We start from the raw sequence: 144,179 nt of genomic DNA, 5'->3' as shown, positions 1-144,179 counted from the left end.
TAACCTATATTATAAAACAAACGCAAAGAAAAATAAAACTGCCATCATAAAAAGTTTTTTCTATACAATAAAAATATGAAAATGCACATTAAGAAAAAATAAAAGTGCCACTATAGTTTCATAACTATAACATAAGCTTAATAAATGCAGGGTATGATGTTTATTTCCTATATAAGAACACTTAGAGCTATCATAAATTTGAAGCTAATTATGATTTATGTAAATTGTCCCTTATTTCTAAAATACTGTCACAAAACACAGTATACTTTAAAACGTCTTTTTCAGTGGGTACTTTCAGAGGGGGTTTTTGATTTCCTCTGAGATAAAATAGGATAGCACAGTATGTACAAAATGTTTGTTACATTAAAACAGGGCTGCCATGAAGGCCTCATCTGAATGGAATTTGCATCGTGGGTCCTAACTGTTCACACTGGGGCTAGGAGATTCCATAATAATAATAATAATAATAATAATAATAATAATAATAATAATAGCATTTATTAAGCGCTTACTATGTGTAAAGCACTGTTCTAAGCGCTGGGGAGGTTACAAGGTGATCAGGGTGTCCCAAGGGGATCACAGTCTTAATCCCCATTTTACAGATGAGGTAACTGAGGCCCAGAGAAGTTAAGTGACTTGCCCAAAGTCACACAGCTGACAAGTGGTGGAGGCGGGATTTGAACCCCTGACCTCTGACTCCAAAGCCCGTGCTCTTTCCATTGAGCCATGCTGCTTCTCCAAAGCAGTGTTAGTAATGACAGTTGTGGTACTTATTAAGTGCTTACTCAGTCAAGTCAAAGTTCCTGTCCCATATGAGCTTACAGTTTAACGGGGAGGAAGAATATAATAATAATAATAACATTTATTAAGTACTTACTATATGTAAAGCACTGTTCTAAGCGCTGGGGGGATACAAGGTGATCAGGTTGCCCCACATGGGGCTCACAGTCTTCATCCCCATTTTACAGATGAGGGAACTGAGGCACAGAGAAGTTAAGTGACTTGCCCAAAGTCACACAGCTGACAAGTGGCGGAGCCGGGATTTGAACCCATGACCTCTGACTCCAAAGCCCGTGCTCTTTTCCACTGAGCCACGCTGCTTCTCATTGAATTGCTGAATTCAATTCATCGAATTGCTGAATATGCATTCAATATCCATTTTACAGATGAAGCAAGTGAGATACAGAAAATGTGAATGGCTTGCCCAAGGTCATAAAGCAGGCAAATAACAGAGTTGGGAGTCCCCCTCCCCCTCGTCCCCCTCTCCATCCCCCCGTCTTACCTCCTTCCCTTCCCCACAGCACCTGTGTATATGTATATATATGTATATATGGTTGTACATATTTATTACTCTATTTATTTATTTATTTATTTTACTTGTACATTTCTATCCTACTTATTTTATTTTGTTGGTATGTTTGGCTCTGTTCTCTGTCTCCCCCTTTTAGACTGTGAGCCCACTGTTGGGTAGGGACTGTCTCTATGTGATGCCAATTTGTACTTCCCAAGCGCTTAGTACAGTGCTCTGCACATAGTAAGCGCTCAATAAATACGATTGATTGATTGATTGATTGATTGAGAGAAGGGATGAGATCTTGTTCTCTTCCCATGAAGCCAAGCTTCTGCAGTGGAAATCTACCACCAGTTCCTCCTAGCTCCAGTCCATATTTCACTCTGCTACCCATATTTCTAAAATATCATTCAGTGCACATCGTCCCACTTCTCATATTTTGATGGTATTGACACCTGCTTACTTGTTTTGTTGTCTGTCTCCCTCTTCTAGACCGTGAACAAGCTCTGCTACAGAGCTTGAGGGTGATATCTACAGTTCTGCCAAACCGCATATGGTCCTTGAACCATGGTGAGTCTAGTCTCGCAGTCTAGAGCTGGAGTCTATATCTCTTGCACTCTTCCTCGCAGTCCTGACACCCGCTTAAATTCATTCATTCAAACATATTTATTCATCATCATCAATCGTATTTATTGAGCGCTTACTGTGTGCAGAGCACTGTACTAGGCGCTTGGGAAGTACAAGTTGGCAACATATAGAGACGGTCCCTACCCAACAGTGGGCTCACAGTCTAAAAGGGGGAGATGGAGAACAAAACCAAACATACTAACAAAATGAAATAAATAGAATAAATATGGACAAGTAAAATAAGTAAATAATTAAATAGAGTAATAAGTATGTACAAACATATATACATATATACAGGTGTTGTGGGGAAGGGAAGGAGGTAAGATGGGGGGGGATCATCATCATCAATCGTATTTATTGAGCGCTTACTGTGTACAGAGCACCGTACTAAGCGCTTGGGAAGTACAAGTTGGCAACATATAGAGACAGTCCCTACCCAACATCATCATCATCAATCGTATTTATTGAGCGCTTACTGTGTGCAGAGCACTGCACTAAGTGCTTGTTACAGTGTGATCTTGGGCAAGTCACTTATCTTTGTCAACACAGGTAGGAGAAAGTGATATATAAGATTCATAGATAAACATTATAGAAGTTGTGAATATGTAGGTGTTTTGGTATCTTTTGGTATTTGCTTCCTATGTGTCAGGCACTGTACTAAGGGTTGGGGTAGATATAAGGTTGGACATAGTTCACTATCCATATGGGGCTCACAGTCTTAAAACCTATTTTACAGATAATAATAATTATAATAATAATGGCATTTGTTAAGCCTTACTATGTGCAAAGCACTGTCCTAAGCACTGGGGAGGATACAAGGTGATCAGGTTGCTCCACGTGGGGCTCACAGTCAATCCCCATTTTACAGATGAGGAAACTGAGGCACAGAGAAGTTAAGTGACTTGCCCAAAGTCACACAGCTGACAAGTGGCAGAGCTGGGATTAGAACCCATGACCTCTGACTCCCAAGCCCGTGCTCTTTCCACTGAGCCATGCTGCTTCTCTAGATAAAAGATAACTGAACCAAATATGTGACATGACTTGCCCAAGGTCACCCAGCAGACAAAGGCAAGTGGCAGTATTTGAACTCAGGTCATCCTTGTGACTCAGGCCTATGCTCTATTCACTAGAACATGCTGCTTCTCTTAAGGGCTTTGTTGGGACAGAGGAAGGAAGTGGCAGTTGGAGGATATAAGATGAGAAAATTAGTCATTAGTAAGGGAAGGCCTACTGAAAATGTGATTTCAGAAAGATTTTGAACATTAGAAATGCTATGGTCTCAGATAAAGAGAGGCTGGATTTCCTTATAGTAGAAAGGGAATGAGGTCAGTGAAGAGAGAGATTAGAATGAGCAATATTGACTGAGTAGTCCGTTTTGAATTTTGAAAAGAATGAAGAATGTGAGCTGTGGAAAAGTGAAAGAAGAGAGTAGTTAGGTAAGAAGAGGAGAAATGATTGAGTGTCTTACAGCTAAGGCTGCTTGATGCGGGGAGGAACGGACAACAGCTGGAGGTTGGTTCATTCATTCAATCGTATTTATTGAGTGCTTACTGTGTGCAGAGCACTGTACTAAGAGCTTGGAAAGTACAATTAAGCAACAGAGACAGTCCCTACCCAATAACGGGTTCACAGTCTAGAAGGGGGAGACAGACAACAAAACAAGTAGGCAGGTGTCAACACCATGAAAACATGAGAAGTGGGGTGATGTGCAATGAATGACATTTTAGAAATACGGGTAGCAGAGTGAAATATGGACTGGAGCTAGGAGGAACTGAGGGCATGAAAAATCAGTGAGGAGGCTGGTATCCCAAACAGGGACTCTGAATTCATTCATTTATGTATACTGAGTACTTTGCATGCATGAAACATTAAAACCCAATATAAGAAGTCCTTGACTTATGACCATCCTATTTACAACAAACTACACTTAAAACATCTCTGAATTTTCATCCTATATCATGTTTTCATTATCAGATTCAACTTTATGACACCAGACGCAATTTTATTGCACCAGCTTTACAAATTATGTAACACTACCCCTCTGTCCTCCTGGTTTCCTGCTTCTGCAGGGTTGCCAAATGCTGAGAATGACTTTTACAAACAGTAAAAATCTTTGTTACTGATATGATTTTACATAATGCAAGCTAATAATTGGGTATCTGTTGTGGCCTCGATTTGGCCCTTAGCTAGACAATGTTGTTTGCCCAGAAAACAGGAATGGATTTGTGCAGGGCATGTAGAAATCATCATTGGGCAAGAGAAGCAGTGTGGCTTAGTGGATAGAGCACAGGCCTGGTTCTAATAGCAGCTCCACCACTTGTCTGCTGTGTGACCTTGGGCAACTCACTTGACTTCTCTGTGCCTCATTGACACAGTGGCAGATCTTCAGTGACATGTTTTGAACATTTTTGTAGAGAAATGATCGGGACAGCAGAGTGAAGTACCACAAACCCATAGCCCTGGATCACCTGCACAGTCTGCCTCCTTCACTCTTGTGCTTAAACCGCAGAGCTCTGCTGGCAGAAATCTAAATAAATGATGATGGCATTGATTAAGTGCTTACTATGTGTAAAGCATCATAATCATCATCAATCGTATTTATTGAGCACTTACTAAGTGCAGAGCACTGTACTAAGCGCTTGGGAAGTACAAATTGGCAACATAAAGAGACAGTCCCTACCCAACAGTGGGCTCACAGTCTGAAAGGGGGAGACAGAGAACAAAACCAAACATACTAACAAAATAAAATAAATAGAATAGCTATGTACAAGATAAATAAATAGAGTAAAATATGTACAAACATATATACATATATACAGGTGCTGTGGGGAAGGGAAGGAGGTAAGATGGGGGGGATGGAGAGGGGGACGAGGGGGAGAGGCTCAGTCCGGGAAGGCCTCCTGGAGGAGGTGAGCTCTCAGCAGGGCCTTGAAAGCCTTTAAAGCACTGTTTTAAGCGTTGGGGAGGTTACAAGGAGATCAGGTTGTCCCACGGGGGGCTCACAGTCTTACTCCCCATTTTACAGATGAGGGAAATGAGGCACACAGAAGTTAAGTGACTTGCCCAAAGTCACACAGCCGACAATTGACAGAGCCAGGATTCGAACCCATGACCCCTGACTCCAAAGCCCATGCTATTTGCACTGAGCCACGCAGGTCGACTTTGTCCACTTCGAGCTTATCCTTGCATGCTTTAACTCTGCACTCTCTTCTGCCCGGCAAAATCATTTCTTTACCCTTATTGACACCAATGCCCAGTGCTCTTGCCAGTTATTCCAGAAATTTAACTCCCTCTTCAGGCCCTCTTTCACCCCACTTCTCCTCTCCCTTGTCCCCAGTGACCTAGCCACCTACTTAATTTAGATAATTGACACCATCAGGTGTGAGCCCCCCAAAATCGCTCCTGCCCCTCCTCAGTCGCTCCTCCTTCAGTTACAAGCCCCCCAGTTCCTACCAACCAGGACCTTCCTGGACCAGGAAGAAGTCAAGCCACATCTCTGATCAAAAGAGTGAATGTGGAAAGTTTTTGACTTAATTTTACCAAAGTGCAAGGGAGTGACACATCCACACACTCATTCACTCCACTAAGCATCCAATTCGTATTCTTATTATTACTTCAAGAATGTCATGAATTATGTAAATAAATGTACAGATGCAAATGTTCAAATGCACAAGTGTGTACTCAATAAATTATAGATTAATCTGCTGCTTCTCCTGACTGAGCCCGTTGGTGGGTAGGGACCGTCTCTATATGTTGCTGACTTGTACTTCCCAAGCGCTTAGTACAGTGCTCTGCACACAGTAAGCGCTCAATAAATACGATTGAATGAATGAATAAATACCAGTCCGTGGTCAAAGGAGCCTGTTCTGCCAATGCTTCTTCTTTCTGCTTCCAAGTGATGCTCTCCTGCTGCTTCTCATCCGTACCTCCTGCAAAAGGCTCCGTGCTACATCTAGGTGCCCCCTCACTCTTTTATCTGCTTTTTATCTGCCTTAGGCGTCGCAGCTGTAGCTCTACATTGCAGTCATTGACTGGTCCAGGCCCTTTACTGTGTGGAACAGGGAGAGAAAACCACACCTCCCTCCAGGCTCCACCCGCACAGGCCCGAAATCACCTGTCTCCAATGACTCGATGACTCGCGAGCCTCTTTCTTGTTATTGTTGTTGTTCACAGTACCATGAACAGAAGCATTGTGGCTCAGTGGAAAGAGCCCGGGCTTTGAAGTCAGAGCTCATAGGTTCAAATCCCAGCTTCGCCACTTGTCAGCTGTGTGACTTTGGCCAAGTCACTTAATCAATCAATCAATTGTATTTATTGAGCGCTTACCGTGTGCAGAGCACTGTACTGAGAGCTTTGTGCCTCAATTACCTCATCTGTAAAAGGGGGATTAAGACTGTGAGCCCCACGTGGGACAACCTGATCACCTTGTATCCCCCCAGTGCTTAGAACAGTGCTTTGCACGCAGTAAGTGCTTAACAAATACCATCATCATTATTATTACTAATAAGGCAGCTTGCTGTGGGCTCGCCATTCATTCATTCATTCATTCATTCATTCAATCGTATTTATTGAGCGCTTACTGTGTGCAGAGCACTGTACAAAGTGCTTGGAAAGTACAAGTTGGCAACATACAGAGACGGTCCCTACCCAATAGCGGGTTCACAGTTTAGAAGGGGGAGACAGACAGCAAAACAAAACATATTAACAAAATAAAATAAATAGAATAAATATGTACAAGTAAAATAAATAGAATAATAAATATGTACAAATATATATATATATATATATATATATATATATATATATATATATATATATATGCAGGTGCTGTGGGGAGGGGAAGGAGGTAAGGTGGGGGGATGGGGAGGAGGGGGAGAGGAAGGAAGGGGCTCAGTCTGGGAAGGCCTCCTGGAGGAGGTGAGCTCTCAGTAGGGCTTTGAAGGGAGGAAGAGAGCTATTCCATCTCCCTCTTCCACTCCCCCATCCTTCCCAGCAGTACCTCTAGAGGAGACTGGCCTCCTCTCAAAAGCCACCCCTTCCACATGCACACCTACCCCATTCCTTTGCACCTCATCAAAACTTTTGTCCCCTCTCTTTTTCCCTCCCTAACAGCCATCTTCAACCATTTGCTCCCCAATGGATTCTTCCCTACTGTTTTCAAACATGCCCATTTCTCCCCTGTCCTAAAAAGAAAAAGCCCTCCCTTGATCCCATAGCTCCCTTGGGCAAGTCACTTAACTTCTTTGTGCCTCAGTTACCTCACCTGTAAAATGGGGATTAAGACTGTGAGCCTCACATGGGACAACCTGATTACCTTGTATCTACCCCAGCCCTTAGAACAGTGCTTGCCATATAGTAAGCACTTAACAAATACCATTATTATTATTACTATCGTCCCACCTCTCTTCTACCATTCTTCCACAAACTCCTTGAGCGAGTTTTCTACATCCACTGTCTCAAATTCCTTTCATCCAATTCTCTTCTTGACCCCCTCCAGTCTAGCTTCTGTCCCCCTTCACTCCACGGAAACTGCCCTCTCAAAGGTCACTAATGATCTCCTTCTTGCCAAATCCAATGGCCTCTACTCAATCCTAATCCTCCCCGACCTCTCAACTGCTCTGGACATTGGAAACACTATCTGGCTTCACTGACTCTGTCCTCTCCTGGTTTTCCTCTTATTTCTCTGGCTGTTCATTCTTAGTTTCCTTCGTGGGCTCCGTTTCTGCATCCTAACCCCTGTCGGAGTCCCTCAAGTTTTAGTTCTGGGTCCCCTTCTATTCTCCATCTACATCGTCTCCCTCGGAGAAGCAGCGTGACTTAGTGGAAAGAGCATGGACTTGTGAGTCAGAGGTCATGGGTTCTAATCCTGTCTCTGCCATTTATCAGCTGTGTGACTTTGGGCAAATCACTTAGCTTCTCTGTGCCTCAGTTACATCATCTCTACAATGGGGATTCAGCCCCTGTGAGCCCAACGTGGGACAACCTGCATATTTAGTATCTATCCCAGTGCTTAGAACAGTGCTTGACACATAGTACGCACTTAACAAATACCAAAATTATTATTACTAGAATTATTATTATTATCATTATTATTATCATTATTATTATTATTATTAGAGAACTCATTCACTGCCATGGCTTCAACTACCTCCTCTATGCAGATGATATCCAAATCTATATCTCCAGCCCTGATCTCACTCCCTCTGTCCAGTCTCACATCTCCTCCTGCCTTCAAGACATCTCTACTTGGATGTCCTCCTGTCACCGCCAACTCAAAACGTCTAAAATAGAGCTCCTTATCTTCCCACCCAAACCCTGTCCTCCTGGGTTTTTCATCACCATAGATGGCACCACCATCCTTTCTGTCTCACAAGCCCAGAATCTTGGCATTATCCATGATTCCTCTCTGTCATTCAACACACACATTCAATCCGTCACCAGATCCTGTCAGTCCCACCTTCACAACATCACTAAAATCCACCCTTTCCTCTCCATCCAAACTGTTACCACGTTAATACAATCACTCATCCTATCCCACCTTGATTACTGCAAAAGCTTCCTTGCTGATCTCCCAGCCTCCTGTCTTTCTCAACTCCAGTCCATATTTCACTCCACTGCCTGGATCATTTTTCTACAGAAACGTTTAAGACATGTCAGCCAATTCCTCAAAAACCACATCAAACAAAAACTCCTCATCATTGGCTTTAAAGCACTCCATCACCTTGTCCCATCTTACACCACCTTGCTTCTCTCCTTCTTCAACTCAGCCAGGACACTTCACTATTCTGGAGCTAATCTTCTTACTGTGCCTTGCTCTCGGTTGTCCCGCTGCCGACTTGTCGGCCACATCCTGCCTCTGGCCTAGAATGCCCTCCCTTCTAAAATCTGATAGATAGTTACTGTCTTATTAAAGGCACATCTCCTCCAAGAGGCCTTCCCACACTAAGCTCCACCTTTCCTCATCTCCCACTCCATTCTGTTTCACCCTGACTTGCTCCCTTTGCTCTTTCTCCCTCCCAGCCCCACAGCACCTATGTACATAACAGTAATTTTATTTATTTACATTGATGTCTGTCTCCCCACCACTAGACTGTGAACTCATTGTGGGCAGGGAATGTCACTGTTTATTTTACTTTACCAAACACATAGTATAGTGCTCTGCACACTGTAAACACTCAATAAATATGATTGAATGAATGAATGATTAGAGTGGGGAGAAATAGCTGGGAGGTCAGCAAGGAGGCTGATGTAGTAATCCAGGAGGGATAGGTTGAGTGATTGTATTAACATAGTAGCAGTTTAGATGTAAAGGAAAGGGTGGATTTTAGCAATGTTGTGAAGTTGAAGGTACAGTAATTTGGCTACGCTGAGCATTAACAGGTTGCTTGGGTATTACTTCAAGCAGGTGGCCAACTGGCATTTCCTGCTAGCTGTAGAGTTTTCTGAGAAGTGCTGGCTGGTATCTCTCTTCCCTGAATGATGCAGCCTAGCATGCAGCCCACAACAGTCAAACTGATCTTCTCCAAATTGATGGAGGTGTCAGACTAAATGTCTCAGGTTGAGCGTTTTATAGGCACCTTTATGAAGTGATTATTTGCCTGCTTGACTGCCTCCTTGAAGAAGAAGGGGCTTAGGTGTGATGGACGGGAGTGGAGGATCCAGTTTTCTAGTAGGAGAAACAGGGGGCTCTCTGGGCAGGAAGGGAGCCGTGAATATAGCAGGGCATATCCCTGCTCTCTTGGCAGCAGCCTCATCTCCCGTGTCCTTTTTTCTGGCTACACTCTCCTCTTCCCAGGAGATGAAATCAGAGCAGCATATGACATTGGTACGGGCCCCAGTTGGAGAAGGCAATGGTGCGAGCCTCGACGGGCAGATTTGCCCTCCAATTGGAATTAGTTTGGGAGGCCCATCAAATGGCAGTTTGTGAAAGTAAGGGGAGATGTAAAATAAGTGTTTGTCTTTGGTGAATACAAATATCAAAATATGAGCCAAAGTCATTCATTTTCAAGGGAATCAATCTGCTGAAAGACGATCTTGTCAGGTACATGACGACCCAGTTCCTAGGGAATTCCAGCCTCCATTCTCTGTCCTTTAATGAGAGTACCTGGTTCCTATCCCAATCTTCCAAGGTCCAGGGGATGGCCAGGATTTACTCAGGAAGACAGCAATTGATCTGCGGTAACTTCCAGACTCAGGCACTGGCCCCTACTTTGCCACGAGTGAGGCACCATTAAAACATCCCATGGCATGAGCTCTGTGATGACATCAGATAACGTTAGGGACAAATCTCCTTGGATCTTGCCTCTCCTAACCATACAGTCATGAAAACCACCACCAGTGACCGTGCCTAGTTTTATCTGTGTATTTTTGTTGCCAGTGCTTAATACAATGCTTAGCACAAAATGGATACTGAATAATAAACACTTTGACTGCTAATGCTGGCTGAACTTGGCCCTGGGAGTTATTGGCTCTTTAGCTAGTAGAGGTGGGGTGTGGGAGTGGAGGTGTCGTTGAGAAGTGATCTAGGCCTAGAGCTGTGAATGGATGCCCGTATATGCACGCAGCACAACACAATGAGGTACGATAATGGCAGTCTCTTTTGGAACAGGTGTGAAAAGCAAATTTATCCCTGTCCCAAGGAGGTCAATATCTAAAACCAGCCCTATATCTTCTTCATCACAAAGTCATTGAAGGCTTCCAATAGAATACTCCAATAAGTAAAGCTTGAAGCTCAACATGTGGAAAGGAGAAAGTATAATGAGAGGAAAACAAGGTGATGGAAATTAAAATTTATATTTGAAATATATAGCTATGTCTAGCTATCTATTTACTCATATATTTCAGTCCTCTTGCTTTTCACTTCTATAATTGCTCCTTATGTGTATACTTTTCAGTTTCTGTGTAATTGTAACTATCCAATTAATCTTAAATAATAATGATAATGGTAATTTAACAGTCAATTGATCAGGCATTCATCACTATAAATATGACAAATAGACTTCTTGGCAGTAAAACATTTTTACCAAGGTATGAGACTGATCATATTGTAAATGCATTCTGGTCATTCCTCCATGGAGTCCAGTAGGTACTAAAAGAGAATGTACATACAAAATAGATTTTAATTTTTAAACCACATAGCCCACACTCTGTCCAGCCATGAGTCCAGGGTCCAGGATTGTAAAGGGATACCCTAGGCCCCTCTTCCCAAAGGACAGCCAAGTGGAACCACCCGAAATCCCCACCAGCCCTCTCAGGATTCCTTCCAGGCCCTTACTCCTCACTTGCTCTGAGCATGTGGGACCACAAGGAATTTAAAACGTGGCAGTGCATGTGGCCTGTAGTAATTTTAGGACTTTGGCAAACTTTGGTTGTGACCAGATTCTAATCTGTGAGTCCCTTGTGGGCAGGGTTCATGCTACCACATCTATTGTGTTGTCCTTTCCGAAGTCCTTAGTACAGTGCTCTGCATACAGTAAGTGTTTAATAAACACTATGAATTGATTGATTGATCTGGTAGAGTCTGGATGAGCTGGTCAAACTGACCACCAAACTTATTGGCCTCTGAACTTTGTCTTTTCTACTGCTCTTTTTTAAATTTAATTATATTATTTAATCTTATCTTTTGTGTCTGACTCCAAACCCCTTCCCACCTTATGCTTAAGATTTTGAACCTCTGATGATCTGTATCAATCTCACCCAAGTATTTTTTCCTAGTGCTTATTTACAGGGATCTCTGCACATGTAAGGTGTTTAACAAATACTACTACTACTACTACCACCACTACTACTACTGCTATTTCTACAACCCTACAGTCCTGATAGAATCTGAGCTGGGCAGCTTAAATCCTAAAGTGCAGACCTCAGTGTTTCATTGTTCTCCCTCCATATACATCAGACCATCTTTCTGTCCACCTTCAAAATGTTATTAACGTCACAGCTCATCCTGATTAAGACCTCTTTTCCCTGCCATGTTCTCCTTTCTGCGTCATCTATGCACTTGATCAGTGACCTTTGGACATTTGAAATTTTCCTCAGTCCCAGCCCCACAGAACTTGTGTATATATATTTAAATTATATATTATAAGTTACTTATTTATTCATATTAAAGTCTGTCTTCCCTTATAGACTGTAAGTACATTATGGGCAGGGAATGTGTCTACTCATTGTGTTGTACTTTTCCAAACGCTTAGTAGTGCTCAATAAATACCACTGATTGACTGATTGAGATAGGTGGGTACACATAGACTGATCAGTCAATGGCATTTACTGAGAACTTACTGTGTGCAGACTGTTGGATTTAGTGAAACAGGCAGAGGTAGGAATCAATGCTAATAAAAATAACTGTGGTATTTAAGGACTTACTATGTGCCAAACACAGTACTAAGAACTACAGCATGTTATAGTGGATAGAACATGGAACTGGGAGTCAGAAGGTCATGGATTCCCAGATCTGTAACTTGTCTGCTGTGTGACCTTGGACAAGTCACTTCACTTCTCTGTGCCTCAGTAACGTCATCTGCAATATGGGGATTGAGACTTTGAGCCCCACATGGGACAAGGACTGTGTCCAACTCCATTTGCCTGCAATCATTCCAGTGCTTAGTATAGTGCCTGGCACATAGTAAGAGCTTAACAAATACCATTGTCATTATTATACAAGATCATCCAGCTGGTTACAGTCCCTGTCCCACACAGGAATCATGGTTGGGAAACACAATCAGGTCTTCAGGTCTGACACAGCCCCCGTCCCACAGTCTATGTAGAAGGGAGAGTAGACATAGAGTCCCCATTTTACATATGAGGAAACTAAGGCAAAGAGCAAGTAAGTGATGTAAGTGACTTGCTCAAGGTTAAACAGAAAGCAAGTGGAGGACACAGGATTAGAAAATAGAACCCAGGTCCTCTGACTCTGGACCCATGCTATTAGGTCTCACTACTCACTACCATTAGGCCTCACTACTTCTCCCTTTCTGTTTTATATATTATAATATTGCCAGTTTGTGTCTGTTTGCCTTCCCAATTAGACTGCAAGTTCCTCAAGATCTAGGACCATGGTTTTGCTTCTATAAGAAGCATCATCTTTGATATACAGGACACCTATATTATATATGCAGTGTTTTGCACATAAAAGGAGCACAATAAATTTGCTAATGATGTTGGTGACAATAAATTTGAATCGAAAGGAAACAAGGATTGGTGAGTTCTAGTGGCAGACTGAATAATATCATTTGTGGCTTATTTTGGATTTCATAGTTCAGCTTGTTCTAAAGCATCACAACCTATTTTCATCGTGTGATATATGAGGTGGAAGGCTACTTGGCTACTAAAATTGAAAAAAAACCATTAGCAGTGTGAGGACTCTGTGGATCCCCTTCTCCTAGGGAATGCCAAGGGCTGGAGCCCATAAAAGTTTCCCAGACCTACCCTATTGAGATTTCCCACCAGTCCAAGCTCCAGCCAAGAGTCACCAGTGGTATGACGCCTTATCCATCTTTCGCTGCTTTAGCCATTTAATCATTTCACTGAGGCTGAGACTGTGAATGTCATGGCTGTTGGACTAAGCTGCAAGGAGCTTGAAGCTCTGCTCTTCTAGTCACAATACCCTCCTGCTCCTAACATAATAATCACTGTCCTTGTCATTTCTGTTGTTTATGTATTTTGATTGCTTCATCTTTCATTCTGTACCCATGACAACCTAGTCTCGCCTTTTCACTCTTAGAATGGAGCATCCTGCAGGGGCAGTGATTTCAAGCCTGTGTATTTTTTCTTAGCCCCCAGAACTATTTTTTACATTCAGCAGGCGCTTAATAAACACTCTTACCACTGTTTATTGTCCTTGTTTATCTCACAATTACTTTATCAAAAGGGGCAATTAGTTACTTGGGCATGATCTGTGTTTAAGAAACCTATGTTTAATCTTACTCAGTACTTCTGTTGCTTTTTCCAACAGATCAATTTCCTTGTTGTATTTCATTGGAATAAGGCTAACAGGATAATTACTTAAACTGTCCCTTCTAACCTTTTCAAAGGCTCTTGAGTACATCAACCTTCCTCCAGGCAAGGGAGATACAGCTCATTTCCAATGAATCATTGATAATTGATAGTCTGAATATTCTCCACCAATCTCATTATCACTATAGAATGTGTCTCATTTGAACTGGTCACATTTAAATAATTGACACTGTCATCTCACAGCTCTAAATCTTTTTCTATACTGGATGCTAAATGATGAAATGTGTTGATAATGTTTTGGTCATTTCTCTCAAGTATAATAGTATTTGTATAAATATCTGCCTTCACTAGTGATGGAAATAACTGTCAAGAGATGGTAGAGCTATTAATGGTTAAGCAGAGATGAAAGGACTAGGTACTCTTGGCTGTATTATTTTAAAATGATATTGAATCACTTCATCATCATCATCATCAATATTATTATCATCATTATACTCATCCCTACCATCAGTGGCATTTATTGAATACCTATAGGGTGCAGAAAACTGTATTGGGTGCTTGATAAAACACACACACACACACACACACACACACACACACACACAGATAAAAGGAGGGAGACAGGAGACAGTTTTCCTCATTTTCAAAAATGAATCTACTAAAGCTGTGATCCTACCCACACAAGTGAATATGGCTAAAACAGGTAAATAACATGACTTCTGTGCTCACCTCAAATGTTTTCCCAAATAACCCACTTTAGAATGGCTTAAAACTTGATAGCAAGATTGTTTAAAATCAGTTGCCCTGGGCTGGATCCTTTTCAGTGGCCATTTGAATCGTTCAATCAATTAATGATGTTTATTGAGTGCTTGCTATGCACAGAGCACTTACTAAAAGCTTGTGAGAGTACTTGCAATAAACAGAGTTGGTGGATACTTTCATTGGCCACAAGGAGTTTACAGTTTAGAAGACATTCTGTTGCTGATTAAAACCATGAGTCGAGGCCTGGATTAAACGTTGTGCTTAAAATAGAACAGTCAAATTTGAAGTTGATACAATAATTAATAATAATAGTTATTATTATTCCTGTTATCATTATTTCCTAACAGGCATTCAAAAAACAAAAATTCTGCTTTTCATCTCTTCTTTATCATCCAACAATTCTAACTGCTTAAATTTCCAGATGTTACTGCAGATTATAACAAGTCAACAGCCTTCTGCTATTAGTTTGCCATGAGGACTAACAATATTTTTAGACCTTGCCTTCACAGACAATGAGAAACAGCAGAAAGAGCACACCATGATAATATTTTTCCTCAAAAATAAGCAGCACATATGAAGTCCCCCTATTTATCCAATCCCTGTTATCTGGCAATGTGAAGCGATAGGTATGGCCTGGGCCGAGGCAACAGATTCAGCAGGTCCCAAATTGATGGAGAACATTAAGCCAACCGAACCTGGTTGGATTTGACACAGATCCTATATCCTCTCCTTCCACTACCTGATTAAAGTAGGGACTAGTGGAAAGGATGGACCTGGCTTCTAATCATCACTCTGACACTTAACTGCTGTGTGGATTATTTCTGTGCCTTAGTTTGCCTAACTGTAAAATAGGGATTAAATACCTTGTCTCCCTCTTACTTAGGCTGTGAGCCCCATGTAGGACAGGAATTGTGCCTGGCCTCATTATCCTGTCTGTACACCAGAGTTTTAGTATAGTGTTTGGCATATGGTACGTATTTAACAGATGCCACAATTATCACTAATAGATAAAAATTTAATTGGGAAGGAGAGGTTGGGCATTGAATGCATATTTATCTACTTATCTCCTCATCAGTTTTGTATTTCACCTGATAAAACCAAATTAGAGTCCAAATAAGTAGTGTGGCCTAGTGGAAAGAGAACGCATATGGGAGTCAGAAGACCTATCTTCTAATCCCAGCTCCACCATGGGAAGCAGTTTGGCTCAGTGGAAAGAGCACAGGCTTGGGAGTCTGAGGTCATGGGTTCTAATCCTAGCTCCGCCCCTTGTCAGCTATGTGACTCCGGGCAAGTCATTTCACTTCTCTGCACCTCAGTTACCTCATCTGTAAAATGGGGATTAAGACTGTGAGGCCCACGTGGGAAAACCTGATCACCTTGTATCCCCCACAGCGCTTAGAACAGTGCTTTGCACATAGTAAGCGCTTAACAAATGCCATCATCATCATCACCACTAGTCAGCTGTTTGACTTTGGGCAAGTCACTTGACTTTTCTGTGCCTCAATTACCTCATCTGTAAAATGGGGATTAAGACTGTGAGACCTACATGGAACAGGCACTGTGTCTGACCCAATTATCTCATATCTAGCCTAGTGTTTAGTACAGTGTTTGGCACATAATAAGCTCTTAACAAATGCCACAGTTATTACAAACTCTCCTCTCCCTGCATCCTGGACTTTGCTCTACACATGATAAGTGTTTAGTTATATACTATTACATTAATGAAGGAATTAAAGTTTACTTTTACTCTAAGTGCTTACTATGTGTCATACACTGTTCTAAGAGCTGGGGAAGATACAAATTTATCAGGTTGGACACAGTCCCTGTCCCATATGAGGCTCAGAGTGCAAGTAGGAGGGAGTAGGATTGAATCCCCATTTTATAGTTGAGGAAACCTAGGGCACAGTGAAGTTGTGATTTGCCCAAGATCACACAGCAGATATGTGGCAGTGCCAGAATTAGAACTCAAGTCCTCTGACTCTTTCCACTTGACCATGCTGCTTCCCTCAATGCTGCTGCAATGACTGTTCTGGACCCCTCTGTGTTTTACTCTGTACAGGGCAGTGCCCTCCGATCTTGACAGTTCTGTTTCTCAGGGAAATTTTTTTTTGAAATTGAGGTTTATGTAGTATTTTCCATTCTCTGCCTGTCCTCTATGATAAAATATGGGCATATTAAGTGCAGATTAAGGGCCCTTAACTTGGTCAGTGTGGGCTCCCAAATTCCACACCAAAAAGGCCCGATGGAATGGAAAAAGTGGACTGGACTGACTATAAGATTCACTTGTTCATGCCTAAGAAAATGAGATTTAAAGCAGTTACTACTGTGAAGTTAAGGACCCCCTCTGCACCATCTGTGCTTTGAAATGTCAGCACTATAAGCATCAGATAAGAGAACATGCAGCAAACAAGTGACAGAAATAGGACTACAAACTTAAATCATCCCACCGTTTCTAAATGCTTGCCAGGAAGGACAAAAGATTCTGATAGGAAATTCTGGCCTTCAACTTTCTTCAAGACTTGTATTGTGGCCAGTTTGTATAGGCCAGATTGATTTTTCAGAAGATTTGGACACTATTGGTCTCTAATAAATGGACTGGACTGAGGGGTGTTACAGGGTTCTTCCATTCCCATACCTTTTTGCATTTATCTCCAGTCAAGAGGGAGAAGCTCCTATGATACAAGTTTTTCCTTTCCGTGTATCTCTCATTTCAGTCAATCTGGTATTTATTGAGCACTGAACTGTGTAGGGAGCACTATACTAAAAGCTTGGGAGAGGGCAATAAAACAGAGTTGCTAAACAAGTTCCCTGCCAACTAGGAATTAACAGTCTAGAGGGGGAGACAGATGCTAATATAAATTAATTAAGGATATGTGTATAAGTGCTGTGGAACTGAGAGTGGGGTGAATTCCAAGTGCCCAAAGAGTACAGATCTAAAGGAATAGACGATGTAGAAGGGAAAGTGAGCAGGGAAAATGAAGGCTTAGTGGGAATGGCCTCTTGGAGGAGATGTGATTTTAATGAGGCTTTAAAGGTGAGAAGGGTGGTGGTCAGTTAGATATAAAGGGAGAAGGAGTTCCAGGCCAGAGGGAATATACGGGATCAGTGCAGAGATGGCTCAGCTTGAGGTAGAGTGAGTAGGTTGCTATTAGAAGAGTGAAGTGTGTGGACTGAGTTGAAATTTGAAATCAGTGAGATAAGGTAGGAGGGTAGACCTGCTTGAGCATTATAAAACCTATGGTAAGGTGTTTCTGATTTATATGGAGTGAAAAAGACCCACTGGAGGTTCCTGAGGCATGGACACCTATTGACTGAATGTCTATATTTAGAAAAATGATCCAGGCAGCAGAAGGAAATAAGGACCGGAGTGGGAAGAGACAGGAGTCAGGGAGGTCAGTGAGGAAGCTGATGAAGTGGTATATGCTAAGTGCTAAGATCAGCATGGAAAAAGTTTGTATAATAATCATTGTATTTGTTAAATGTTTATTATGAACTAAGAACTAGACTAAGTGCAATGGTAGGTACAATCAATCAAGCAATCATTCGTATCTATTGAGCGCTTACTGTGTGCAGAGCACTGTACTAAGCACTTGGGAAGTACAAGTTGGCAACATATAGAGACATTCCCTACCCAACAGTGGGCTCACAGTCTAGAAAGAGTTTGGGAGGTGTTGTAGCCTCCCAAATGCTTATTACAGTGCTTTGCACATGGTAAGTGCTCAATAAATATATTTAATTGACTGGCTGAGTAGGGAGTTGAAAGTCTGAAACAGCTGGTATGGGTAATGGACCCGGGAATCAAGAAGGATGACAAAGTATGGTTTGGCAGAAGATTTGGCAGTGTTAAAGGAGATAAGTTTGAGATAGAAAAGGTTAGCCTGGTGACTGGATTTCCATTAGCAATTGTCCACAGCTTGTGCACAGAGAAGAGGAAGCATAATATGGAAGTGATCCAGGGTTGTAAATTAGGGGTATGAGGTTGGAAGAGGGATGGGCTAGAGAGAGCTGAGGTCCATGGAGAAGGTAATGTTTAGCGTGGCTCAGTGGAAAGAGCCCGGGCTTTGGAGTCAGAGCTCATGGGTTCAAATCCCGGCTCCCCCACTTGTCAGCTGTGTGACTTTTGGCAAGTCATTTAACTTCTCTGGGCCTCAGTTACCTCATCTGTAAAAATGGGGATGAAGACTGTGAGCCCCCCGTGGGACAACCTGATCACCTTGTAACCTCCCCAGCGCTTAGAACAGTGCTTTGCACATAGTAAGGCCTTAACAAATGCCAACATTATTATTGTCATTATTATTATTATTATTATATTATTATTATTATTAAGGTGTGCTTACTATTTGGCAAGCACTGTAGTAAGCACTGGGAGAGATAATCAACCTAATCAATGTTGGACACAATCCTTGTCCTGCATGGAGCTCACAGTATAAGTAGGAGAGAGAAGAGGTATTGCATCTCCATTTTACAGATGGAGAAACAAGGCACTGGGAAGGTATGTGACTTATCCAAGGTCACACACCAGGCAAGTGGCAGGCTCGGAATTACAACTCAGGTTTTCCAACTCCCAGGGCCACAGTCTTTTCCCTAAGCTATCTTGATTCTCAACCTGAGCCCGTGTTACTTATGCTTAGGTCTTTTTGGCCATACCTGTAGACATTGATATTAGTCAGGGACAATAATGCTTTTCTGAAAAAACAATCAGTTTTTATATGTCTATATAGCGGTATATCAGATATATATCAAATTTGTCACCTATGGCTAATATGCTTTTCTGCTGCACTAACCAGGTATGAGAATTTGGTGCAGCTTTATGTATTTTTGGAATATGAGTTTAAACTATGCATAGCAAAAACATCTTTTATGATGAATGTGCCCTATTTTGCACAAAAGAAGTATTACTTCATTTTTAAGATAAAGGCATTTAGAATGATTAAAAATAGCTTCATATTTTCAATATTAGTACCAGGAAAATGAAACGAAATTTTATTCTAATAAAATAGTGATATGTTAATCTAATTTCTGATCACTTGCTAAATTGCTAGAGTACTTACATGGAATTAAAGTCTCAGAAAAAATATGGTACTCTTATTCAGCTCTGATAGTAGTTATATAAAAGTTCTAAATAATTATGTGCAACATGTTACATTTTCATTAGCAGTCATTATTTTTCCTTTTTGTTTTTAAACAGTAGAAACATTTATTATAATCACCATTTTCTTTTCATCCTTTTAGTACCTCATTTCACATAGAAAAAGGTCAATTCTTTCAGAAAATTGTTCAAGTTATGTAAGAAATACCAATTCAAAAGACTGTTGAGGGTGTTTTATAGGCCTCTATATCTTTATTATGATACAAAAGTCAATACTATTTTTTTCCAAAATTTGAATTTCCGAAACACTCAGTCTTTCTTCAGAAGATTATTTGGGATAATACTTTGTTATTTGTCCACTCTTACTATTTCCATTATATATACTGCAGTTGTTTTTTCCATTACATTTGATTTCACTATACATTTTAGATATACAACAATTCAGTAGCAGCATTGCCTAATGGACAAAGCCCACACTTGGGAGTCAGAGGACCTGATTCTAATTCCAACTCTGCCACTTGTCTGCTGTGTCCCCTAAGACAAGTCATTTAACGTCTCTGTGCCTCAGTTTCCTCAACTGTAAAATGGGGATTCAATTAGACTGTCAGTCCCATGTGGGACAGGGATTGTGTCTGACTCTGATTAACTTGTATCTGCTCTAGTGCTTAGAATAGTGCTTGACACATAGTAAGTGCTCTAAAAATGTTATAATTAATTAATTAATTAGGGAATAAATTTCCCCCTTTTAGACTGTGAGCCCACTGTTGGGTAGGGACTGTCTCTATATGTTGCCAACTTGTACTTCCCAAGAACTTAGTACAGTGCTCTGCACACAGTAAGCGCTCAATAAGTACGATTGATTGATTGATTGAATAAATTAGGGAACAGTCTTCCCACAACATTCCTCTATCTGGATAGAACATGATGGGATGTTAGAAAGTCCTTTCTAGACTGCAAGTTCATAATGGGCCAGATAATTGGTCAAAATAAACATAAGGGAGGAGCTTTCCGTAACCGGAGTTCATCAAGATCATATGTTCCATTAAAGGAGAAGCAGCATGGCCTAATGGAAAGGGCACAGGCTTGGGAGTCTGAGGACCTGGGTTCATTCATTCATTCAATCTTATTTACTGAGTACTTACTTTGTGCAGACCACTGTACTAAGCACTTGGGAGAGTACAACATTAAACAGATACATTCCTGCCCACAGTGAGCTAACAGTCTTGGTTGGGGATGGGGTGGACAGACAGACATAAATACAAATAAATAAATTACAGATATGTACATAATTGCTGTGGGGTGGGGAGTGGGGAAGAACAAAGGAAGCAAGTCAAGGTGATACAGAAGGAAGTGGGAGAAGAGGAAAGGGGGCTTTAGTCTGGGAAAGCCTCTTGGAGGAGATGTGCCTTCAATAAGGCTTTGAAGTGGGAGAAGAGTAATTGTCTGTTGGATTTGAGGAGGAAGGACATTCGAAGTCTCCTTGGCTACCAATCAATCTGCGCATCAGGCAGAAACTCCTCACCCTGGGCTTCAAGGCTCTCCATCACCTCGCCCCCTTCTACCTCACCTCCCTTCTCTCCTTCTCCAGCCCAGCCCGCACCCTCCACTCCTCTGCTGCTAATCTCCTCACTTTGCCTTGTTCCTGCCTGTCCCGCCATCGATCCCCGGCCCATGTCATCCCCCGGGCCTGGAATGCCCTCCCTCTGCCCATCCACCAAGCTAGCTCTCTTCCTCCCTTCAAGGCCCTACTGAGAGCTCACCTACTCCAAGAGGCCTTTCCAGACTGAGCCCCTTCCTTCCTCTCCCCCTCACCCCCCTCTCCATCTCCCCCATCTTTCTTCCTTCCCTTCCCCACAGCACCTGTAAACATGTATATATGTTTATACATATTTATTACTCTATTTATTTATTTATCTTACTTGTACATATCTATTCTATTTATTTTATTTTGTTAATATGTTTGGTTTTGTTCTCTGTCTCCCCCTTCTAGACTGTGAGCCCGCTGTTGGGTAGGGACTGTCTCTATGTGTTGCCGACTTGTACTTCCCAAGTGCTTAGTACAGTGCTCTGCACACAGTAAGCGCTCAATAAATACGATTGATGATGATGATGATGATGATTCGAGCCCAGAGGCAGGACGTGAGCTAGTGGTTGGTGGTTAGATAGGTGAGATCGAGGCATAGTGAGAAGGTTAGCATTAGAGTAGCAGAGTCTCTGGACTGGCTTGTAGAAGGAGAGTACCAAAGTGAGGTACGAGGGAACAAGGTGCTGGAGTACTTTAAAACCACTGGTGAGGAGTATTTCCTTGGCTCTGCCACTTGCCTACTGTGTAACGCTAGGCAAGCCACTTAACTTCTTTGGGCCTCAGTTTCTCCTTCTCTGAAGGACTCATTACCTGCTCTCACTCCTATTTAAACTGTTTTCCCCATGTAGGTCAAGGGCAGTGTCTGACCTGATTATCTTGGTCCTAACCCAATGCTGGAGACGTTGCACCTGGAGAGTTTCCAGTACTCTACCAGTCTAGGCTATGGGAGGGAGAGTCAAGCAGAGGCATACCCATTCCATTCCTAGCTTGGGCAGTGGCTAGTGAGTGGAAGGCAATCTGCTACAAGTCAAAACTTACCTGTGCTGGACAGCAGAGGCATGGAGGAGAGTCAAAGGTGGAAATTCAAGTTTCCTTAGCAGAAGGAGGCAATGGCAAACTATTTCCATATTTTTACCAAGAAAATTCTATGGCTACATTACCAGAATGATTGCAGTGAGGATTACTTCTTCTTGCTACAACTTGCTTCCCACCAAGTACAAATTGAAAGATAGCTTTTCCCCACAATATGATTTGAAACAAAATAATAATAATAATAATAATAATGATGGCATTTGTTAAGCACTTACTATGTGCCAAGCACTGTTCCAAGTGCTGGGGGAGATACAAGATAATAAGGTTGTCCCACATGGGGCTTACAGTCTTAATCTCCATTTTACAGATGAGGTAACAGGCACAGAGAAGTTGCCCAAAGTCACACAACTGACAAGTGGTGGAGCCAGGATTAGAACCCATGACCTCTGACTCCCAAGCATGTGCTATTTTCACTGAACCACACTGCAGTTTCTCCCTTTGAAAATGATGTTGAGTATCTGCACTAAAACCATCGTCACATCTTTAAATATCAGAACACATGATGGTACATTGGGTATTGACAGCAAGATACCCATACAGGTTTGAGATGGGGAATTGAATGGGAGAATTATAAAAAGGGTGGAGAGAAGAAATCTTTTCAAGACTCAGTGGAACAGTGCAAAAGAGAAATTAGTCTTAGTAGGCAGCAATCAGAACTGGGCCAACTGTCTCAAAAATCATAAAACCAAGAGTGATAAATAAAAACAGAGACACATGTGCCCAAGTAGCAAGGGGAAACATTAGAAACACATCATGTGGAGAGGATTTTCATTAACATGTTGATCTTTTTATCCCATCTGACACACTGACAAAATCTTGTCATCAGTGAACTATGTAGAATTACCTTTTTTCTCAAGTTTGCAAAGGAAACAAGGGACTAAAGTAATAGCAGCATTAGTAGTAATAAGAGTGGCAGTAGTTCTGCCCCAAGTGCTTTGGAAATACAAAACAAGCAAGTGGCACATCCCCTGCCTATGAAAAGACTATACTGTAATCAGGGGAGACAGATATAAAGTTGTTTACAAATAAAGTCATGAACAATGTAATTTAATGTGCAACTGAATAAGCATAAATATATGTGCTGAAAATGAGAATGTGAGACTATAAGAACAATTTACATCCCAGTTATTTCTTGGCACACACAGGGCCCTACGGCAACTTTACGTAATTTATGATATTTATACCAGTATCGATCCAAAAATTAAGAATGTCTAAATGTTAAGTTTTGGGGGTGAGGTCTCCATATTGAAGAAAGAGGAATTATGACATTTATCCATGAGATAAATAAAAAATGATGAACAGCTCCAGTTACTCAAGAAAACTGTAGGTCTGTAGGCCAAAAATAAATTTCTCATAAATAATATATAAGATGTGTTTTAAAATAATCCAAAATATATGTTGATTCTATTGATGCTAATGACAATATTGATAATAAAATGATCAATTATTAAATTGTCTCCAAATAACTCAGGTGAATCCAACAGAATTAAATGCATTTGAAAAAAAAAAGCTATTACTTCTCATTTTAGCAATTAAATGTTAAAAGGACAAAATTTTTAAAATAATCATTTGCAGGGAGGTTCATCTAAATTAAAAAAAACCACCCAGGACAGTGAAAAATGAGTTAAGTTGTACAAAACCCTAAATTTCTGTACCGAAATGCAGGCTAAGCTATTTTCTACATTTCCCTTGTCATTAAAAATAGACATACTCCAGCAAAGTAAATAAGAAACCTCATTGGTGTTCTCCTCTTAGATGAGATTTCCTCTTTGATAGGCAGTGAATCCTCAAATGTTAATGTGCTTCGAACCCTAATATTTTTTTGATAAAAATTCAGGACATTTTTCATGTCGTATTTGCCTTTTGCTGTAATGAAATGGCCCTGCCAGGGACCTTGAACTGATGACAAGGGCTCAGTGAATCACTGCCAGCTCAGGGGTCTATTTCTAAAACTGCACAATGCCCTTGGGCATCGTGTTAAAAAAAAAAGTTTCCACCACATAGTCTCTCCCAATGGAAGTTTAAAACAGAAAACAACAAATCCAGTCCCTCCGCTGTCTGAAGTTACTCCCTGATGATAAATTAGGCTCTCTGGGCAGAAAAATGATTCTTTCGAACCATGAGGGAACTGTTTACATTGCTGCCAACAACTAGGAGTCAATGCTGCAAAGCACTCAACCTCTCTATTGTGATCTGAATGAAGTAGTGCTTCCACCAAAGTGCCTTAACACAGAAACGTTACATTAAAACCAAGGTACCTTTTTTCCATGGGTAATTATTACACCGTCACAGTGCCTCCAGACTGTAAGCTCACTGTCAGCAGAGAATGTGTCTATTATATTGTTGTGTTGTACTCTCCCAGGTGTTTAGTACAGTGCTTTGCACACTGTAACCACTCACTAAATACAATGGATTGATAGTACATCTACCACAACACTGTACCAGTATCAGTTAACCCGAAGTCCTTGGAAGGTGTTGTTTTGCCATTGCTCCCTCAGATCTTATTTAAATTAGAAAATGAATTGTGCTTTTTCCATTTTTTAAAATCACACCATTGATTTAGATTTCACAACTTGAGTTTCTGTGTACAATTAATTTTATGACATTATTTGCCTACAAAATTGGTATTGTGTTCAAAGTGAAAGCAGTACCCTAACTATTGTCCATCCTAATCCTCCTCAACCTCTCAGCTGCTTTCAACATTGCGGATCACCCCCTTCTCCTGGAAACATTATCCAAACTTGCTTTCACTGACTCTGTCCTCTCCTGGTTTTCCTCTTATTTTTCTGGCTGTTCATTCTCAGACTCCTTCACAGGCTCTTCCTCTGCTTCTCACCCCCTTACTGTGGGTGTCCCTCAAGGTTCACTTCTGGGTCCCCTTCTATTTTCCATCTACATCCAGTCCCTTGGATAAGTCGATCGTTTCCATGGCTTCAACTACCACCTCTATGTGAACGATACACAAATCTACATCTCCAGCCCTGATCTCTCTCCCTCTCTGCATTTCCTCTTGCCTTCAAGACAGTTCTACTTAGTTGTCCCTCCATCACATCAAGCTTAACATGTCCTCGTCTTCCCACCCAGTTCGACCTTTCAGTCATATTTAGTCAGAACTTTATTCAGTCAGAACTTTAATTTAGTACTGGGTGCAGAGCCCTGTACTAAACTCTTGGGAGAGTACATCACAACAATAAACAGACACATTCCTTGCCCACAACAAGGTTAAAGTCTCTCCCATTTGAATCAATCAATCAATCATATTTATTGAACTCTTACCATGTGTAGGGCCCTACAAGCCACCAGGTATGGCAGACCCATCCTTCACCCTGCCCTCACACAGATTCTGACTCCTCCCCATGGTTCTGTACCACCTGTAAGGTAAAAGGAAAAAACCTACATTCTAGTGGTAGAGCTAGGCATTAGGAGATAGGGAGACAAAAGAGATAAAAAATATGTGCATAAGTGATTGCACACTACAGTGGGATGTATGGTTGAGTTCCTAAGCTTAGATGACACGTAAGTGTTTCAATGTCATTGTGGAGAGAACTTTTCTGAGCTCCAATTTTCTCTCTCTCAAAACACACTGTTTTATTTTCTATTTCCCCAGTGCTTAGTAGAATTAACTGAACTGAGGATGCTTAGTATATATTGCTATTATTATTACTACAACAAAGAGGAACCTCACAGATTAGTGGAGCTGAAGAAATATCTTTGGTTCCCTTCATGTCTTGTGACAGCCACTTCATTCCATCTCTTCTCCTCACTATCTCTTTAACATCTCCTTCCTCCTGATTTTCCATTCTGAGATCTCTTACTTCCCTACCCTCCATGCTCCCACTCCCTGGCACTTCTTCCTATATCCCTACATGCCTGAGCATTTCTCTGTTTGAGTCAATGACTCTGTCTCTCTATTATCCAAGTGTCTGCCTGGCTATCACCTTTACTGCACACACTCACTCATAAATATATACTTATATCTGTCCCTATAACACCAAAAGTATAGAATTTCATTGTGAGTTGAGAATGTGTCTACCAACTCTGTTGTACTCTCTCCCAAATAGTACAGTGCTCTGCACACAGTAAGTAGTCAATAAATCCCATTGAGGAATTGAAGTCTTTCCCTGTTAAATGACATTCAATTCCACAACCCTGAAAATATAATAGATTAAAGCAGAAAGGTCTCTGAATGCACCCTTGCTTCCAATAATTCATTTTATTCTGCTTCTTATTACCTAAGATCTTTATGAAATCTGAGAATCTTTGAACTTTAATTTTGGCTCATCTCTTTATAATCAGAATTCAATCTATATTAGTATTTACAAATATTTGTGTTATGTTGTCCCTATCACTTTGTATTTACATATTAGTCATATAGCAAGTGAAAGTAGATTTAACATTTACATATACAACACTCTATTTGAATAAGGATGTTTCTATATTATGAAATGTTTTAATTTACTAGTACAAGTCTAGAAGTTTGCCTATAATCAACCCTGAATTGGTAAAGAAACCTCAATTCTTCAAGAACATGTACTTAACAGGATAGTATTTGTCCTGAGTGAAAATGAAAACACATTTGAAGGATCATTCAGCTGGGGGAGATTTTACATTATAACTATTATATAAACACCAACAGCATCCCCGATTAAAATTCATTGTCATAGAGACACAGATAAACCGCAAACACTCTCCAAATTTCATTTTCCTATGGCCGTATTCATTTCAATATATCACTGCAGAATACAGCTCAGGATCACACATTAAATTCAAATTCACATTTATGACATTCCCTCAAAAATGTATAGAAAACTGTATTCCAGAATGCTCACACCAGAGTGCAAGTCAATTATATCATTATTGAACTGGCCTAGTGCCATATTTCTTATGTGACTTAAAATAGCTAAACTTAAATGAAGCCAAAGGAAATTCAGAAGTTTTGAGAGAAAATAACGAGAAAATTCTTACACGTATTTGAAGGATAATGTGAACTTGAGGTTGATGCTACCTTATTCAGGTTCTAATAAATCCAAATTGAGTTCTGGACTAGACACCCATTTATTTCCCAATTCCTCAGTATCACTAATCACAGCAGTTTTAACTGTGTCCCTCTGTCTGTCAAGTTGGTCTTGAGACTGTAGACTGTAGGCAGGGAACGTATCTACCAATCCTGTTATTTTGTATTCTCCCAAGCACATAGTACAGTCCTCTGCACACAGGAAGTTCTCAATAACTATGATTGATTGATGGAGGACTCAGTTTATAACCAAGATGCCCTGCCACTCACCTGCTGTGTGACCTTAGGCAAATCACTTAACTTCTCTGAGCCTTGGTTACCTCAACTATAAAACAGAGATTAAGACTGTGAGCCCCATGTGAGACATGGACTATGTCCAACCTGATTACCTTGTACCTACCCCAGCACTTAATTCAGGGCCTGACACATTGTAAGCGCTTAACATATACAAATAAAAAAAAAGATACCAGTAACATAGAGTATTCAAAGTTAAACCCACATCTCTCACTTTGGGAACTGGAGGGATGAATGGGGGAGTTGAAAAAGCGATGCAAATATGCAAATATGTCATCAGTGGTGACAGTTTCTGACTGAAGAAACATCTGGAATGTCTCATGTGGTGGACAGTCTTAGCAGGAATCATGTAATCGATTAACAAATGGTATTTAATGAGTGCTAACTTTACTGTGATTATTAGTGTTGTTTAGTGAGTGGTCACTGAGTGTGAAGAAGTGCATTAAGTGCTTTGGGGAGAACAATGGAAGTTTGAATTCTCAAAATAGCTGGCTAACGTTGGCATTAATGACTGCCTCAGATAGTGATGAAGTTACCCGACAATCCCCTCTGGTCTGTGTTCTCTGATCCAATATTGGTGCAAAGTTGTAGTCTTTTTGGCCACTACTGCATTTCTATGTAAAAATCATAGCACATTTCCTGACGTTCTGTACCCTTTCCTTGCTTCTTACTTGTTGCACTCTGTATGCCAGGGAATATCAATTAGTCAATCAGGTAATGATACTTATTGAGCACTTACTGGGTGCAGAGCCCTGTAATAAGCCCTTGAGAAAGTACAATACAATAGTATACATAGACGTGATCCCTGCCCATGAAGAGCTTATAGATTTGTGGGGAAGACAGACATTAAAGTAAACTACAGATGGAGATGTACAAAAGAGCTGTGGGGTAGGGGTGGAGTGAATATCAAAGTGCTAAAGGAGAACATACCGATGTGCAAAGATGTTGCAGAGGGAAGAAAAATAGAAGTGAGGTCTAAGTGCTGAATAGGTACCACAAATTTATTGATTGATTATCTTTCTCATGGTCGGCTTCCGGCCGGCATCCTCCCCCTGCCTGGAATTCCTTCTGCCTTCATGTCTTACTGGAACCATGAAATGGCCTTGGAAGACTGCTGTGTTCACTTAGATTGTAAACAGATGCCGCACCTAAAAAATATTTGTGTACGTTTCATTATATGTTGCTTTCCACCTGCCTTTGTTGCACCCTATGTCCTGATAGACTATTCTGTGAGAGGAAAGAAAGTGTGAGTGTCACGGAACAAATCATTATCATTACAAATAATCAAATCCTCCCTGCAGGTTCTTGAGCCTAAAGTTTAAGGCTCATCTGTTATTTCTAAACGACAGACTCCATTGTCCATCACCACACTTTAAGGTACACATTACAGGATCTTTTCTAGTGAGTCAAGCATGGAGACCTTATTATCTATGAGGCTCAGACGAAGATGAGATATGTTTCATCATGAAGGATGCATTCCCAGGAAATAAACTTTTTAATTGAGTTCAGCAGTGGTTCCAAACAAACCATTTTATTTGAGAAAGTAATACCATTCCCACAGTACTCAGACACTAATCCATCAGGAAACAGTTTAATGAGTAAGAATTTAGTATGATACTAAATCTCCCAGAGAGAAAAGAATTTGTATTCTATTTTATATCTCTTTGTGTTTAATATAGTTCTTTCTGTCCCTCTGTTTCAGAAGCAAGAGGATTGAGGACTGATAGACAATAATAATAATAATAATAATAATACTTGTGGTATTTTGTTAAGTGCTTACCATGTACCAAGCACTGTACTAAGCCCTGGGTTAGATACAAAATAATCAGGTTGGATAAAATCTCTGTCCCACAGTGTGGCAGTGAAGGGGAAAAATAAGATGCAGCTCTAGTCTCAGGGGACATGAATTTTTTAAGAGAGGTCAATTGCCAAAGAGACACAAAACCTGAGAGAAGCCACATGACCAACAGAAGAAGAGAATATGAGAGTTTCATTAACAGATAATTAAATCTTGAAAAAAACAAATAATTTTTGAATTAATAAAGCATTCAGTGCCATCGCAGTGAGGCATACACAGACTTGCTTCTGCTGAACACCCAAAGTATAAGTGGTATAAATGTCTGCATAGAACCATAACAGTAATTTATATTCCTTCATTTTAAACTATCAGAGAGAATTATAGCAGGATTCTTTCATTATTAACTGAGAGAGTAATATCAGGATTATCTCAGAAGATAAACAGAAATATCATAGTATAGAAAGATTCTCTACACCTTCATGGTGAATGCAGAATAGAAGGGAACAGCCAGAGGAATTGCAATACTTTGTATGAATCCAGTAATACTTTTCCACAATGAATAGAAAAATCTGATTGTTCTTCTAATTCAAATAACCCTACATCAAAATTACCAACATTCACTTTTTCCCAAGCTTAACCCTGATGGAATGGAATATCCTGGGCAGTCTACCCCAGTGTTTAGGGCAGTATTTGACACAGTGTGAGTGCTTAACAAATACCATGAAAAAGAACTCAAAGTTGGTTCTGGGTTTTCACAATCAAGTCATTTTCACCTTTTAAAATACCTCAAAATGTTTATATCCTAGGTAGTTGTGATGCATTCCCATTTATCAGCTGTCAAGGGGAATTGTCACTTGAGCATTTAATCAGCCATGAAATCTGAAATTGCTTTTCTATTTCATTTGAGTGAAGGAATGAAGAGAATCTTTTCTAAATATGTTTAAGGATGTTGACCAAAATCCTGAGATGGATCCCAATGTATTTATAACTGAAGATCATGCCTCTATTGAAAGGAAGAAAAAAGTGCGGGGGAATTGGTTTAAGATAGAATAAAGACTTGCAACTTTCACACATATTTAGGGACATCAGAAGATTTAAAAGAAAATGCCCACTGATAAATATCTTAAGGGAAATGCAGAAAGAATTTGGATGGAGTTTCCCATCAGGAATGACAGATGGCATCTTTCCTGATAGTTCAGGACTGAGAACCTGGAGAGACAAATTGGCTATAGTTTTCATGGCTTGTGCAGGGCCTCAAAAAGTGTTTGGCCTTTCTAATCACAATTCCAGTGGGGCAGATTAATTTAAAGAGTACAGATCCAAGATTATAGACAACACAGAAATGAGAGAAAATAGGATATAATGAGGGCTTAGTCAGGAAAACCATCTTCCACATTTAATTTTAGGAGGGTTTTGAAGATGGCAAAACTTGTACTCTTTTGGATATGAAGGGGAAGGGAGTTCAAGCCCATAGAGGGGATATGAGTGAGGGGTGGGTGGCAAGATAGATTGAGGTACGGAGAGTAAGTTGGTGTTGGAGAAATAAAGTATAAAGATTGGTTGTAGGAGATCAGTGAAGTCAGGAAGAGCGGGTATGGTGGGCGGTGCAGGAACTTAGTGCCTTAAACCAATGGTAAGGAGTTTCTGTTTGAACAAAGGTAGACAGGCAACTATTGGACCTTTCTGAAGAGTGGAGAGATGTGGTGTGGAAATTTTTATAATAATAATAATGATGGCATTTATTAAGCGCTTACTATGTGCAAAGCACTGTTCTAAGCACTGGGGAGGTTACAAGGCAATCAGGTTGTCCCACAGAGGGCTCACGGTCTTAATCCCCATTTTACAGATGAGGGAATTGAGGCACAGAGAAGTTTAGTGACTTGCCCAAAGTCACACAGCTGACAATTGGCAGAGCCAGGATTTGAACCCATGACCTCTGACTCCAAAGCCCGTGCTGTTTCCACTGAGCCATGCTGCTCCTCTAGAAAAATGATCTGGGCAGAATAATTAAGTATGGACTGTAGAGGACAGAGATAGAAGGTAGGGAGGTAAGCCTAGGAGCTGATGCTATAGTTAAGGCAGGCTATGGTAAATGCAATAACTATAAAAATCTGATTAACCATGGGCCAATAGCCAAGGAGACACAATTAAAAAGGATGCAAGGAAGTGAATTTAAATGAAGATTTAATAGGGTAGATGGGTGCAGATTGTTTTAGAAAGATGATTCAGAAAGAGGAATGAATAATGTACCAGATAGGAAAAAGACCTGGAGGCATTGAAACCAGTGGAGAAGGCTAATGCAGCAATTAAGTAAGGAAATGACAAGCCTGGACAAACATGGTGGTCATTTTTATGATGAAAAAGAGGTGGATGCAGTAAATGTTGTGGAAGAAATGCTGACAGGATTTACCTCAGTCTGAATATAGGAATTCAAAGAAAGAGTGAATTCAAGGATAATGCATGCTTCAGAATTTTTTTCTTTTTTAAAAATAATGGTATCTAAGTGCTTATTATATGTCAGGCACTGTACTCAGTACTGGGATAGATACAAGCTAATCAGATTGGACACTGCCCAAAGCAGTGTGACTCAGTGGAAAGAGCAAGGGCTTGGTAGTCAGAGGTCATGGGTTCTAATTCCGGTTCCGCCACTCATCTTCTGTGTGGCATTGGGCAAATCAATTTCCTTCTCTGTGCCTCAGTTCCCTCATCTGTAAAATGGGGATTAAGACTGTGAGCCCCACGTGGGACAACCTGATCACCTTGTATTCCCAACCTTGTATCCCCCCAGCACTTAAAACAGTGCTTCGCAATAGTAAGCGCTTAACAAACACCATCATTATTATTATCCATGAGGCTATGATGAGGGTCACACAGTCTTAATCCCCATTTAACGAAAGAGGTAACTGAGGCACATGGAAGTTAAATGACTTGCCCAAGGTCACATACTGCACAAGTGGTGGAACTGGGTTTAGAATCCAGGTCCTGACTAGCAGGCCTGCACTTTATCTACAGTCCAGGCTCCATCTCTGGTTAAGACAACTGAGGTCAGAAGTACATGTAGTAAGTGATAGACTTTTGGCAAGTGGGAGATATGGCAAAGAAGGAAGAACACAAATGTAGGGGAGGTAAGAAATTAGGGAGGTGAGAGGAAGGCTTAGGGGAGTTGACACCTGGTAGTTTTGATGCTTCAACAAATTAATCTATAGTTAATAACAACTATCTATTGTTAATTTTCACAAACATTGCTGAGCAGCACAAATGATTAGGGAAAGGTGCACCACGGCAGAGATCCAGAGATGGTGGTTGATAGTTCGCAATCAGTGGAGGGGAAGTGGGGTGACGGAGTTGAGCTCAGTGTTGAGGACATGGATTTGAGCAACAAGAGAGAAGAGATAAGGTAGGAAGTAGAAGTGGGACATGATGGCCCAGGATAAAAGATAAGTGTCCAGGGGCCTCTGAGGGGAGAAAACAGTTTTCAGAGGTGGGTCTGTGGGTGAGATTACAAGTAAAGAGCTTATGGTTGGAGAAAGGAGCAGCCAAGGCAGACATCACTAAGGAATAACATTCTTTCATCAGTACTGAACACAGATAAGACAGTCTGTGAGTACACACACACACAGTGACACACGAGCCCCACCTTCTTCTCCCAGCCAAAGACCGGCTGCCATAGCCGTCCCCATCCCTTTGGGGGTCTCCTGCTCTCACCGGGGCACAGTGGCTACAGCACAGCCCTGGGAGTCAGAAGGTCATGGGTTCTAATTCCGACTACACCACTTGTCTGCTGTGTGACCTTAGGCAAGTCGCTTCACTTTTCCATGCCTCAGTTTCCTCGTCTGTAAAATGGGGATTGAGACTGTGAGCCCCAAATGGGACAGGGAATTATGTCCAACCCGATTTGCTTACATCCACCCTAGCACTTAGTACAGTGCCTGACACATAGTAAGGGCTTAACAAGTACCATTATTTTTACTATTATCTTCCTCATGGTCGGAAGGGCCTTCCCTTCCCCCCGCAGGAGGACGGTGCCAGCTCTGAGCCCTGACCCCTCCCCATGTCCCTCGTTTCGGGGAACCCTCAGTTTACCCATGTGATTCCGTGAGTTTTTGGGGGGATCTGAATGGCTGACGTTCAAACTGGCAGTGACAGACACCAGGACCAAAAAAGGAAGGACCAGGGGCCGGTCTAGTCCCTTCTCCAGTCACCTGGGCAGCGCGGGCATGTGCCTCACCCCTCCACCCCCCAGCTCCCAAAGAAGATTGTTCCCAGGCTCAAGGCTACCGACGAGGGCGAGGGGCAAGGGGTGGGATTTTCATTCATTCATTCATTCCATTCAGTCGTATTTATTGAGCACTTACTGTGTAAAGAGCACTGTGCTAAGCGCTTGGAAAGTACAACACAACAACAATCCTGCCCACAACGGGCTCACAGTCTTGAGGGGAGTTGTGGAGGCGGGCTGGGCGGGCAAGGGCCGAATAAGGGTCAGAAAGGGCCAGACAGGACGTCTTGGGGGTCCTGCCTGTCTCCCTCCGAAGCCCTCAGGTCTGGTCAGAAATGTTTGGGGGTGGCAGGTGGGGAGGGGGGTCGAGTTTGGAGTCCATTCCCTCAGTGGAAAGAGCCTGGGCTTAGGAGTCAGAGATCTTGGGTTCTAACCCCGGCTCCGCCACTTGTCAGCTGTGTGACTTTGGGCAAGTCACTTCACTTCTCTGGGCCTCAGTTCCCTCATCTGTAAAATTGGGTTTAAGATTGTGAGCCCTACGTGCAACAACCTGATTACCTTGTATACCCCCCACCCCCGACAAGCACTTAGAATAGTGCTTGGCACATAGTAAGTGCTTAACAAATACTATCATTATTATTATGGCACATACTAAGCGCTTAACAAATGCCATAATCATCAACGTCATCATCACCATATCATTGGACCACAGGGAAAACCAACCAGAAAGTGTTACTAAACAGAAAGATGTCCATAATGTTTACAAAACATTTTTTTTAATGGTACTTGTTAAACACCTACTATGTGCCAGGCACTTTAATAAGCACTGGTGTAGATATAAAATAATCTGATTGGATACAGTTCCTGTCTCACATGGGGCTCACAGTCTATATCAGAGGAAGAAGGATTTAATCACGTATCTATTCTATCTGATCCTAAAAATACCCTCCTTTGAGTCCACAACTTCCTCCAATTATCACCCCATATCCAGCATACCATTCCACTCCAAACTAACAGAGTGTGTAATCAACAGCCACTGCCTCGACTTCCTCTCCTCCAATCTGACCCCCTCCAATCTGGCTTCCACCCGCTTCACTCCACCGAAACCGCCCTTTCAAAGGTCACCAATGACCTCTTTCTTGTTAAATCCAGTGGCATCTACTCCATTCTAATCCTTCTTGACCTCTCAGCTGCTTTAAGGCACTGTCGACCAACGCCTACTTCGGGAAACATTATCCAACCTTGGCTTCAGTGGTACGGTTCTATCCTGGTTCTCTTCCTACCTATCTGGCCGCTTATTCTCGATCTCCTTCTTGGGCTCTTCCTCTGCCTCCCTATACCTAATTTTGGGAGTTCCCAAAGGCTCAATTCTAGGCCCCGTTTTATTCTCTATCTACACCCACTCCCTTGGAGAACTCATTCACTCCCATGGCTTCAACTACCATCTCTATGTGGATGATTCACAGAAGCAGTCCCCCGGCATTTGTTCTGGAGTGAAGTACTGAGCGCGTGGCCCTGCAGCAGAATGACAGGTCATGGCGTAACGGGAAGAGCACGGGCATGGGAGTCGGAAGGAAAGCATGCTAATCCAGGCTCTGTCACTCTGCTGCGTGACCTTGAGCAAGTCACTTCACTTATTCACTCATATTTATTGAGCGCCTACTGTGTGCAGAGCACTGTACTAAGCACTTAGCACTGTACTTCTCTGGGCCTCAGTTACCTCACCTGTACAATAAGGATTAAGACCGTGAGCCCCATGGGAGACAGGGATGGTATCCAACCCGATTAACTTGCATCTACCCCAGCGCTTAGAACGGTGTCTGGCACACAGTAAGTTCTTAGAAGCAGTGTGGCTCAGTGGAAAGAGCATGGGCTTTGGAGTCAGAGGACGTAGGTTCTAATCCTGGCTCCACCAGCTGTGTGGCTTTGGGCAAGCCGCTTGACTTCTCTGTGCCTCAGTTCCCTCATCTGTGGGATGGGGATGAAGATTGTGAGCTACACGTGGGCCCACCTGATTACCTTGTGTCTACCCCAGAGCTTGGAACAGTGCTCGGCACATAGTTAGCACTTAATAAATGCCATCATTATTATTATTATCACCTGTCCACATGTTTCACCTGCACACGTTTTGTTTTGTTGTCTGTCTCCCCCTTCTAGACTGTGAGCCCGTTGTTGGGTAGGGACCGTCTCTATATTTTGCCAACTTGTACTTCCCAAGCGTTTAGTACAGTGCTCTGCACACAGTAAGCGCTCAAGAAATATGATTGAATGAATGAATGATTCCCAAATCTACATCTCCAGCTTTCTCTCCTTCTCTGCAGTCTTGCATTTCCTCCTGCCTTCAGAACATTTCTACTTGGAGATCCACCAACACCTCAAGCTTAATATGTCCAAAACGGAACTCCTTATCTTCCTACTGAAATCCTGTCCTCCTCTTGTTTTTCCCAGCCCTGTAACTAATACCACTAACCTTTCTGCCTCACAGGAGGACTGTAACCTTGGTATTATCTCTGACTCATCTCTCTCTTTCAACCTACATATTCGGTGTCACCAGATAATGTTGGTTCAACCTTTCTAACATTTCTAAAATCTGCCCCTTCCCCTCCATACAGATTGCTGCCATGTTAATCCAAGCACTTATACTAACTGCTTTAATTACTGCCTCAGCCTCCTCACTGACTTCCCTGCCTCTTCTGTCTCCCCTCTCCAGCCCATACTTCACAATGCTGCCCAGATAATATTTCTATAAAGCCATTCAGTCGATATTTCCCCACTCCTCAAGAACCTCCAGTGGTCGCCCGTCCATTTCTGCATCAAAGAGAATCTCCTTACCATATGCTTCAAAGCACTCAATCACCTTACCCCCTCCTACCTTATCTACCCGCTCTCCAACTACAAAGCAGCTCACACACTTTGTTCCTTTAATGCCAACCTACTCACTTTACCTTGAACTCATCTATCTTGCCACAGATCTCTCATCGTCATCCTGCCTCTAACCTGGAATGCCCTCCCTCTTCATATCCAATAGACAATCACTCTCCCCATCTTCAAAGCCTTATTTAAATGCACATCTCTACCAAGAGGGCTTGCCCAAGTAAGCCCTTATTTCCTTTTCTCCCCCTCTCATCTGTCATCCTTGCTTTTGGATTTGCATCTGTTATTCACCACTCTCTCAGCCCCAAAGAATGTATGTACATATGTAATTTTCTTTTTACATTAATGCCTTTATTCCAATCTTAACTGTAAGCTCAGGGAATTCTGTTATGTTGTCTACAAACTGTTATGTTGTAGTATCCCACACCTTTAGAACAGTGTTCTGCATACAGTAAGTGCTCAATGATTCATTTGAAATGAGTCTCATTTTACAGATGAGGCAATTGAGGCACAGGGAACTAAAGTGTCTTGCCCAATATAGTCCAGCAGACAAATGGTGGAGTGGGATTAGAATCCAGATCCTCTACCAGGCCTATGCTCTTTCCAATAGGCCACACTGCTTCCCAGTAAGAAGAATTCCATCCATATCACATAGCACCAGAGTTTCTATATGTACTGCAGATTATGAAAATCTATACAGGTTTGTACCAGGAAGTTGATGCTTTATGTGTTTACTGGCATACTATCCTTTAAATAAAATACCTCTTTTGCAAAGTTAGTCTTCACCAACGTAAGCTTTTGTATGAACTGAACATTTTTCTCATTTTGAGTATTTAATGAATGCTTCCTCTTCAATGGGAATCATATTTTAAGAAGATATTGATTTTAAATCAGCAATGCATTTAATCAACAAATTGGAATGAAATGTGGAACCTGAGCTGATAATAAGAATTCAGTTCTGTTACAAACACAACACAAGCAATTACATATAATTACATGTAATACATGTAATAGAATTGTGATATCTCAATCAGCCTAAAATGTCGTATTTTTTGTGAACAATGATGCAAAATGGGGAGAAAGTGGAATTAAAGGCAGAAGGTAGAGCTGTAGAATTGTTCACAAGTAAAACAAGACAAGAGTTTAATGAATCAGCAGTTATGAATAATGTCTGCCTCCAATTAATCAATCAATAACATTCATTAAGCGCTTCCTATGTACTGAGCACTGTAGCCTCCTACACTGTAGCACTTGGGAGAGAACAGTACAGTAGAATTGGTAGACACATTCTCTCCCTACAAGGTGCTCATAGTCTAAGTTACAGTTTTGCCATAGGGGTCACTCACAACCCCAGATTAAATTGATTCATTCATTCATTCAATCATATTTATTAAAGGCTTACTGTGTGCAGCTCTGTGTATTAAGTGCTTAGGAAAGTATGATACAACAACAAACAGCGATATTCCCTGCCCACAATGAGCTCAGAATCTAGAGGGGGGAGACAGATATCAATACAAATGAATGAAATTGCAGATATATATATATATGTATATATATATATACATAAGGGCTGTGGGACTAGAAGTGGGAAAGAGAAAAGGGAACAAGTCAGGGCGAAGGAGAAGAGAGTGGTAGATGAGGTGGAGCTTAGTCTGGTAAGGCCTCTTGAAGGAGGCCCTGCTGAGAGCTCACCTCCTCCAGGAGGCCTTCCCAGACTGAGCCCCTTCCTTCCTCTCCCCCTCGTCCCCCTCTCCATCCCCCCATCTTACCTCCTTCCCTTTCCCACAGCACCTGTATATATGTATATATGTTTGTACATATTTATTACTCTATTTATTTATTTATTTTACTTGTACATATCTATTCTATTTATTTTATTTTGTCAGTATGTTTGGTTTTGTTCTCTGTCTCCCCCCTTTTAGACTGTGAGCCCACTGTTGGGTAGGGACTATCTCTATATGTTGCCAATTTGTACTTCCCAAGTGCTTGGTACAGTGCTCTGCACATAGTAAGCGCTCAATAAATACGATTGATAATGATGATGATGAAGGAGATGTGCCTTCAGTAAGGCTTTGTAGGGGGGGAAAGTAATTGCCTCTCAGATTTGAGGAGGGAGAGCATTCCAGGCCAGAGGAAGGATGTCAGCCAGGGTTTGGCAGCAAGACAGGCAAGAAGGGGCACAATAAGACAGTGAGAAGGTTAGCTCTAAAGGAGCAAAGTGTACATGCTGAGTTGCAGAAGGAGAGAAGCAAGGTGAGGCAGGAGGGGTTGAGGTTATGGAATGCTTTAAAGCCAAGAGTGAGGAGGGGTTTTTTTGATACGGAGGTGGATAGGCAACCACTGAAGATTTTTGAGGAGGGGATGACATGTCCTGAACGTTTTTCTAGAAAGATGACCCAGGCAGTGTAGTGAAGTATGGACTGTGAGCCGCAGTGGCAGGACAGAGCGAGGTTGAGAGGTCCTTGAGGAGGAGAATTAAAAAAAATCAGGGACAAATCAGAATTGGAAGGAATGGGGGAATGTTTTAGGCAGTCAGAAATGCCTGAGTTGGATATTTATACGGAAAAACTACATGCTTAGGTTGTAAGCAAATGACAAGATGTGAGCCTCCGATGTCCAACCTCTTAACATCAGAGATTGTGGAAACACCCAGGAGCAGGAATCATCAGGTAAACAAGAAAGCCCAGCAACTGGAATTGAACAACTCTAGAGGCTTGGAGTTAATCTATAAAATCCATTCCGGAGGTGACAGGAGAGAAAATGCTGGAGGTGGAAGAACTAAGATGCAGGAGGGAGTGGGTCATCATTCACTGGGAGGAGGAACCAGCAAAGCACATTCCAGCATCCTAAACTCAAGAGTTGATGCTTTGCCTTGGAGCTTGGGGTGGACAATCTGGGCAATGTGTGGATACTTATCAATATAAGGTTGTGGGCCACGGCGGGTAGGCTTATGCCTTGTAGAGCAGGGCAGTTGTATGTTTTGGAGTTGTTCAGATATCAACTGGAAGTATGGTTATGGGGGTGTGATGAAGTCTTCTTCATCAATAAAAGGCTGATGACTCAAGCTGATGACTCCCCATCTAGGCTGTAATCTCACTGTGAGCAGGGAACTTGTCTACCAACTCTATCTGGCAACTCTATTATCCTGTCTTGGAGAAGAAGCATGGCCTCGTGGAAAGAGAATGGACCTGGGAATCAGAGGATGTGGGTTTTTGGATGGCATTTATTAAGCGCTTACTATGTGCAAAGCACTGTTCTAAGCGCTGGGGAGGTTACAGGGTGATCAGGTTGTCCCACGGGGGGCTCACAGTCTTCATCCCCATTTTACAGATGAGGGAACTGAGGCACAGAGAAGTTAAGTGACTTGCCCAAAGTCACACATCTGACAATTGGCAGAGCCGGGATTTGAACCCATGACCTCTGACTCCAAAGCCCGTGCTCTTTCCACTGAGCCACGCTGCTTCTCTAATGTGGGTTCTAATCCCAGTGCAGCCTATTGCTTACTGTCTGACTTTTGGCAAGTCACTTAACTTCTCTGTGTCCCGATTTCCTCAACTGTAAAATGGGGATACCTGTTCTCCCTCCCACTTAGACTGAGATCTCAGGGTCTGGGTCCGACCTGATTAACTTGTATCTACCCCAGAACTTTGAACAGTGTTTGACACATAGGAAGTGCTTAATAAATTCCATTAAAAAAAGAAAATTTCCCCGGGATGCAGCCCCTTACCAATCAATTAGTGGTATTTATCAAGTGCTTACTGTATGTAGAATCTTGAGGTGTTGCCATGTGGAAGTGGTGTTCATCATGGCCAGGAAATGTGCCTATTTATTGTTATATTGTAGTCTCCCAAGTGCTTACTACAGTGCTTTGCACACACAGTAAGAGCTCAATACATATGATTGAATGAATGAATGAAATTGTAAAGGATAGCATTTAGTATCCAAGTTCATTTTCAATACTAGGGGCTTTCAGAATCTCCCATCACAGCTTCTCACTGCCTCTAGTAACAAATGTAGGACTGCATTTAAAAGGCAAGTGTTTAGTACTGTGCTTTTTGCATAGTAAGTGCTCAATACATACCACTGATTGAATAATCGATGTCTGTCTCCCCTCTAGAGAAGGAGCATGGCTCCCTGGAAAGAACTCGGGTTTGGGAGTCAGAGGTCATGGGTTCTAATTCCGGCTCTGCCACTTGTCAGCCGTGTGACTTTGGGCGAGTCACTTAACTTCTCTGGGCCTCAGTTACCTCATCTGTAAAATGGGAATTAAGACTGTGAGCCCCATGTGGGACAATGTAGTTACCTTGTGTCCTCCCCAACGTTTAGAACCGTGCTTGGCACATAGTAAGTGCCTAACAAATACCATCATTATTATTGTTGTAAGACTGTAAGCTCACTGTGGGCAGAAAATGTGTATAACAACCCTGTTGTGTTGTACTCTCCCAATAGTTATCATTATTATTATTATTGTAGTGTACTTTCCCAGGTGCTCTGCACGGAAACTTTCAATAAATTCCATTAATTGATTGATTGATCGATTGATTGCAAAATTCTTACTGGAAGCTTTCTTACTATCAAAGCCTTTTCCAGAGGGAAAACCAGTCTATAGGTTTTAGACTTAATAGGAATCTATTAGGGAAAGACCAGATCTTGCAATGGGGATAATGTCAGCTACTCCAAATCAGCAGTGTAGCTACAGTCTTGGGAGCATCAAGGCCCATGGGTGTTTAGTGCTTTATTTTCTGGCAAAGTCGGAGGCACGGGGTCACAGCCTCAGGAGGCTTCATCCAACGGGTCGACTCCAGGAGACACCAGAGGCCCCCGGTCCAACATCAAGATCGACCTCTTTGGCTCCATGCTGAGCTTCTACAGACACTGGATAGATATGAAGATTTCTGTATATTATGACCTCCAGTTGTGCCATCTTTTCCTTTGACATAAGCGATCTCTTGAAATTCAGCATCTGAAAGACTTTTTGTTAAATGCCCAGGGTCCTGATAACTTTTGAAAGGTTCTGGTGAAATCTCGGTTGGCCAAAGGAGAGTACCAAGGGTACCATTTAGTCTACAGTCCCCATTTACTCAGAGTCAGAGAGGCAGGGCTATCAGAGGGAACCAGTGCCAGAGAGAATTTTGCTTAGGGTCTACAAATGACTATCTCAAGCCATTTAATTAAGAATAAAGTCATGTTAGAAAGCCGGGGGAGGCTTCTTTAATTCAGGTACTGGGGGAGGGTATAAACCCCAGAAATCTCCCAACACCTGAAACTCTTTGAGATGAATAATTATTCTTCACAAAATACCTCATTCTTGCTGAATAGTGCTACTTTTTAAATCAGGGGGCAAAGCAGTCCTGGTAAGCTTTCCAGGGATGTTTCCTTATAAGAAGATGCTCGTGGGACTGCAGAAGTTTGAGCTTAGCAGCACTTTCTGTGTTAGGAGACTTAAACATATTCAGATCATTGTTAATTCCTCCCACAAAGAATCATTCGGCTAAGATTACAGTACATTTTTCAGTTACCGAAGTGTTGGATAAGCCAGCTTTAACCAAAAATAGAGATCCACTCATCTATGCAGCATACTTTATGGTGAGCAGAAACATAAACTTCATAAATAACTCTCTAGTCAAATATTTTAGTGCCTAATTACATAGTATTGAAACCAATTATCCCTTTGTCATTAGATATCTGTGATGAGACAGAATGAGTATAATTGATAATAAAGTAATCTCTTTCCTTTTCTTTCCATAATCAAGGAGTATTTAAGTTTATGTGTATTATTTCTAGGAACTTCCCTCACAGGCATTGCTTTATTTATGGGGTGAGTCTTCGGTTTACCAATGGAAATGCAAGCTTTAACTCTGGTAATTTATCAAATGCTGGAAACTTGTTTTGAGCCAGAAACATGTCTACCAACTCTGTTCTGTAGCAGTCTCCTAAGCACTTAGTACATGTTTTGCACACAATTAAGACATCAATGAATATGATTGATTGATTAATTTTTTTTGATTGATTGTTTTCTTGGTACTAAGTGCTGAAAAGCAAAATAAAAACATATAGATTTGGTCCAAAGTACCATAAGGATTAAATGCTACTAGAGCCCCGAAAAGCAATAGAAATGAAGGACTGTACTGGAAAAAGTGATTGCTACTTCATTTTCCTTGATCAGTGAGAGCTGCCCATGAGAGCATCTATTCTAATGACCATTTTTCTATGGAACCAAAGGTGGTAGCCCCTTCAGTATTTCCCTATAGTTCAATGAAAACCAGTGTTCACATGTTACTCTATTTATTTATTTAATTTATTTGTACATATCTATTCTATTTATTTTATTTTGTTAGTATGTTTGGTTTTTTTCTCTGTCTCCCCCTTTTAGACTGTGAGCCCACTGTTGGGTAGGGACTGTCTCTATATGTTGCCAATTTGTACTTCCCAAGCGCTTAGTACAGTACTCTGCACATAGTAAGCGCTCAATAAATACGATTGATGATGATGATGATGATGATGATTATACTTATTGCATGAAAAGCTGTAGTTGGTTAAGCTCAATTTTCATTTAAGAATGAAGGAAATTTAGCTTTCAAAGATTGACAATTAGGTGGCATTAATCTTCAAAAGGAATTGGGGACACTGAATACCCCACAAAACATGAAAAACGTATATTTTGCTTGGCATCTTTTTGTTTTGTCAGGCATATATAAAAGAGCAATAAGGCAATTATAACAATTGTCATACGCTATTATCCAAAATTTGGAAAATGTATTCTTAACACACACTTGATGTAATCCAGTGTACTAAGCACTTGGGTAGTTAGTGAATGGGTCCAGGGATGCAGGGGATCCAGGTAAGAGTGTCACTCCTTGTACGTGTAGGGGACTCCTGGGACCTATGCCTGCTGCCCCTAGACTGTGAGCTTCTAGACTGTGAGCCCACTGTTGGGTAGGGACCATCTCTATATGTTGCCAACTTGTACTTCCCAAGCGCTTAGTACAGTGCTCTGCACACAGTAAGCACTCAATAAATATGATTGATTGATTGATTGCCCCTGGAAGGATGGGATACAGCTTGGCCAGGTGCCATGGGTGAATTCAATGACACAGAGAGTAGATTTCCACATCTCCCTCTTTTCTTTCCCTCTTCATTTGTTAGAACTGCCCCCCAACAATCAGACATTGTGTCCTTTTTGGGAGGGGTCCAGGCCAGGAACCCCAGCCCAAAATCTCCAAGGCCAGGGATGGAAACTTGGAGATGCTCAGAGATTTCTGGAGCTCAGGAAATTGTGAGCTGCAACAACTTCCTTGATCTCAGCATTTAGAACAGCACCCGACACATAGTAGGTGCTTAACAAATACCAGAATTATTATTCAAAGCAAAGAAGTGACACATCGCTTGTCCACAGGAAACTTGCACTCTAATGGGAGGAGACAGAAATATTTACTGAATAGTAAAAATGAATAAGGAAATATATAACTGCATAAACATGAATAAAAAGTATCGAGGATAATTAGAAATAAGCTATAGCTATTGAGTTTATATAAGCTGGGATGTGGATGATAAGTCTGGGAAGGCTTGTTGGAGGAGATGGAATTTCAAGTGGGCTTTTAATATAGTGACCTGAAGGATTTTGGAAAGAAGGGACATGGAAAATGAAATGGCTTATAATGAGGAGTGAGTTGGTGAAAGCCTTGATGCCAGTTATAAGGAGGTTTTCCTTGAAATCTACATCCACTGTCTCTACTTCCTTTCCTCTAATTCTTTCCTTGACCTCCGTGATCTGCCTTCCATCCACTCCATAGAAACTATTCTCTTTAAAGTCATCAATAACCTCTTTCTTGCCCTTCCTCCATCCTAATCCTCCTCGACCTCCCAGCTGCCTTTGATGCTGTTGGACCACCCCTTACTTCTTGAAACACATTATCTAACCTTGACTTCACTAACTCTCCTTCTGGTTCTCTTCCTACTTCTCTGGTCACTCCTTCTCAGTCCCTTTTACAGGATCCTTCTATGCCTTCTAGCCCCTCAGGTTCAGGTCTGGGTCCTCTTCTATCCTTCATCTACACCCAATCCCTTAGAGAACTCATTCGCTCCCACAGCTTCAACTACCATCTCCATGTGGGTCATTCCCAGTGCTACCTCTTCAACCCGGACCTCACTCCTTCTCCACAGTCTTATTTTTCCTCCTGCACTCAGTACATCTCTACTTGGATTTCCAGCCAATGCCTCAAAGTCAACATGTCTAAAACAGAATTCATCATCTCCCCACCTAAGCCCTTTCCTCCTGAAGACTTTCCGATTATGGTAGATAATGCTACCATCCTCCTTGTCTCACAAAGGGGCTTTAGTGGTTAAAGCCCTCTTGGGATCAAACAGATACACTTGATCATTGTTTATATGATCAATTAATCAGCCATTTAATCAATTGTGTGCTTATTGTGTGCAGAGCACTGAACTAAGTGCTTGGGAGAGTACAATATGACAGAGGTGGTAGGTACATTCCCTGACCAAAATAAGCTTACAGTCACAGGGGCAGATATTACTAGAAATAAATTTATGGATATGAACTTAAGGGCTGTGAACCTGAGGGAGGAATGCATAAAGGATAAAAATCCAAGTGCAAGAAGGGAGTGGGAGAAGAGGAAATGAGGGCATAGAGGAGAAGGCCTGTTGGAGAAGATGTGGAGGAAGGTGGGAGAGTGATAATCTATCAGGTATCAGGAGTCAGTCAGTCAATCTCATTTATTGAGGGTTTACTGTGTGCAGAGCACTGTACTAAGTGCTTGGAAGAGTACAATATAATTGACATTCCCTGCCCACAGTGAGCTTACTGTCCAGAGGACAAGCTTACACCTTAGATGAGCTTACAGTCTAGAGGATGAGCTTATTTATAATCTAAAGGAAGGCATACCAAGCAAGAGGCAGGATATGGGTGAGAGGTCAGCAATGAGACAGATAAGATGGCAGTATGATGAGTAAATCAGCATTAGAGGTGCGAAGTGTGTGTCTGGATTGAATCACTGAAACAGCTGTCTTTACCCTTACTTATCCATTCTCTTCCCCCATTACACCTCAGGTCACATGCTTTGTTAATCTCAAACTAAACTCTGCTCTCTGCCTTATCCTCTTATTTCTGGCTTCTGAACTCTTAATCGAGCCCTTTTACCTACCTCAAACTTCTTCTTCCTCTCTGCCAGATGGTGGGGCTCCCCATTTTCCACCCTTTTCTGAAATCACATCTCCTTCATGAAGCTTTCCCTGAATAGTTTCTCTTCTTCCTCCTAATTTCTCCAAAGCGCTTTTGCACCATTAGTGCTACTTTTGTACAAACATTAACTCAGAACTCAATCACTAAATATCCACGTTCCTTCTTCCTTTATGTAGATAAATCGTCGCTTGAGGACAGAGATTGTGTCTACTAACTCAACTATACCCTCCCAATCACTTAGTGCTGTGCTCTGACACAAAAGGTGTTCAATAAATACTATTGATGGATTGCTTGATAGATTGCTTGCTGTTTGTTCCAAACTGGTATTTAACAAGAACCTGTACAAGAAATTTGAAGGCTCAGCTTGTTAAATAAAGGGGATGTTTTCAAGTATAAGAAAGAAGATACCACTCAACACATATCACAGTCATTATGACAATTATCATTATTTTATATGATAAATTTCAGAGTTCATAAACCTTTATCAAATGGATTTATATTGGTCTTCTTTCCTAATAAATAAGTCACACACCGGAAACCAGTTTTCAGTTTCTCTAGTTTTATTTTCATTTCTAGGTACATCATGTGACCTTGGCCTTTTTGATTTTTGTTGTTGGTGACATCACTGAGACTGTATGCTTTCTCATATATGAGCTACATTCTTTTTGGGTTGTTAGAGAAGTAGCGTGGCTCATGCAAAGAGCATGGGCTGGGGAGCCAGAGGTCATGGGTTCTAATACCAGCTCCGTCACTTGTCAGCTGTGTGACCTTGGGCAAGTCACTTAACTTCTCTGGGCCTCAGTTCTCTCATCTGTAAAATGGGGGTGAAGACTGCGAGCCCCACGTGGGATAACCTGATTACCTTGTATCTACCCCAATACTTAGAATAGTGCTTGGCACATAGTAAGCGCTTAACAAATACCAACATTAATATTATTACTTAGAACAGTGCTTGGCACATAGTAAACACTTAACAAATACCAACATTATTATTACTAGTACTGCTGTAATAATATCGGCACCTCAAAAATTTTCTCCAAGTCTTTTAAGGATACAACTTACTTGGCATTTTGCTTTCTTGGGCTGGTTTGTTTTTGAGCCTGAAGAAAACCCGGTGGCCACAAAGTATTCCTGTGATCGATCCACTATGCAAAGCTGGACCACACTCCCGATGTGGACATGAGATTGATAGTCCAAACAGAAACCACTGAGCTGCAAGACTGTCACTACAATAAATCTGTGAACACAGGACTCCACAACCTATGAACCCCTACCAGGCTATTTAAATAGATGCCAGGCAGAAAGCAGTAGTGCATAGAATCATCCTTAAGGTGTCTAATAAAATGTACATGACACATTACTCAAAGTAGCCCATCAAGGAGGAACTCATGTGAATCTTCTAGACAAATATAGCTATTTTCATTTTCCAAAATGACTCTATTGACAGTGAGATCCTATTCATATGTAAGTTTGACTAAAAAGGCTGAAAAGCATTTGAAACTCTTTTCCTGTACTGTTTTCACTGAAGGATAGATTGTTGTATTAATGGAGTTTTCCCATATAGGGCCCCTTACCTTTACATCTGTTTCTTGGAATTTAGGTATTTGTGAATTCTTTGTCAATGAGAGCAACCTCGTTTCCATTGTGAGAAGTGGCATGGCATAGTGGAAAGAGCACAGGCTTGGGAGTCGGAAGTCGTGGGTTCTAATCCTGAGATCTGCCACTTGTCAGCTAAATGACTTTGGGCAATTCACTTCGCTTCTCTGTGCCTCACTTCATCTGTAAAATGAGGATTATGACTCTGAGCCCCACATGGGACAACTTAATTACCTTGCATCTCCCCCACTACTTAGAACAGTGCTTGGCACATAGTAAGCATTTAACAAATACTATGATTATTATTATCATTGTTATGTGGTGTCAGCCATGCTGGTTGGTTTGCCTGCTACAGTGTTTTCACAACCATCAAGTGCAGAGTCACATTGTTTGAGACAATGCTTCGTTGTGTCCTTAAACTAAGGGTTTTTTTTGCCCACACCCTGTGGGTTCCCCCATCAATTTTCATTCAACAGCTGCTTGAATATCTTGATGTCCTCCATTCTACATGTGCATACTACTCATTGGAATTGTTTTACTCTGAAATTGCTTCAGTGCTCCAGAAATGAATGCATACCAAATCCTCAATGTTGGTAATCTTATCCTGCCATTTGCTGCTTAGTAAGGTGTTTAAGTGGCTCTGGTAAAGCTTCTCAAGGACTTGACTGCTTCTTTTATTATTGTTATTTAATAATAATTAAGCAATTATTATTAATAATAATAGTGGTATTTGTTAACTGCTTGGTGTGAGGCAGTGGGGTAAACACATGATAATCAGGTTGGACACAGTCCCTGGCCGGCATAGGGCTCATAGTCTTAATCCTCATTTTTTATATGTGGGAACTGAGCCACGGAGGAGTTAAGTGACTTGCCTGTATATATGTATATATGTTTGTACACATTTATTACTCTATTTATTTCACTTGTACACATCTATTCCATTTATTTTATTTGGTTAATATGTTTGGTTTTGTTCTCTGTCTCCCCCTTCTAGACTGTGAGCCCACTGTTGGGTAGGGACTGTCTCCGCATGTTGCCAACTTGTACCTCCCAAGCGCTTAGTACAGTGCTCTGCACACAGTAAGTGCTCAATAAATATGATTGATTGATTGATTGACTTGCCGAAGGTCACGTAGCAAACACGTGGCAGCGGTGGAATTAGAACCTAGGTCCTCTCACTCCCAGGCCTGTGTTCTATCTACTAGGTGATGCTGCATCTCTTTTGTACTATGTCTAGGGCTCTTCCAGCCAGAAAGCAAATGAAACATCACAACAGCCTTGGAGATCTTCAAATTGACATGGGGTTTGCTATTCTAGCATTGCCGCAGTCTATTTTGCAGGTTAATTCCATTTTCTATCTTTTTAGTAATTTGTGTAAGCTTGTTTTGGGCAAGGAAAATGTCTACTAATTCTATTGCATTGTACTCTCCTTACTGCTCAGCACGGTGCTCTACACATAGTAAGTAAGCTAATAATACTGATTGATTGATTTTGCAATTCTGGGCAGCACACTGCCTGTTTAGCAGAATTTGGTAAATGCTTTGAGATTGTCGGTACTAATAGAAATCTTGAAAGTATGTAGGGTTTCCCTGAGGTTGGTTGCTCTGTCCCCTAATAAAAAATAAGATTTTTCTAGGGATGGAAGGAGAGAAGGTGGGAGGGGGAAGGTAGGGGGTTGTTGAGGAGAAAGGGAGGAAGAAAGGGAAAGGAAGAGAGAGAAAGGGAAAGAAAATGAATCTTCCTTGGGAACATCTGTCAGATGGAAAATTTTAATATCATTACAACAACATTCAAACAGCCAAGTTTTCTATGGAATATAAATTTACTTTTCTACCCTAAATACATTCTGCTTCACATGTGCAAAGACATATTTTATATGATTTTAATGAGTTGCTATTATATAACCATTACTCTCAAAGATCTTAGCAACATTTGGAAGACAGAAAACAATTCTCAAACACTCCTGAAAAGTAAATGTGAATTACTGACAGGAGTGATTGATGGAATCACTACTCTCATTAATGGGAGTGGCTGAAAATTCTAAGAAATGATTCACAATTCTATTCATATTGAACAAGTACATCTTTAGGGACTGCAGATACCCTTTGCATTTAGTACAGTGCACTGCACATAGTAAGTGCTCGATAAATATCATTGATTGATTGATTCATTGAGGACCCTTTTTGGTCCTTAGGTCCCTTGGTCCCAGTGAATGCAGTGTGTCCTACTGAGAAGACCTAAGTATGAGAGGACCTGAATTCTTGTCCTGGATGTGTCATTTGCTTCTTGTGTGACCCTGGGTACGTCATTTAACTTCTATGTGCCTCAGTTCCCTCATCTGTAAAATGGCAAATACCTGTTCACCCTCTACTTAGACTGTGAATCGCATGTGTAGCAAGAACAGAATGTCACCAGATTATCTTGCATCTAACCCAGTGTTTTGTAAAGTGCTTGGCACGTAGTAAGTGCTTAACAAAGATTACAACTGTTATTATTAACTATTATTCTTTCCAACAGTCAAAGGGATTCAGAGTTTTTATAAGGGATTTTTTTCCCATATTATTTTGGAGATCTGGTGGACGTTGGTCTACTTATACCAGTGAAATGATGGCATTTCAGAATGATTTTTTGTGTAGCCCTTCCTTGCTTGTCATCCCCACAATACAACATGTTTCACGTGGGAAGGGATAATAATAATAATTATTATTATTGTGATATTTGTTAAGCACTTATTATGTGCCAAGCACTGTTCTATGTGCTGGGGTAGATGCAAGGTTATCAGGCTGTCCCATGTGGGGCTCACAGTCTTAATCCCCATTTTACAGATGAGGTAGCTGAGGCACAGAGAAGTTAAGTGACTTGCCCAAGGCCACACAGCAGACAAGGGGCAGAAGTAGGATAAGAACCCATGACCTTCAGTCTCCCAGGCCAGTGCACTATCAAATACACCATGCTGATGTTGCCTTACTCTTTGTACTTTCCCAAGCATTTAATAAGTGCTCTGCATGGTGTAGACACTCAATTAGTATCATTGATTGATTGACTGACAGAATGTCAATCTATACAGCTTTCCTGATTCTATGAAGCACTTCATTATGTACATTATCAAAGGGCTTTATATACAGAAATTAAAATATACTGTATACTTCAGCTCAAATATGGCTCTAGTGGTGTTGTACCAACACTCTCCCTCCCTAATGTCCAATAAATATGCTATACTGTTCATTCATTCATTCATTCAATTGCATTTATTGAGAGCTTAATGTGTGCAGAGCACTGTACTAAGTGCTTGGAAAGTACAATTTAGCAATAAAGAGAGATAATCCCTGCCCACTATGGGCTAGTCTCTGTCCATCATCTTTTCCATTCAACACAGTGCTCTGAAACCTCTATTCAGGCATACCCCATGATATAACCATTCCAGGAATACTAGCTAAATTGTTTTTTTTCCATATTCCATACCAAAGCCCAGCCACTCTCACCTGACCAGGACAGGTAGAGAAATGCACACCCACTCCTACCTAGTTTCCACCTGGGCTATTAAGCAAACTATGAATATATAGTAGAGGAAGATACCCACAGCATGTGTCAAATTTGCATGCCAATAAAGAAATCCCTGAAGAGTTAGCCAAAGACATTGTTGAAATGTGGACAATATAAAAATGAACTGTATAGAGAAGTTCATTAGTTACTTGCATCTCATTCAAAGAGCTCTGATGATCCTAGAAGCTGAAATAGATGAAAACCTTTTTTTAATGGTATTTGTTAAGCACTTACTATGTGCCAAGCACTGTACTATAAGGTGGGGGATGATACGAGGTAAACACAGTCCTTGTCCCACGTGGAACTCATTTTCTTAATCCCCATTTTACAGATAAGGTAACTGAGACATAGAGAAGTGAAGCGTCTTGTCTCTTTCCATCATCAATTTTCAAGAAAACATATCCATATTTTTAAAATGATTAAAGTAGACCCTGATGGAGATAGGATCTCAAAGATGTGTAGAAGTATTCAGAAGGAATTTAACCTACTACAATATTCTTTTAGAAGACTTCTATTCTAAATGAGATAAGATTAAAAAAACTACAACAGTCAATTTCTACTTCTGCAGCCATCTTAAAAGACTCATAATCATATTAAAACTTCTCATTAATGTTGGCTTTAAAGGAACCAGCATGGCCTAGTGGATAGAGGACAGGCCTGGGAATCAGAAGACCTGAGTTCTAATTCGGCTCCACCACTTACATGCTGTGTGACCTTGAACAAGTAACTTCAGTTCTCTGTGCCTCAGTTATCTCATCTGTAAAATGGGGATTAAAACTGTAAGCCCTACATGAGACAGGGACTATGTTCAAACCAATTAGCTTGTATCTACCCCGTGGGTAGACAGTGCCTAGCACATAGTAAGCAATTAATAAATACCGTTAAAAAAAGACTTTAACCAAGATACAATAAGAATTTCTGTGAGATCTAGAATTATAGTTTATGGCAAATAAGTTACCATACTTTTTTCAGGAGTTCTGGAATGGTACCTAATTTATGTCACTTAAAGTCCATGGAAAATGTTTTTCCAAGAAATAGCTACTCAAGATATCTTGATTTTCAAGTTACAAAACCTTGCTGTATCATGTGTATGCCTGTATGTATTGCTGTCCTTTGTATTTGGAAATGACACTGGATGACAAAGTATGAACCATGTGTTACCACAGAGCCAAAAAATGCAATGAATAACCACCATTCTTAACTTCATTCTTTGCAATTAAGGATTTTTTTTGAGTTTTCAATGTATACCAATCAATCAGTAGCACTGGGTGTTTATTGTGTGCAGAGCACTGTACTAAGTAAGCACATGGGAAAGTAGAATATAATAGAGCTGTGGACACATTTCTCGCTTTCAAAAAGATTACAATCTAATCTGAGATACCAGCATTAAATGCACTTCAGATAGGGGAAGCAGCAATGCGTATAACCTTTTAGCTGTAGTTCCAGACGTAACTGTGGTGCATGACTCCAACTGTGAGTCCTTGTGTCCAATTTGATTGTCTTGTATATACTAGAACATTTACCACAATGTTTGATACATAATAAGCACTTAATAAATATCACAGTTATTACTTCTATTATTTATTTTCAGTCTTTAGCAGGCTGTTGGATCTGAAAAGTAATTCATAATCCTGTGTAGATTTCATGTGACTATACCTTTAAAGCACAGTCAGCTGTATAAAGTAGTTCCTGGTGAGGTTCCCAGGGGATCAGAAGTGGATTTTGAATCCAAATTGAAGATTCCTCATCCTATCCCCAATACTGGAAGCACAGAATAGGTTGCCCACTCCTCTTTCACACTGACAACAATGGGGAAAGGACCAGATAGGGCTCCTTCAATCTGATTCTACCAAGAATGGACAGGGATTAATGTCTCTGATTCATTCATTCATTCAATAGTATTTATTGAGTGCTTACTCTGTGCAGAGCACTGTACTAAGCACTTGGGAAGTACAAGTCGGCAACATATAGAGACGGTCCCAACCCAACATCGGGCTCAGAGTCTAGACAACGGGCTCTGATCTGGTTGCTTGTGCAATCTCTGAAATGGACATTTACATAGTGAGTGAGTCTTCCAAAATTTTGAATGGAGAATTGGCTTTCTGCAGTTGGAGGTCACAAGATGAATAAAATGTGTTTTCCTTGGTAGCTATCCAAGATTGCTCTTTTGCCAAGAATGTGAAAGTAAATTTTACATTGACAGCTTCAAATAAGTCATAGGTAACTTGCTGGTGATGCTTTAGGTTCTCATGTAATTTGTCATTGAAAATAATGACTGTCCCAACTGTCCCTGAGACACTTGCTCCTTAGAAAGAATAAGAAAGCTGAAATGTGTCACTGGTAATTTATGGCACCACTAAGATTGACATTGCAATAAGTGCTGGGACTCAAATAATGCATTCAAGCTTCAAAATAATTTGGCAAGGTCACAAGTGACAAGCACATAGTGGTCCTACAGCAAATGAAGCACCTGATCCAAGAAAAATTTGATAAAATCTTCCTCTCTTTTTTTTTTTTTACTTTTGATTATCTTGGGCTCTTGATTCAGGAGACAGTTCTGAGTGTAATGGCTTCAAGGAGATACTTTTGTTATCTTGTTAATAAGAATAATGATGATGGCATTTGTTAAGCACTTATTATATGCAAAGCACTGTTCTAAGCGCTGGGGGGTATAGAAGGTGATCAAGTTGTCCCACGTGGGGTTCACAGTCTTAATCCCCATTTTACAGATAAGGTAACTGAGGCTCAGAGAAGTTAAGTGACTTGCCCAAAGTCACACAGCTGACAAGTGGCAGAGCTGGGATTAGAACCCATGATCTCTGACTCCCAAACCCATGCACTTTCCATGGAGCCCAGCTGCAAAAGGCTTTCATGGAGGGATGTGGAATTAACAACAGGATAAGAGGTGGCATAAGGGTGGGGTGGATGAAGGTGGAGGGCCCCTTAAGGAATTATAAAAAACAAAAAAAAAAATTGTACAAACTGAATGATACTTGGAAACTATGGCCTAGAAGTTACTGCCTCTGGATATCAAAATCAGCCAAACTAATCAATCAGTCGATGGTATTAACTGAGCACCCACTATGTGCAGAACATTTGACTAAGCACATTGGAGACTTTAGTACCTTACAGTTGGTAGACACAATCGCTGTCCTAAAAGAGCTTCCAATCTAGTGGGGAAGCTCTCAGTATAGTATAGTGAATTATAGCTAAATGCGATGGGAAGAGTGATATTAGCCAAAAAGAATGCAGCTTTAAATATATACAGCAGGGTTTTTTGGGGGTTTTTTTATGATATTAAGCGCTTACTATGTGCCATAGCTGTACTAAGACCTGGGGTAGTCAATGGTCCACATGGGGCTCACATTCTTAATCTCCATTTCACAGATAAGGTTAACTGCCCCAGAGTATGCACCTTCCATGGTGCTTGATGGATACTGTCAAATAGGGGCTATTTAGGAATAACAGTTATTTCTTTTATGACATTTGTTAAGTGCATACTGTGGGCCAGGCACTGTACTAGCACTAGAATGGGTAGAAACAAATCAGATTGGACGAAGTCCATGTCCCACATGGAACCCACAGTATTAATCCCCATTTTATAGATTAGGTAAAGGAGGCACAGATAAATTAAGTGACATTCCCAAATTCACACAGTAGGCAAGTGGTAGAGCTGTGATTAGAATCCAAGTCCTTCTGACTCTCAGACCCGTGGTCTAACCATTATTTCATTAACCTGTTGAAGTCATGGGACTTCATCATTTTGGAGTCCATTAATAACAAACACAAATAACCGCCCGGAGTCCTGTGGATTATCTGTCATCACTGTTTCCTGAGGTGAACTATGGTGATATTTACTGATCATCCATTGACTTCAGTTCAGTGTATTAAGTGATTGGGAAATTATATTAGAAGTTCAAAACACAGTCCCTGGCCACAGTAAACTCAAACAGAAGGAAAGAGACATGAAAATAAAAATAGTGTAGATTATATAATTGACAGTACAAATGATTATACATAGATACAAAAGTGCTGAGGAACATCATAAATAAAAATATGAGTGGTAAAAGTGACTGTTGGATTGCAATGACTCAATGTGCTGGGAGTTAATCAGGGAAGCCTTGGAATTTTGGCATCATGCCTTGGCACTTACTGGTTGATGACCAAGTGAAATAGATGATCAAATCCTTTCTGATTTTCCTTCAGAATGTATGGAAAATACTAGCTATAGGAAATCAATTTTTCTAGGAATCCAATGCATCAGTGCTTTTAGACTGTGAGCCCACTGTTGAGTAGGGACTGTCTCTATGTGATGCCAATTTGTACTTCCCAAGCGCTTAGTACAGTGCTCTGCACATAGTAAGCGCTCAATAAATACGATTGATTGATTGATTGATCAGTGTCCCATTTTTCTCCTTCTATTGTTTTACAGTAATTTTAACAAAGTTAGTAACCCTTACATGTGACTTAGTATGATGAGGTTTATCTAGAACACCATGGTAGTGGAATGGGTGGATGATTCCAGCCCAAAGACTTGGAATTGGAGTTACCTGGACTGGCTCTTGCCATTAACAGCACTCAACCTTTTATTCCGTGCAGAACTGACACAGATTTCACAAATCCTGGAATGCAAATCTTTCTGGGTATTAATTTATTAAATTGACCAAGCAATTTTTTTTTTAAATAATGATCTGCTAGGCAGATTATAAACTCCTAGAGATAAGGGATCATTTCTCAATCTCTACTTTATTGTACCTCTCCCAAGCACAAAGTACATTGCTCTGCACACAGTAAGTGCTTAATGAAGGCCTGATTGATTGATAAACATATGAATCACACCTTTTCTTACATGTTCAGTGTCCTATGTTTTTTCCCCTGAATCCACATTGCTGGTCTATTTCTAGTAGCAACAAAGAATTGCATGTCATATTTGATATAAGTGGCAAGTTACGGCGGCAAACAGTGAGTTCCAGGGACCAAGACTGCTATTATGACAGTACTTATTTACATCATACCTTCACTGGACGGGACATGCCAGGAGAATGGGCAACAGCAGAAAGGGTGAACAGCTGCTTTGTGTTTAACTGAAATGGTGAAATTCTAAATAGAGTAGAAAGAAGAAGGCTTTTTTAAAAAATCAATAATGAAGAGATACCTGACAGTATGTGGCATAACAGTGATCAGTTGAGAGATGGCAGCAGTAGCCAGGTCATCCTAGCATTCAGCAGTCTCTTGGAATAGGAGCTTCAGATGAAGATGGACCTGAAGCAGCGTCAACCATCCTGGAAACAAATACAGAAGTGCAGGAAGGGTCAATCATTACGTGCAAATACTAAGGAAGGGATCATCAGTCAGAAATTGGTTTCATCAGCCGTACTCATATGCCTTACTTAAATAGAACAATCTCACCATAAGCAGTGTCACCTATGAACCCAAATAAATTAAAGCTTTTAAATCATTAGAAACTTGCAAAAATATCAAAGTTATATGTTTCAATATTTTGCTCAATGTTAGGAAGCTTAGTAACAGTGTTACTAAATTGCTAACAATGTCCACTGATTTTACTCATGTAGTTGCATTTTCGATATTTATGGGTGCAATTTACATTTACACTTATTTCTCCTTCCGTCAAATAAAAGACTGATTTTTATGTGTTCCATATTCTTGTTTTACTATAATATTTCAGGCATGCCTACAGAATATAAAAATGGCAATGCATTCTTTTGTCTCTACGGAACAGTATAATTTTGTTCCATGAGCTCATTTAATAATTTAATGAGTAGTTCAATATAGAAACTTGTTCAAAGAACAAAGTAAGTTCTGGTCTTGGAAAAGTTTTATAGTTACTTCAAAGCAAAATTGATATTTCTTTTAAGGGAAACATTTTTCCAGAATATCTCCCTAAAGGTAGATGACTTAAAACTTATTTCAGCTGTATCTTAGAATTACTCTTTTGGAATTATTAAAATGATATTTGTGATTACAAGCAAATACTTTCAGTGTCAATTTGTGATGGTTAAATACTGGGAGAAGAGAAACTGGAAAGATTCTCTGATCTTTATTTCAGGTCCATGATATCATAGGCAACCATATCTATGGAAGACATTTGCTAGATCCAGGTAAGTACTAAGGCAAACTTAATAGAAGGCCAGTGTTAGAAGAAAAAGTCAGTATATGTGAGATTTTAAATATATACTTGATCTCTTACAAGCAAAAATGTATTACTTACAAATGGCAATTTATGTAACAAGGGTAAAAATAAAGCAACAAAACATAGAAGAGTAAGATTATTCTTTTCATCATTTTCAAGACATTTTTGTAAGCTACTCCATAATTGTAAACATTTTTCATCTATCAATATTTCAAAGCATAGGGAAGATTTAATTCTGTTTTACAAGATATTCCTATGCTTTTTAAAATGAAACTAAGGAAATGTTAAATACATTAAAAAATTCATACATTTTAGTGTTGATATGCAATTAATGGTTAAAACTAACATTACTGAATAAAAGCAAGCTCTTAAGTTGTCTTAAAGTTGCCCCCTCCTTCATCAACATAGCCAAAAGAAATGATAAAATTACTCTTCCTTATGCTTTGAAATATCGACGGATGAAAAACGTCCACAATCATGAAATAGTTTATAAAACTATTCTAAATACAGAAAATGAGTGCTTACTGTTTGAATAAAGTGTACAAATCCAAGTGTAAGGGTGACACAGAAGGGAGTAGGAGAAGAGGAAATGAGGGCTAAGTCTTAGAGGAGGTGTGATTTTAATAAGGCTTTGAAGATAGGAAGAGCAATCAATCAATCGTATTTATTGAGCACTTACTGTGTGCAGAGCACTGTACTAAGCGCTTAAATCATCTATCGGATCTGAAGGGGGAAGATGTCACAGGTCAGAGGTAGGACACGGGTGAGGGAGGTCGGTGGTGAGATAAAAGAGACTATGGTCAGTGAGAAGATTGGCATTAAGTGAGTGAAATGAGCAGGCTGTGCTATAGTAAGAAGTCAGATAGCTAAGATAGGAGGGTGATTGAGCTAAGACAAGGTGATAAAGTACTTTAAAGCCAACGGTAAGGAGTTTCTCCACCCTCTTGTTCCCTATTTTCCTCTATCTCAATTTTCCCCATTCCTAGTTCTCACTTTTACTCTCTTTTTTCCCTTGCCCATAAAATTTCCATCATCCAGTGCCCACCACTAACTCCCCACTTATTCATTCAATTCACTCAATTGTATTTATTGAGCGCTTAAAAAGAAGGAATTTGGCAAATCCACATGGACTCATAAAATACTTACATATTACATAAAAGTTGTTACTCCTCATAACTGTATGTCTCATTATCACCTATGCACTTTTCAAAGAATGTGATACGATGGTTTAAGCACATTAGGTGCTTAATAATTATTAATAGCAGAGAAGCAGCATGGCTCAGTGGAAAGAGCATGGGCTTTGGAGTCAGAGGTCATGGGTTCAAATCCCCACTCCACCAATTGCCAGCTGTGTGACTTTGGGCAAGTCACTTAACTTCTCTGGGCCTCAGTTACCTCATCTGTAAAATGGGGATGAAGACTGTGAGCCCCCTGTAGGACAACCTAATCATCTTGTAACCTCCCCAGCACTTAGAACAGTGCTTTGCACATAGTAATCCCTTAATAAATGCTATCATTATTAGTAGTAGTACTACTACTACTACTGTTACTACAACCACCACTACGATCATTATCACCTGTGATAGCTACATTAGATGGAAGTATGAATGACAGTACACACTACTTATGAAGCCATGGGAATCAGAGCTACTTTACAGAAATATTCTATATGAAATGTTAATCATCCTATTTCATATTTGTAGAAGTACTTAACTTTTTGTAGGAAGAATAGGCACTAGAGTTTTTGTTCACAATCAGTGATTCTTCTCAGCATTTGTAAAGTTTTTTCTCATAAAAACAGTAAAAACAATATCTACAATTTGTCATATAGCCTTGTTGAACTGTATCACTACAGTCTGAATTAAAAATAAAATGAATGGCCAATATTGGAGTGATGATTAATATCTGCTCCCTGAGAAAGCTGGGAAAAACTCCCCAGAACCATAGCTCAGTTCTTGGTTGATTCATGCTCCAAGCAATGCCAACAGTGTATTTTGGGTAATTTCAGGAACACCTACCTGATTGATTAAAGATGTTCAGATGATTTTAATCTTGCTCAGAGTGAGTTTAACAATATATAGTTATTGAAAATTGTCTTTGCCACCTTTCCTTTGGAAGGCAAATAGGAAATCATGATCTTTCTTTGTTTTGTGTTCCCTTTCCAAAAAACAAGCTAAAACACTGGATTAAGTGTTTGAATGAATTTAGTAATAGGACAAAAGTGAAAGTCTGTGAAATAGTCTTGATTCAATTTAGGTAATTGCTGATCTTAAATGTATTGAGCAAGAGTATTGGTAGATTGGGAATTGGTAGAATAATTATTTCCTTAGCTAAAGTTGTTTACCCAAGTCTAAAATTGAAGTGTCACCACTTCAGGTGGTGAGAGATTATAATTAACTGTGTTTTGTACAATAGCTACAAAGATATATAACACAGCATAGTACATATTGTTTAGATATTTCTATGGGATATAAAATCAAGGCCAAATGGTTCTTGATGAAATAATTATTGAGGTAAGATCATTTAAATAGTGTCTTCATAAACATATCCCCCTACTCATTCTTCATATGATCTTTCTTTTTAATATATCAAAATGTTCATCAGGAAACAGCCTGGTGTAGTAGAAAGAGCAAGGGACTGGGAGATGAGAGTCTAGGGTTTATGTCCCAGCTACATCACTAGTCCACTGTACGGCTTTGGACAAGTTATTTGACCTCTCTGGACCTTTTTTTGTCACCTATATAATGGAGATAAGACAGATTGTAACCCCATCTGTAATAGAGACTGTAATAAACATAGTTTGGTATTTTCCCAGGCAGAGAAGGAGGAGAGAGAGGAAAAGGAAGAGAGAGAGGAAGGGGAAAGAAGAAAAAGAAGAGGAGGAGGAAGAGGAAGAGAAGGAAGAGGGGGAGCTGGAAGACAAAGAGAAGAGGGAGAAAGAGAGGGTTGAGGAAAAGCAAGGAGGAGAAGGAGGAGGAGGAAGAAGAAGATGAGAAAGAAAACAAAGATAAAGAAGAAATAATCTAATTCAACTCAGAATACAGGTGCATCAAGGAATTCCAGGAGATCATCCCTAGAAAAAGACTGCCACAGCTTAGCAAAGCATACAGTGATTTTCCTCAAATTAATCCTAAATATTCCTTTCATTCTATTTTTGTCCAGGACATATTACAATAATCTTTAGCTCCCTGGAATATATATTTCTACTTCTATGCAAAGAACATGCCAACTGGTCCTTTTTATTTGCATGCTCACAACCCACAAACAGTTCCAGTAGATTTAATGAGGCATCCATTTACAGAATCCATATTGCTTTTTCCCTTAGGAAAGGCTTCTTGCATAGTAATCTGGATGACAGAATAGAGAGCCTGCTCATTACATTTGCTGCTGACACCTAGTTAGTGATGAGCTGAGAGAGTACTGGTCAGCAGTTTAGAAGATGGGATTAGAATTCCAAGAGATCTAGATAAATCAACTAACCAACCAATCAATGGCATTTATTGAGAGCTTACTCTATTCAGAGCTCTGTACTAAACATTTGCGAAAGTACAGCACAATAAAATTGGTAGGCTTTCAGGGAGCTGACAGTGGCGTTGGCAGAGGTTAAAATAGATTACATAGCATATAGGCTAAAATAAGGAAACTCTCCTATTCCACTTAATGCTGGTCAAGTCACTTTTTTAGGTGCCAAATCTAGGATGGTGTAATGTGACTATGGGGAAATTCATTAGCACCTTGGCCTGTCCCTGGTGCAGGTGGAGCCAATCCAGGAATTATTCTTGCCTTCTGATCTAGAAGACACCACCAAAGCCCGCTCAAGAGGAATGACAGGTCATTTCTCTATTCTTCTGGAAAGCAGGGACAACTGGGGAAATTTTTTAATCCCTACAAGCTCCAGGACTTTGTTGAGGACTTTGCTCTTCCTCTCCTAGCACTGGACACTTGACATCCCTCCTAATAATTTTAATTCTGAGAGATTTTGCTTTTTTTCTCACAATTCAGCATTCCAACCCTAGAAGACATTGCTTCCATAATGCCAAATTCCATAATCTCTCCCTCACTATGTTACTCCTCAAAGCCCTATCCTTCTCAAGGTGCCATCTCAAGGGTGCTGAGCTCATAATGAAAATGTAGCTCTTTGATCACCATAATGTCATTTTCATTCTAGTTGCCAAATCCAAAGATTTTAGATATAAGTACTAATTAACTAATTTTTAAACTAATTTAGAGATTGGAAAACAAGAACTATGAATTGCTATAGCAACTGAAATCTTTTACCCTGGTTACAAGAAGGCGGAAGGACAATGACCAGCTCTCTTCAACTTCCCTGAGGATGAAATAAAAACTTTAGACTGTAATAAAAAGGAATATTTTCTAGACAGAATCCAACATATCCAAATGACTGTATGAGGGAGGTTCTTAAATCTTCTCTGAAGGTTGTTGAATTGATGTAGTTACAAGACTGGGAAGATCTATTATTAGATTGAAAAGTACTGGCTTTGTAAGACTGGGTACACATAGATGATATATACTGAACACAGATTAAAAATAATTATAACAATGGAAGCATTTTTTAAACACTTACTATGTACCAAACACTATGCTAGGAAATGTAGTAGATATAATACAATCAGATCAAATATAGTCAATTTCCCACATGAGACTCACAGTCTATGACGGGGGGAGAACAGGTATTTAAACCCCACTTAACAAATGAGGAAATTGGGGCCCAGAGAAGGTAAGTGGCATGTGCCAGGTCACTAGTAACACAGTATGGCCTATATTTAGTGTATTCCAAAAGAAAAGAGAGCAGGTATGTTAGTCAAGATCCATCTTCTAGCTCTGCAAAGGTTCCACTTGCCATGACTGAACCAGATTCCTAAAGAGAATAATGGTCAAAGTCAATATTACAAATGGGAAAGAATACCAACAGAGAGATATCACAAAGACTGAGGTTTGCAAAATTATTTCTAAAACTACTGAAGCCTAAAGCCATGTCTGCAAAGCTTGATGGCTTGCTTACAAAAGACTCTTGCCATGGTCTTGACCACGTGGATTTCCCAAGCCTTACTTTTTAGGATGGAGGTAGAAAAAGGTTTAAACTGAAATAACTCCAAATTAGATCACTCTTGACCTTTTCAATATGGGCAATATAGTTTTCCAAATCAATATCTTCTCCCAAGCAGGAACTGATCAAGGAGCAAGAAAGGCAGCTACCAACAGGGGTGAAATCATCACAGAAACTGAAACCTTTTCCTGTGACAACCTCTCAGGAAAACTAAATTCTGCCTAGAGGAGATGTGGAGTTCTCCTGTTATGGCACAGGAAGCATCATTGGCCAGAAAGTCCCATTTAGCTTCTGGGAAGAATAGTCATACCAGGCCCTTAACAGTCTATGTCAGGTAGTTTTGCCTCCTTGTCTGCAATTCTCTTGGCAACTTTCAACAAGCCTTGTTTCAAGGCTTTCTGTCTTGGTTGTGATAAAGTCAAGCAGCATGGCTTAGTGGAAACAGCCCAGGCTTGGGAGTCAGAGGTCGTGGGTTCTAATCCCAGCTCTGCCACTTTTCAGCTTTGTGACTTGGACAAGTCACTTCACTTCTCTGTGCCTCAGTTACCTCATCTGTAAAATGGGGATGAAGACTGGGAACCCCACATGGGACAACTTGATTACCTTGTATCTACCCCAGTGCTTAGAACAGTGTTTGGCACATAGCACTTAATACCAACATTATTATTAATAATAATAATAAACAGCACTCTTGATGTCCAATCCAAACATGGCTTTATTTTACATTAGACTATTGTGGGAAAAGTAATCATGAAAATGATGATGGCCAAATTTATTTTAGTTGTAGACATTAATTTATGCTACAAAACTCTCTATTTCTTCTAGAAAACTCTACAGCCCTTACAACTAAATTGGAAGGATCTTAGTTCTTGCATTATGAGGTCCTCAGTACAAACCCAGAAGGGGCTTTGTTATCTGCCAAGATCTACATAGCTTTGTGGTTTAGCTAAATATTTCCCAAACTGATAACAAAGGAAACATGCTTTCCTTATTCCACAGTTGTACTGGACTCCAGAGCCATGAGTTAGTGAGTGCATGACCAACTGGTCATAGATCAGAGACCCCCCTTGTCTATCAAAATTTATCTAGATACTCTATACATGCAACAAATATTTTCTGTGCTGCTTTCAAAGGTGTTCATGTCTCCCTTCTCCTAAAAAAATAAAGGTTTCTTTCAACTCCATGGCTCCCTTGACTCCTCATCTCCCTCCTACAATTCCCCTCCAAACTTGCTGAGTCGTCCACATCCACTGTTGCCAGTTCCTCTCCAGTTCTCTCCTTGACCCCTCTTATCTGGTTTCCTCTCCCTTCACTTAACATAAACTGACCTCTCAAAGGTCACAAATAATCTCCTTCGTGGGAAATCCAGCAATCTTTCCTCCATCTTATTCCTTCGTGACCTTTCAGATGCCTTGACACCAATGACCACCCCCTTCTCCAGGAAACATTATCCAACCTTGGCTTCACTGACACTTTCCTCTCCTGGTTCTCCTCCTATCTCTCCGGCCACTGATTCTCAATTTCTTTTGTGGGATCCTCCTCTGACTCCCACCCTCTAACAGTGGGAGTCCCTCAAGATTCGCTTCTGGGTCTCCTTCTGTTCTCCATCACCAACACTCCCTTGGAGAACTCATTCACTCCCATGGCTTCAACAAAAATTTCTATGTGTATGATTCCCAAATCTATACCTCCAGCCCTGATTCCTCTCCTTCTCTACAGTCTCACATTTCCTCCAGCCTTCATGACATCTCTACTTGGCTGTCCTGCCACCTCTTCAAACTTGTCCAAAACAAAACTCTTTATATTCCCACCCAAACTCTGTCCTCCCTCTGGTCTTCTCCATCACTGTAGCCAGTACCACTAACCTTCCTGTATCACCAGCCCATAACCTTGTCATTATCCTCAACTCATCTCTCTCATTCAACCCACATATTTAATCTGTCACTGAATCCTGTCAGTTAAGCCTTTAAAACTGCTAAAATCCACCCTTTCCTCTCTATCCAAACTACTGCCACATTAATCTAAGCACTTATCCTATTCCATCTTGATTACTGTGTAAGCCCCCTTGCTGAAGTCCCTGCCTCCTAACTAGTCTCACTCCACTCCATTCTTCAATTTACTGCCCAGTAAATGCTCAATAAACATGATTAATTTTTAACATAGCACATCTTAGGAGTATAGCTTATCATACTGTGCTAAGTAATATTAGTTCATGTGAAGACAGTACCCTGTCACCTTCCAGCAGTAGGACTGACAGACAAATAAGGAAGATGCTTTGCAAGCCAAAGATTTTCTATAGTGATTAACAGGGAAGGTGACTTTCAACCTGCAGCTCCTCAAATCTCCAGCTAAAGTTGGATAAAGAGACATTCAGTTCCTTTCATTCATTCATTCAATTATATTTATTGAGCACTTACTGTGTGCAGAGCACTGTACTAAGCGCTTGGGAAGTACAAGTTGGCAACATATAGAGAGGGTCCCTACCCAACAACGGGCTCACAGTCTAGAAGGGGGAGACAGACAACAAAACAAAACATATTAACAAAATAAAATAAATAGAATAGTAAATAAGATCTGGGGAAGTAAAAAGTCTTCTTCCTGCTTGGGGACCCAGATAGGAGACAAGCCAATCAATCAATGGCATTTATTGAGCACTTCCTATGTGCAGAGTACTGTACTAAGTGCTTGTGCGAGTACAGTGCATGAGAATTAGCAGGTGTGTTCCCTGCCCTTAATGAGCTTATAGTCGAAATGGGAGCTTGCAGTCTAGAGGGGGGAATGAATAGTCATTCAAAAAACGCATCCCCCTTAATTTGTGCATCAAAAAAAATATGCTTCTAGTATTTAGATTAAATTCATGTGTGCTACATTTTTGGCTCCAGATTTTGGATATGGAGATTCACAAGCTTAAATACTTTAAAATCTGCAGCTGCTCCTGCAATCCCTAGTGGCTAGCAACTCCATCTGCCAAATCCCTTTACCATAGATCTTGTGATGGATTAAAAAACTCTTATGAAACTCTCTGTAGGTTTTTGCAAACTCCCAATGAGTTATCGCAAAGTACTTTACATTAGGCTACTTTAAAAGCATACCTGGAAGCTTTCTGTGAGATAAAGGCATTGGTCCACCTGCTTGGGAGAGGCAAGCACACCAAGCACATTACCTCTGTGATCCACTGCCAGCTTTCTTGCCAATTTAGTTAATGGGTGATCTGCACCTGGATCAGCTCAGAGCAGGAGGCAAGGAAAGTATGGGGAGCTAAAGAAGAGGAATATTTGGCCAGATAACCATGCTTCCTGCTGCAGTATATGGGCTTGAAATTTGGACCCCTTCTCTCAAAAGTCTTCTTTAAAAACCTAATCCTTGGACATAATGTTGAATCTGGTCAGGTAGAAATTTTCACCACTGAATGCAGGCACTCTTTTACCTAATAGGAATGTCATTTGTTCATCATCAATCATATTTGTTAAACACTTATCATGTGCCAAGCACTACTCTAAACAGTGGGGTAGAAGCAGAATGGCTCAGTGGAAAGAGCAAGGGCTTTGGAGTCAGAGGTCAGGGGTTCAAATCCCAGCTCCACCAGTTGTCAGCTGTGTGACTTTGGACAAGTCACTTAACTTCTCTGTGCCTCAGTTACCTCATCTGCAAAATGGGGATTAAGACTGTGAGCCCCCCATGGGACAACCTGATCACCTTGTAACCTGCCCAGCACTTAGAACAGTGCTTTGTACATAGTAAACGCTTAATAAATGCCATCATTATTATTATTATTATTATAAATTAATCAAATTTGACACATTCCCTCTCCTATATGGGATGACAGTTCAAATGATAGGAAAAACACATATTTAATTCCATTTTAAAGATGAGGAAACTGAGGAGCAGAGAAGTTCAGAAACTTGTCCAAGGTCACACAGCAGGCAAGCAGTATAGCTGGAATTACAACCCATGTCCTGCCTGTGTTCTTTCCACTAGGCAACACTGCTTCTCCACCAAAGGCTTTTTCAACTCAACCCCTCCCTCTTCTTTCCTGATGAGAAATGGGGCTGATTCTGGAGGCATAAAGGCCACTAAAAACCATTAAATATACATAAGGTTTGTGGGGCTCAGTAATACAGTCATGGCAGTTGTATATTTAGTCAGTGAACTTTTTGTGAAGAATGCCATATTTTTGAAGTCTCTTGTTTAAGCTATAATAATAATAATGATGACATTTGTTAAGCGCTTACTATGTGCAAAGCACTGTTCTAAGTGCTGGGGGAGATACAAGGTCATCAGGATGTCCCACGTGGGGCTCACAGTCTTAATCCCTATTTTACAGATGAGGGAACTGAGGCTCGGAGAAGTTAAGTAACTTGCCCAAGGTCACAGAGCAGACATGTGGCGGAGCCAGGATTAGAACCCATGACCTCAGACACCCAAGCCCATGCTCTTTCCACTGAGCCACACTGCCTCTCATAAGATAATGAGATAAGTCACGATCCCCTGTCCTAACACATGATTCACAGCCAAGGAGGAAGGAAGGACAGATATTGTATGCCATTGTACAGATGAGGAAACTGGGACACTGAGAATGTAAGTGACTCTCCCTAGGTCAGACAACAAGCGATGGCAGAGTTAGAACCCGAACTCAATCTCATGTTCATTCTGGCTCTCTAGTTGAATGAAAAGAGAAGATAATCAGGTATAACGAGCTGCCTGAAAAGAGTTTAGTGGTGATGCTACGAGGGACGGAAGGGAAAAGATCATGAAGGACAAGTGGCCCAGAAGATAATGAAGTAGCCTATGAGGGACTTTTGTATGCCAAATAACGTATGAGAGAAATGTAAAGCAACGATGACTAGCAATATTCACAACATTGACAGAAACTTCTTGAATAATCAATCAGAGAAAACTGAACTATGTCTAGATTTAATAGTCAAACAAATAAAAGCATTGTGGGTGAGAGAGGGAATTCCTAGGATAAAGGAGCCTTTTTCTGCAGCAGATGCAAAACAAGAGAAGCAGCGTGGCTCAGTGGAAAGAGCACGGGCTTTGGAGCCAGAAGTCATAGGTTGAAACCCCTGCTCCGCCAACCTTCAGCTGTGTGACTTTGGGCAAGTCACTTAACTTCTCTGTGCCTGTTACCTCATCTGTAAAATGGGGATTAAAACTGTGAGCCCCCCATGGGGCAACCTGATCACCTTGTAACTTCCCCAGCACTTAGAACAGTGCTTTGCACATAGTAAGCGCTTAACAAATACCATCATTATGATTATTATTATTAATAAAACAAAACAAGCAAGAAGAGGCTAAATGAGAGAAACACCTTAAAATAATGAAAGCCATAGGTATGATGACCAAATATCGAGCACTAATATTTTACAGAAATGTGGCTACCTCATCAGTGGCATTTATTGAGTGCTTACTATGTGTAGAACATGGTACTAAGTGATTGGAAGGGTACAGTGCAACAGAGCTGGTAGACACAATCCCTATCAAAAACATTCTTACAGTCCAGAGGGAACCAATTATGAAACCAAGGTATTTCTTGGTAATATTTATTTTCAGGTGCCAATTTAAGACTAAGCATAAAATATAATCTAATCCACATCAGTAATTGTCACATTAGCTGAAAACACTGATTTAAGTGACTTCAGTTCTAATAATTGAACTTGACAAATTTTTTTCAGTCATTAGACAAAAGCATTTTTTATTCCAACTTCCACTGATATGCCTTTCCCAAGTTCTAGGTTTATCAAGATATCCAGTCACAGTGGAAAATTAACCTAAAATTGTGCCTGTCACATATTAGGAAAAGCTAGCTACTAATATAATGGATTTGGGGAATTAATATGAGCTATAAGTATTGGTTCTTACATGTAGAAGGCATATTTACACTGAAACAAAGTTTTGAGGGCAGAAATCACCTCTTCCACTACCATTAAATTCTCCAAACAGTACTGTGCTGATAAATGTTATTATTTGAGTAGAGAGTGAATATTTTAGAGGACACTTGGAACCTGACTCAATTCCAGTCTTGGTCTGAGTACTACGAACCCAAACTTTCCAGGTTCAAATAAGTCATTGCTTGAAAGTATGACTTCGTATATGACTTATCCAATTCCCCTAATATTGAAGAATGCATTTCAAGTAACAGAGAGGAAAATAAGCCTAAAAGATTGTCCTCGATTTCATAAGATACAATTAATAGTGGTATATCACCTTCATATGTAAATTTAGCTGATAAACCAAATCCATAACTGCCATTCAATCAATCAATGTTATTTATTGAGTGCTTACTATGTGCAGAGCACTGCATTAAGTATTTGGGAGAAGACAACAGAATTAGCAGACATGTTCTCTGCCCATAAATCTGCATTTTGCTCCCATAAAGGTAGTTCCTTGTTATTCTCAGGCATACGCCCAATATATAGCTTGCTTCTAAACACTTCAATGTTCACAAAGTATTTATTCGAGGAAAGCACTCCCTTTTCTAATGGCCACTTATAAACTTGGTTGCTGTCAGATTTTGTATTTTATCCACATACTTTCTGTCAGTATGGCAAAAGGCCTGCTGGACTTTCTTGTTCTGTCTGCTATGTAACTGTCTGCTTATGCTTTGTGGGATAATGCAAAATCTAGGTAATTTGTTGTCAACATTACATTTCCCCAGATAGGACATGTGAGGAGTATGGATGTTCATTCATTCATTCAATCACATTTATTGAGCGCTTACTGTGTGCAGAGCACTGTACTAAGTGCTTGGGAAGTACAAGTTGGCAACATATAGAGATGGTCCCTACCCAACAATGGGCAAGATACCCAAGTAGTTGCTAGCTGGGGAGCTACAAGAGGAAAAACATTGGGAAAAGAATAAATGATTTAAAGGCATAGTGAAATGCAGGGTCAAAGAATATACCCTAGAGGTGTTTTGGGAGACAAATGCTGTATTTAAGGATGAGGGTAAACAAGGGAACACAAATGCTCACTAATTAAAATGCCTAATAATATAGTCACAAGAAGAATAGATATAATAGTGAATCAGCCCTTCTAGCTATTTATAAATGGATCATATCCTAAATATTTACTTTATATTTGCTACAGTGAGGAAAGCTAAAAAAACCCTTCTTCCAAAGTATCTGTGGTAAAATAATGTTAATATATGTAATGCACAGCACCTCAAATGGCTTTAATTTGTTTTAAATCTAGCCTTTAAATGTATCAATGATGAAAATGAAAAATAACAGGTGGCATCCCAAACACATTCATTTATTGCCATTTTTTAAGCATGACATATTACAAGCGCACAAATATAAACATAAATTATTTTATAAAATCATTGTAGGTGGCATTCTTATCAGGTTTGTTAATTCTTTTAAATTACATTCACCAGTAATTAAAACTATTTTAAAGAGGTTATCTAATCAGCTTTCTCATAAATAAATCATTTATCAAGAAAGGGAAATTTTATTGGATTGATGCTTCATGAAAATGTAAATATGGATGTCAGGCAGGGTGACAAATGAAAACTAGGCAGATTTAACACATTTTAGTTCTCTTCTCCAGTGCTTTTTAGTTTAGTATTTATGGGAATCGATGTTTATGGGGAACTCTGAAAGGAAATGTTTATATTCCCTCAAACTATTTTTTTAAATGGTATTGAATGCTATCTGCCAAGCACTGTAAATTATACATATGTAAATACAAACACGCACACGCACACACTCTCTCTCTCTCTCTCACATAAAAAACAATATCCCATCATAAAGTAAGGACTTTAAGCTCCTATAGACTGTTAGTTCACTATGGGCAGGGAATGTGTCCATTTATTGTTATACTATATTTTTCCAAGTGCTTAGTTAAGTGTTTTGCACACAGTAAGTGCTCAATAAATGTGATTGAATGAATGAAGGAAGGAGATGTTATTTTAATAACGCTTTAAAGGTGAGGAGAGTGATTGTTTGTCGGAAACGATGGGGGAGGAAGTTCCAGGCCAGAGGCAAGATTTGGGTGAAGCATCAGTGGTGAGATAGATGAGATCAAGGTATGGTGAGGAAGTTGGTATTAGAGGAGTGAAATATGTGGTCTGAGTTGTAGTAGAAAATCAGCGAGGAAAGATGGGAAGGGGCAAGGTGATGAAGTGCTTTAAAGCCATTTGTAAGGAGTTTTTATTTGATGGGGAGGTAGATGAGCAACCAACTGACTCTATGACTAAGTGCTTAGTACAGTGCTCTGCACACAGTAAGCGCTCAATAAGTACGATTGAATGAATGAATCTGACAGTCATATGACACAATCTGATGCTGGCCTGGCACGTGTTCCCAGTTCACATTTGTGCAACTGCAATGGAGCACAGGCCGACCCTTGGTGAGGTCAACTCTGGTTGGAAGGGATAGGGATCATGCCTTACAGATTTCTATATTGTACTTTTCCAAACAGTAGAAGATTCTGAATACAGCAAGCACTCAATAAATACCAGTGATTGTGAGGGGGTTCCAGGCTCAAAGAACAGTGGAAACAAGGGGACAGAGGCAGAAATGTTAAAAGAGACATGTATAGTATCAGATCGAGAAGGCTGATATATAAGGTAGGGAGTATTGGTGGAAAGCCTTAAAGCTGACCATGAAGAGCTGTGACTTGATTTGTGGGGGCTTGGGAAACTTTTGAAAGGTGTTGCGGAAAGAGGAGCTGTGTGATGAGAAGTGTTTCAAGAAGATCCATGCAGCATGTGGTGAAGGTAAACAGACAAGAAGGCAAAAGTGAAATTAATAAAAATAACATCAGGCACTGTAAATTTCAAATATAATAACTGTGGTATTAAGATCTTACTCTGTACTAAGTGCTAGGGTGGATATAAGCAAATGGGGTTGGACACATTTCCTGTCTCACACGGAGCTCACAGTCTCAATCCCCATTTTACAGATAAGGTAAATGAGACACAGAGAAGTGAAGTGATTCACCCAGGGTCACACAACAGACAAGTGGAAGATCCAGCATTAGAACCCATGAACTTCTGATTCCCGAGTCCATGATCTATCCATTACACCATGCTGCTTCTAAATAGGACATGGCAATTAGAGTCAACCATGTTCCATATAGAAATAGGCTGGCATTGTGGGTCCTGTACAGACATTTATAGACACACACACACATACAATCCTAGGAGACTATCACCGCCAGTGTATTTTCTAGACTGCAAATTCCCTTCTAGACTGCAAGCTTCTTGTGGGCAGGGAACATGTCTACCAACCCTGTTGTACTGCACTCTCCCAAGCACTTAATGCAGTGTTTGGCACATAGTAACCACTCAGTAAATAGCACTGATTGATTTTTTCTATGACAGTGAAGGGCAAGAGGCAGGAGGCAGGGAGACCCATGAGGCAGCTTACCCTGCTGACTGAGAATGTTGATTACTGTACTGCAGAAAAATGTATGAGTGGCAAACCAACACTAATCACGAGAAGCATGCATGAGATGCGTTGTGTGCCCTCAGTTATTGAAGGAGAGTAACCCAACATAAGCCAATTGATGGAAAAAGCTATCAAGTTTCTCAGAAATTGGCATCCATGGCGTATACTATGTGCAGATTACTGTACTAAGCACTTCCGTGTGTGCAATACAACAGAGTCAGGAGATATGTTTCCTGTCCACAACGAGCTTACAGTGAAAAAGGGGAGACCCAAATCACTATAAATAATTTATAATGTTATTATAAATAAATAATTCATAATATATCATTTATATGGTGTACATAAATGCTGTGGGGTTGAGGGTATGGTGAATATAAATTGCCAAAGCTCACAAATCCTAGTGCATAGATGACGCAGAAGGAAGAGGGAGCTGGGGAAAATGGGGCTTAATCACAGAATGCCTCTTGGAGGAGATGGAATCATAAGAAGACTTTGAAGATGAGGAGCGTGATCGGCTGGTGTGTGTGAAGAGGAGGGACAGGTCCTGGTTAGGAGGAGGAGTGAGATAGTACAGTGCTCTGCACATAGTAAGCGCTCAATAAATACGATTGATGATGATGATGATGATGATGATTGGGGTCAGTGAGTAAACTGGCACTTAGAGGAGTGGGTGAAGTGTGTGGGCTGGACTGTAGTAGGAGATTAGTGAGGTAAGGTAGGAGAAGGTGAGTTGATTTTGTGCTTTAAAACCAATGGTAAGGAGTTTCTGCTTGAAACTCATTAGTAATGTATGTTTACATTCACTCCGCTAGGCTTTCTAAGTAGCCCTAGGTCTGTGGCACTATCCTCAGGGACACCATTATGTTCCAACATGAGAGAGCTTCAGCGCACCCCCCCTAAATTAACTAAGTTAAGTAATTTCTGCCTCAACGTCAAGCTAATTCAGTTTTGCATTAAAATCAAATGAGTAAATTAACATGACTAAATACGTGCTGAAAATGTGTCAGATTTCAATTAAAATACTGCTACTATTTCACTGAACATTAACCGAATTCAGAAATATTATGAATAGTTTCAGGCATCTACATATTTGTCACTTTGATAAGTCCGTGGTTATGTCAGGATTATAATCACATCCTTTAGTGTCTGCCTGAGTTCACACACACTGAGCCTTTGCCATCAAATAATAATAGTAGGGTGCCCTTTTCCAGAAAAGCCTTTAAGCTTTTGGCTGTTACGCCATTCTTGCTGTGCTATATTTCCGTCAGAAAGTAATACAATAACAAACCTGAAAAGAGAACATATTTTGGCAGGTGATGAATAAGGTATTTTACATAATGCAGAGGCTGTTTCATTAAATGCAAATAGTTTAACTGCTTGGATCTTTCTTCACTTTGCACTCAAGGATGACTGAAGTGGAATTTGTTGTGGGCAAGGGATGCATCTGTTGGTTGTTTTGAACGAATGAATGTTTTACTATATTCTGAAATGAACCTAGTAGAGTGCTTTGCACACAGTTACCACTCAATAAATACGACTGAAAGAATGAATGTAACACCTTTCAGCTAGTAGAAAATGTAAGAAGATATCTTGGCATCACACTGCTCCTTATGCAAACTCCTTTGATAGCTTCAGGTAAGGATAAAGTAGATCTGAGACACTAGTGTATGTTGAAATAACCAGTTAAGTTCCTGGGTGCTTCTGAAGGCCTCCTCAAGTTATGCTTGGTAACCTGTCACACATAACAATTATGACCTTTGTTAGGCACTGTACTAAGCACTGGGGTATCCGTAAGTTAAACAGGATGGGCATAGTCCCTGTTCCACATGGGAGAACAGGCATTGAATCCCCACTTTACCATTGAGGAAACTGAGGCACAGAACAGTTAAGTGACTTGTGCTGGTTACAGAGCAAGCAAGTGACAGAGCTGGGATTAGAACCCAGGTCTTCTGACTTCCAGGATTATGCTTTTTCCACTAGATAACTCTGCTTCGCACATACATGTTTATTATTAGTTTATTATAATTTTGAGTATTGTTAATAATAACGATCATAATAATATTTTTGTTGAGCACTTATGTGTCAAGCACTATATTTAACACTGGGGTAGATACAAGATCATGAAGTCCCAAATGGGGCTTATATGTAAGTAGGAGGGAGAACATCTCTGAAACACTGGCTCTGCCAGCTCTGCCAACTGTCAGCTGTGTGACTCTGGGCAAGTCACTTAACTTCTCTGTGCCTCAGTTCCCTCATCTGTAAAATGGGGACTAAGACTGTGAGCCCCCCGTGGGACAACCTAATCCCCTTGTAACCTCCCCAGCGCTTAGAACAGTGCTTTGCACATAGTAGGCGCTTAATAAATGCCATCATTGTTATTATTATTATTAACAGGTGCTGAATCCCCATTTTACAGATAAGGGAACTGAGGCCCAGAGAATAATAATTATGGTAATTACAGTATTTGCTAAGTAGTTACTATGTGCCAAGCACTCTACTTGCCCTCTTACCCTCTCAAACCTCACCTTGCTACTCCCCAACTACAAAACAGGCCACAATCTTTGTTCCTCTAATGCTAACCCTCTCACTGTAACTCGATCTCATCTAGACTGTGAGCCCACTGTTGGGTAGGGACTGTCTCTATATGTTGCCAATTTGTACTTCCCAAGCGCTTAGTACAGTGCTCTGCACATAGTAAGCACTCAATAAATACAATTGATGATGATGATCTTGCCACCGACCTCTCGCCCACTTCCTACCTCTAGCCTGGAACCCCCTCCTTCCTCATGTCAGAGAGATAATTCTCTCTCCCACCTCAAAACCTTATTGAAGGCACATCTCCTCCAAGAAGTCTTCCCTGACTAAACCCTCCTCTCCTCCTACCCTCTTTTGAGATGCTCTTACTCACTGTACCTCACTCAAGCCTGTTCCGCCATCAACACCCGGCCCACGTCCTCCCCCTGGCCTGAATGCCCTCCCTCCGCACATCCGCCAAGCTAGCTCTCTTCGTCCTTTCAAAGCCCTCCTGAGAGCTCGCCTCCATAATTTTATTACCTAAATATGTATTGAAGCCTGCGCACACAACTCTTCCCAACTGTCAAAAGGAAGTGGGTGGGGAAAGAGTATAAAACTCAGACCACACATACATCTATGGTAGTGCCTAGCTCATTCTGAGCCTGTTATTGCTTTCATAATGTCATAATTTCTCTCTCTACTGAGAGCTCATCTCCTCCAGGAGGACTTCCCAGACTGAGGCCCCCTTTTTTTTTTGGATGACATTTATTAAGGTCTTACTATGTGCAAAGCACTGCTCTAAGCGCTGGAGAGGTTACAAGGTGATCAGGTTGTCCCACGGGGGGCTCACAGTCTTAATCCCCATTTTCCAGATGAGGTAACTGAGGCCCAGAGAAGTTAAGTGACTTGCCCAAAGTCACACAGCTGACAAGTGGCAGAGCCGGGATTTGAACCCATGACCTCTGACTCCAAAGCCCGGGCTCTTTCCACTGAGCCACGCTGCTTCTCGTGCTTCTGCTTTTTCCTCTCCTCCTCCTCACCCCCCCGCCCTACCTCCTTCCCCTCCCCACAGCACCTGTACATATGTTTGTACAGATGTAGTACTCTATTTATTTTACTTGTACATATTTACTATTCTATTCATTTTGTTAATAGTGTGCATCTAGCTTTATTTCTATTTATTCTGATGACTTGACACCCGTCCACATGTTTTGTTTTGTTGTCTGTCTCCCGCTGCTAGACTGTGAGCCCATTGTTGGGTAGGGACCTTCTCTGTATGTTGCTGACTTGTACTTCCCAAGTGCTTAGTACAGTGCTCTGCACACAGTAAGCGCTCAATAAATACAATTGAATGAATGAATTATCCTCCCTCCCATCCCCACAGCAAATGTGTGTATGTCTATATATATATCTGTAATTTATCTATTTATTTATTTTTATTAATGCCTATCTTCCTTCTAGACTGTGAGCTTGTTGTGGGCAGGAATTTGTCTGTTGTTATTTTGTACTCTCCCGAGTGCTTAGTACAGTGCTTTGCACACAGTAAGTGCTCAATAAATACAGTTGAATGAATGAATGAATGTACCAAGCACTGGAGTTGTACTAAATGAATGACAGTACTAAGGAAATCAGGTTGGACAAAGTCCCTGTCCCACATGGAGCTCACTGTCTCCATCCTTAAATTACAATGAGGTCAATGAAGCCCAGAGAAGTGAAGTGACTTGCCAAGGTCACAGAGCAGACAAATGGAGGAGCTGAGATTAGAACCCATGACCTTCTGAATCCCAGGCCTGTGCTCTATCCACTACAACACACTGCTGCCCAAGGTCACATAGCAGGCCCTGCAGAGATATGATAAGAGCCCAGGTACTCTAACTTCCAGGCCCACGCACTTTCCACTAGGTCATGTTGCTTTTCTCCTCACTTCTGACCTTCAGTGACTTCATTTTGCCACAACCTCCCCCCACTTTGTGTAATTTTTAACTGTTGCTTTAATCTGGTGAACTGGAATTGGCATGCCTGACTGCATCTGGAAAGAAAGCACATGGGGCTGAGATTCACTCAAAAGGAGAGATAATTCAGCTGGGCCAAGAAAACAAATAACCGTTTTAAACGAAGTTTCAGATATAAGCAAAGAGTAATTATCTTGAAAAGTTTTGGCCTTCTTTTGAAGGCTTTCTTTAGATGAATATTCATTAACTCTACTGTTATCTTTTCTCAAAAATGGACTTCAAAATACATTGAAAATTTCTTTCAAGAGGTGACAAAACTCATCAGAAGAAATCTGGTTTAATCCTGGGATAGTTAGGAAAATCACTCAGCTGTGCCAAAAATCAGATAATTTAATTCATTAAATACTTTAAAGACTCATGTTTATGAGTTTAAGATTAAAATAAACTGATGGAGATGCATACAGTTAAAGATGGGTTCATAAATAAGCAAGTAGATATATAAAAGCGCTTGGGAAGTCCAAATTGATATAGAGACGGTCCCTACCCAACAGCAGGCTCACAGTCTAGAAGGGGGAGACAGACAACAAAACAAACCGTATTAACAAAATAAAATAGAGTAAATATGTACAAGTAAAATAAATAGAGTAATAAATACGTACAAACACATATACAGGTGCTGTGGGGAGGGGAAGGAGGTAAGGCGGGGGGACCACGCCTGAAGCAGGTGGAAGAGGAGCGTGTAAGGACAGAGGAAGGGGAGGAAAAAGCCCACTTAGGCCTCATCGCCCCTCTGGCTCTTGCCAACCTTATGTCGGGCAAGGGATCTGAGAGAGCCAAAGGCTTAGGCTAGGCCAGGCCCTGGTGGGTGTCTAGGCCATGCGTCCACTGGTGGGGACTGTCCTGGACGCCCCCCGCCCCCCATCATCCTTCTGCCCTGGCTCTCTCCCCTGGGCATTGCGGGCAAGGGAGGGCTGGCCACTCACCTGGGTTGCCAGTCATTCCAGCTCCGTGGGTCCTTGGTGCCACCACTGCTGCTGCTCAGCCGAGACCCAGGGGCTCTGCGGCTCATTACCTTCCCCGACACGACATGACCAAGCACCGCAAGCTGAGTGGAGAGTCGCCCCAACCACACCGCTCCGGCCTCGGGGGAGGCACCGGGGGCAGGCCATTCTGGGGTCCGCCGGGGCCTGCAGAAGGAGGAGGAGGAACAGGTGGTGGCTTCAGGGGCCCAGGGCACTGAGGACTAGGAGGCGGAGGAGGAGAAGAAGAGGAGGAGGAGAAAGCAGCTCACAGGGCGCCAGCTTCCCCACCTCTCCTGATTATCTTGTATGTACCCCAGAGCTTAAAACAGCGCTTGGAACCTAGTAAGTGCTAAACAAGTACCATAATTTGATTACCTAAATATATACTGAAACCTGGGCACACAACCCTTCCCAACTGTCAAAAGGAAGTGGGTGGGGAAAGAGTATAAAACTCAGACCACCCATACACCTATGGTAGTGCCTAGCTCACTCTGAGCCCGTTATTGCTGTCATAACGTCATAATTGTTCTGTCATAATGTCATAATTGCTCTGTCATAGAGGCTTGCTGACTGCATCTCTGTCAAGCCCAGTGGCAGCTGGGAACTGCCACAGAGGGACATACAGCTACTTCCTTAAATCAATGGGAATCTAGTCTCCAACCTGTGGGCTTAGTGAATCTGTTGGTAGTTGTATTTCAACCTGCACGCTGGATTTTACCCTCTCTGGTTGGGCAATTATGTGGTGGTGATCTAGGAAAGCCTCATCCTAGACGTGTAAAATAAATGTAAACTGTAGAGGTAAAAATATCACTCTACGGTCCTTCAGTATGAAGAAGCCATGGAAAAAGGAGGGCAAAATATGACCTCTCCATTGTCTCCTTGCTATAGTCACATGGCCCTTTTCTGGGGCTTCTGGCCAGGTTTTTAGGATAATAGTAACAACTGTGATAATTATTAAGGGCCTAGGACGAGACAAATACTACAGTAAGAGCAGGTTAGATACAAGATAAGCAGTTTAGCCACAGTTCCCGTCCCACATGGGACTTACCATCAAACAAGGAGGTAGAGCAGGCATTGAATCCATATTTTACAGATGAGGAAACTGAGGGAGAGAGTTGAATGACTTGAGGAAGATCACCAAGTAGACAAGTGCAGTAGCCAGTAAGAGAACCTAAGTCCTTCAGCTTCAATGACTGTGCTCTTTCCACTAGAATTTATTTTAGGGTCCATCTCCCTCATTGGATTATAAACTCCTTGAGGCCAGGAGTCATGATTACTATTTCTACTGTACTCTTCCAAGCATTTAGAACAGTGATCTGAACAAAGTAAGTGCTTAATAAACACTATAGATTCACTGTTCTCAATATCGTGCAGGCTTCTGATGTATGCATCACTATGACTTCATCTGTATTGGGTAGATATTTGTTTGATTATGCTCTGTTATATTAAAGCTCATCAGACCTGGACCTCCGGTAATCCTGTTTGTGTTTTAGTTAGGCAAGTGATTGTGGGAGACACCATTTTTTGTTTTTTATTCTCTCAGCCTAAGCAAGTTGAGTGGTACATTTCTAAATAAGTCTACCGAAGAGAGCACCATTTCTAAGGATTTTACATATATTTGTGTGTGTGTGTGTGTGTATGACCTATATACCTATATATGAATACATTTCTTTCTAAATACATGAAATGGAATATATTCAGATTCATTGATATTTCAATGTGTATACACATCTCTGAAACTATATGGAGTGAGTTTCAATGAGTGAGTAATTGAAAAGGCATGTTTATAGCTCTGAAATTATATAAAATCCAGAGCAGGAAGCGTATTCAATTCAGAGCAGGGCAACTGAAGGATAAAATTAAATTAAAGCTTCTAACTGTACTAAGAAAGACCTCAATTCATTTTATAGTGGTCATTAACTAAATGTAGAGAGTCACTTCACTAAAGGATGAGGAGGACACAAAAATATTCAACTTTTGTAAAACTGCACTGATTTTTGGAAATATCTTCTTATGGTGCAAACTTCTTTTACTGCAGAAACACTTATCTAGTGGGCATTCAAATTTTGTTCTTCATTTATTAGCATCCAAATTAATAATAATTCTTTACAACATATTCTAATTCTTAGAGTTAGATAGCTTGCCATTTTTCAAAGTACTTAGACATTTGACCTGAAAGTTGTCAAACACTGCAAATAAATGTATATGTAACAGTCCATTAATCATATTTTTGCAGAAATGAATCAGGAGCAAACAAGGGCATTTTAATCTATAAATTTACTAAACTTGCTGAAGTCAAATGCCACGTAAAATAATGATATAATTATTATTATCAAATGCCATCAAGTCATTTCCAATTCTTAGCTACTCTATGGGTATATCTTCCCCAGAACGTCCTATCTTCTGCCATAATCCATAACCTCGCTAACAGTTCTTCCATTATCATTGTTATGGTTTCTATCCATCTAACTGCTGGTCTGCCTCCTTTCACCTTTTCCTTGGACTTTTCCTAGTATTAGTGTCTTCTCCAGAGCATTAGTCTTCCTGATGATGCATCCAAAATATGATAATCTAAATTGAGTCATTTGGCCTTCCAAAGACTCTCCTATGAATCAATGCCTTACTGTAGAAAGAGAGTTTGCACAGGCCAATGAAGCTTAGATCTATTCCTTTGAGAGATACTCTTTCACTAGAGTTACCCATAATGGAAAAGTCTAAGGTGAAGCATCAAGTTTGATTCACCTGTACTGGGCAGCAGCGGCATGGGAAAAAAATCAAAGGTGGATAATAATAATAATAATAATAATAATAACAACAATAATAATAATAACATTTCTTAAGCGTTTATTATGTGCCAAGCACTGTTCTAAGCACAAGGGGAGATAAAAGGTAATCAGGTTGTCCCACATGGGGCTCACAGTCTTAATCCTCATTTTACATATGAGGTAACTGAGGCACAGAGAAGTTAAGTGGATGATCAAGTGATCAAAATGTTGATCATAGACAAGGCAGAGACTCAAGTTAAGAAGGCAGTGGTAAACCACTTCCATATTTTAACCTAGAAAACTATGTGTATAATGTAATTACTCATTTGTTTGGTGCTCTTTAGCACTCTAAAATAATACCCTACAAGAACGTATTTCTGGAGCAGATAATGTAAAAAAAAAAAGTTCTATAGTGAAAGAAAGGCTCTGGCAGGATTCCCCATAACCCTTCTTTATAGGGAAATCCTTTCTTATTCTGTACTGTCATAGTAAAAGACAGTTTTGTAGAAGGCCATTACATCTCAGAAATCTCCTCTAAGTAACATTCGACAAAAGCTGTTAACCTATATAGAGGGATTTTCCAAAGGAAATGAGAAAGAAAAAATACTCAAAATAAAATAAATTATAATAAAAATGATGGCATTTTATTAAGTGCTTACTATGTGCAAAGCACTGTTCTAAGCACTGGGGAGGTTACAAGGTAATCAGGTTGTCCCTCAGGGGGCTCACAGTCTTAATCCCCATTTGACAGTTGAGGTAACTGAGTGAGGCACAGAGTAGTTAAGTGACTTGCCCAAAGTCACACAGCTGACAATTGGTGGAGCTGGGAATTGAACCCATTACCTCTGACTCAAAAGACCATGATCTTTCCACTGAGCCATGCTGCTCTGAGTTCAAATATCACCCTCTTCTTTAAATCTCTTTTTAGGCTGAGATAATAATAATAGCAATAGCAACAACAATAATAATAATAGTGGTATTTGCTAAGGGCTTACTATGTGTCAAGTACTGTACTAAGCACTGGAATACATATAAGATAGAAAAGCAGTGTGGCCTATTGGATAGAGCATGGGTCTGGGAGACAGAAAGAACTGAGTTCTAATCCCAGCTCTACCACTTTACTGCTGTGTGACCTTGGGCAAGTCACTTTACTTCTCTGTGTCTCAGTTACCTCATCTGTAAAGTGGGGATTAAGACTGTGAGCCCCATGGAGGACATGGACTGTGTCCTACCTGATTAGCCTGTATATATGTATATATGTTTGTACATATTTATTACTCTATTTTACTTGTACATATCTATTCTATTTATTTTATTTTGTTAGTATGTTTGGTTTTGTTCTCTGTCTCGCCCTTTTAGACTGTGAGCCCACTGTTGGGTAGGGACTGTCTCTATATGTTGCCAACTTGTACTTCCCAAGCTCTTAGTACTGTGCTCTGCACATAGTAAGCGCTCAATAAATACGATTGATGATGATGATGATGATGATACTCTGGTGATGAGAAAGAGTTAATGCTCCCCTTTCAGCAAATGTCCCGGGAATGAAGTAGCACTTGAACCTGGCTCAATGCTTTACATTCTATTTTCCCACTAACTACGTAAATTATAAATAATTTAGTTTTTAAATATATAAAATCTAATTTTAAGAAGCGTAGGCCAATAGAGTATAGAATGTAATTGTTTGTGAAGGAACTTCAGTTTTGTAAAATATGAAATGATTAGAACTTTTGGGGGAAATCTGTATATAAATACATACAAACATCAAGATGCTGGTTATATTGGACAAGTGCTTAAACTAAATCACACACACATACACACACAAACACAAACACACATAAACCTAAATTATGGTTTTATTGAGTTGACTGGAATATTATTTTATATTTGATCATAAAAGAAACTCTACCCATACGGTTAATTTCCTCTTTGATGTAAATCTACCGTGTATGTTTCACTGTCATATACACAGGTATGCATTTTTAATACTTAATTGATGATGCCGGTCAGAGGGGTTTTAGGAAATATGTAAGAGAGAAATTAGGCTGGCTGTATATGAAAGGATGTTGTCACCTAGTCAGGGCAGAGCGGTATTAGCATGTGAAAATATAATAGCAAAGCAAACATATTGGGTCTTATGGTTGCCCATCCTCCTCCACATCAAACAGAATCTCCTTACTCATTGGCTTTGAAGCACTCAATCCTTCTTTTCTCCATCTGTACCCACTCTCTTGGAAAAGTCATTCACTTACCCATTTTCAACTATCTCCTCTATGCTGAAGACACACAAATCTACAACTCCATACTTGATCTCTCTCCCTCTCCACAGTTTTACATTTCCTCCCACCTTCAAGACATCTCTACCTGGATGTTCTCCTGTTCCTCAAACTTAATATGGCCAAAACTGAGCTTCTTATCTGCCCACCCAAACCCTGTCCGATTGCTCACTTTCCCATCACTGTTGTTAACACCTACATCCTTCCTGTTTCACAAGCCCATAAACCTTAGCATTATCATGGACTTCTCTCTCCTGTTCCACCCACATATTCAAGCCATCACTAAATCCTGTCAGTTCTACCTTCACATCAGCACCAAAATCCACCCCTTCCTCTCCATCCAAACTGCTACCACATTAATGCAAGCACCTATCCTATCCTGCCTTGATTATTGTATCAGCCTCCTTGCTGACCTCTCCGCCTCCCATCTCTCCCCACTCCAGTCCATACTCTATTCTGCAGCCCAAATAATTTTTTTTCGAAAATGTTCAGACCATGTTTCCCCACTTCTTAAGAAACTCCAGTGGTTGCCCATCCACCTCCGCAACAAACACAAACTCACCATTGACTTGCCCCCTCACTACTTTTCTACTACAACCCAGCCCACACACTTTGTCCTTCCAATGATAACCTTGATCTCGTCTATCTCACCACCAACCTCTAAACCACATCTTACCTCTTGCCTGGAATGCCCTACCTCCACATATCAGAGCCTTACTGAAGACATCTCCTCCAAGAAGCCTTCCCTGACTAAGCCCTTCTCTCCTTTTCTCCTACTCCCTTCTATCCTGTTTTCACTTGTTCCTTCATTCATCCTCCCTCCTAACCCCACAGCACATATAAATAGAGCTGTAATTTATTTATATATTTATATTAATGTCTATCTCCCCATCTAGACAGTGAACTTGTTTTGGGCAGGATGTGTCTGTTTGTTTTTATACTGTAATCTCCCAAGCGCTTGGTACACAGTAAGCACTCAATAAATATGATTGAATGAATGAATTACACATTTCCTACTACAACATAGCACACTCACTTTGCTTCTCTGCCAACCTGTTCATCGTATCTCAAAATTGTCTATTTCACCCCAACTTCCCCTATTCTGCCTCTACTTTGGAACTCCCTCCCTGTTCATATCTGACAGATCATCACTCTCCCCAAATTCAAAGTCTTAGTAAAAACACATCTCCTCCAAGACTAAGTCCACATTTCCTCTACTCTCTCTCCCTTTTGCATGACCCTTGCACCCTTTATTTACCCCTCCTTCAGCCCCACAGCATACATGTACATATTCATAGTTTATTTTAATATATCCCCCTCTGGTCTGTAAGCTCCTTGTGGGCAGAAAATGTGTCTACCGATTCTGTAAATTGTACTTTTCCAAGTTCTTAGTACAGTGCTCTGCACACAGTAAGGACTTAATAAATATGATTGATATAAAAGGAAAGTTTTCAGAGAAAGGGTGCAGAAGTAATAGGTGGGAAATTAGGAGAGAGATGATAGGCATCAAGATTCAAGGAGGAGGTGTGAAATTGGGAGTATACCAAGAGTTCCAGAGTTATCACAGGCTGAAGAATGGAACATGGGTGGAAGCATTTAAATTAAAGGGGAGAGATGACAAGAAAGAGACATCCAGCAGGATGATCCAGCAGGGATCAAAAAACACAGCCAATTTCATATCCAGTGAACCCAACAAGAAGAAAACAGTGAAATGAAGGCCAAAGAAAGAGGTGAAAAAAGCAATAGAGATATGGGGGGCATGAAGGGGGTGGAGGGAAAAAACAAAGCCTAAAGGAGCAAAAGAAATGGAGGTACTAGTAGAAATAGAGAGGGAGGCAAGGAAAAGACAGAAAGAAAACTTCCCTGCATTTTCCCTCTGGTCTTGAGCCTGAGTTAAGGTTAAAATAGGGAGCTAGTCTTTAATGACTTCCTACTAAATGCAACCAACTGTACTGTTTGGAAAAGTACGACTGAAATGAAAGACACTAACCCTGCCATCAGGATTGTACCAGGCAAAGTAGAAGACAAACATAAAATATTCACAAATAGTAGCAGCAGTAGAAAAAGCACAGAGTATGCTTTTAGTAAATGCTGTTGGTTGACTGATTTAACTTTTTATAATGTCCCAGTGCTATACTAAGCCCTGGGGTATATTCAAGGTAATCAGGTCAGACACAGAGACAGTCTATGTCACAGTCATTTAGTCTAGATACTAAATGAAGCTCATAGTCTCAATCTCCATTTTACAGATGAGGCACAAAGAAGTGAAGTGACTTGCCCAAGGTCACACAGCAGGCACGTGGAGGAGCTGGGATTAGAATCCAGGTCCTTCCGAGTCCCACGCCCATGTTCAGTACACTAGATCATGATCAGGGGAAGCAGTGTGGCTCAGTGGAAAGAGCATGGGTTTGGGGGTCAGAGGTCATGGGTTCGAATCCCGGCTCTGCCACTTAGCTGTGTGACACTGGGCAAGCCACTTAACTTCTCTGTGCCTCAGTTACCTCATCTGTAAAATGGGGATTAAGACTGTGAGCCCCAAGTGGGACAACCCGATCCCCTTGTATCCCCCCAGTGCTTAGAACAGTGTTTTGCAAATAGTAAGCGCCTAACAAATACCACCATTATTATTATTACTATTATTATGCTTCTCTTTGTGATTTCCAGTTTAGTTTCTTGTTATAAGCCTGTATACATGTCTATAGCGTGATTTTCTAGATGTCTTGTCTTCTGCTGTCGAGTCATCTATGACCCATAGCAACTCCACTGACACAGTTCTCCCAAAATGCCCCACCTCAACCTGCAATCACTCTGGTAGTGTATCCATAGAGTTTTCTTGGTAAAAATACAGAAGTGGTTTACCATTGCCTTCTTCCACATAGTAAACTTGAGGGTCCGCCCTCAACTCTCTGCCACGCCGCTGCTGCCAGGCACGGGTGAGTTTTGATTTTGTAGCAGATTGCCTTCCACTCACTAGCCACTGCTCAAGCTAGGAATGCTTGACTCTCCCTCCTGTAGTCGAGACTGATAGGACACTGGAAACTCTCCAGGTGTGATCCTGAGAAGGATTTCTATATTTCCTCTGTATTTCTATATGTAGGGATTTCTATAATTAATGTCCTAAAAGTAATAATAATAATAATGGAGTTTGTTAAGCACTTACTATTTTCCAAGTACTTACTGTACTAAGTGCTTGGGTGTGCTCTGCACACAGTAAGTACTCAGTAAATACGATATTGAATGAATGAATGAATACAAGCAAATTGGGTTGGACATAGGCCCTGTCCCACCTGGGGCTCGCAGTCTCAATCCCCATTCTACAGATGAGATAACTGAAGCACAGAGAGGTTAATGACTTGCCCAAGATCACACAAGTGTCATAGCTGGGAATAGAACCCATGACCCTCTGACTCGGGCCATTGCTCTAGCTACTAAGTCATGCTGCTTTTTAAGTATTCACTTAGATTATGATTTTTTTTGTTACATTTGTTAGTTTGGTTGCTAAAGAGTAGTATTTCACTTATTTCTCTAAACAGGTCCAGAAAATAGTTATCAAGAATGATATCTCAATCACAGTGTACTGTAGATATTGTAAATATCAGAACTAATTATGACCTGGGAACAGTTTAATTGTACCAAATGTGTCTGGGGCAGGGGTTGGTAGATAATAAAATGGAGATCACAGTTTGGAAGCTTCCATTAAAATCTGCTTTTTCCCAATTTATCATTCCTGGGTGCATAGAAGCTTTTTGGCTTATCAAAAGATTTCTTGAAAATTGCTAAAGCTCAGAATAAACTGTCTATAAATTCATTATAAATAAAATTGAGACAGTTTGGGTTAAACTCAGGTTTATTGTTTATGGTCATGTCTTGAAACAAAGCATTCATATCATATTCCTCCCTCTCAACACCCATATTCAGTTTGTCACTAAATCCAGGTGGTTCTTCCTCCGCAATATTTCTAGAATCCACCCTTTTCTCTCTATCCAAATGGCCACCACACTGTTTCAGGAGACTGTGGTATCCTGACTCAACTGTGAGTCACCCTCCTCACAGATCTCCATGCCTCCAGTCCCTCACCTCTTTATTCCATGCTTTGTTGTTCAAATCATCTTTCTGTAATGCCATTCTGCTCATGATAATAATAATAATATAGTGGGCAGATTGGACCTTGGGCCTGGGGGAATCCTCCCCCATTTTCCCTACTGAGAGCTCACCTTCTCCAGGAGGCCTTCCCAGACTGAGCCCTCTTCTTCCTCTCCCCCTCCTCCCCATCCCCCCTTGCCTCCTTCCCCTCCCCACAGCACCTGTATATATGTATATACGTTTGTACGTATTTATTCCTCTATTTTATTTGTACATATTTATTCTATTTATTTTGTTAATATATTTTGTTTTGTTGTCTGTCTCCCCCTTCTAGACTGTGAGCCCACTGTTGGGTAGGGACCGCCTCTATATGTTGCCAACTTGGACTTCCCAAGCGCTTAGTACAGTGCTCTGCACACAGTAAGCGCTCAATAAATATGATTGAATGAATGAATGAATTTGCCAAGTATTGTATTAAGTCTTAGGATAGATACAAGGTAATCAGGTGAGACACAGTCCCCATCCTATGTAAGGCTCACAGGCTAATGGGAAGAGAGAACAGGTATTGAACACCCATTACAGATGAGGAAATTGAACAGAGAAGTTAGGTAATAATAATGATAATAATGATAGCATTTATTAAGCACTTACTATGGGCAAAACACTGTTCTAAGCACTGGGAAGGTTACAAGGTGATCAGGTTGTCCCACGGGGGGCTCACAGTCTTCATCCCCATTTTACTGATGAGGTAACTGAGGCCCAGAGAAGTTAAGTGACTTGCCCAAAGTCACACAGCTGACAATTGGCAGAGCCGGGATTTGAACCCATGACCTCTGACTCCAAAGCCCGGGCTCTTTCCACTGAGCCATGCTGCTTCACGTTTAGTACAGTGCTATGCACATAATAAATAAATACCATTGATTGAATATACCACCGCGCTTAGAATAGTGCTTGGCACATAGCGCTTAAAAAATGCCATTAGCATTGCTATTGAATCCTATTTATTGAGCACGTAGTGGGTGGGGAGCCCTGCGCTAAGCACTTGGGAAAGCAGCAGGGAACACACAAGAGTGAGCCTGGTGGGGCAGGCCAGTGATTCATCCGTGATTCATCCAAGGTCACATAGCAGATAAATGGTAGAGCTAGGATTAAAACTCAGGTATCCTGATTTACCAGGCCAATGTTCTTTCCACTAGGCTACGTTGCTTATGTCTCCCCACTTGTCAAAAATCACCATTGAATTCACACAGAAACTCCTAGTAATTAGCTTTTAATTCAATCATCTCTCACCTCCCTTCTTATCAATTCTCTTTTCCCATAACAGCCCAGATTGCCCTCAATTCCTCTCATGATACCCTACCAACTCTGCTTCATTCCTACCACCCCTTCTACCCATTTCTCTCTCACTCCTTTGCTTCTGGTAGTGCTATCAATCCCCTCCCTCTTCAAATATTACAAACCATTACCATTTTCATGGCATTTTCAAAGCCCTCATGAACTCATATTTCCTCCAGGAATTCTTCCTCAATCAATTTTTAATCTCCCCACCTTATATATCATCTGTTATCACCAGGATTTCTGCACAACCTACCATTTATCACGGTCCCTGTGGCAAATATGTTCGTATCATTATATTCTATCAACTTTTTCTAGCTGTCATTTATTTTTATTTCTATCTTCTACTGATGTGTAAGCTTCTTGAAGGCAAGGATCAGGTCTGTAAATTTGACTGTACTCTCCCAAACAATGAATTCAGTGTTCCCCACCCAGGAAATTTTCAATAAATACTTTTGATTGATGATGGATTTATTGCTTCAAGTGGAGTGGATATTGCAAATATTTTTCACAATCTAAAAGAAAGAATCTAGGATACATTGTTTGAATTTCAAAACAAGTGACATTAAAGAACTGAGCAGTAGAGCCATTTTCCTCTTGTTTTCATGACTTCAAAAAGTGTTTTAAGCTTCACATTTTACTATTCTGGTTTGCTATACATATTTTAATTTTATTTTCTGAAAATGGTGATTTTCATACAAATGCAGAATAAACTCTGTGAAGATAAAAGCTGTCTAATAGCAAAAGGAATAACAAGCTAAGTGGAATGCACAGGCAGCTTTGTGATTTTGAAATAAGTATTACTAGTACCTATTTCTCTCAAGTACATGGAAGCAGTTCCTTATCTTCTGCAACAATAAACACAGATGTCAAGCTCAGAATGTATTTTCTTTCTATTCTGTGTGTTTTAGGTTAGCCTGGCCAATATATTTGATGGAGAAAGCTGAGGTAGCCTCCTTTTTAGTTGTAAATTTCTGTAATTTCTATTGGCAAACAGAGACGTTCATCAATATGAACAGGATGGAATTTTCCACTCTGCATCGCCTCTGCACTCGGTTTAGGGAAAAATGATTAAGGAGGTTCTCAAATGTCTGATGTTTCTATCTTGGGACACCACAAAATCTATGCATCTTCCCAGTTGGAATTATAGTTCTAATCTTTCCTCCAAAGATGCAATTGGCTTTGATCAACTTCAGGTTATATAACCAGTCTGTTCCCTTTCCTCCACTTTTACAGTCTCCATTCAGGCCTAAATTATTTCTGACCTAGATGAGTGCAACTTCTGTAGATTTCCCTGTCCTAGAATTCTTTATCCTCATAATGAATCTTTAATTCTACTGTAAAATTAACCTCCTAACTCTATTATATTTGTTGAGCAATTAATATCATCCTCTTTCCTAAGGACCTAAGGAGGATTCTCCGCAGGACCTGGGAGATTTGGGGGAATTCTGCTGGTTCTCAGGGTTCCCGGGGGTTAGAGGAGCAGCGGGGCCTAGTGAAAAGATGATGATATAAAGATGAGAAAAATGATGATGTTTAAGTGCTTACTATGTACCAAGCACTATGATAAGTGTTTAGATAGGTAAGTGTTCATTTCTGGGAGAGAATGATTTCTGTGAAAGCATATCTCCCAATAGACATCTTATCACCTCCTTCCCAAATACCTTACAGCAGTCCTGAATGAAATCTGTACCCAGGGACAGAAGAAAATACCTTGTGAAACACTGAAGTGAGTTCAGGAATAATGATATTGATGTTGATTAAGCACTTACTACATACCGAACGCTGTGCTGTGATTACACAGTAATCAGAACAGTCACAGTCCATGTTGCAAATAGGATTCACAATCTAAGAGGGAAGGAGAGCAGGTACTGTATCCACATTTTAAAGAGAAGAAAATTTGCTCAACTTCACACTGGAGACAAGTGGCAGAACCAAGACTAATAACTGGATCTCCTGATTCCCAGTCCTCTAGCCTAGTGAAAAGACCATGGGATTGGGAGTTGGAAGATCAAGTTGGGGAAGCAGCGTGGCTCACTGAAAAGAGCCCGGGCTTTGGAGTCAGAGGTCATGGGTTCAAATCCCAGCTCTTGCAATTTTCAGCTGTGTGACTTTGGGCAAGTCACTTCACTTCTCTGGGACTCAGTTACCTCATCTGTAAAATGGGGATTAAAACTGTGAGCCCCCCGTGGGACAACCTGATCACTTTGTAACCTCCCCGGTGCTTAGAACAGTGCTTTGCACATAGTAAGTGCTTAATAAATGTCCTCATTATTATTAGTAGTATTATCAAGGGTCTAGTCCCAGCTCCACCAACTGCCTGCTGGATGACCTTGAGCAAGTCACTTAACCTTGCTCTGTCTCAGTTTCCTGTACTTTATCCCTCAGATTGTGACCTCCATGTGGGAACAGGACTGGGCCTGTTCTGATTACTTTCCACCCCACCTTCCCACCCCTGGATGGACCGACAATTAAGCCCCCAGCAACGGAAAGATCACAGGCCTGGAGTCAGGGGATGTGGGTTCTAATCCCAACTCCACCACATGACGGCTGTGTGACCTTGGGCAAGTCATTTAACTTCTCTGAGCCTCAGTTACCTCATCTGTAAAATGGGGATTGATTGTGAGCCCCCCGTGGGGCTACTTGATCACCATGCATTCCCCCCCAGCGCTTAGAACAGTGCTTTGCACATAGTAAGCGCTTAACAAATGCCATCATTATTATTATTATGTCTGCTGTGTGACCACGGGTAAATCACTTAACTTCTCTGGATCTCAGTTCCCTCATTTGTAATGGGGATTAAGACTGTGAGCCCCATGTGGAGCAGGAACTGTGTCCAACCCAATTATCATGTATCCACCACAGTGCTTAGAACAGCAGCATCATTATTCTTGAACCCACTTCAGCTCTGGCCATGGAAAACCTGAGAGAATGTTTTAAAATGAATTTTTTTCTATCCCTAGGTAGAGATTTCATTGAAGACTGATACAAGGTTGCGAAAAGACATCTGTTGGAAAGTAAGCATTGACAGGACTCATTCTCTCCCGAGTCAGAGTCCAACCTTCATGCAATCCATGACATCAACATTAATCCTGAGTCTCTTGAATGCGTTGGTTCTATATCCATCTCATATTTCTACTTCTCTCCTTCTTCACTTCTGAAAATATCCTTGCTGTCAAGAGCAGGTTCCCTGTGTCCTAACACAGGTGTTACAAGATATTTCACAGGCACTTCGGTGATGCATTTGATGGGATTTCATGCTTTCTGTTTTCATGTTCTCACAGATGTTTGCCATTTCCATCACCTTTCAAATAAGAAAAGTGATGAGATTCTCCAGGAAGTCTCGCTACACTACCTGCTTTAGTGTTTATGGTCTTTTTGATGGTATACCCTGGGAAAATGATTCAGGCTTTCACTATTGCAAGCTGATATTTCCTGGCTTCCAAGGTTACCAATCTGTCGGGGTTGGAGCTCTTTAGCCACTAAGGAGTTTGGGTGGGTGGAATTTAGAACGCTACAACACGAGAAGGTTTTTGTAGACTATAAAATCCTAATATGCTTTCACACTGTGAAATCTTCAGCCTCCTGCTCCCACTTCCAAATGTCAGATGTTATTTCCAGAAATATTATTCTCAAAGTTATTATTGTTTGTGTTTGCTTAATATAGAGAGCTGTCAAAGTCTGCAACATTTTTGGGTATTGCTAGCATCGATGCATGCTTTCCAAAGTTTTGAAAAACGTGCTTTTTGCTAGAGCTCAAAAAATAACTGATATTGAATTACTTTTGAAAATAAAATAGAAAAAAACACTAATATGATTATCTGGGTGCCATACAATACATAAATCCCACACCAGTACAAATGCTCAAGGATTATATTGAAGCTTAATAAATTAAGTAACTGATTCTTAAATATACTTCCTCTTAGGAAATGTGAATCTATAGGTACTTTAAAATTCATGAGAGGAAAAATCACAAACAACAAAAATATCAAAAAACATTGCAATCAAGATTCTTGTATTTCTGCACCATAACAAAAAATGCATGAACATATCACAGATTAAAAATCACAATCTGAAAGGTGTACACCGTGTAACGTACTGCACAGTATAAAATGTCACATGGGTGATACATTGGGAAGTATGAAAGGAAAGAAACACAACTTTGTTATTTACAGATTGTAATTCAGTAAACAACAATATGAAAGAATATGTAGTAAAATGTTCTTACAATGGTTTTTGGGAACCCATGAGAAAAAATATATCCATAAAATGCTAATGCTTCTGATTGGATTCAAGCATCATAAAATTTATAGAGATGATTTGGATTCAAAAAATAAAGAGAAAATTCTACCATTAAAGGATTACTTTTTCTTACATGTAAAGTTAATTGAGTTCTTCACCAGAGCATTGGTGGTGAGTTAGCATCCTTCCAAATCCCTTGGGATTTCATGACATAATTTTCTGGATTTTTTTTTCATGGAGCATGCAGTACTAAGTAACCCAGTCTTAAAGTGATAGATTTGATGATAGAAAGCATAATGTCATGGAACTAATTAACACATTTGCCAAGTGAACTTTCCCATATAACCTCATTTCAAACCATCTTGGAGCAGAGAAAATCCAGAGGATATTTAATTTTCTAGCCAAAACCAGAATTGCTCCCATGGAACACCACCATAAATTCTGTCTTTAAAATTCTCCAATCAACACTGTCTTTTCTCTATACCCAAGTGATCCTCCTTGGAGGGTGTAGGCAAGTTTGATGCCTCCTTTGGGAAAAAAAAATTATACTGAGAAACACTCCCCAGGTGTTGAAGAAGCTTAATCTAGCAAAACAAAAACAGGGAAACAAATTCATGTCACTAGTACCATAGAAACTGACCCAACAGGACACAACCTAAATGGTTCTTTCTTTGAAGATCACACTTCAACTCCTCTCATTCTTTATTTCAAACGCTGCTATGTGAAGAGGTAGATGGACAACTGTGCCTGGATCAGCCATCTCTTACTCGTCTGCCACTTGTCTACTGTGTGACCCTGGGCATGTCACTTAACTTCTCTGTACCTCATTGAGCTCATCGGCAAACTGGGGATTAAGACTGTATGTCCTATATGGTACAGGGACTGTGTCCAACCTGATTAGCTTGTATCTATATCACATTTAAAACAGTGCCTGGCACAGTTGCCGCTTAAGCAATACCATTAAAAAACAAAAAATTTACGACGGAAATGCTCATTCAGGGAGGACGTATGGCTATAGTATCTCAAAGCAAATACCACACTTGGAAATGGCCAACTTCAGCCTCCTTGCTGACCTCTCAGACTAATTTCTTTCCACACTCCAGTCCATATCTTACTTCACTCTGCTGCCTGGATCATTTTTCAACAAGAGCAGTCAGGCCATGTTTCCCCTCTCCTCAAGACCTTCCAGTGGTTACTCATCCACCTCCACACCAAACAGAAACTCCTTTCCACCAAGACGATGTCACATCATCTTATGTGATTATGTCACATCGATTATGTGACCATAAAGCTTTTGTAGATGATTAGCATTGCAAAACACACCAGCTGCAACTTACAGTACTCTCTTGTCATTCACATATGCTTCGTGTTGGCAGTTTCACCTATTTTCAGTTGGCTATGCTCATATTCAGGGCCGGTTCAGTAGCTCTGACTCTTCCACCATCCTCTGCTGCCTATTGTCTATTTGGCAGCCAGCAGCTGTAGCCCTCCCCACCATTTTTACTTCTTCAAGAGCCCAAGTCACCATAAATTGTACGATAAACTTTCTAGGGCTTTGGGTGCCATAAAGCATAGGTGTTCTTCAAGGTTTAATGTCATTTGCAGGGATTTCTCTAACAGTACTCTTTGCGCACAGGTAAATTAATTCGAGGGAAGTACTGATGAAAATTGATAGATAACACAGAATACTTGAGAAAGGGCCAGGCAATGCAACCTGTCAGAGTTAAGTTTTGAAAGCTTTCCTATTTTAAGTTTCACCTATGGTGTCAAAAGCCATTTTCTATTTCATTCAGATGTTTTTGAATCTCCAAAAATGGATAAACATATAATATTCAAAAGGATCAATTTTTTCTACTGCTATCAAACTTTGAAAATTGGTGATGTGATTTTCACTATATTCGATTTAGGCTATCTTAAATATAAGATAATAACAGTAAATATTATCATTATTATTGTTGTACTTACTGTGTGCCAAGCACTGTTCTAAGTGTTGGGGTAGATACAAGATAATCAGTTTGGACACAGTCTCTGTCCCACATGGACTCACAGCTCAATCCCTATTTTACATATGATGTAACAAGCACAGAGAAGTTAAGTGACTTGTCCAAGGTCACACAGCAGATGTGGCAGAGTTGGGGTAAGAACCCAGGTCCTTCTGACTCTGCAGAGAAAGTGTCTGCTAATTTTGCTCTATTGTTCTCTTCCAATACTATATATGCTATATATGCTCTGCACATAGTAAGTCTTGATAAATGCCATTGATTGATGGATGTGCAGTTTTTTCCAATAAATCATTTGGAAATCATTATCATTCATTTATAATGCCAGAGTACAAATTACAAAAGTATGTATTGTGCGAATATGACTTCAGCTTTCACTGCCTTTTTATACTTTACCTTACCTTCTTAACTTTCTGTCACCAAGAAAATAGCATAGTCACAGAAACCTTCCCTGATCACTTATAGTGCACATTGGATTCCATTTTTGTTCCTAAACTTTCTTTTCTAAAATAGACAACATATTTTGTAAGATCAATTTGCACAATGTTCCCTACATAAAAGATTGTGATTTGAAATTTTGCTTAAGACATTTTGTTGTCTGCCTGACTACAGAATTTGACCTCTCAAAAATGAACTTTCCGAAGAAATTGAGTGTCTCTTCATTTGGCTTTAGGCTTCTCAGAAGGGGAAAAAGTACTCTCATTTGTCATAATATAGAGCTCTTGAAGAGAAAGAAGTTAAACACATACAAAGGAATCACAATCATGCAAAGAACATAAAATGTCAGGCAGCAAGGGTATATAAATATCACTGATATATATATGTATATATATATATATATATATATATATATACACACACACACAGAGGTGCATATGTATACATGTACATACACATATATAGATCATAAATATATAAATGAAACCCCATTTATTACCTTTTCCTTTTTCAATTAACTGATAGATTTCACTATTTTTAATTTAATATCCTCTTCCTCCCTATAGAGTCAAAGATAAGTACTGATCAATATGAAGTGATATTTATGGCATCCGTACAATAGCCAATCGGGCAGTTATTTTGCATGATCTCAGTCAAAAATGATACAGCTATTTAATTTTAACAGTTAAACTTACTCTCCCTGGGAGCTGTTTCATTGGAGCATACACAAGTTATTTTACCTGGAGTTACACATAGAAAAATTGAAAAATAAAGGGAAGAATGGAGTTGAGGCATAGTGAGAGAAAAATCAGGTTATTGGTACTTCTTGAGAGCCTTCTTCGGCTTCTTGTCAAGCTACTAATACATTGTATTGCTAATTCAGGAAACACAACTAATATTCATTTCCTATGAAGTTCTCATCTTCATCCCAACCCCCCGTTCAGCTCTGACATAAAAAGCAGTGTATTTCACCCAACCCCACACCTCATATGTACAGATCTTTAAATTATATAATAAATTACTTATTTATTCGTACTAATGTCTGTCTCCCTTTCTAGACTGTAAGCTCGTTATGAGCCTGGAACATATCTGCTAGTTATGTTGTATTGTACTCTCCCAAGAGCTTAGTACAGTACTCTGCACAGAGCAAGCCCTCAAAAAATACTGCTGATTTTTTGACTGGTTGATTAGAATAATGAAAGAAGAATGGGAGCAAAAGGTTAAGTGTGTTGGGAAGCTTTGGGGATGGATGTCTGTTGACCTCCCAAATCCCAAATCCAAGATTAGGTCTCCTGGGCTTAGGAAAGAAGTTCTGTGAAGAACAAGTCTCTCTTCAACTCCCAGCCGATGGCCAAAACGTCTGAGAATTCAAGGGTGGCTTCCAGCTCCAGCAGTTGATTCTTTTCTCCAGAATGCACAGAGATATAGCGGGTAGGTTGGTATTAAATGATAATGATGATAGTATTTGTTAAGCATTTGTATTTGTTATGTGCCAAGCACTGTTCTAAGCACTGAAGTAGATACAAAGCAGCGTGGCTCAGTGGAAAGAGCGTGAGCTTGGGAGTCACAGGTCATGGGTTTGAATCCTGCCTCCCCCACATGTCTGCTGTGTGACCTTGGGCAAGTCGCTTCACTTCTCTGTGCCTCAGTTCCCTCATCTGTAAGATGGGGATTAAGACTGTGAGCCGCACATGGGACAACCTCATCTCCTTGTGTTCCCCCCCAGCACTTAGAACAGTGCTTTGCACATAGTAAGCGCTTAAGAAATACCAACATTATTATTATTATTATTATTATTATTATGAATAATAATCAGGTTGTCTCATGTGGGGCTCACAGTCTTAATCTCCATTTTACAGATGAGGTAACTGAGACACAGAGAAGTTAAATGACTTGCCTAAGGTCACACAGCTAACAAGTGGTGGAACTGGGATTAGAACCCACGTCCTCTGGCTCCCAGGCACGTGCTTTTTCTACTAGACCTTGCTGTTTCTCTAATGTTGTGCTTTATTGTTGTGCTTCACCATTCCTTATGTGTCTGCCTCTAGTCCTTTATCCTTTATGCTCTTAGGTGGTCAGCCCACCAAGGAAGAAGGACCATATCTAATACCTGTGCATTGTCTCCCAGCACTTAATGGAGTGCTCTGCACCCAGTAAGCACTTAATGAATATCACTACTACTCCATAAATTGCAAAGACCGCAATTATAAGCATGGCTCAGTGAAAAGAGCCCGGGCTTGGGAGTCAGAGGTCATGGGTTCTAATCCCGGCTCCACCAGTTGTCTGCTATGTGACTTTGGGCAAGTCACTTAACTTCTCTGGTCCTCCGTTCCCTCATCTGTAAAATGGGGATGAAGACTGTGAGCCCCATGTGGGACAACCTCATTACCTTGTATCCCCCCAGCGCTTAGAACAGTGCTTGGCACATAGTAAATGCTTAACAAATGCTATTATTATTATTATTACTATTACTACCACTACTACTCCATAAATTGCAAAGACCACCCCCCCACCTCAGTGGTTGTTATGGTATTCAATAGTATAAAAACAGACAAGGGGCCAGCAGTGTCTGCTTCCCAAAAGCCACTTAAACTATTCTGTTTCATGGCCACAGACTGCAATTTTTATGGTATTTGTTTAGTGTTTACTATGTGCCAGGCCTCGTACTAAGCACTGGGGTAGAGTCAAGCTAGTCAGGCTGGACACAGTCCATACCCCACATGGAGCTTACAGACTTAACCCCCATTTTACAGGTGAGGTAACTGAGGAACAGATCATTTAAGTGACTTGACCAAGGTCACACAGCAAAAAAGTAGCAGAACCAAGGTCAGAACCCAGGTCTTTCTGACTCCCAGGACCATGGTCTATCCACTAGTCCATGCTGCTTCTTAACCAAGACATCTTTCACTCTGGTATGATGCCTTGGGTTAAAGGGTTTGAGAGTGTGAATAGTTAGTGGAACCCAGCACCACTACTGGGAAAGCAACTGAAGCACATGTCCCACCAATGGTGGGAGAACATAATCAAAGGACCTAAGTGAATAGCCAGACATTTGTTGCTCAGTTTCTATAAGGACAGTTAGATAGCATCCTAAGTGTGTGAAGATCTCTATTTAGACTACTCTGCTCACCAAAATGGAGCAAGGGATTTAAAAAGTTGCCTCTAAAATTCCCCACACTCAAGCAGATTTCTAGAGACCCAGCAATGATGAACTTGACCAAGGAGATCATCGTCATCATCGTCAATCGTATTTATTGAGTGCTTACTGTGTGCAGAGCACTGTACTAAGCACTTGGGAAGTACAAGTTAGCGCTTGGGAAGTACAAGTTCAAGTACAAGATCACAAAATAAAAACCTATCAAATACAAATATGTCAGCTATATCGTTGTGCGATACTCTCTCAATTGCTTAGTCAGTGCCCTGCACACAGTAAGTGATCAATAAATACAATTGCTTGATTAATACAACACAACTTCAACTTTACATGAAGGAATATGTGAGAAGAATGGCCACCAGCAGGATATCAAACAACTGCTAAGCTGAAATGGTGCAATTGTAGAGGAAATGTTTTAAGACACAATGAACAAAAAAACCTCAATAATGTGAAAGATCAATGGATATCTGGGAAAGAGCTGCAAAATCCAGGAGAATTTTAAAGGCATATTCATACATCTGTTAATAAAGCATAACATACAATAAATAATCCTAAATAATATAATGTTAGTTTAGTACTATTAGATTGCTTATGATTGTGAGTTGTGTGGGTCCCAGAAATGGTGCCTCTTTTGGTGATCTTGTATCTATCCCAGAATTTAGAACAGTACATTATTGATAATAAATGGTCATTAAATTCTGATCAGAGAAGGAGCAACAGTCTTCTAATTGTACAGCAGATGAATGGTAGGCAAATAAAATAAATAAATCTATTAAAAAGCCCACATTACAAGTTCTTGTTAGATAATTGATGACATTAACTATAGATATTTGTCCTCTATCCAAATATTTTGTGTAAATATTGCAGTCTTGTAGACCTAAGAAAACAAAGCTGAAATTATGCAAATGTATTAGTTCCCCATAATTAAATGTATAATTTTGACAACGTTTAATACATTTTATAAAAGCACTGAGCATTAGCTGGGAGAACTAAAAATAAAATAAAGAATGGTACTGAACCACTGAATTTGCTCCACTCTATCTCAATAACATATTTTGTTGTAATAATGATAATAATGATGGCATTTATTAAGTGCTTACTATGTGCAAAGCACTGTTCTAAGCACTGGGGAGGTTACAAGGTGATCAAGTTGTCCCATGGGGGATTAATCTCCATTTGACAAATGGTAACTGAGGCACAGAGAAGTTAAGTGACTTGCCCAAAGTCACACAGCTGACAATTGATGGAGCCAGGATTTTGCTACCCAATGAAAGAGATAGTTTAATGTTGGAATAAAGTATAGCAAATATTCTATTTCACAACTGAGTGCTTTTAAGAAAATGCTAGTTACTGTACCCCTCAAACTCATCCAACAATGACACTGCTTTCTTCTTATACTCTTCTGTGGCAGCTAACACTGATTTCCCGGAATTGGTATCTATTTCACCAAATTTAAATCACCAAAATACAATAACCTTTTAGTAGGTATAATGTTCTTCATAACAAATTTTGAGATATTCATGAAATTCCAGATATCAGATTCCTGAAGATTCCTATACATAACTTTCCAATTTTTAGTTGCACCAAAGGATCAAATTTCCCAGTTCTTCCAGTTGAAAATCATGGTACACCTTCACTCCAATTCTTCCCACACAATGGGGTTTAATTCATGATTTCAATTTAGCTGAAGCTTACTAGAAATAATCACAAAAAATTAGTAGACATGATTGCTGTCTTCAAGGATCTTAAAATCTTGTGCAAGAGTCGGATACTTTAATAAATTGCAGATAGGAGAGAGTAATAGACTATCATGATATGCATAAAAAAAAAGCTCCCAACATTATACGGTACCTATATTATGTGGAAAGACTGAAGTGGTATTTGAGGGGAGATTAGATAATAATCAGGAGAGACATGGAGGAGACTTAAGAAGGGAGTGAGCACGTATCACCAGTGTGTATAATGAAGGTGGAAATTGTTATCTGGAATTCCTTTCCAAATTCCTCACTACTCATATGTCTTATGCTGGGCCACTTGAGTAATTTACCATAGATACCAGTGAATTTGTGGTATTTATTGAGCATCTTCTATTTGCAGAGCACTTGGGAGAGTACGACAATGTTTGGCCTATGCATACCCTGCCCACAGTGAGCTTAAAGTCTAGAAATGCTTCCTGATGTTACAGAACCCACTTACTTGAGGTAAGAAAATAGAAACTTCATTTTAGATAGACACAGACCGCGCATGCTATCTTTCAAAAGACAAAACCACCACTGAGAGAGTTCAGAACACAAATACTTCTTTTTTCCATGCACTGGAGTTTGTCTAAAAGGCATAATAGTTGATCAGGATGGCATATGTCTACTTTGTAGCCTTGAGCAAGCCACTTCACTTCTCTCTGCCTCAGTTACCTTATCTGTAAAATGGGGATGAAGACTCTGAGGCCTGTGCGGGACAGGGACTGTGTCCGACCTGATTTGCTTGTATCCACCCCAGTGCTTAGTATAGTGCCTGGCGCTTCACAAATACCATTATTATTATTGTATCAAAATCTTTCAGTTTTTTAATGGAGAACTAATCGTAAAATGGAAATAGCCTAACATTTTCAAATATCTTTGGTTAACAGAATGAAAGGTGTACCACTGTTATTATATAAAATGTAAATGGATAAATGGAGAAGCAGTGTGGCTCAGTGGAAAGAGCACAGGCTTTGGAGTCAGAAGTCATAGGTTCAAATCCTGACTCCAACTGTCAACTGTGTGACTCTGGGCAAGTCACTTAACTTCTCTGGGCCTCAGTTCCCTCATCTGTAAAATGGGGATTAAAACTTTGAGCACCCTGTGGGACAACCTGATCACCTTGTAACCTCCCCAGCACTTAGAGCAGTGCTTTGCACATAGTAAGCACTTAACAAATACCATCCTTATTATTATTATTGATTATATATTGCCTAGCAAAATGCCACAGGTGTTAGAGCTATAAGGCCACTTGTTTATTTGAATTTTATAACAATGTGGTAAGTTGAGTGTATCTGTTTATCTCTGTTCTGGTTTATATAACTATCACTGGAAACCTGAAACACCTCCATACACACATTTTTTTCACAAACTTTTATGAGTAAACCCTTTGGCTTTCATTTTCAGGATTTATTCCTCCAACATCTATGAAATGTGTGCTATAAATGTTAGGAAATTTCGAAGCTGGTGTATATTTTCCACCTTCCCAGCTGGGTGTCTAGCCTTTCCATGACACTTTGATTGCCCAGTTATTCCATCCCTTTGCACTTTTACCAATTGCCTCTCTGGGGTAAGAATGAGAGTTGGGGCGAGGGTGGGAGGGGAAAGGATGAGAGAGGTAGTGCAATTGCCGAGGAATGATTATAGCCAGAAACAACATGGAAATCACTCCTATTCCTTGCTCTACTTCGAGTGTCATCGAGTCACTTCTGATCCATAGCGGTTCCATGGACACACCTTCTTCAGAATGTCCCATCTGCTATAAAATCGTTCCGATATGTGTATCCAAAGAGTTTTTTGGTAAAGATATGGAAGTGGTTTACCATTGCATTCTTCTGCGCAGTGAAAACGTCAGTCTCTGCCATTGTCTTTGATCAACAAAGAGATGCAGAGAAGCAGCGTGGCTCAGTGGAAAGAGCACGGGTTTTAGAGTCAGAGATCATGGGTTCAAACCCAAATCCCTGCTCCACCATTTGTCAGCTGTGTGACTTTGGGCAAGTCACTTAACTTCTCTGGGCCTCATTTCCCTCATCTGTAAAATGGGGATGAAGACTGTGAGCCCCACGTGGGACAACTTCATCACCTTGTAACCTCCAGCGCTTAGAATAGTTCTTTCCACATAGTAAGCACTTAATAAATGCCATTATTTTTTATCAACGTTTTGATGCACTTATCCAGATGTTGTTAAATGGGCAGTTCAGAAATCCAGGGCCTGATCCACTCTGCTTTGGGTTTACATCATTTTTACATCACTTGGGAAGTGTTCAATAGCCATTGCAAACACAGAAGGTGATATTTGAGATCATATAATCTGGGGAGAAGAATTTTACTAGAGAAATCCTCTATGGGAATAATTTATGTTCATATTTCCTGTCTTTCTGTCTAAAGAGGTGGGTGAATAGCTGGTTATCACCATCTAGAGAGGTTCAAAAATGCGCAGATCACTGTAAAATTATTGAATTATGGGAGCTGGAAGGAACTGTGAGGGGTCACCTGTTGTGTGTATATGAGGCAGTTTGTATAAATCAACCAAGATGGATGTTTTTTCCAAAGATATCCACTGATAGAAATTGCAAAACCTCCCTATCCTCTTTTAGCACTGAACTATCCTTCCAAATTTTTAACAAAACCCGCTCAGTGAAATATCTGCATTAAACATTACTATATTTATGTTCCAATTTCCTTGTTTCACACTATAATGGTAAGACAAGGACAACCAGACCTACATCTGAAGCTCTTCTTACAAGGCACATCAATACAGTGTTTTATAATATCCCATCTGAAACAAGAGCTGGACCCAACACTCTCATACTTAACCTATAACTAATCACTTAACTGAATAAAATTAAAGCACTAATTTGAATCTGCAGTAATTTGTTCTCTGCTTGTGAGAGTGTCTATCCTGAAGACAAGAGGATAATGGTAAAGTATTAGACAACCATAAAGAAGATTGCTTAGTTTAACTTTAGTTAAGAGTCATACTTATCAGTATTTAATTATATCTGTAGGTAATTGAATTGAGATTTTTAATACCTGATTGATTTCTCTGTGTCCATTTTGAGCCTATGTGAAATAATTTTTCAGCAGAGGTGTTTGCCAATCTGATTTCATGCATTGAACTACACAGCTTTTTTTAACCTCATCTATGAATAATTCATTCAATTACTATTTCATTTCTACCCATGTTAGTATTGAGAACCAATATTTTGAAGGGAGCTATAATTATATTTGGTTCTCAAAAATGATCATATCTCTCAGCTATGTTATTGTAATAGAACTTTGGTTTCAATACCTTTTTCCTCAGATGCATGTTTGAGTACAGTGTAAAGTTTATTCTTCCACAATGGAACCTGCTCTTAAAAGTAAACTGGAAATTTTTTGATAGGTAAATTAACTCTTTTGGGAGAGTACATTAACCCTTCCAGTTCTACAGAGTACTATTTACCAAATTATTTATTGAGGGCCTCCAATAATCTGGGGTAAGGAGTAGTTTATGCACTGGGAGAAACTGGTCCTTGAGAATAATTCAATATGTAATCATGTAATGTATTTATAAAGATTCAGACCTGCATTTTTATATGAGTTGCACATTTCCAAAATGAAAGAAACTGAAATTTTGCAGGATAAATTCAGACAAGAAAATTATTGATGGGCCATAGAAAGACTACAAAGACTGATAACTGTGTCAACAACTGCTTTGTCTGGGGAGTGGATTGTCTGGGGAGTGGATTTGTCTGGGAGTGCCTGAATTACAATTCTTAATCCAGGGAATCAGACCCCAAAGAGACCAATAGATGATGCACAAGATAGAGGGACCCAGAGATATGAATGGTACTATTAATTCCTGACAGTAGCCTGGGAATGAATTTAACACAAGGAGGATTGAATTAGGCACAATAAAGGACAATGAGATCACGACAAGAATAGATACTCCTATCATCTTCAGGAGGAGTATTAAAAATTGATGGGCATGCCTCAGGACGTCCCAGGAATGTCAGAGTTGAGTTTGCCTTGCCTTATCCTCAACTCTTCTCTCTCATCCAACCCACACATTCAACAGTCTGTTATGAAATCCTGTTGATTGCACCTTCATAAGTCTCTAGAATCCACTCTTTCCTCTCTATTCAAATTACTATCATGCTGACCCACACAGTCAATTATATCCCACCTTGACTGTATGAGCCTATTCACTGACCTTCTTATCTTTCTCCCCTCTCTGGTGTATACTTCACTCTTGTGCCCAGATCATTTTTCTGAAAACAAAACAAAACAAAAGACATTCAAACCATTTCTCACACTCCTTTTAACACTCCAGTTGTTGTCCACCTACCTCCACATCAAAGGAATTCTTTACCATCAGCTTTAAGGCAAACTACCAACCCTCTCCCTGAAAGTTCAGGGAGAGTTCAGACTTAGAGCTGATGAACTCCTTGTATGTCGCATTGATCTGCATACTTTTTAGACCTCGCTGACAGATGATGAGTTATTCTATGAGTGAGTATTTCACTCCATATTTGAATGTTGGGTGCATTATTTGGAAAGCAAAGATGATTTATGATGATTTCCTTCTGATTGGCCCAGAAGCTCTTCAATATCATGTGGACTGGGATTATTTATCATATTTTGGGGCCAGTATGATGAGACTCTACAAATGCTCATTTTAGAAGTTGTCTTTCTCTGCTATTTGTGAGGAAGTGATGATGGCATTTATTGATCATGAACTGGCAAGATATGTAGTCAGCATCAGTATAATAAGTAAAACTAGACATAATTTTGGAATTTGTCAAGTGCTCACTTTGTGCCCAACACTGGGCTAAGATCTTGAGTACATATATTGAAAATAGATCAGATACATTCCCTGTCTCACATGGGACTCACAGTCTAAGGGGGAGGGAGAACAGGTGTCTTGTCCCCATTTTTACAGTTGAGGAAACTGAAGCACAGATAATAATAGTGATGATAACAATAATAATGATAGTAATAATTATGGTATTTTTTAAGCACTTACTATGTGTCAGGCACTGTACTAAGCGCTGGGGTAGATACAAGATAATCAGGTTCAACATGGGGCTCACAGTCTCTGTAGGAGAGAAAGCAGGTATTGAATCCCCATTTTGCAGATGAAGGAACTCTGGCACAGAAAAGCAAAGTGATTTACCCAAAGTTACTCAATGGGTAAGCGGCTAAACTGGGATTAGAATCCAGGTCCTCTGACTCCCAAGCCTTGCAGTGACAGGACTGGATACACTGTCTTTTGGAGAGGCTTTGGTCCTGCAGTTCGACTTCACTCAGGTACTAAAGTTGCAACCAGTCAGGCCTCTGACTTTTCTAAGCCAAAGGCATTAGTGATTTTCTCATTTGCTAAAGCCAAAGCACTCCGCAATCATTATAATCTTATATCCTAACAATTATTCATTACCTCATTTTATATATTTTCAGACTTAATATCTTATGCATGCAGTATCTTCCTTGAAGAAATCACATAAATTATTTTAGGTAATATAATCTGTCCTACAGTTTGAAGATGACACTATTGAAAGTGAAAATCTATCAATGTGGATGAATACAGATGATAAGATCACTGTATGCCTAGTAATGTCATTCACATCATGTGCATGCCAAATTGTGTCTTGCTGCACTGTAAATTTTTACCTTCAGTACCTAATATGCTTTTTTCCTTTCCTCTTCATGTCACAATCTTTCTGACATTTCCACTCTGGACAGTTACCCCATTTTTGATTGCTTCGCAACAAGCTGATCTGTCATCTGTGGCTTTCTCTTGACTACCCATTACTATGCCATATTGTTTGAATAGTGCTTCCTTCTATCTTTAAAATGATTCTTCTGTCCATCTGTTCTATGACCTCCACAACTGAGGTCAACATAGAGGAGTTGTTTGGATATTTATAATAATAATAATAATAATAATAATGATATTTGTTAAGCACTTACTATAATGCCAAGCACTGTTCTAAGCGCTGGGGTAGATATAAGGTAATCAGGTTGTGCAACGCGGGGCTCACAGTCTTAATCCCCACTTTACAGATGAGGTAACGGAGGCACAGAGAAGTTAAGTGGCTTACCCAAGGTCACATAGCAGACAAGTGGCAGATCTGGGATTAGAACCCGCATTTTCTGACTCTCAAGCCCAAGCTCTTTACACTAAGCCACACAGCTTCTATAACCTATAACTATAACAAAGCATATGGAAGTAGGCAATGATAAGCCACTTCTGTATTTTTTACCAAGAAAAGTGTATGGATATGCATAGCAGATTGACTAAAGAAGAGCAAAGATAGGACTGTGAGCCCACTTTTGGGTAGGGACCGTCTCTATATGTTGCCAACTTGTACTACCCAAGCGCTTAGTACAGTGCTCTGCACACAGTAAGTGCTCAATAAATATGATTGATTTATTGATTGATTGACATTCTGGATAAAATATGTCCATAGAGTCGCTCTGGATCAGAAACAACTTGATGACATTTGATGATGATGATGAAAACTAAGCACAGAAGGTGGCTAGGGATTTTCCTCTCTATTTTTGCAGATATTAAATTTAATTTTGAAAGATTTCAGCTAAAGATGAAACAATGGGAGGATTTTTTTATACCAATAGCAAATTAAATGCGGACTTTAAAAGGTCAAAAGGGAATAGACAAGAAATCTTTATTACAATCACAGACTTTTACAGACCTGTGTACATGAGAATGGAGAAAAAAAAAACATGGCTCATTAGGGTCTTCAGAATCTGCTGCCTAAAGTCCAATGCACTGTATCATAATGCTATGCCATCTCCACCTCCATTTCAAGGACTTCCAATTCTTAAGGGAAATCTAGTGAGTCTATCATTAATGGAACAGCTACTTCCTGAGTGTTCTGTGATACATTACCACTATGATTAAATAATTCCTGTCAGCAGCATCCTTAGTCAGTGGTACTTCCTTGGGAAACTGTATAACAGCCCTCTATTTAAAAAAAAAAAATATTTTATAGTATATTATTTTCCTGAAAACCTTATTCAACCTTCACCTCACTGACACTGTCCTCTCATTCCCACCCTGGAAACCTCGTGTTTCAGGAGCCCTGTTTGTTAATGGTTTGTATCACTAGCAACTTCTTCTAGCTATTTCCTGAGGGAGGGTTTGAAAAGGTAAATACAAGTTACGAGGTTCACAAAAAATTTAGAGCATTGTCTTTTTTCTCAAGGTACTGTCCATGATTTTTTATCTTTAGTATCAATAACTTCCATATTATTCCAGCTTTTGCAAAGTTTTGCACAAATTCAGTATACTTGAATTTATATTAAAGAGAAGCAGCATGGCTCAATGGAAAGAGCATGGGCTTAGGAGTCAGAGGTCATGGGTTCAAATCCCAGCTCCGCCAACTGTCACCTGTGTGACTTTGGGCAAATCACTTAACTTCTCTGGGCCTCAGTTACCTCATCTGTAAAATGGGGATGAAAACTGTGAGCCCCACGTGGGACAATCTGATCACCTTTTAGCCTCCCCAGTGCTTAGAACAGTGCTTTGCACATAGTAAGCACTTAACAAATGCCATTATTATTATTATTATTATTATTATTGTTATATATGAAAGGGAATCAAAGTCCTATGTTCATATTTTGAGTATGAATTCTATTAGGTATTTCTTTTCACTTTCTCATTTCTTGTGGAACAGTCATCTGTTGAGTACCTCAGGTAGAAGAGTAGAGAATGAATGGAAAAAACAGTTGATAATCGCTATAAATAGTCACTTGTGACTCAATCAGCAAGAAACATCTGGTTGGGCAAATGTGCAAATCAACTGAAAAAAAAGACTGTTTTCCCAGATATTCCCCGGATAGCACCAAATCTCTGAAGACTTTCATAGCCAATTCTGGAAAAGCTCATTAACAAACGAAATCCCAATAATCTGTTCAGCAAATGTTACCGGAAAATGATATGCATTTAATCATTTTATAACTCAGGTTTTACATCATTTCATCTTATTTAGGCATCTGTTATTTTGTCGAAAACAAAGAAGCAGGGCAATTCTGGAGAAATGAGAAATGGTTTTAACTGCAGTCTCAATTTAGAATTTATAGCTGCAAATATAAATCATTCCGACAGCACAGAGTCACCCAGAGGAAATATGTCTGTCATTGGGTATTTTCTCAGAGGGGAGGAGATGCTGGAAGCTGTAATTAGGAAGCACACTAAGCTTTGTGTAGTTTACTGATCTCCAATGCTTTCAACTACAAAGCAGAGGGAGACATTGGGAATAAACACATTTTAAAAAGGGATAATATTCATGAACTAGCAATCTATTAATCTTTCCTCTTTTTGCTGGGGAAAAATGTGAATTAACATTTTCCCTTGAATTGTACTTCACCTGGAATTCCATTCCTGAGAGTAGAGGTCAGAGTAGAAAGGATGTAGTATAAAAGGAAAAAGGAGTTTGGGGCATAGAATGAGAGACTATAAAATGTGCTGTAGGAAAGAATAAGGAAATTATCTGAGTAGTCTGAGTTTTAAAATTCAAAGGGTGAGAGACTTCAAATCATTTTTCAACCCAATTCCTAGCCAAGTAATTCTTCTTCCAACTTTACCTGCCACATGGATAACAATTGTAATTATTTTAGATAGAACCTTCATCTAAGTCCTCTCAAAATGCTTGGTGTCCAACAGGAATGTATCTAAATTCCTCTTAAACCTACTGCTCTCTGGCTTGGGAGAGTTAAAGAATAAAAGTAAACAAGACCCCATCCTTAAGCATTTGCAGTCTAATAGAGGAGACAGAAAGACACAACTTCATTAAAAATACTTGAAGCAGGAGAAAGTTCAGTTTGTGATAATTCTCTTTAAAAAATTTTTAGCTAATCAGGTGACTTTTCTCAGAATAAACAGAAGATTAAACCCACCCTTAATCGATCTCACTGTCTCAAGAAGGAAGGGAAAGCAGAAATGTTAGAAATGACTCCTGATATCCTCCTGGGTTTCTTTAAAAATACTATAATAGCTTGTATGTATAGTGGTTATTACATGTATAATAGAAGGGATGAAAGGAGCAATCATCTTATTCCTTTATTCTGTGGAGCTACTGATAGTGAAAAATTACTGGACCAGATGGACCTTATTCTGACTGAATAAGGCATTTATAATATTCACTGTCATCCCTGCCTCCTCCCTCTCCCCTCTGCAGTACACATTTCACTCTGCAGCCCAGATCTTTTTTTCTGAAAAAAACAACACACAAAAAAACTAACACAAAAAAAACAACCCCCCTCACTCCCAAAAGTCCCCCAAAACACGTTTGGTCCGTATCTCTCCATCCCTCAAAAGCCTCCAATAGTTGTCCATTCACCACTGCAAAGAAAAACTCCTTTCCATTGTACTTAGAGCACTCTATCAGCTTTCTTCCTCCCATCAACTCTCTGACCACCCACTTCAACCCAGTCCACACACTTCACTCCTCTAATCCCAAACTTTGCTCTAGCTCTCAGTCTCATCATTCCCACCCTAATTTCTCTTTCTGGCCACCAACCTGTTCCCATTTCATATCAGATAGTCCACCATTTTCCCACCTTCAAACACTCCTAAAAATCACACCTTCTCCAAGAAGTCTCTCCTGACTAAACCTTCATTTCCCCTTCTTGCCCTCTCCTCTTTGTCTCCTTTGCATTTGGCTGGTACCCTTAAGTGATTTGATACTCACCCAAGTCCCAGAGCACTTATTATGGCATGTGTTGAGTGCTTACTATGTGCCAGGCACTGTATTAAGTTCTGGGGTGGATACAAGCTAAGGGAGTGGGACACAGTCCCTGTCCCACATGGGGCTCACAGTCGCAATCCCCATTTCACAGATGAGTGAGCTGAGGCCCAGAGAAGTGAAGTGATTTGCCCGAGGTCACACAGCAGACACGTGGCAGAGCCAGGATTAAAACTCATGACCTTATGACTGATACTCTTACACTCTATTTCCCCTACCTGTAATTCATTTTAAAGGCTGTTTCCCCATGAACACTGTAAGCTCCTTGTAGACAGGAATCCTGTCTACCAACTATACTGTACTCTCACAAGAACTTAGAACAGTTCTCCACACACCGAAAGGGTTTAATAAACACCACTGATCGACTGACTGATAGGTTTCTGTTCATTTGAGCTCCCAAAACACACTCCAATTTTATCATCATAGCATAGGGATGAAACAAATTGATAGGATGTCCAGTAATTCATTCATTCATTCAATGGTATTTATTGAGCACTTACTGTGTGCAGGGCACTGTACTAAGTGCTTGGGAAGTACAAGCTGGCAACATATAGAGACGGTCCCTACCCAACAATGGGCTCACAGTCTAGAAGGGGGAGACAGACAACAAAACAAAACATGTGGACAGGTGTCAAGTCATCAGAATAAATAGAAGTAAAGCTAGGTACACATCATTAACAAAATAAATAGAATAGTAAATATGTACCAGTAAAATAAATAGAGTAATAAATCTGTACAAACATATGTACAGGTGCTGTGGGAAGGGGGGGGAGGTAGGGTGGGGGGATAGGGAGGGGGAGAGGAAAAAGGCGGCACAGTCTGGGTCTGGGAAGTCTGGGAAGGCCTCCTGGAGGAGGTGAACTCTCAGTAGGGCTTTGAAGGGAGGAAGAGAGCTAGTTTGGGGGTTGTGCGGAGGGAGGGCATTCCAGGCCAGGGGGAGGACGTGGCAATCTCGGTTAGCTTGTCATACAACAGAAGTGCTCAGTACTTAGAACAGTGCTTGGCACATAAGTGCTTAACAAATACCATTAAAGTCAGAACAATTTAAACATTGGTTTATATGATGCTTTTGGGCCGGTATTTCATCCCATTGAAAGTAAGGTGGGCAGCAAAAAGAGCTATCATCTATGCCTCATATAACCATGTTTAATATTAATTATATTTAAATCAGCTGTAATTATTTGACCATACGAATGTATGTGAAAACTTCAAAAAAGAAAAATTGAATAATCATCTTGAGTTCCGCAGATAAAAGACCTGCAGATACGATACACTTTAAAAGGAGAGGATTTTTGAAGCATCTTTTGACATCTTAATTGAAAGTTAAAAGAGTAAATATTTTAATTTACTAACTGAGTTTTTCATTGATACGTTTCATTTGTATCCCCCATGCATAATAAAAATAGATGAATTTAAAGGATGACTAGCTTTTTTAAGGAAAAAATGGGTTATGCTGTACAGTTTTATGATTTTCAATATCACCTGCTTAAATATTATAAAATTCTAATGCTATATATGTCTTGCTTAAGGCTAACAATTTTATACAAATCAGAAGCTAAAGTACAGTTTTAAAGATTTACCAAATTAAAAAAACAATTTAAATACTCCAGTGTAATTTAATTGCCCCATTATATTCCTTCTGAAAACTGTTTCTGCAGGTATTTTTCAAAGAATACCAAGATACACTAGAAAGTGTTTGATACATAATAGAAGACTAATATTTGTATGATGGAAAGAGTACCCCAAAAACAAGACACACAATCACTGACCTCCAGAGTCTCATAAGCTAATGTGGAGCACAAGCCAACTCCTGCTTTGAAATAATAGAGGACATTTGAAAGTGTTTGAGGCTTAATGGAGGGATTTTCCATAATAAAAAAAACCTTTTCATTATGTAAATTTTTTTGTGGGTTTATTTTAATAGCCAGTAAAGATGACAGAAAATTGCATGATTATGATTGGGAACTATGCCACACAATCTCTTGTTGCTAAAAATATAAGCATCTGCCCAGTGGAAGCTATTAAAATCCAGCCAAGGTAAATAATTTAAAAGTTGAAGTCACCAAATACCTCAAAAATCAGAATTAGTTTGATTGCAAAGCCAATTGGTGTCAAAATGTGACAGACTGCATAACAGGCTCATTTTCCTCTTTCTGTTGTTTTAGGAACCATAGAAAATGAACAATTTTATACTTTGCACGATTTTATTTTAGTTGCTTTAGTTTCCATGATTTGCCTTGCTGTATTATCATTGCCTCTTCATAAACCATACAGAGCCTATCTGGGTGGGAGACAAGAGTACATTGTTAGCCATGCAGTGTGAGTTTAGACTGTAATGAAAGACAGAGTGTGTGTCTTTACTGCAGGGAATCATGCTCCTAAATATTATCAAAACTTTAATAGCACCATCAACCCTCAGGGATAGACACTACTCATAAAAATTTGTTTGCTGGAGTGTTTATCTAGTTTGCAAAATTACTCCACCACATCATGCTTGGCTAGGACAATATTAAAGGGGCTTTCTTAATTGTTTCACTATCCTGGCCCATAAACTGGGTTGTATCTTCTTTTAATCAATTTATTAAGGATGCAATCAGTCAGGACTCAATTAATCAATTATATTGAATTATAGTTGTAATATTCATTATCATTATCCATTGCAGTGGGTCCACTGGAAGGAATAACACTAGAAATCAGAGATCTGGTTTTTAATCCTGGACCTTTTTGGGTGATGCCGTCAGTGATTTCTGAGGAAAACACTACCGTCCTCATTCCCTAAAGAGTATAAGTTCAACAAGATACAGGTTCAACAAGAACCCTGAATAATATCTCATGTTCATATAACAGCAAAATGTTGCAGTGATTAGCAAGGCAGCCATGGCCCCATGTTGTGGTCATCTGGCTATATTTTAGCATTATGGTTAAACATATCTTTGCATATCTCATTTTGCACCCCTGATCGTATACTCAATTTCCTAACGCACTCCATATCATGCAGTTACTTTCATTCATTCAATCGTTTTTACTGAGTGCTTACTGCGTGTGGAGTACTGTGTCATCATTATCATTTAGAATAGTCTTTAAAGTCTTACTTTGTGCAGAGCAATGAACTAAGGACTGGGGGAAAATACAGAGGTAATAATTTAGGCATATTCCCTTATCCATATGTTACTTTCAACCTGAAAGTTATATCTACTCCAGTGCTTAGTACAGTTCTTGGCACACAATTTTCAATTAAGAAATTCCGCAATTATTATACTATCCTGGTGCAGAAGATGGAAAAAAAATGTGATCAGCAACTGACCTGTGATGCATAAGGGAAGCTGGGATTCTGGAGTGAGAGAAAATGGGTGAAGGGAGCTGGCAGAATTTGTATCTAAAAAAGATAGAGCAGTTGGAATGATAAATACCTTGAAATACTCAGGTGGAAGGGGTTTTGTGATTATTTATACTATTACTTAGTTTTAAACCTATGCAAAATTCAGCACAAGAAAAAAACTAGAGAATGTAGATAATTGTTTAGATTTGAAAGGAGCAGTGAAAATGTTAGTACTTGATTCTGAATTCCTTATATCAAATCTGTGTCATATACAAAATCAACCATAAAGCAACTCTAGTGCACTTTTATTGCCTTTACTTTTCTTTGGGCTTTCAGAAACTGAGACAACTCTAACAATTTCATTTTTTATTGAAAAAATGCTTTCATGTAATGAAAGAATTGAATTTTTCAGCAAATAAAAAATACAATCTTTGCTAGGAAAAAGCAAACTGCAGCTATAAGCTTTGAAGTCCTGGTTATTTATCATTAAGAATAATTGATGAAGCAAGGCCTGCAAAGTGCAGCAGTTTCAACTGGATATTTTCACTGCACACAGTTTGCAATTATTTAATTTACATAATGACATCATTAGTGAGAGCACAGTTTGCTTCACAAAGAGAATTTTGCATAAACTAACTCTGTTATGCCTGATGATCATAATGTCCCAACTAATCTAGGTACTTATTTTTGGAATCAGATTTATAATGCATAGCACAAGGGGAATTATACTAAGTTACTGGGAAAAAGAAAATCTGTTCATGAAAATTCCCACAGTAAAATAAATAATGTAGTAAGAGAGTCTGAGTAGTAGCTTTTTACCTCAGTCTAATAGCACTCATTTAATAGCATTACAATAATCTAATAGTCTGTAGTTTATGTTGCTATGCAGGCACCTGTTTCCTATATTCACTGTATTGCAAATATAATAGTTCATGAGAGAAAATCATGTTCATAAAAAACAACAGCATTGTATCAACTTATACAGTCCTAAATTAGGAGATATTATCAAACTCCCTATACATCCACACATTGTAATGAAATGCTGACTTTTCAATGGTTTTCAATGAATAATTTCTTATTTCTTCTTCAAATTGGTTAAATGTAATTTACTCTGTTTTATTCCACTTCCTTGCAGTTTGTTGACAACTCACTAAAAACAAAAAGAAGAATTTTGTGAATTATAGATTTATTTTCACATTTCGAAATATGGAATTTTAATAGGAAAAATACATCGCAGAAAATCGATTTCTCCAATATATAATTATAAAACAGACAGATGAAGTGCAATTTCCATCACATTGCCCAAGTGCATAGAAAGAGAGAGAGACAGAGAGAGAAAGAGAGAGAGGAAAAGAGAGGAAGAGAAAATGAAAGAAGTCTCCTAAGGTTTGGGAATGATGAAATCTTAGGCATATTCAGTAATAGAGCCAGAAGTTCCCTAAAACCCATCAGTAATTCAAATTAGCATTACTAAGTGTTTACAATACGGGAAGCACTGTGACAGATACTCCATCCAGAATGATGGAGGTGCTTACTTGTTCGTGAGACTTCAACATAAGGAACTTGAACAAGGGAATGACTGTTAATGACTTGTGCTATTCCATTCAAAACCTTTTGCCTCTTCCAGGGATATTCTAAAGGATGCACTGAAAATAACAATCAAGTGGGAGAGCAGGAAATGTTGCAAAATGTATGTGTAGTCCTCACCTATGCTTGGTGGCTACAGGCAGATTCTGCAGCCATGTATCTCTGAGTGCTCTGGAAATGACAGGACTGAGGCTCATCCATAAATGAAGCATGGCCTAGTGGAAAGAGCATATACCTGGGAGTCGGAAGGACCTGAGTTCTAATCCCGGCTCGGCTACTTGTCTACTTCCCCACAGCACCTGTATATATATATGTATATATGTTTGTACATATTTATTACTCTATTTATTTATTTATTTTACTTGTACCTATCTATTCTATTTATTTTATTTTGTTAGTATGTTTGGTTTTGTTCTCTGTCTCCCCCTTCTAGACTGTGAGCCCACTGTTGGGTAGGGACTGTCTCTATATGTCGCCAGCTTGTACTTCCCAAGTGGCTAGTACAGTGTTCTGCACACAGTAAGCGCTCAATAAATATGATTGATTGATTGATTGATTGCTGTGTGACCCACGGTAACTCACTTCACTTCTCTGGGCTACCTTGCTTGTCAAATGGGGATTTAGACTGTAAGCCTCATGTGCAACCCGATTTGCTTGTTTTGATCCCAGTGCTTAGTACAGTGCCTGGCACACAGTAAACACTTAGGAAATGCTACATTATCATTATTATCTGGGCAGGTCTCAAAGTCTCAACTTCTGTACTTTCAGAAGTCTATAGAAGTGACCATACTTTCTCCTTGGGATTGAACAGGGCTGACTGTAGACATGGCCAGAAGTAGGGTGGGTAGGAGAGGGGAGAGGATAGGGACAGGAGCAGCATTAGGATGGGAAGAATGGATTGGCTCTGCCTTGGGATAGGCTGCCATAATCCTGGACAATATCTACCTCAGGCATTCTGTCAATAACAGCAGCTGTTGTTGCATTCATTCTAGGCTGTTCCAGCTGATTTTACCCAACACCAGAACAAAACCTTCATTTTGACAGTTATTGTTTAACATACAGGTTGGTTGTGCGTTTCAGTCACAGCAGGGTTGAACTGGGTAAATTGGGTGTGCAGGTCAATTCCCTGAGCTCCATGCCAACACTTCAAGGACTTGAACCACAATTCACTTCTGCAGTGGTTTCAGGGTAAGAAATAGGAATATTATCTCTGGATCGAGCTAAAGGGAGGTGATTGTTTCTCTGAACAGTCCACAGAGCTCCACAAATTTCTAAGGGAATTTGTTTAGCTAGACCCAGGAGGTCTAGTTAATAAGTCCATGCACGGCATAGTCAGTTCTCAATAGCCCAGGGATGGCTTTAGCTCAGGTGAACTGGCTATTGAGAAGGGGACTGAATCTAAAAAAAAATAACACCAATTTTTTACATTCAGTTCTCCTAGAATACTGGGGTTCATTAAGTCCTGCATTAAAAGGGAAGTTCATGTTTAATTTGTGTATATTAGCCACAGGAATAAAAAAACTGTTTTTGTTTGCTTGTTTTATAAATGGCATTTGTTAAGTGCTTACTTTGTTCCAGACACTCAGTTTAACACTGGGGTATACACAAGATAATCAGGTTGGACACAGTCCCTGTCCCACATAGAGCTCACAGTTCTAGTTCCTGTTTTGCAGAGGAGGAAACTGAGGCACAGAGAAGTTAAGCGACTTGCCAAGATAAATCAGATAAGGGTAGAAACAGCATGACTTAGTGGATATAGAGTCTGGGCCCAGGAGTCAGAATCCCTGTCAATCTAAGGTCCACTTGTCTGCTTTGTGACCTTGGGCAAGTCGCTTAACTTCAGTGGATTTCACTTCCCTCATTTCTAAACTGGGCATTAAGACTGAAAGCCCCAGATGGTACATGTACTCTCTCCAATCTGATTATCTTTTGTGTTTCCAAGCACTTAATACAGTGCCTGGTACATTATAAGCACTTAACAGATATAATAATAATAATAATAATAATAATAATAATAATAATAATAATAATCATGGCATTTATTAAGCACTTACTATGTGCAAAGCACTGTTCTAAGTGCTGGGGAGGTTACAAGGTGATCAGATTGCCCCATGTGGGGCTCACAGTCTTAATCCCCATTTTACAGATGAGGTAACTGAGGCCCAGAGAAGTGAAGTGACTTGCCCAAACTCACACAGCTGACAAGTGGCGGAGCGGGGATTTGAACCCACGACCTCTGACTCCAAAGCCTGGGCTCTTTCCACTGAGCCACGCTGCTATCATAACAAAAGGTAGAGGAGCTAGATTAGAACTCAGGTCCTCTGACTCCCGGGACCATGCTCTTTCTTCTAGAGCACAGTCCTTCCGTTCCTCTGAGACACTTCCTCTCACCATTTGATGTGTTTTGAGACTGGCTGCCAGATTTTTAGACTGTGAGCCCACTGTTGGGTAGGGACTGTCTCTATGTGTTGCCAATTTGTACTTCCCAAGTGCTTAGTACAGTGCTCTGCACATAGTAAGCGCTCAATAAATACGATTGATTGATTGATTGATTGATTGATTGATTTCACGTTGAATCCGTTGAACGCGCCATGAGTTCAACGGAGGATATTGCCCTATCTCAAAGCAGGCAGCACTGACTGCCACAGGAGTTTGGCACAGAAATTTCAACACTCTAGAAACTTTTCTAGCCAGTCAGAGAAGCGCAGAGACAGTTTTGAGGTTTATGTTTCCAAATCAGAGAAGTCACCTGTAAGTGTGGGTCTTTTTTATGGCAAAGAACTTTGGCTCCTTCCCAGTGCAATCCGCAAGTTGATAAGACTGATGATTTTGCTTTCATTTGTAATTCGCTTGCTGCAAAATCAAGCATGGAGTGTATGTAATGGAATCTGATTTTCAATTACTTTCACTGGGCACATATGAATGCCACAAATGATGTTATTTTTCGGACAGATTGCCACCATCAGCGATATGTTTTGGAAATGTCAATTTTAATTGAATAATATTTTCTCATATGCCTTTCACTACACGGATGGTAAGAAGAATTTTTGCTATTGCTGTGATAAACTAAGCAGGTTGGAGAAAAATAGTGTGATTGCAGTGCCAATCTTAAATCATTTTGCCTCCCACCATGTATACCATACTGACTTTCATGTTATAAACTGTGAAAGTTACAATTATTCTTGAAATAAGTGTCTGCATATCTTACTGCTTTTTGTGGGATGCAATATACTGCTGGAATTATTAAAATGAAAGTAAATAAATAATTTATGCTGACAAAATACAAATATATCTTGAATTTACTCTGATTAAAATTACAACAGTAATGATTACTGAAAACATGTCAAAAACAGAGCACAAATGAAGAAAACATATAATATTGCTTGTATTTACATTTTACTGAGGCTCTAAAACATCCAGGAAATTAAATTTAAGGAAATTAAATAACAGTGGCAATGCGACTTCACTAAAGATGATCATGTTTTGGGTGTAACTTTACCATTTGGGTGTTCTCCAGCTAGTACATATTTTAGGGAAAAGAACACAATTTACTACAACATTTTTATGTTCCCTGATTTTACAGCCTGTCAGTATAATTTTGCACAAAGGAAAATGAAAGGGAAAGTTCCATATTCCTTCAGATGTTCTTTGAAGCAAAGAATAGAATTTCAAATAAAGTCCCAAACTACTTTAAATAACTGGTTCCTTGAACACAAAATCTCAATATATAATACGAGAAAATAAAAGAACGCAGAACATGTGTAACACCACATTTCCAGGCCCCAAAACATATCTCTAATCTGTGGATTCAACTAACCTTTTGAATAAAGCCCTGAGTTTCGATCTTTTTGAGAATTGAATTCTAAATTAACAGTTGAACTGCAGATCAGCCACTATAAAGTATATGTTCAATTTTTAAACTAAGGTGCTGTATTTCATTCTGCAAACGCACACCATCTAAATATGAAACCTAAATGAAATCTCCCTCACATTATTCAGTTGTTACCAGATAGCGAGGATGTTTATCTGCTCACCATGTTTCTATCTCGCTATAAGATCGAGTTTCACTGACACCGTCAATGGATACACTGAGAAATATGCCTATGATCAGAATTCTTCTTCCATCACTGACATCGTCACATTAAATTATGTTCGTGATCAACCTATTATTTGCACTGAAGGGGAACACTCCCAAATTATTGCCACCTTGAAAGTGGTCATATTTCCAGGATAACAGTTATGGTGGAGCCCAATACAGCCACTCCAATTATAGTCTTTGCCCTGCTGGAAATCCCCAGGACAATAACTGTAGAAGGAACAGAATCAGCAGAAATTGTAGCCTGAGGAAGATGGCAGAGTGGCAGTGATGATGGCAAAGGAAAAACCTCATTGCCTCTCTTCTCCAATCTATTTACCAACAGCTGCCTACCTTTCCACTGTGTGTCAGTTTGTCTCTAACATACACACACATAGAATAATCATATATATTTATCTCTATTACATGCATATAGCTCTCTATTATTAATACATACTTATCTGTAAATATATTTTTCTCTATTATAACCCTCATATATACATATATTTCTCTCATATCTGCACACAATTTTTCTCATGTATACATATATTTCTGTGCTGTATACATATAGCAGTTGTATATATATTTGTTGATGAATTGTACTTTCCAAGCACTTAGTACACTGCTCTGCACACAGTAAGTGCTCAGTAAATACGATTGAATGAATATAGTATTTTATTCATTCATTCAATCATATTTATTGAGCACTTACTGTGTGCACAGCACTGTACTAAACGCTTGGGAAGTACAAATAGGCAACATATAGAGACGGTCCCTACCCAACAATGGGCTCACAGTCTAGAAGGCAGAGACAGACAAAAAAACCCAAAAACAAAAACAAAACAAAAAACCAAACATGTCTGTTGTATGCACACATCTCTCTATTGTATATATACATATATATATATATATATATATATATATATATTTCTCTATTATATACATTTCTCTCTATTGTGTACAAAAATATGTTTCTCTATATACACACAATAGAGAGAAGTACGGGCACACAATAGAAATATATATTTATCGTACATACATGTATTTCTCTCTATCCTATATTAGATAGCTAGATATAGATAGATTTCTCTCTCTCAGTTTTTTACTCTTTTAACCCAGCTATTTATTAGTCAGTGGGGAAAAATGATCCTCTGGGATTCAAGAGTCTTAGGTCCTAGGTCTGCTTCCGGGAACTAAGCCATCGTTGGGAAGTTTTTGAACAAACAAGCACCTGGGACATTGCACAGGGTGGACAGGCCTGGCAGAAATTCTGAAAAATAGCTGTTCAATGAGAGCAAAGACTGCAACATCTAGCAAGGCACTCGCTTCCTGGGAGCAGCTTAGGTGATGTGCATGGTCACTCTGGCTATAAATGTGCTCTGCGTGAAAACAATAACAAAAAAACCTGTGCATGCACACTCGCAGTGTGCGGCATTCCTTCCATCTTATTCACATGGTTTTCTCCATGCTCCAGTGGGAACATGACTGTCAGCGAAGTTTCCCTCTCCAACCTTTCCTCACTAATCTGTGTTCTAATCCTGACTCCATCACTTGCCTGCTGTGTGACTTTGGGCAAGTCACTTATCTATCATTCACTACCTGTCTTATCTGTAAAATGGGTATTAAGACTGTGAGCCCCACTTGGAACAACCTGATTACCTTGTATCTATCCCAGTGCTTTAAACAATGCTTGGCACATGGTAAGCACTTAAATATTATTATTATTATTATTAATTTCCTACTAGAATTTAGACCATGCCCTTTGCTCTTCTAATACCATCCTACCTAATGGGCCTCAGTCTTTTTCTCATACCTCCCTCCTTTCTGGAACTCCTCAACCCTTCATTTCTGACAGACCATCACTCTCCCCATCTTCAAAAGTTACGAAAATGATGTCTTCTCTTGGAAGCCTTCCCTGACTAATCTTTCAATCAATAAATCATATTTATAGAGTGCTTACAATGTGCAGAGTGCTTTACTACGCACCTGGGAGAGTACAGTACAACAGAATTTGCAGATATGTTCCCTGCCCATAGTCTACAGGTGGAGAATCTTTTAAATCCCTACCCTATTCACCCTCCCTCTGTGTCACCTAAGCACTTGGGTCCATAGGCATGAAATACGTTATTGCTCACTCCAACCAAACAGCATTCGTAAACATATTCTTGCACTTGGATGCTTGTCCTGTCTGTAATTTCTTTTAATGTCTGCTTCTCCCACTAGAAAATAAACCCCCAGAGACGTGGGATCACATCTACCAATTCTATTGTATGTTTCCAAAGCCTTAGTACTAGCAGTATAGGCACAGTAAGCACTTTAAAAATGTCAATGACTGATTTTTTTTAAACAATTCTAAAGCACTTATTATGTGTTGAGCAGTGTTTTTAGTGCTGGGTTAGATACTAGTTAATGAGGCCAAATAAAATCCCTGACACACATGGTGCTCACAGTCTAAGTAGGAGGGAGAATAGGTATTGAATCCCCATTTTGCAGCTTGAGAAAACTGAAGCACAGAGAAGTTAAAGTGGCAGAGCTGGAATTAAAACCCATGTCTTCTAGTTCCCAGTGTCATGCTCTTTCCAGTAGGCCATACTGCTTCCCGATTGAGTGTGAGTGGCATTATGCAAATGACTAATACTACAATAAATTTTTTCACACAGGGTCTCAGGCCTGAAATCCCAAGATCGAAGTTTATCTGTTATACTTGATGAAAGACTCCATCCATCATGTTTTGCTCTTTTATGACCTAAATCTCCCAATCAATTCAGGTAATAATACAAGGGTTCTGTTTGCCTCTTATTAGATATGTTCAGTTTCTTATCCAATGTTCCTTGTTCCTTTAAGATTTGTAACAAGTCATCAACATTGGAGAATCGATAACAGATCATCAAAACATACATTTGAATTTTGACATCAAAATTTCCATAGTTTCTCAAAATAATCATCAAATGCCCATGTAAGTTTCTGACAAATCATGGCACAGTTTATCCCAAGTCAGAAAAGACAGCTCTGAGTCAGTCCTGACAGAATCTGAATAACTGCAAATGAGACTTTTATCAACTCTTCCCCACTTTCTTAAGCATCTTGTTTCTACAGAAGTTTCCATTTCATTTTTCTCCTCTACTCTTTATTCACCATTATCTTAGTTATTCTCTTAATCACTTGAATTTAATAGGCACCAACTTTGTGCATGACACTACTCTAAAGCCTGGAGAAAGTTACAGGGATGAATATTTAGGCAAAGCCTCTAGGAAACAGTGGAGGCTCATAAGATAAAGTAGTGGGGATAGAGGCAAGGAATGATGATAGTTACACAGAGAAATAAATAACATGATAAAAAAGCAAAATAAAATGTGACTAATCAAATGTAGCAACAAAAAAAACAGTTAAAATGACAGCTGGCTGGTTGCTCATACGGTCATGCAGGGCCATAAGTAATCCAACAGCACCCCTTCTAGAGTACTAATGGTTGTTTGAAAGCTTGCACTTTAGCTACTGCCTGTTCTTCTCTCATGGGACAGAATTTCCTCTGGGTAGGGGAAGGGTAACACTGATAGTTGGAAAATGTAGGTGTCTGTCCCCATTCTCCATACCTCATTTCTTGTCCCTCTTTCCAGCTCTCGTCAGACTTCTCATCTTCTCTTCCTTTGTATCTTTCCCACTTTCCTCTCTTATCTAGAACCGTTCCTTTATATCTCATCAAGTATTCCTTTCTCATCTCAATTCCCACCTTCCATAGTGTCTTGAAGCCCCAGTTCCTACCAACCGGGACCTTCCTGGACCAGGGGAGACTCAGTGACACATAGTAGAAATCAAACCACCTCTGATCACCAAGGTTACTGTGAAAAGTTTTTTTTTTTTTACTTAGTTTTACCAACATGCAAGGGAGTGACGCATACACACACTCACTCACTCCACCCCCAAAGGGTCCAATATCAGCCTGTGGTCAAAGGAGCCCAATCTGCCAATGCTTCTTCTTTCTTCTTCCAGTGCTGCTGTCTTCTGCTGTGTTCAAGTGCTTCTCTCTGCATCTTAGCGTGCCTCTGTGCTGTTTCTCTGCATTCCCCTGGCTCTGCTTTCACCATGCCTTTTGGGATTCAAAGGGGCCACCTTTTATCTGCCTTAAGCATGGCAGCTGTGGTTTCATGCGGCAGTCACTGATTGGTCCAGGCCAGTTGCCAGGTAGAACAGGGAAAGCCATGACTCCTTCCATGCTCCACCCTCCTAGGCCCGCAATCACCTGCCCACAGGTAAAGCCCATCAGTGTGTTCGTGCAGTCTCTCCCTTGTTGTTGTCCATGGGATCACAGTCATTAATAAGGCAACTTGTTGTGGGATCACCACACAGAGCACATCACCCTCTTTCCCATGCTCCATCTTTATGTACCTCTTTCTCTCCCTCCTTGACTCTAAGCCTTATGTCCATCCCTTTACCACTATCTCTTCATTTCTCACTACCTGATTCCCTTAATCTTCAATTGATTCTAGTCACTTCCCTGTTTCTCTTTTCAACATCCTGCCTCAAAGTAAGGTGAAGGCAGAAGGAAAGGAAGAAGAGAAGTTAAGGCATGGGAATATAAGGAGTTGGGTTAAGAGAAGGAGATAGAGAAAGGGAGATAAGGAGAAGATGGGGCATGAAGATGGTTGGGGGAAGAAGATAGGGAAGAAAGGAAAAGAGTGGAAGACAGGGAAGAGGAAAGAAAAGTAGGATTAGGAGAGATGGACAGCGAGAAGAAGTAAGGAGTAAAGGAGATGGAGTGAGGGAAGGCACGAGGAGGAAGGGTGAAACTTATTGGAGTGAAACAGGCAGGGAAAAAGAGGGAAGTCACAGTGGAAGCCTCTAGATCTTTTAGAACCCTGGGGGGTTCTGGTGGCTGTAATAATAAAGAGGGCATTTATTAAGCACAAACTCTGTGCCAGAGTAAACAATAACAACTTTGCTGGGCATAGGGTACACAGGCTAAAAGGAATGGAAAACAGACATTTGCTTCCCATTTTACAGATGAGGAAACTGAGGCAAAGGACAGTAGTTAAATGATTTGCTCAAGGTCACTCAGTAAAAAAGTTGCAGCACTGGGATCAGAACCTGGGTTCTCTTTTTCTATGTTCTGTCTTTTTCCACTAGGCTATGTTGCTTCTGATCCCCAGGGAACATGTCTACCAATGTTGTTATAATTACTCTCTCCCAAGTGCTTAGTACAGTGCTAGGCATACAATACGCACACAAATATGATTGATTGATTCTTTTCTGTAAGTAGTAAAATTATCTCCCCTAGATTATTTAATTCCTGTAACACTTCTTGTGTTTATTGTAATCTTGATTTATTGTTTAATTTACTATTTAACTCACTATTCTTGTTTTTTCCATCTGTCTTTATGCTTGCATCCGTCTTCTCCCACTTAGACCGTGAAACTGTGGTGGGATAAAGATGGTATTTTTTCTCCAATTAACCTGTATATTCAGTGCAGTTCTTTACCTCTAATAAACACTTAATACATTTCATCTCTACTATGGCAAGACAATACAGGGAAGCTTGTACTTTGACTCCAGCTTTCAGATTCCTCATTGAATCTGCAAGCCTGGCAGCACTGAAAAGGACTAGGTTTCAGCTAGATTAAGAGATAACAAGAAAAAAACAAAACAAGGCCAGCACTGGCTTTAGGGAGTCAGCAAATGAAAATGTGTCATAACAGGGATTCAAACTCCAAAGCTTGTTGAAGATCTATGCCAAGTTGAAGATCAATTAGGTTGTTGATCTATAAGGTATCTAACTGTGATCTGGCTGGGACACCCAGGCCTACTTCAGAAGACACATCCAGTTTAATAACTGCTTCACCAGTATCAACTACAAAGCCCACTTAGAAAATATGTGGTAACTTTGAGGACAGTCAGCTCACAACACTACAACTGTATTCATAGCACATATGGGGCCAAGGATATGAGGAAAAGGCAACAGCTGGAGAGTTCAGTAGCTGCTCTGTAGTGATGTGAAAGCAAGAACACACTAGCCAAGATGGAAGAAAAAAAAAGGAACACAACTTTAAGCAATGGAAAATTGCAGTGATTTACTGGAAAACTACTGCAGTGAACCATTCTGATATGCAACAGTTGGGAGAGGGGCTGTTCTCTTTGATCAAAGGCTATGCAAAGATAAGGATGACAAGAGGTGGGACCTGCAGAGTTATAGGATCTATCCCTGAGGGCAAAAATAGGGGTAGTATATGGTGGTCAGGTGTCAGTCTTTTCTTCCCTGTAATCACCCAAGGTGAAAATTGATCATCTTTAGCATCATCTTGAAAACAGTAAGCATATACACAGCTTCTTGTTGCACTCATCAAAGCACTTAGAACAGTAAGTGTTCAATAAACACGATTGAATGATTTTGTATATGGAGATGACATATATGTACCTATATGTATGAAATTGTTACTATTCATATGCATGTATATTTTTATTTATAGGAAGCTAGTTAGAATATACAATGTAAAAATGAGGGGAGCAAAACATAAAATCATGCTTAGCATGTGGCTGGAAAACCCAATCAGAATTTCATGCATGTGGGCAATATAGCAACACTAGACTTTTCCAACAAGACAGAAAGAAAAATCTGTATAGGATATTTTGTTGAGCACACTTTTCAATAGTTTGAAATTCAGGAGTTCAGCAAACAGTTTTAGGAAGGATGTTCTGTTGTTGCCTTTCCATATTACAATTAGAATAAGAATGGTGAAAGTAGTGTGAAGAATGGAAACCTTTCTTGACACAAATCATAATTGGGGAAGCATTTGGTAGTTTGGATTGATTTGCTATGAGAGGCCCAAGCCTTTGTTGTAAAGGTGTGCTTCTATGAGACTTTGCTGAAGTGATGTACCCTGCCATGTGGGGCCAGTAGATCACTTTAATAAAGAGGATCTGTCCTAAGCCAGGATCCTATGATGTGTTTCCTTTGGTAATAGTTCCCTAGCAGCGGTACAGGCCTGTTACTCAAGAGTGTCAGTGGTAAGAGATATAATTTGAGATTTAATTTGCCAACTTTGCTTTACACAACAAGAATGATTTTCATGCCAGTTTTTGTTTGTGAATGTCCAAATCATCTTCCCATTGACCTAATAATAAAAATGTCTGTGGAAAAAAATAAAGGCCAGATCATACATTATATTTGTGCATGCCTTTGGCTCTGTGTGTGTGTGTGTGTGTGTGTGTGTGCACGCACATGCATGCTTGTAGGTGTACATACATATAGGCAAATCTTTTATCTACGATTTGGGATAGATAATCTCCATTTTACAGGTAACAGTCACAGAGAAGCTAAGTGATTTGCCCAAGTTTCCACAGCAAGTGGTCCGATGGGAATGAGGACCCATGTCCTTCTGACACCCAGGCCTGTGCTCTATCCACTAGGCTACGCTGCTTCTCCTTCATGGCCAGAGTTAGCTCCTCCAACAGTTTTTGACTATGGAATCAGAAAACAGTGTGACTCCAGAAGATCCCAGGCTGAACATTGGTCAGCATTAGCATGAAATTAAACAAATCTAAGGCTATGCAAACTGACACCAAATTAAGAATTTCTATGTAGTCTTTCTATGAACCATACATACTCAACACTACTATATACTATAAGAATACCATCCAGGAGGGGAGAGTGTTCCACCCTCATAATTGACAAAGAGGTAATCTTAAAGAGATAGCGGTATCACTTCAATGATGTCCTTCCTAATACACACCTTCATGATTTAGATCAACACTCTTCAAACAAAGTTTACTTAGGAGTAGGCAAAGACATTCTTTTGCCTCAATACTGCAGTTAGACCCATAAAAACTGCCCCCAAGTGCCTTAAAAACATACTAACCACAATCATCTAATAGGGAGGAATTGGTCTATTTACTTCAACATATGAGACATGACAAAATGCCACAGGGTTTCAAAGAAGCAATTATAATCAGCATCTTTAAGAACAAAAGGGAGAATATTAACTCAGGCAACTATTACTGAATCTAGCTACCTTCCAATGATTGCATGATCTTAGCCGGAGTCCTTTTGGGACCGATTCCTGAAGAACATGTTTAACTATGTGTTTCATGATCTCACTAAGGCTTCAGACCACAGTGAGAAATATTTTACATGATTTTTATTGCACATCAGACCCAAGATAAGAGCAGCATCAAGATATTTACCACTGGGTTTCCAAAAAAAAAAAAGGCATTTGACGTAATCTATATACTGGACTCTTGAAGCTTCAAAAGAAAGTTTGACTGTCTGGAAAAATGTGTCTAAATTATTACCTAATTATTCAATTCATTCAATCATATTTATTGAGTGCTTACTGTGTGCAGAGCCCTGTACTAAGGGCTTTAGGGAGAGTACAATATAACAATAAACAGACACATTCCCTGCCTACAGTAACCTTACATTCTAGAGGAGGAGACCGACATTAATATAAATAAATATATTGCAGATAAAATTAATTATAAAGCTTGGTGTGTGAGAGTTATCCGTGGAATATAGCAATGCTGTGCTCCAGGTCTAGTTTTGATAAGCCTATTATGCAACCATGCTTTAGGAAAGAACAATCCATTACTGTTCTAAACTCACATGAGAATACAATAAAAAGAGAAGTAGACCCTGCCCTGAGATAGCCTTTAATTTAATGAGGAAACAAAGGCTGGCACAACTGGTACCAGGTTCAAATATTCTAGAATATTCTTCCAATTTACCATACTAAGAACATTATAAGAATCCTTGAACTACTCTCAATACTAATTATGATATTTATCAATTCTGAGCTCCAGAACAAAACAAATACAGATGTATGTGCTAGGGAAAATGAAGGCTTAATGGGGGAAGGCTCCTTGGAGGAGGTAAAATTTTAGTAAGGCTTTAAGGTGGGGACAGTGATGATCTGTCATATGTGGAGGGGGAGGGAGATACTGGCCAGAGGAAGGTAATAATAATAATAATAATGATGGTATTTGTTAAGCGCTTACTATGTACAAGGTAATAAGCAAGGGTTCAGCAGTGAGATAACCAATACAGTGATACAGTGAATAGGTTTGTGTTGGAGGAGTAAAGTGTGAAGACTGGGTTCTAGAAGGAAATTTGTGAGGTAAAATAAGGAGGGGGCTGGCTGATTGAGTGCCTTAAAGCCAACAATAGGGAATTTTAAGGTTCTTGAGGGAGACATGGACTGACTTTTTTAAGAAAATGTATCTGGGCAGCTGATTGACTTACAGACTGGAGTGTAGGGAAATAGGAAGCAGGGAGGTCAGTGATGAAGTCTAATGGAGCAGTCAAAGTAGGACATGATAAATGCTAGGATCAGCTTATTAGTTTGGAAGGAGAGGAAAGGGTGGATTTTAGCAATGTTTTGAAGGTAGAACTGACAGGATTTAGTGACAGTTGAATATGTGGGTTGAATGAGAGATGAGTCTCCAAAATAATGCCAAAATTGTAGCCTTGTGAGACAGGGAGGATAGTGATGTTTTTTATAGGGACAGGAAAGCCAGGGGGAGGAACAGGTTTGTGCAGGAAGGTGAGAAGCTCTGTTCTGGACATGTTTAGTTCGAGGTGTCTGCAGCACATCCAGGAGGAGCAGTCCTGAAGGCAGGAAGAAACAGTAAACTTCAGGGAAGGGAAGCAGCATGACTTAGTGGAAAGAGCATGAGCCTGGTAGACAGAAGACTTGTGATCCAAACCCAGTTCTGTGTACCTGCTGTGTGACCTTGGAAAGTCACAACTTATTTGTGCCTCATTTTTTTCACCTGCTAAATGGGAATCCAATAGCTGTTTTCCCTCCTACTTAGACTCTGAACTCCATCTACCCCACTACAACGCTTGACACCTGGTAAGTGCTTAACGTATACCTCAAGTATTACTAGAATGCCCCCTCCCCACCGAGCCCCACACTGGGGATCTGGACCCCTGAGCCTCCCTCCTCAGGACCCCCTTCCCTTCCAGCTCTACCAATTGTCAGCTGTGTGACTTTGGGCAAGTCACTTAACTTCTCTATGCCTCAGTTCCCTCATCTGTAAAATGGGGATTAAGACTGTGAGCCCCCTGTGGGACAACCTGATCACTTTGTAACCTCCCCAGTGCTTAGAACAGTGTTTTGCACATGGTAAGTGTTTAATAAATGCCATTATTACTATTACTACTCCTATCATCATTATTAGGAGGAGAGAGTTCAGGACTGGAGAGGTAGATTTGTGGATCATCAGCATATAAATGGTAGTTGAAGCCAAGGAGTGAATGAGTGTTCCCAAGGAGTGTGTGTATATGGAGACTAGAAGGGAAACCAAAACTGAGTTTTGAGGGACTCTTTGAGGGTGGTAAGCCAAGGACGAGCCTGTGAAAGAGACTGAGGAGTGGTCAAAAAATCAGATAGGAGGAGAACAAGGAGAAGTCAAGGCTGGATAATGTTTCAAGGGAAAAGAGTTGGTCCAAATTGCCAAAAGTAATTGAGAATTTGAGAAGGATTGGGTGGGGAGGTGGTAGGGGCTGTCAGATTTTTCAAATACAAAGTTAGCAATGACCTTAGAGAAGATGGTTTCCAGAAACAAGTTTGAGGGGGGAGGCGGGAAATCAAGGAAAGAATTGAAAAAGAGGAAGTAGATGTACCAGGCACAGACAACTTGCTCAAAGAATTTAGAGGGAATGGTAGTATGAGGGTAGGTTGATAACTGAAGGGAGCTTTGGGGTAAAAAGAGGGTTGGTTTTTTTTTAGGATAGGTGAGATGTGAGCATGTTTGAAAGGGGAAAGGGGAAGGCACCACTGGAAAGTGTTTGATTGAAGATGGCAGTCAGGGAGGGAACAAAGGAAAAGATAAGTTTTTTGATAAAGTGCAAAGGGGTGGGGTTGGAGCTGCAGATGGAATGGGTAGATTTTTATAGGAGGTGGAATATCTTTTTTTGAATAATTGATGGGAAAGATAGGAGTGTCAAAAAAGGGGAATAGTAGTGTCAAAAAATGGGGACAGAGAGAGGAAGAGATGGATAGGAGCAGGGGAGAATTATGGTGTTCACCCCTGACGGTTTCAATTTTATCAATAATGTGCATGTTTAGGTCATTATGGACAAATGATGGTGAGGGTGTTTGAGGAGGGATTTTAAATGTCTGAAACAGGTGGTGCAGGCAGTATTCATGGGATTGCTCCTTTCTCCATATACAGGCAGAATTGACTGCCCCTTCTTGTTTCATCAGGGTTCAATCTTCCTCCTGCTGTGATGGAGACATAGCAGGATAATCATAGCAGCAGAGGAAATGTGAGCAGTGAGAATCCAGTCGGTGGGAAGTGTTGGGGACAGCGGGAACGAAATACAGCAATCTACATTTTCATAAACCCACTGAGTAGTTAAGAAATTGAGAATGAAAATTCATTCAATTCATTCAAAGTAAAAAAAAACTGGAAAAAGAAATAACAGATTTAAAGCTCTGTTGGGTTTAGTTTAGGCACACTGGGCTATGACAGTGATTTCATTTCCTTGTCATACTTCTGACAGTGAAGTCACATATCTTTCAGTAAATAAGAAAAAAAAAGTGGTCCATATTTTACTCCACTAAGCAGTCTGTAATGAAGGCATATATACAACTAGGGACATTGGGTATGGCTGCTGATTTCATCTTTATTTCATGGAACTGACAACAAATTCACATCTTCTTAACAGAATGTGAATAAGAAATGTCAGAAAAAAACAAATCACTTGGTTAAAATCTGGAGTGTTGTAAAATTTGGAACCTCATATGCTACTCTCAAAACTCCTCTCCTCTGCTGCTAACCTCCTCACTGTGCCTCATTTTCACCTGTCCCACATCCTACCTCTGGCCTGTAATGCCCTCCCTCCTCACATCTGCCAAACTAGCTCTCTTTCCCACCTTCAAAGCTCTACTGAGAGCTCACCTCCTCCAGGAAGCCTTCCCAGACTGAGCCTTCCTTTTCCTCTCCTCCCCTCCCCATCGTCCCAACTCCCTACCTCTGCTCTAACCCCCTCCCCGCCCCCCAGCACTTGTGTATATATGTGCATATTTATTATTCTATTTATTTAATTAGTGATATGTATATATCTATAATTCTATTTATTTATATTGATGCTATTGATGTCTGTCTACTTGTTTTGTTGTCTGTCTCCTCGCTTCTAGACTGTGAGCCCGTTGTTGGGTAGGGATTGTTTCTATTGCCAAATTGTACTTTCCAAGTGCTGAGTACGGTGCTCTGCACACAGTTGTGTTCAATAAACACAATTAAATGAATGAAAATTAATAAATGAGAAAATTGAACTCAACAGCACTACATGAGCTTAAATCCTTTGCTAAGATGATGCCATGAATGTAAATTGCTACTTTTCTCATTGAAATTTTCTAACTGTCCTAAGATCCAGCTCATGAATTAATGTGTTTATACACATCTATCTGAATGCAATACAAAATGTTTCTTCAGTTATACCTAGAGTATGTCATTCCTTTATATATAGCTCCATACATTCATTCAATTGTATTTATTGAGCGCTTACTGTGTGCAGAGCACTGTATTAAGCTTTTATTACCTGAATATGATTGATAGTGAATTGGAGCTAGGACAAAGTAGGGGTACAAGAACTCTGACTATTTAGGTGGCATATAACCATACCACTAAAGAATTGTGCTGATGGTGATTGTGGCGTTGGGCATTGAGGTGTGCCAAGGTGGTGACAATGACACTGAGAATGAAGTTGATTAATATTTCCATTACAAGAAGTTTCAAAAGATGTCATTGGAACAGATCACGTCCAAAAAGGAAGCATGGAGAAAACTTGACAATACTAAATAAATTAACTATTGATTTGGGCAAATGGGAGTTGTGTCAGTTTCTCTGTTAATTAACTTGTCTAATTTAAAGGAAATGAAGGTGAAGAATACCTGAACTGTTTATAGGTACATAGAGTCTGTTAAATTGAAATACTGCATTTCAATACTGAAAATAAAATGTTATCACAGTATACTATATAAGGATCTGATCAAAGCAAGCAAGTTGGGCAGCATTTGGTCAACCAGAAATATAAAATGGGACAATAACACTGAACAACCAAACGTCTATTCATGTTTTGAAGTTACTTCCACTATATGTACTTCATTTTATTCTTCGTCACTAGATTATGAGCTCTATTTCCCAACTCTATTGCACTGAACTCTCCCAAGCACTTAATACAGTGTTTTGCACAAAGTACTCAATAAGTGACATTGACTGATTGTTAGATGAATTAATAAATCATATGGAGCCAGCCCAAGCATAGTATCCAACTTCATACCATGGTTTAAAACATAATGTACATTTCCAAGTCTTCTAATGCTGTCTCGTTTTTTTGGATGATGATAAACCCAAGCCCTTGAAATACAGCTCAATTCATGCTGGCTTAAAATTGCTCAATGTATACATAGAAACTGTGGTTGAGACACATGGCAGAAACCTGAGTTCTCGTGGCTGATGCATTCTTTCTTGGAGGGGTGGGGTATGAAGGACAGGAGAAAAACCAATAGTAAAGATTAGTATGGAATAGGAATAGGACACCACAGGTGACAGATTGCAATCCTTAATGATGTCTTTTGTTCATCCCTATCAATGTATCAATAAAGAGAGACTACTGGAAAGCAGGTAAATTAAACTCCTTGTATACGCTTTTTTTTTTTTAGATTCCTGACATAATGTGGCATGAATTAAAGCTCTTTTTACTGTTTGAAATATTTTATCCACCTGTTGCTACTGAAGTGTTAGTTTTCTCTGTGGGAAGGAGGTAAAGTGCTATCAGTGAAGTCACAACAAGGTTACAGTAAGGTCACAACAAGATTGGTGAAGACCTTTGTTGAAATTTACCAAGATCCTATGAAGTGGAGGCCCACTCACTGAGACAAATGAAAGAAGTAGTTTGAACATATCTTCATAAGAATCTAATTCAAATTTCAAAACCTTTGGGTTATATTAGAAAGCACTATATAAACATTATTTCTATCTCCAATAAAAAACACACAGCATTAATTTCAATAAGACACTGAGTCAGATTGAAGTCTTCATATACTTTGAATTATTCCAGAATTAATGTACATCTACTATTAACAGAAGAGTTAATTTTAATTTTAATTTAATTTAATAGTTAATAGTTGTTTTTTTAAGAATATAGAAATAGTTTCTCTATAGTAGGTGGCCACTGACAGCAATTGCAAATGAAGGACAGTCATTTGTCTACCAGGAATTAATAAATAGGCCTAGCCTTTTGGAAATTGCAAGTCCAGGAGTTAGGAATTCTATGTCCTAGTCTTGGATCTTCCATTTACCTACTGTGGGACTCTTTGGAGAAGTCACTTAACTTTGTTTACCTTCCAGCGCTTAGAACAGTGCTTTGCACATAGTAAGCACTTAATAAATACCGACATTATTATTATTATCATTATTACCTAAATTCCCTCATGTGTAAAATGCGGAATAACCATGTGGGAAATGTACTATGTCCAATCTGATTATTTTCAACTACCAATCAATGGCATTTAAGTGCTTACTGTACTAAGTTATCAGGAGAGTCTAATACAAGAGAGTTGATAGACATAATCTTGGATCTAAGGGAGCCTGAAATCTAGTGGAGGATCTTACATTCCCAATATTTGGCCCACAGAAAGTGTCTGTAACAAATACCAATATTGTGCATTATATGGCTTAAAGAACATAATATCAAAACAGAATACTTTTTGGAAATCCAATATCAGTGGTATTTACTGACCACTTGTTTTTGCAGATTAATTGCTTCAAAGACTTTGGTGAAGGTCTCAACTACTCTTGAGAGGCAAGAAACAAATTATCACATTGATGTTCAACCCTTTTGTTTATGTTTTCTGCTATAGCAATAGAGAGAGGAACTTTGAACAGTACTAAAGGTACTAAAAGTTCTAGAGTTTTAAATAGAACAAAATCCAATTTTTCAAGGTATATCAACTAAGTTGGAAGGACCACAAGTTTGGAATGGAATTTTATACATTTTCAGGGAGGTTCCCCAAGTGCAAAGTACAGTGCTCTGCCTCCAATGGTTGCTCAATAGACTTTTTTTTGTTGATATTGCTAGTTCAAAGTTCTACTCTAATTGGAAATTAAATGTTGCTTGACTTCTATTTCTCATGTTAAATGGTTATAGTAAATCTTTGAACTACCAAATTTAGGACGTAATACTCACAGACTAGATATTATAAATATGAAAGATTCACTGTAGATTGATAAAGGTGACAGAGATCTAAGTGACGATCTTCATAGTCCTTTCATGGCTTGAAAGCTGCATAGATCTTATCTGCAATGTCTCTCTGGAATCCACCACCACAGGGGCTTAAAGGAAGTGTATTTTCTGATACACTGTGATGTAGAGATGATTCAGCTGAACTCTGTTTGAAATTTGTCCTGCAGTATAAGTTCGTTTTGTGCCACAATAGCTCTTACAGTTATTTGCAAAGGAAATACTTATATTGGGTTTACTAAATCCAACTAACAGATTGAACTCAACTGCTTACCAATAGTATTGACTGATGAGAGGAAGGTGAATTAAATTTGAAGCTGTCCTTAATTCTTTCACTGTCATTTGATCACTTATAGGCTTAAGAGTAACCCCTAATTTCAGCATATCCCCACTCCTGGGTTTTCATAAAAACAATCAAACAAAAAAATCCAAATCAAAAGGGGTTTACTGAACCCTTATTTTGTGCAAAGCCCTGGTTTAAGCACTTCGGAGAGTACAATACTTAAGGAAATCTAAGAGAAAACACCAGGAGAAAGAAAAAGAATTCTTTGCTCCATGAAATATGCAAAAAAATAGATGGTAACCTATTTATACTGAAATGGAAGGTAGATTGGATGATATATTGATTTAGATAGGATAACCCAGCATTTTAGAAATTTCATTCCAAACCTACACCATATGAATACATCATTAAGAACAACAATCAAGGCAGGAATAAGCTAAAATTTGTCATTTGCACTGTTCAACTATGTCAAGAGTTAAAATGAGCCAGCTGCACAGCTTGTCTACATCTGTTGTAATTTGAATCTTTTGTACAACATCCATTTTCTCTCTAACATTCGCAGAATTCATAAGTGCAGCGAGAGTTGATCAGAACTACTCTTTTGTAGAACACTAGTATAATAGCTCTTAGCTTTAAGCCATGCATAAGGAAACAGCCCAGAAATAATTCTGCACATAATGCTTAAGAATGCACAGATGTCCATGTTTGATCTAGCTAGACATAATTAAGAAAAAATGCTGACAGAAACAGAGCACAGACATCACCAACTCAAACAGAAAAAGCATGTTTAGGTGTTTAAAATTCCACCTCTGGGGAGGAGAACATATGTGTTAAGTAAAGTGTTTCCTTTGCATAAATTTCCACCAAAAATTAGAAGTCAAGTTTTATATAACAACTGAAGTTTTCTGTTGTTTAGCCCCTTTGCTTACTGGAAAGCACTGACATGTGCTAATTCAGGTTGTTCTCACTTTGCAAGCTGTTACTGAAGACAGCAAAATGGTAACCTATTCCAAGGTCAGGTAATATACTGATAAATGAATGGAACAACCGGAAGATGGATATAGCTATTCATTATTCACCGGCTGGGTAAACCATCCCTGAACTCTCATATAAAGGAAATAGGGGCTGTTATAGATGTCTCCAACCTCTCGCAACCTTAATTTTCATTCCTCTTCCTTTCCAACCCCTCAATTAAATGTTCATCTCTCAATATTAACTAGAGGTTTGCATTTTTCAGTTATTTGGGCTTTTGTTCATTTATCAATTTTTATCCTCTCACTTTTTGCATCATAAAATACTAAGAGCAGAGGTCACTCTTCCTTTGAAGGGTCTCATATTCCACAGAGCTGTGCATATGTTGCTGGCTGAGTGACTCAAATGAAAATATATGATGGCAAGGTAAAAGAGGTCTGATCTGAAACTGATTTTTATTTTAGTTTTATCCTAGATCCAGGTGAGGGGTAAAAGAAGAGGTGTGAGAGATGACAATGGTAGTGGCTGCTTATTCTCCTAAACCATAAATTCCAAGCAGAAGAAAATTCTAGTGAAATGAAAAATTCTAGGGAAAACAAAAATGGAATAATGAGAAGAAAAGAAGGAAAGTGCTTTAGGAAACAGTTTTCATCTCTCACAGGAAATGAGTGGATAATATTTTGCTAAAGTTAGTGTCAAAATATAGTCTTATGAGACTAAGACAAAGTGATGACACACACATGGATACAAGGACACGAGGAAACACACATTTCTGAAGATTAATTTTTGGTTATTATTAAAACGATATTAGCTTATTCAGGATAGTCTGTATAATACAAAAATAGTAAGCCCATTCGAAAATTTGGGGTGACATATCACGAATCACAATCTTGAAGTTTTAGAAGTATCATTGTACTATAACAATGATTTGTCAGTCCAAAGTCTACAAAGAGCCAAAAACAAATAAAAGTCAATTACATACTCAGAGAACAAGGAAGAAAGGCACTTAAAAAAAAAGATGACTACATTTGGAATGCTGGCATGTATTTCTCACTAACCTTTTCAGGAGTTTCAAGTTAAGACATTTATTGTTAACCAAAATGTAATGTGAAAAAAAGAATTTTGTGGCTTTAAAATAGAAATAAAGTTTCCTGTTTTTGCAGTCAGGAATAGCAAAGATTGATAACCAGAGCTCTGTTGGTTCAGATTAGATTTTCAAAGGGAAAATGTCAGTATGTTCATTTACTAGCAGAGGCAATCAGCATTTCCTGGAAAGACCAGTTTAAAATGTATGTTGAATTATATGAAATAACAGGTGAGTCCTATCATTGACTGGGTAAGCTTATTTTGTGTAGAATAAAGAAATTTCTGTGGTTTGGTGCAGAACTGGCAGGAGCCACTACTTGTAGCTGGAGTGGAACTTTCTAACTCCCCATCTTGACACATTCCACAGATTCCTCCTGAACAACCCTATATATTTATTTAAACCTTTAAAATATCACACTTAGGTGTGAAAACAGTTATGTTCACTTACTTTACATGACAGGATTGTGGATCCAAAATTTGTTACCAGTATCTGACCTGGATGCTTTACTTCTTTTAGGAGGAACAAATCCACAAACAAGCTAAAAGATGCCTTTTAAAGATTTCTAAAGAATATCACCTTCTCAGATCTTTTATTTCATACCTAGATTACTGGTTATCATATTTATACAATATATACAAATTAATACTTTTTTAAGAAAAATGGAGTGCCTATGAAGTTTAATGTTTTTATGCATTTTATCTCAAACCTGGAACTCCCAAGTGACTTTTAATTATGCTTGCTATCAACTTCAAACATATATGTTAAAATTTTAACACATGTATATAGTTGTCCATCATATCTCTAGACTGTAAACTCATTGTGGGCAAGAAATGTATCTACCAACTCTGCTGTGTTGTACTAAGCACTAAGCACGAAGTACAATGCCCTGGGTGCAATAAGTGCTGAATTGCTAGATTTGTGTCTAACAAAGCAAAGAATGTGCTTCTTGCTATCAGGAGCTCCTTGAAAACCACTTTTTAATATTGAAAAAGTTCTGTTCCTGGGTAAGTATAGCGAGAGGAAAAAACTTTTATCACTCAGAGTGAGATTTGTTTGTGGAGAGCCATGAAGAAACACTATCCAGTGCAGAATGACAGTGGAGGACCATTTATGATTTAGCTTCCGAGAGTAGGAACTGCTTCTTCATCAGATTCCTTGCCTATCTCATTTTCCAGTTGACAAAATGAAGATAAATGAGATTTGGAGATTTTGAAAAAAAATATTAGCCCTCACTTCCATTATTTATTATGAAATTATAATCTTTGATAGACCCTTGAAGTCCTAAAACTGTGCTAGGTAACCATCCAACAAACCATTGGGAATGGCAAAGGAGTAATAAAAGAAATAGGAAATTAGAGATGATTTTCCTACTCCAATCAAATCTTTTGTTATAATGCCAAAACAATGGCTGCTTTGTACCAATTTCTGTGTAAGGAAGTACATTTTGGGAAAGACTAATAAGCACGTGAACTGACTTGGTAAGTAATAAAACTGGTTTGAGATAATGTGATCCTAGGAAACTAGGTTTGTAGGGGAATGCTGTTTTTTCAGTGAAGTTCATGTGTAGAAAATATGTTTTTAAATCCCAGCTGTGGATTTAACCCAATTCATTTTCAGTGAAGGCCCTTTAAAGCTCCTCTTGATTCATTAAAGATGGTCCTATCATGAAACATATCCCAGAATATACAAGACTTACCATGCTTCAACTTTAAACCTAACCATTCCACTCAAGGCACATCCATGGGATGAGGGGGTGAGAAGGGCAGTAATGCACAACACCACATGCTCAGTTGTAGAAACAGAAATAAGCAACAACTTTTACTGCTTCCGCCAATATGGTTTTAAGTAAGGGGAATTCTGTTTCCCAAACCAATTATGATTATACAATTTATCACCCACAGAACATTTAAATGCCTTTTCAAGTATCTAGAAATATTTATTCTGTTGCTGTTCACAGCAGCTGCAGTAAATATAACACTGGTTATAAAAGTTCAAATATCCTGAATTTTAGTTTCATGCTGTCAGTAGACAAAGTTATAAAAAGCCCTCATCATAGAAAAGCCTTGTTTTTGCACTAATTGCTTTTCAGTATAATGAATATTTGGTCCGATCATATTCTTGTTCTTAATCTGAAAAATTATTCATCTTACTTTTATTAAATTTGCATTTTCTTAAAATGCTGAGCATTCACTTTTGAAAAACTAAATATATTTAAAATTCCTTTCATGCCACTGTGTTCCTCTTTGTAAATATTATCTTCTAAAGGTCTTGCTTTGTAATATTGAGATTAAGATTGGTTAATCTCAATAATATTGTTTAGCCATGAACTAAGACTAGGGACAGTGAGAAAAGGAAAAGAGGGTTTATTTCCAGAAGGCCTCTTGGAGGAGAAGAGCTTTCAATAAAGCTCTAAAGGTGGAAAGAGGGAATGTCTTTCTGATATGAAGAGGGAGACACTTCTCAACCAGAGGCAGGACATGGCTGAGGGACTGGCACTAAAATAGATGAGATCAAGGTACAGTAAATATTTGGGCATTAGACTGGGTTGCAGTATAAAATCAGGAAGGTAAGGTTCCAAGGGTCCAAGATGATGGAGTATGTTAAAGGTGATTGTAAGGAGTTTGATGCAGAGGTGGATGGGCAAAAACTGGATGTTTTTGAGGAGTGGGGAAACAAGGGCTGAGTGTAGAAAGATAATCTGGGCCACAGCAGTAAGCATGGACTGAAGTGTGGAGAGACAGAAGGCAGGGAGGTCAGCAAGGAGGCTAAAGCAGCAATCAAAGCAGGATAGGATATGTGCTTGGATTAACATGGTAAATGTTTGGATGAAAGAAAATGGTGGATTTTAGCTATTTTGATGAAAGTTGAACTGACAGGATTTGGAGACAGATTGAATATGTGGGCTGAGTGATAGAGATGAGGTTATGGAGCAGGGGAGAATGCTGGTACTGTCTACAGTGATGAGAAAAGCTTGGTTTGGACAGGGTTTGGGTGGAAAGATAAGGAGTACTGTTTTGGACATGTTAAATTTGAGGTGTCTGTGGTACATCCAAGTAGAGATGTCCTGAAGGAAGGAGGAATTACAAGACTAAGAGAAGGAGAAAGATTAGTGCTGGAAATGTAGATTTGGGAATCATCCACATAGAGATGAGAGTTGAGGTTGTGTGAGCAAATGAGTTCTCCACAGGAGTGGGTGTAGATGAAGAATAGAAGGGGACCCAGAACTGAAACTTAAGGGAACCTCATTGTCAGAGGGTGGGAGCCGGAGGAAAAGTCTGCAAACTACTGAGAGTGAGTGGTCAGAGAAAGAGAGAGAGGAGGAGAATTAGGAGAGGACAGTGTTAGTGAAGCCAAGACTATGAGCTCATTGTTGGGTAGGGACCGTCTCTATTTGTTGCTGACTTGTACTTCCAAGTGCTTAGTACAGTGCTCTGCACACAGTAAGTGCTCAATAAATACAATTGAATGACTGGATAATGTTTTCAGGAGAACACAGTGGTTCACAGTTTTGCAGGCAGGTAAGAAGTTGGGGAGAATTAAGATGAAGTAGCGACCTGTGGATCTAGGAAGAAGGAGATCATTGGTGACCTGAGAGAGCCGTTTCGGTGGAGTAAATGGAGTTAGGGAAATTCTCTTAGATAGATAGATATACATATACCCCCAAGAAATATATACGAAATATACGAATTCTCTATCACCTATGTGCTTGGGAATGTGCCCACTAAGCTCTTCAATAATCACCTAATCCTAACCACACAGTACTTAGGTATATATCCTTATATTCTGCCATTTTCTTAATCTGTGATGTATGCCTCTCACCGTTCTAAACTGTGAATTACTTATGGGAGTGGATCATGTTTACTAACTTGGATTGAATTCTCCCAAGTGATTAGTACAATGCTCTGCACACCATCAGCACTCATATATGCATATACTATGTGCAAAGCACTCTACAAAGAACTTGAGTAGATAAAATATTAGCAGATTGGACACAGTCCCTGTCCCTCATGGCATTCACAGGCAGGGATGGAAGGAGAACAGTATTTTATCCCCATTTTACAAATGAGAGTAACAGACTCAGGGAAGTTAAATAACCTGCCCAAGTTTGGAACTGAATAGGAGGAAGTTCTAGGACTGAGGGAGGATGGGGACAAGGGTTTGGTGGCAAGACAAATGAGATCGAGATATGGCGATTAGGTTGGCGTTAAGTGATGGTGATGATAGTATTCGTTAAGTGCTTACTATGTGCCAAGCACTGTTCTAAGCACTGGGGTAGATACAAGGTAATCAGGTTGTCTCACATGGGGCTCACATTCTTAATCCCCATTTTACAGATGAGGTAACAGGTGCGGAGAAATTAAGTGACTTGTCCAAAGACACAGCTGACAAGTGGCGGAGCCGAGATTAGAACCCATAACCTCTGACTGCCAAGCCCATGCTCTTTCCATTAAGCCATGCTGCTTCTCAAAGGAGGAGGGCTGGATTGCAGAGCACTGGTGAAGTGATGTATGAGAGGGAGAGAGAGCTTGTTGAATGCCTTAAAGCCGACTGATAGGAATTTTTGTTTTATGTGGCAATAAATGGGCAACATTTGGAGGTTTTTGCAAGTCTGGAGATGTGGGCTGAATTTATATTAGAAAAATGATCCAGGAAGCATCTGTATTACTGCATTAGCATTGCTCTCTCTACATAATCAATCAATAGTATCACTAAGCAATTACAGTGTGCCAAACACTGCACTATGAATTTTGGAAACTATAAAAGAGTTTAATGTTATGATTTTTGCCCCAGAGGAAATTACAGTCTAGTTGGGTGCACAGACTCAAAATTATTTTTGAAAACAGTATCAAAAGAAATATTGTCTGCGATACCTAAGGTGTTTCTGAATATGTTCACAACTTCTCCAATTGTCTTAAGCAAATGTTTTATGTAAATAGAGAAAAATATTGGGCATCTCAAAAATGCTTCCAGCAGAAAAAGTATCTGAGTCTATTACAAATGCAATTGCTGAAACTCTTCTGAGGTTTCAGGTTTTTCTTTTTTATTTTAAATGTGAAAAATGTTAACTGAGGATAAAAGGAACCCCTGCCAACAGAAAAACATATATTTAAAAAGAAAATTTGTGCAAGCAGCTGGCAATCCATAGGCACAGAGCACAATTATTCCAGTTGGCCATATGAAAATTATAAACATGGAACTGATCCATGGTTAAAGGTCTAATTTAGGGCCTTGTGGGATTGGAAAAGAAGTTACTTATGTGGCTCATAAATGCATTAGCTCTTCAAAACCCAAACACAGTTGAAAATAAATCTTAGTGTGCTGTCATCAAAAAATGTATTTTGTCTTGTTTCTTCCATGACAAAAATGAAAAAACATCCCTATTTTTCCTAATTTGAAATATTTTTTCTCACTTGAATGACTTCAATAAGATTTCTATTTCTGAAGAAATGTTTTAATTTTATTTTGGAAACATTCATATGTAGGAGCCATTTAAATCAGGATAGTGGTTAACTCTAAAATTATAGCCAAAGTGATGAATAGCCCTTAAAGTTATAAAAAAGCTAAAACCCATGATGATCATTTCATTCATTCATTCAATCGTCTTTATTGAGCACTTACTGTGTGAAGAACACTGTACTAAACAAAATTTCACTCAATCCAAAAAGGAAATATGCTGACTGTTGAAGAAGTTGACATTCTTGCTCTAATATCTTTGATTCTTCCTTCTTTCATACCTGTTGTTACCTACTCCTTTCCTCTAGAACTTGGTTACAACATTTTGAGCCATATTTTTCCAGTGCTTAAATCACTCCCAGTAGTGAGTGAGCCAATTTGTGAGGCATTTGGAAGTCTTCCAAATCACCTGAGTACTGTCTATTTCCCTGTATTTCTATATAGGATTATGCTAGTAACCACAAAAAATTCATGAGAATAGACATTCATGGAATACCATTTTCTCAGGAGTAAATTGGGATATTTAAGTGCTTAACCCAGGAGCAAAGTGGGGTAAGGAGAGGAAAAGAGAAGTGAAGGGTGCCTCTTCATAACTCATTCGCACCACATAGAGGGTGCAATATTCCTCGGCATGGGCATGCTGCAACACCACTCACACCTGACAACCCACAGCAGCATCATTTGGGGGAATGTAACCAGAACAGTCTGGGTGCAAGAAAGCAGGTGGTAATCCTGTTACATTTCCACTCCATTCCCCCCAGAGCACAGGCAGCATATGGCCTTTTGTCTGAAGTTTCTTAATTGGTACCAGGCTGGCTTGGTACAAGATCCCTTTGAGTTTATCTTTGAATGCTTCAGGCCAGGCATGAACTTACTTCAAAGATAGAATCAGAGGGAAATGCACTGTTAAGGTCAAGAAAACAAAATCAAAATTAAAATAGCTACTTAGGTCCAGAAGAGAGTCCATATGTTCCTCTTATATTCCTTTATCCAAACAATCAATCTAGCCATTTGATATTTTGAATACTTACTGTGTGCAGAGCACTGTGCTAAAAGCTTGGGAGAGTATAACAAAGATGGTAGTCATTATTCCTACCACAAGAACCATACAGTCTAGAGGAGGAGACAGAGTAATATAAATAATTAAATTAGAGATGTGCAAATAAATCTGTGGGACTGAGGATTGGATGAATACAGGTTACAAATCCAAGTGCAAAGATGATGCAGGAGAGAGAAAGGGAGTAGAGGAAGTGAGGGTTTAGTCAGGGAATGGATTGGAGAAAATAGGGAGGATTTTAGCAATTCTTGTGTAGGTAAAACTGACAGGATTTGGTGACAGATTGGTTGAATGAGAAAAATGAATCAAGGATATTGCCAAAGTTACGGACTTATGACAGAGAGGATGGTGGTGGTGCCTACAGTGATGGTAGAGTCAGGCAGAGAACAAGGTTAGGGTGGGAATTTGAGGAGCTTTGTTTAGGATAAGTCAAATATGAAATGATGAAAGGTACTTTTTTCCATCCCAATACTTCCACAAGGTTGTATTCTCTGGCCTTATTTGTTCATTCAAAACGTTGCTGAGATAATCATTTACTCGGTGGCATTTATTGAGCACCTACTGTACGCCCTATACTAAGTACTTGGGAGAGTACAACAGAGTAGGTAGAAACAAGCCCTGCCCATAAGGAATTCCCAGTCAAGATTGGGAGACAGAGGTTAGTATAGATAACTTAGGAACATCTACATATATGTTGTGGAGCAAATAAAATGAGTAAAAGGAACAGATCCAGGGGTGTAGGTGACATAGAAGGGAAAGGCAAAGGCAGCTTCTTCAAGGAAGGCCTCTTGGAGATGTGATTTTAACAAAGTTTTGAATGCGGATTGTGTGATGGTCTGTAATATGTGCAAGGGGAGGGGGTTCCAAATGCTCTGGGCATGTTACTCCCCTCCTCAAAAATCTCCAGTGGCTACCAAACTACGCATCAGGCAAAAACTCCTCACTCTCAGCTTCTAAATTCTCCATCGCCTCGCCCCCTCCTACCTCACCTCCCTTCTTTCCTTCTACAGCCCAGCCTGCACCCTCCGCTCCTCAGCCGCCAACCTCCTCACTGTGCCTCATTCTCCCCTGTCCCACCGTCCTCCCCCTGGCCTGGAATGCCCTCCCTCCACACATCTGAAGGTCATGGGTTCAAATCCCGGCTCCGCCAATTGTCAGCTGTATGACTGGGCGAGTCACTTCAGTTCTCTGTGCCTCAGTTACCTCATCTGTAAAATGGGGATGAAGACTGTGAGCCCCACGTGGGACAACCTGATTACGTTGTAACCTCCCCAGCGCTTAGAACAGTGCTTTGCACATAGTAAGCACTTAATAAATGCCATTATTATTATGTGCCAGGCACTGTACTAAGCATGGAGGTAGATACAAGCAAATTGGGTTGGACACAGTCCCTGTCCCACTTGAGACTCACAGTTTCCACCGTAATTTTACAGATGAGGGAACTGAGGCACAGAGAAGTAAAGTGACTTGACAAAGGTCACACAGCAGACACCGTGGAAGAGCCGGGATTAGAACCCATGACCTTCTGAGTCCCAGGCTTGGACTTTATCCACTATGCCATGCCGATTGTCCTCCACTGAACTCTGGACTGTAAGCTCGTGATGGGCAGGAATGTGTCTAACGAATCTTGCATTTTACTCTCCCAAGTGCTTAGTACAATAATAATAAGTACTCAGTAACTTCATAATAAGTACTCAGTAAATTCCATTGTTGATGGAGGGGAAAGGGTGGGTTTTAGCGATGTTGTGAAGGTAGAACCAGCAGGATTTGGTGACAGTTTGAAAGTCTCTCCCACTAGACTGCAAGCTTGTTGTGGGCTGGGAACCTAGCTACCAACTATGGTGTATGGTACTCTCCCAAGCATTTAGTACAGTGCCACATATAGGAAGCACTCACTCTTGGAAGAGATGTGATTTTAATAAGGTTTTGAAGGTGGGGAGAGTGATGGTCTGTCAGATAGGAAGGAGGGGGGAGTTGCAGAACAGGAGGAGGAAGGGCAAGGGTCAGTGTCAAGACAGATGAGATTGAGGTGCAGTGAGTAGTTTAGCATTAGAGAAGCATGCTGGGTTATAGAGAAGCAGCACAGATCAGTGGAAAGAGACCGAGCTTTGGAGTCAGAGGTCATGGGTTCAAATCCTGGCTCCACCACTTGTCAGCTGTGTGACTTTGGGCAAGTCACTTCGCTTCTCTGGGCCTCAGTTCCCTCATCTGTAAAATAGGGATTAAAACTGTGAGCCCCACGTGGGACAACCTGATCACCTTGTATCTACCCCAGTGCTTAGAACAGTGCTTTGC

General features: G+C 39.8%; 1 long non-coding RNA gene and 1 other non-coding gene across 2 annotated transcripts; one reads left to right on the top strand and one right to left on the bottom strand.

Moving 5' to 3' along the window:
• The first annotated feature begins 22,196 nt into the window (after window positions 1–22,196).
• LOC119939851 lies at window positions 22,197–22,334 on the top strand. The gene has a single exon (XR_005454813.1). It is a non-coding gene; the product is annotated as a small nucleolar RNA SNORA7 (small nucleolar RNA).
• Window positions 22,335–28,728: 6,394 nt separating this feature from the next.
• On the bottom strand, window positions 28,729–77,053 carry LOC119939130. Its single transcript, XR_005454643.1, has 3 exons — window positions 76,996–77,053; window positions 56,088–56,214; window positions 28,729–28,854 (listed from the first exon to the last, which is right to left on the bottom strand). It is a non-coding gene; the product is annotated as an uncharacterized LOC119939130 (long non-coding RNA).
• Window positions 77,054–144,179: the final 67,126 nt, after the last annotated feature.

This window comes from Tachyglossus aculeatus, chromosome 17, assembly GCF_015852505.1.
Source record: "Tachyglossus aculeatus isolate mTacAcu1 chromosome 17, mTacAcu1.pri, whole genome shotgun sequence".
In the NCBI taxonomy this organism is placed as follows: Eukaryota; Metazoa; Chordata; class Mammalia; order Monotremata; family Tachyglossidae; genus Tachyglossus; species Tachyglossus aculeatus.
The sequence above is the reverse complement of the archived record's forward strand: the minus strand, read 5'-3'. Positions and strand labels throughout refer to the sequence as shown.